This window comes from Hemicordylus capensis, chromosome 7 (genome assembly GCF_027244095.1).
Source record: "Hemicordylus capensis ecotype Gifberg chromosome 7, rHemCap1.1.pri, whole genome shotgun sequence".
In the NCBI taxonomy this organism is placed as follows: domain Eukaryota; kingdom Metazoa; phylum Chordata; class Lepidosauria; order Squamata; family Cordylidae; genus Hemicordylus; species Hemicordylus capensis.
The window spans coordinates 9,486,565-9,596,051 of NC_069663.1; the positions used below are offsets into that span (position 1 = coordinate 9,486,565).

Genomic DNA, 109,487 nt, shown 5'->3' on the forward strand with positions numbered 1-109,487 from the left:
CCCAACGTTGAGAATCCCTGTTCTAGTCCAACCACCTGCTCAGGGTGGGTCCAAGTTTGGTGCAGGGGAAGCAAATCAGGAATCAGTCTTGGAATTGAGCTGTGCTTCCAAGAAGCTCCAAGTGCCCCCAGTGTGCCATGCCTCAGCCTTTCTTCCAACTTTGGAGCTGGGCATACCCCTGAAACGGTGCTCAAACGATTTGATGAAAGATTGGGGGTTCTTAATGAAATTCACAAGCTTACCCCCACCCCAATTTTAGCTGAATCAAGGGGTTGTCAACAAAGTGAAGGGGGTCAGGCCCCTGGCGGCCCCTGTCCAATTCACACATTGCTTTGATGCAAAGTGCAGCCACAGCAGTTATCTCTGTCACCTTCTGCAGCTCCAAGGTTGGGAGACTGGCTGGGACTTGTCATGCTTGCCAAAGAGTGACTCATCATTTCCCATGGCGAGAGAAATTGTGTGTTCCTGGTAAGGCAGCCAGGAAGGCTCCTGGTGAGGAGAGCTGGTCTTGTGGTAAAGCGTGCCGTCAAGTCGATTTTGACTCCTGGCGCTCACAGAGCCCTGTGGTTTTCTTTGGTAGAATACAGGAGGGGTTTACCATTGCCTCCTCCTGCGCAGTATGAGATGATGCCTTTCAGCATCTTCCTATATCGCTGCTGCCCGATATAGTACCAGCGGGGATTCGAACTGGCAACCTTCTGCTTGTTAGTCAAGCATAAATTGTCCCCATTGCAAAGCAGGGTCTGCCCTGGTTTGCATTTGAATGAGAGACTAGATGTGAGCACTGTGGCCGTTCTGGTAAGAGCATGTTCATGCTTGCATGCAGAAGGTCCCAGATTCCCTTGCTGGTATCTCTAGATAGGCCTGTGAGAGACTCGTGTCTCCAGCCTTGGAGAAGCTGCTGCCAGTCTGTGTAGACAATACTGAGCTAGATGGGCCAATGGTCTGACTTGGTATAGGGCAGCTTCCTATATTCCAATGTTCCCGCTGCTTTAGGGAGCATATGTTTGGAGGATGGCTGGTCTTGTGTTAGCGAGCATGAATTAATTCCTTTGCTAAGCAGGCTCCACCCTGGTTTGCATTTGGATGGATGACAGCGGTACATGTGAACACTGTCCGCTGTAAGATATTCCCCTTAGGAGATGAGGCAGTAGATCAGTGGAAGAGCATCAGAAGGTCCTAGGTTAGGTTGCTGGCAGCATCTCCAGGTAGGGCTGGGAAAGTCTCCTGCCTAAAACCTTGCAGAACTGCTGCCAGTGAGTGTAGACAATACTGAGCTAGATGGACCAATGATCTGACTCAGTTTAAGGCAGCCTCCTATGTTCCTATGTCACAGAGTAGGAGACAGACCTAAATTCAGTGGGAAATTCTCCTGCACAAGTTAGGAGATGCACAAAAGCATGATAGCTGCAATTCAATGGGCTTATAGCAGCATTTTTCTAACCTTTTCTTGCATCCCAGTTGAAAGCAGCCTCTTATCTCCACAACCCAAAAGAATAATTGATTGCATTTCTCAGTTCATGTTGAGAAAGCGTTCTCATTAGTTGATTGGCCATACTCAAAACTGCTCTTGTCATGTAGGAGTAAATTCAGCAGTCTTATCAGAAACATGCTATTAGTCCTATCTCTGAATAACGGAAAGGTTACTTTATGTTACTGAGATGTTATGAAGTTTTAAGACATCACACACATTTTAATTAGCAAGGATCCAGTGCCTAACATCCCATGAGTCAATACTGGATTGCAACCTGTGCTTTGAACATTAGTGGCCTATACAGAATTGCTCGCTGGGTTCCCTTTTAATTAATAAGGGGCTATCAGGGACTGTGGGACTTGAACCAGCAGCTTCATGGTCTGAGGCTGGGACCCAGTTCTGTCAACTACTGTGGACTGTGTGCAGAAGCTCCAAATGTGCCTATTTATCAGGAAGCATGCCTAATTTCTGTGCCTATTCCTGAGAAGATGCTGAAAGGCATCATCTCATACTGTGAGGGAGGAGGCAATGATAAACCCCTCCTGAATTCTACCAAAGAAATCCACAGGGCTCTGTGGGCGCCAGAAGTAAAAATCAACTTGATGGCACGCTTTCCCTTATTCCCGATGAATTCCTGTCCTTACATTGCCTATTAAGGAGATCTGGGTGGTGGGGGTAGTGGAAATGTTAATGTGAGTTGCTAACTTTGCATTTCTTTGGAATTATGGAGGTTTCTAGGAACATATCTAAGTGAGGGGAAGCCAGATCTTGCTTCTAGTGTGCATGCAAGAATCTTACTTCTAGCACACAAATGCTAAGGAATTTATTTATTTATTTATTTGATTTCTATACTGCCTTTCCAAAAATGGCTCAGGGTGGTTTACACAGAATTAAGTGGTATATAACTTGCCATTTCACATGCTTATTTTTTTAAAAAATGTGACAATATATGATACAGACTAGACTATGATATATATGATACAGACTATGCTACCCTAGTCTATCTTTAACCAAAATAAACCCATTGTCCTTGATTTTAAATCTATTCCCTCCACTGCAGAATACAGAACACATCCAGTTGGCCTGTTCAACATACTGTCACTCCATTTTCCTGAGCAGTGGGCAATACTAGGGGTTTGGCTTCTGGTTTCCCTTGGAAGGAGAGTCAATGTAGGCTTATGGTGTCTTTGCAATTTTGGTTTATTTACAGGCAGAGCAGTGGATCAAGTTGGGTAGAGAGTTTATTGTTGCTAAAAGTCAGCAACACGTTACACCAGAGAGCCCATACTCTGCATCCTAAGATCCCTTTGCTATCTACTTAGTTCACGCATCTCCTAGGCCCTTAAAATTCTCTCTCAGGCCACATTCTCACAACCAACAGCAAAGACGGTTAATGGGTTAACTATGATAGCCAAGCCCTGTGCATTCCCCCAGCACATGATGTGGGAATTTCCAAGCAATCCCGGTCAAACCACTGTGATTAAGCCGCATCTGACTGGGATAGATAACTAGAATTTAAGTACATGGGATTGCCCTGGAATTCCAGGTTCTCATGTTACATGCCACAGGAGTGGGTGGGGCCCAGTGACTGCAGTTAACTCTTTCACCATGCCACCATTGTCTTGGGAATGTGGCCTCAATCTGCCTCTGCTAGAAACTGTGGAACTTTATATTTAGTAGAGGGAGAGCAACTGCCTCTATTCATCCCAGTATAACATCCCTCCCAGGGGCTGGAGCTCGGGATAGGGAATCACTTCCCAAAGGATAGTTCCTTTGTGATAGGGAATCAGTTAAGTCCAGCAGACTATCCCACCCAGTTAACCCCTGCTAACTTGGCAAAGAGGCACCTTTTAAAGTGGTGATTCTCTTTATTTAGCAGGGGGAGAGTAACTGGCCCTATCCAGCCCCAGCACAGTACATCCAGTGACTACTGCTGGTGTGTATCTCATGTTTCTTTTTAGATTGTGAGCCTTTTGGGGACAGAGATCCCCAAATTTATTTTATTTATTTTTATTTATTTATTATTTCTCCTTGCAAACCACCCTGAGCCATTTTTGGAAGGGCGGTATAGAAATCGAATGAATGAATGAATGAATAAAATATTGCTAGTGTCTCCTTCACCTTTCTTTTAGGAGTCCTTGTGCCATACAGGGCCATTTATTCGTTCCTTTTGCTACATAAACCACTAAGTGTGTGTGTGTGTGTGTGTGTGTGTGTATGTAAATAAATAACTAAACAACTAACTAACTAAATAAATAAATATACATTTGAAAACCAATCTATACACAATAATAATACTAAGGGCTCCTGCACAGTTGATTTGATTTTTATTGTGGCCCAGACTCTGCCCTCCATCTCACTGAACCCCCATTTGCCTGCAGAACATCCATCTTCTTAACCAACAGGTAGGTGTGTTCATAGGTCCTATCTGAGCCTTTCTGAAGGTCCTTGATCAGCAGCAATGGAAGCTGGCAGTTGCATCGCTGAAGGAAGAAAAAAAGAGAAATAAACCAGATATTCTGAGTATTTGCAGAAGTCAGACTGGTCTTGTGGTAGCAAGCATGATTTGTCCCCTTAGCTAAGCAGGGTCTGCCCTGGTTGCATATGAATGGGAGACTAGAAGTGTGAGCATTGTAAGATATTCCCCTCAGGGGATGGAGCCGCTCTGGGAAGAGCAGAAGGTTCCAAGTTCCCTCTCTGGCAGTATCTCCAAGATAGGGTTGGGAGAGATTCCTGCCTGCAACCCTGGAGAAGCCACTGCCAGTCTGTGTAGACAACACTGAGCTAGATAGACCAATGGCGTGACTCCGTATATGGCAGCTTCCTATGTGCAAAGTTTCCAAGAATATATTCCCACCAAAGGCTGCTAACTTAGGTCCCCAGATGTTGGACTACAACTCCCATCACCTGCTGGGGATGATCTGGTAACCCAAGACTGGAAGCCCTTGATTTGTATTATTATTCAGTATAAAATGCTCTCAGCCTCTGTGAGAAAGGCAGGGTGTGTTTTCCTGCAAATAAGTCCCATAGCAACATCTCTGGTTTTGACCACATATTTTAGCTCATCATTGGCAGAAGTTGCTTCTTACCACACTTGCAACCTTAGCCTACATATGCTTATTCAGAATCAAGCCCCATTTGTGTTCACTATTTACTTCTGCAAGAAACAGGCATGACAGAATCAGACTGCGTTGGATTTTAAACATGAATGCATACATGAATGAACTGAATGAATGAATGTGCCATTAAAACCAACGGCATTTCCAAGTTATTGTGGTTCAGGATTGGGCCTGCAAAACCATTCTGTGAGCTGTCAAAATATGTAGCCTCTCCAGCTCTGATCTGAGGCCAGCAAGCGACCACGAACTGAACACAGCATCCCTCCCTTAGCAGGGAGCTGCTACCTTAACAAATGGCCATCAAAGATACCCTCTGATTGGCCAGGACTCTTTATCCCAGGTCACTTTACTGGGCTGAAATACCCAGTCTCACCTTTCAGATTCTCTACTGGTCTACCTTGATGTCACTTTCTCTCATCCTGATCTCTATTGGACGGCCTCCCTATCACTTACTTTGGAGGGCGGGCGCACGAGAAAGCTGTGTTAGAATGCGGCGGGATCGCCCGCCGTTCTTTGCCTCTTTTTACCTTTGGTCCTTGGATTACGCATGTCTTTCGTTCAGGCTTATTGGCCGCCAACACCGTCAATCAAATTAGAGGGGCCGTGCTCAAATGTCAAAGCGAGGGGTGGGACGCAAAAACCCTACCTTTTCTCCCATTGGGGAATACTTATGTTTGTCCCACCCATATCAGGGTCCTTTTCAGCCCAATGGGCCTCCTTGCCGTCAATTCATCAGCTTCTTCCTCTCATGGGCTTCACTGGACGCCACTCGCAGTGTTGGTCGGGGCCAGCCAACCTGGACAGGGCTGGGATTATACCCATCTACTCCCCCATTGGCTCCTCAGCCCGCCTCTCTCCTCCCTGGCCCCGCTTTGATTGATTCTCTGGGCCATCGGCCTCATGTTTTGCCTCCCGCCGATTGGCTCGCGCCTGAAGGAGGCGGGGCGGGGCGCGGAGGCTGCGCGCGGGGACGCGGCGGCGGGGAGGGACAGATCTGAAATTATTTTTTATTTCTTTGTTTCCTAGTCGTGGGGGGAGGGGTGAGAAAACCCCCCCATAAAAGCGGAGGGCGAATTGGAAAGCCCGGAGGGGGAAGGACGAGGACCAGGCCGCCCTTCGCCCTCGGCGTGGAGGGCTCGGATGTGGCGGCCGCGGTGGTGACCCGGGCGGGGCAGGCGGCATTGGCGGCGGGGGGTAGCAGCAGCAGCAGCAGCAGCCGACGCCGCCGGGCCAGGCCGGGTTGGGTCACGCCGTCGGGAGGATGAAGCGGCGGAGCGCCGACTGCAGCAAGCTCCGGCGGCCGCTCAAGCGGAACCGCATCGCGGAGGGCATCTACGGCAGGTAGGGCCCGCACCTGCCGCGCCCCGCCCCGCCCTCCTGTCAGGGGCCGCGGCGGAGCCTCCCTCAGCCTCCTCCGGGCCGCCGCCGCCGCCTCGCGCTGCCCGTCGGTCCTGCCAGGCGAGCCTGAGGGGAGGCCGCCGCCCGCTCCCTCTGCCCGCCAGCCCGCGCTCCGCGTCTGGCCGCTTCTCTCTCTTCCCCTCACACGGAGCCCTTCTCGGCTGTTGTCTCCGCCGCAAACCAAGCACCCCCCCCGACCCCATAACAAACCAAGCACCCCCCCACCCCATAGCCTCCACTCTCCCCCCTCCACAGGTTACCCTGGGCTTTATTTCTGCCCCCCCCCCCCTTTACGGGCTCCTGACGAACCCCCAACCCCCAGTCTTCGCCTGGACTTGCAGAGATAGGCAGCCAGGGCTCTCCAGTTGTTGCTGGACTACAACTCCCATCGTCCCCTGCTGGCAGGGGATGGTGGTAGTCCAGCAACAGCTGGGGAGCCCTGGCTGCCTACCCCTGGGCCCTTAGCTTTGTTGGCTCCCCTTTCATAAATTGCAGCAGGGGATGATGGGAATTGTAGTCCAGCAACAGCAGGGGAGCCCTGGCTGCCTATCCCTGGGGTCTTTGCTTTGCTGGCTCCCACTTCATAAATTGCCGCAGGGGGTAGTGGGAGTTGTAGTCCAGCAACAGCTAGGCAGCCCTGGCTGCCTACCTGTGGGCTCTTTGCCTTGCTGGCGCACCCCCTCATCATCCACATGGACTCCTTTTGGCTCTAAAGCTCCCTCACTCCTGCACACACCTGGAGGCCTTCCTAGAGGAAGCATTTCTCTTGGGAACAAACCAAGCCCACCTTGAGGTTACCTCTGGCTTTATTACTCCCCCACATCATGGGCTTCTGGTCCAACACCCCCCCCCCCCCCCGTCTTCCTCAGAACTTTCAGGGATAGGCAACCTGCTGCTGGTTTATTGTGGCTGGGGATGATGGGAGTTGTAGTTCAGCAGCAGCAGCTGGAGAGTCAAGGTTGTTTACCCCTGGTTTGCCTTGCTTGGTTCCCCCTTCCGCTTGCACATGGGCACCCTTGGTTTTGAACCCTCTTCTGCAGCACATGCAGTGAGGCCTTTCTCTAGTATTGTCACACACACACACACACACACTGACATACACATGCTGACAGCTCTTGCTTTTAAGGGCCATTTGCACATGATGCTACATGCTGGCAGACATCTCTGTCCTCCATAGTTGAGGCCTTCCCCTATAGCAGGGCTGCACAGCTTTGGCCCTCCAGCTGTTGTTGGGCTACAGTTAGCTTCCTCCTCAGCCCCAGTGGCCAGTAGTCAGGGTTAATGGGAGTTGTAGTCCAACACAGCTGGAGGGCCAACGTTGTGCAGCCCTGCCCTTCTTTCCACCCTTTGGGCTCCCACATTTGACATTCTCTAACGTGCTTGCTGTGCTGCTGTTCCATGGACAGTCCTGTTGTGACACACTCTTTCCTCGCTCCCAGTTGTGTGGGCCACCCCCACAGCATCAAGTCCTGCCCCTTTCTCCACCCACTGTGCTCTCAGATTTGACAGCCCCCCTCCCCCAGCTGCTGTGCTGCCACATGGGCAGGCCTGCCTTCAGAGGGCCTCACCCATTGTTCTGCTCCTTCCCCCCTTTTTTCTGGAATCTCCTCTCACCATCTAAGGTGTCCACACACACTCTTGACAGCTCCTGCACCCCAATAGACTCCCACATGTGATATATCCCAACTGAGATTTTTCTTATTGGGGCACCTCTCACTTTGACAGCTCTGCCCTTAGAGGTCCCCAGCCACACAGATTTCTCTAGGATCCCCTTGCATGGAGTGACTGCCTCTGGCCTTTCTCTCCCACAGTGCCCCCCCCAGGTCATATGTTTCCCTGCTAGTTTCCCTTGGCCTCTTCACTGCTCTGCTTCTCATTCTTTCCATTTCTGTCCATTCTGAAGCTTCCCACCTTAGTGCTATGTCCCGCTGTCAGTTGGCAGATCTTCACCTCGAATCCCCTGACAGGTCCCAACACACATTGACAACTCATGCCCTTGTCGTCCATCCACCTTGTTCTGCTTGACAGATCATTGCTTTGAAGTGCCTTTCACCCAAACCAGTTGGACCTCCCCTACAGTGATAGGCCTGCCAGTTGCTGCATCCTCCCACAACCAGCATTAGTGTTTCCCATCCACTGAACCTGGAACCCCCTTGCATAATCCTGTGACAGGCCTGCCTTTATTATTTGCTCATGACTATGTGCTTCCCAGAATGTTCCCCACATGCTTGTCCTCCTGTAGCACACTTTCTTGGTAGGGTTCTCGACCCATTCATTGGGGCCTCACAGATACAGGTAGTGGTCTGTCTAGGCTGCTGCAATACACTTTGCTTCACATTGGTGAGCTCTCTGATTTCTCACCTCTTCCCCCATGCTGACATCACTAAGTCCGTCCTGTTCCTTCTCTCCTTAAAACTTACTTGTGTTCTTTCAAATGCTTCTCCCTTTTCCTTGAGTTGTCTCCCTTTTTAAAGGATAAGTCATGCTTGCTAACACATTACCAGCTCTCCTCTCCAGTCCTGCTTCCCATCATCATCATTGCCTTTCTTCATGGAACAAAGGTCTGCCTTGGCTGTTCCACTCTGTTCCTTTGATTATTGTTTCTTCAGTTTGTACCTGCTCCCCAAATTTTACATACACAGTTGGTCTTCTGAGTTATTCCACCTCCTTTATGTATATTGTATAATATTGTTTTATATCTCTCTTCCCTGTTTTGTGTTAGTGTGTGGTAGAGGGACTTGTTTTGAAGATTGTGTAAGTGGAAAGTTCTTGATTAACATCTTGATGATATTCTCTGGTGAAGGAAGATGTCAAGACCTGGGATTTTCCATGGCAATTTCACTTCCATTGGTTAAAAAGCTCCTAGGGAAGTAAGACAGACAGCAGTTTGCTTATAGGGAGTTACAGTTCTGTGATTCTTCAGGTGTTAAAATTAAGTACAACTTGCAGAAGTGCCAGAGCGATGACTGCTTTCACTTTGTACAATTGCAAGGGGACTTATGATTGTATACTTTTGGCAGATGAAACTTACTTGTTTTTGACAAAGCCTAAGAACCTGTGTGTTTGTGGAGAGTAAGAAATAAGGAGTAAGGAAAAGTTCAAAGTGTTGTCCAGTGCTGCCGAAATTGATCTAAAGGCAGAAATCATAATTGTTCATAATTGTTTCATAATTGAAATCAAACAACCACTTTGAGAAGTAAATTAGGATGAGACTATGTGCAAATCTACTTTTTTTTGCTACAAAAGAGTTTACCCACTTGAAGCCCTGTTTTATTAGGTGGTGAACTAGGCAATGCTTCGTAAGAATAGTAAAATGTTTTTTAGGTTAGTTTATTTATGCACTTTATTCATTTTCACATGTCTTTGTTTATGTCTCTGGCACTTAGCCGTTGATCTCTCTAGAGATATGAGTGTAATCACTAGCATTTAAATATTGAGGGAAAAGGTTGGCAAGCTATTTCAGGTTAACCAAAACATTTTCTGGAAGTCAACAAAGTAATCCACCCCAACGGTCTTTGTTACTAAAATAAACCAAAGGCTTTTTGCCTCAACAATTTCTTTAAAGACACTGGGAAAGGGACCCCTCCCCACATTTTAAAGACAGCTGCTCTAGTTCATCCCCCAGCCATCAGGACACAACTAGTGAGGCTTGCAGTTTCCGTTGAATAGAATAAAGATTGACATTCTGCCTTCTATCCTAGTCTAGACTTATGTTGTGGGAGGTCATGGGCTTAACAGCTAGCAGTTATCTGTTTTCAGAACCATTGGTCCCGAACAGCCTCATGACCTATCCGTGGTGGCTATTGATGCTCCAGTGCACATCTGAAGTTTTGATGTGACTGTTGCCAGTATCAGTAGGTGCATGGCACAGGTGGGGAATGGTCCTTACAAGTGCTTAACTGAGTAATGGTACTTTGGATATATAGAGAACTGGCCCACAAAGCTTCCTTTTCTTTTGTTGTGTGCTGACATATCCTTTTAAAGCTCCTGTCTCCATAGATAACAGTATGTTCTAACACAAAAGCCAGCAACTAACTTCCAAACTAATGAAGCACTGGTGCTACAGGAGAAGCACCAGTGCTTCTGAAGAGTTCAACTAATTGAGCTCTACTACTCATGTGGGTAGTGGGGGGCAAATTTTGACAACTTCCCCTTCCCATAGAAGTGTTCTATGCTACCTGAAATATGCCCCTGAGAGTTGCACAACCCTCAGGGACATATTGTCGGGTGACATAGAGCACTTCCAGTGGAAGAGGTGGTTGTAGAAATTCCTTTCCCATCCTCTGCAACATTGGTGCAGCGTTAGCTTGGAACTCTTCAGAAGCGCTGGTGCTATATGATTGGTTCTCCTGTAGCACCAATACTTTTACTCTGGATGTCAGCCAATGTTTTTCAGATAGTGGATTCTAAAAGGTGTGTGTGTGTGTATCACCAGACTTGTAGGCAAGAGATTAGTTGCACCAGGGGTTCCCAACCTTTGGCAGCGGCGGGAAGTGCACCCTTTCTATTGCAAACCTTCAGCTCAGGTACATGATAGAGATGTGTGTGTGTGTGTGTGTGTGTGTGTACACACACATTTAAATCTTAGTTATGGGAGAGGCTACTCCAGTTTGCTAGTTTGAATCCCCACTGGCACTATATCGGGCAGTAGCAATATAGGAAGATGCTGAAAGGCATCATCTCATACTGCGTGGGAGGAGGCAATGGTAAAACCCCTCCTGTATTCTACTAAAGAAAACCACAGGGCTCTGTGGGCACCAGGCGTAGAAATCGACTCAACGGCACACTTTACTCCAGTCACTGGCTTACACCCAGACTAAGTTACTCATGATTATTCCCATTGAAATTAATGGGAATAATTTACCTGTCCTACTTTCAATGGGAAAACTTGGTGCTAATTTTCTAAAGTCGCTGAGGTGAAGGTATGCTGAGCTTCAGCAAATAGCCCAGCCACTCAGGAGCAGAGTAGAAGGATCTTCACCCTCCTCTTTCCCCTTCTTGCAGTGGACATATCCCTGAGGGTACGTTGGCTTCAAGCCAATAATAGTCAGATGGGAAACAAATAGCATGGCTGCAACAGGAGAACCTGGCAGCCCTTCAGGTACTCCTAGGCATACTAGCACCTTCTGTTGGGATCACCTGAGTTATGCTGTGGGGGCTTGTGTATGCACATGGAAGATTCACTTGTCCCTCTCAGATGCCAGCAAAGACTGGATCACAGCAGAGACTTAGCATGTGTAGGCTACAAAATGCTATGTAGACTGTGAGATCATGGTGTGTGCTGTCCGTGTGTAACATTGCTCCAGTTCAGGTCCCATTTTGCCAGGACACAGCAACTTAACTCTGCTTAAATCATGCCCTCCCAAATAAGGAGATCAGACTCTCCAAGAGTTGCAGTTAACTTCTGATTGACTTTTGCCCATTCAACATGTGTAAGCTGGTCAGCACATACTGCTGACAATTTATTAATTTAGCAAGCAGATTAATTTGTGATGTTTGCCTTTTCTATGGTGAATCCATATGTTACTATAATCCTAACATGGCAAAAGCTATTCATGTAATCTTGCGTTTTATTCTTCTATGCCAAAAGCAAATGCTTTTGTCTGACGTTATTTTCAGTCCTTCTGAAGAGAGATTGGGATGGAGGTGAATGCAGCACTGTTGCCTGAGGGACTGAAATGGAAAGATTCTAGGCTAGAGGAGGGTTTGATAAGTGTGTCAGAAACAAACAAAAATGCTGTTTAGTGGGTCATGTTATTGAGGGGCATGTGGCTTTGTCAGGCCTGCCTGTTTCTGTTGATGATTCTGGTAAACAGTAACACGTTGAATAAGCTATCTGCTTTCTCTGTAATCTTATTTCTAGCATTGACTGTATCGGCTTCCTGCTGAGGTAAAGGCATTGAATGTATCTGTGCTGAAATCTGATGGCTATAAAACAAGAACATGTGAGAATTTATTGCATAATAATATCCACTTATTAGGAATTAGGAGTATTTTTAAATCTATATTTATGTTAGGTAGGTGGATTTCTAAAAGTTGGTTTATTTTGTTCAGATTGCAGAAAGCTTTGCAAGTCAGTAATTTGACAGGTGCACAGTTCTATAATCATTATTCCAAAAATTGTTAACCTTTCCCATCGATTACAATTCTTCGTGTCCACAGTTCTGTCATTTGAACATCTGATAATGGTTTTAAAAAAATGTTTTTTCCCCCATTTTTAGAAGAGATTTAGAAATGGGGGAGTGGGGAGCTCCATGCTCCCCACTCTATTTGCTGTTTAGGAGAAGCATGGTACTATTTCTTGGCATTCAAAAATAAGACGTCTCAATTTCCATTGTTGCTGCGCTGTTGTCTGTGCTTCTGTTGCTGTAGCTTCAGCAGTTACAGAAAAGTGGGAGAACTACTGTGCACATGCGCATCAACTGAGACCTGATTTAGAATACTGAGCTGGAGTGTAAGCCACAGGCAGGAGGTAAGTCACTAGGTCAGTGTTCTTCATTATAAAGCCAAGGGGCGGACCCAGCAACTCGAAATGTGACCCCCTCAGTAATAGTTTGTTGGGCCTCTTTGGCCAAAGCCGAATACCAGCATAGTTGCCCTAGCACCATGCGGAGGCTACCATTCCCACCACGCAGCGCTGTGCTTTATGCAGGCCAGTGGGCAACAGGGAGCCCTCTCTATTATATCATTATAGTTTTTCTATGTAAACCACTTTGAGAGCTTTTGTTGAAAAGTGGTATATAAATATTTTTAGTACAGTCGTCCCTCGCCAACCGCGAGGGTTCCGTCCCTGGAAAACCTGGCGGTTGGTGAATTCATGGTTGGAGAGCCATTGAAATCAATGGCAAACAGCAGGTTAGGGGAATCGAAGTTGCAAAAAGACTGGGGGGAAACAGTTAAAAATAGAAAAAAATGCATCAAACCCCCAGAAGGGACCTCCTGACCCCCAAAATTATCCCAACCCCCAAATTTCAAAAAAATCTCACCAAACCACGGATACTCAGATCGCGGTTGGCAAGACCTGCCACAATTTCCCAGTCACATATACTCAAATCCACTGTTGGGAAACCCGTGGTTGGCAAGGGAGAGCTGGTCTTGTGGTAGCAAACATGACCTGTCCCCTTAGCTAAGCAGGGCACACCCTGGTTGCATATGAATGGGAGACTTGATGTGTGAGCACTGTAAGGTATTCCCCTTAGGGAATGGAGCCGCTCTGGGAAGAGCAGAAGGTTTCAAGTTCCCTCCCTGGCATCTCTTAAGATTGGGCTGAGAGAGATTCCTGCCTGCAACCTTGGAGAAGCTGCTGCCAGTCTGGGAAGACAATACTGAGCTAGATAGACCAATGGTATACATGGCAATTTCCTGTGTTCCTAATGGTTGATTTTGAACAGCTGGCACCTTTCCCCACCCACATCACAACATGTTTTTAAAACTTCTTTCACTTTCAGAAGTGGTTTACTATGTGTTTCAGCAGGGAATGTGAGTAGTGCTGCTGTTCAAGAAAAACCAAACCCCCTTGGGGCTCACAGAACTTGGTGTACAGATCTTGGGCTGAATTACTTTCTCCACCTTTGCTCATTTATAGAAGAGGCATTAGTAGTTTTTCTCGTCTGCAGGACAACATTTTTTATCAAACAGCGAGAGCACACATTAGTGTAAAATAAGAAGAAATAGTCTAGCACAGGCAACTTTTAAAGAACGATATAGCATTGCCACCAAAGCCTTTCGAGCAGTGTACCTTCTAATAGGGATTTCCCAGATGTTGACTATAACTCCATAATATCTGGGAATCCCTGTTACTGCTTTCAAGTGTTCTTCATTGTGAAGATCACCTAGTTTGGTTGCTTTTAATTTTTTGCACTGTGTGGCATGAATGGGTAAGACATGCAAAATCAATGTGCGAAGACAGAGCACTTTATTTTTAAGTTTATGATATCCTTTCAGTAATGAACACTTAGGAAAATGTATATCAAGTATATGTGACCTGTTCCTGACTCTAAAATGATCATTTGTTGGTTTCCTCTAAGCCCCATGACACCCAATGCAACACCCACTTAAAATCAGTAATGGAATTCAATAATACTAAAATCGCTAAAACCCAATAAAAACTTTGCAATATAATCAAACCCATTAGCATCACACATGCACACTGTAAAAGAGTAAGAAGATGCAAATAATAAAAGCCACATTAGGGAAAATGTGTCTAAAAAGGTTTCAGGACATGGTTGTGTTCATAATAATTATGGCAGTGATGGCTAATCCATATTAGCAGGAGTGTCACAAACAAGTCCCAAGTAGATGGGGCCACTCTAGTGCATGTTTTTATTTATATATAAATAATTGCATATGTATATCTAAACATGTATGTATATCTTTGTGTGTATTTTAAGTACAGAGATGTACACTTGCTCATGCCTTGTGAGATTTTGCCTCTCCTAAGATGTGGATCAGATGACACTGCTGGAGATGCAGCCCATGCAGACCTGACTCTGCACTATAGCCAGGTCCACAGGACCTCCTATTCCGGACCAGGAATACTACAAACCCCCGCAGGCTGTAGGCCACTTGTGGCAAGTGGTGCTGCATATTGGCCACTCAGGTTCTGATTTTCTATATTTATTGGCTGCTTTTACATTTTCATTAGTGTATCAAAAGTACATTCTAGGTGTCAAAGGCTATTTTAAATTGCTTGTGCTTTGCAGTAGTAAAATATAGCACCATACTATGTCCAGAGCAAATTCAAGTGTTGTTTATTTTAAAGAATTGGGCTTTATTGTTTCCTTAACTGATAGCTCACTAGAATCTTTAGGACAGGCAGTTTTCTGGACCTACATGTCAAAGGAGAGTTTTAGTGGTTGTGGAGTCAGGATTTCTTCTTTTGCAAAAACAAAGTAGGAGACATTGAATTCAGCTGCACAGCTAAAGGAAGGGAGAACTTTAGATGTTCAAAAAGAGCTGGAAAGCAGATTGTTGAAAAACATATACTGGTTCTATTTATAGTTCTCTTGGAATCTGTATCTGCAGTAGGTGGTAGGTAGAGACAAGTACATATAACATAGATATTAGCGTTTGTCTTGTGAAGAACCTTTTATGGTGAACACTAATGCACTGAAATCCTTGCATGGCTTTCTTCATTGCCTGTGGATTGCAGTTCATCTGTAGGCAGTTTGTACTTTTTTCTCTATATGACTGATACCTTTTATAGTCTGAATTTGTTTACATCTGAATCAGGATGGCCAGCTTCTTCAACCCTGGGGCCTGGATCTTCTGTAGCTAAGCTCTTTGAGAACTGGGAACCAGCATGGCCTGAATTCAGTGCAGCAGACCTGAACCCAGCTGCCCCTCAACTTTTTCAGCTCAGGGAATCAGGGAGGGATGCCGCAGAAGGCCATTGAGACACCTCTTGGCTCAGTGCTGGGAAGACTGATGTGTGACTGATTGGAACACTTCACAGTAATAGCTGGAGAAGCTATCCTGACCTGGATAGTGCTACTTAGACTATCTCTAATCTGAAGATGTTGGATATAGGCCTCTAGTTGGCCACTTCTTACCTAAATCATATATCAAAAAATTCCTCTTAGTATGCATTGGTAGCTTGATTGCTTCAGCCAACTATGCAAACTCCATCCTTGCTTCTGTATGTGCTGTTATGTTGTAAACATTGAAGTAGCCATAGTTCTACTCCTGATAAAATATCTCAATTTTCTCCCCCATTTTTTAAAATAACAAAACTAGTTTAGGAAGTAGCTGGAAAAATGCACTTCAGAAACTAACAAATATCTTGTTATGCAGAGCAGCTATTTCTTCATGCGATTGTTCTCCTGAATTCCCATTCACTTGGTTTGAAGGCTCTTCTAGAATACATGATTCCTGTGAGTTGCATCTGAGCTGCTCCCTCATAAGAGACTCTAGTGCAGGCTTCTCAAACTTGGGTTCCTGGATGATGATGGATGACAGCTCCCATCATTCCCAAACACAATGGCATCACAGCTGGGGATCATAGGAGTTGTAGTCCAACTACATCTGGGAATCCAAGTTTGAGAATCTCTGCTCTAGCGAAATGCCAGAGCTTTCCCTTTTGTCATCGCCTCCAAATGTGCGAGCTCTATGCATGTCTTCATGCTGTTTTTAGCACTTGTTTCACCTGGAGTGTAATTTTTGTCTTTTTCTTTCCTGACAGCTTATTTAAACATGCCTCCTTGCCCATTTCTGAATTACCATTCTAGAAGGAGGGTGTGCTAATGGTGATTAGTTTCTTCAGTAAGCATCAGAGGCTCTTTAAAAATCTGAATGCTCATCCCCCTCTCCTCCTTGGTTTTCTTCTGTCACCTACTCTGGCTCGATAGGTTATTATGAGATAAGAAGGAAAGTCCACGTAATCAAGTTATTCATGGTTCATACACTTTTCAAGTTGGACAGGCTGAATTCCTGACCTGCCTTAAAGTGGCAGTAATCTTTAAAATGCCAATAGCATCATAATTGTGCATTAATGCAGGCTGCACTGTAGGGCAGCTATAGAGAGAGAATGTATATCTTTTCCTCTCTGGTCACACCTGGAGACATGCCTGTAACAGACTTTGATTCTTTACATGGCTGAAGCCACCTAATGGCGCAGCGGGGAAGCTAGAGAGCAGGAGGCTGTTGGGTCGAAATAGGAAGGTGCTGAAAGTCATCATCTCATACTGTGCAGGAGAAGGCAGTGGTAAACCACTCCTGTATTCAACCAAGAAAACCACATGGCTCTGTGGTTGCCAGGAGTAGACACTGACTCGACGGCACAATCTTTTTTCTTTTATATGGTTGAGTCCTAAGGATCACTTCAGCCACAGCAGAGCAAACGTGGGTGTTAGCGCAATGGCTCATAGGATTGGCTGCAAGAGAACTGACCAAGACTTACAAGAGTTTCCCAGCAGAATGTAGAAAAGCATGTGTAACTCTTTCTCTCTGCAGCTTGTATGCAAAGATAGAATGATAATCGAACAACAAGCAAGATAAGAGCACTCAGTTTATCTCTGCTTGCCTCTTCAAGATTCTACAGTCTTAGGAGTTGGGTTTTTTAAAAAACCAAAAAACCCCACACCAAATATTTATATACTGCTTCTCAACAAGCTTTCTAAAGTCATTTACATACAAAAAGAATAAATCAGAGGGCTTCCTGTCCCCAAAGGCCTCACAGTCTACAAAAACCCAAAACATAAGACAGACACCAGTAACAGTTACTGGAGGGATACTGTGCTGGGGGTGGATAGGACCAGTTGCTCTTCCTCTGCTAAATAAAGAGAATCACCACTTTAAAAAGGCACCTCTTTGCCCAATTAGCAGGGGATAGAGTGAGTTATTCAAGGGCTTTTCTTCAATACTCTTGCTTTCTTAAAGGGTGCTTCAGGATATTTTGTGGGTTCATCCATATGAGCAGTGTTGAATTCATGGGCAGGGCAAGACATGTCTGTACTCAGGGTCTTGGTAGAGAACTACTTGTACAGAACTGCTTGCCATTAGATTGGAACTATATTAAAGGTGTCTGTGTATTCCTCTTTCTGCACCCACTGAGAGCCCTCTTCTCTTGTTCATGGGACTGAGCTTCCTGTAGAGCTGACCATTTCATCCTGAACACTAATGGAGGCTGCCAAGTCTTTTTAAAGTGGACCTTGTGCCATTTCTAAACATCCTGCAGCTCAGTGTTTGCCATGTATAGCATTACAATTGGGAAGTTACCAAATTTAACCAAAAAATTAGTACCCTGGCTTGGTTCCAGGTACTTAAGAAAGGGCCTTCTTTGTCATGAACTCTGTTGCCTATTAAGATTATCTGGAGAGGTTCAGTTATGGTTGCTGCCTGCTCGCTTGATGGCAACTCGGGACCGGGCCTTCTCTGTGGCTGCCCCAGGAATATGCTCCCTGTTTGGAATGTGCTCTGTGTTGAAATAAGAGCATCTCCTTCTGTTTGCTTTTAGGAAGACCCTTAAAATGCACCTGTTTTCTCAGGCTTTTAATTGGAATTAAATTTAAACTATTTAATTTGTTTTTATCTTGTGAGATTGTTCTTATATGTCTTGTGAATTTTAACTGTTTTTATTCTGTTGTTGTTGTTGTTAATAATAATTTGATTTCTATACCGCCCTTCCAAAAATGGCTCAGGGTGGTTTACACAGAGGAATAACAAACAAATAAGATGGCTCCCTGTCCCCAAAGGGCTCACAATCTAAAAAGAAACATCAGATAGACACTAGCAACAGTCACTGGCGGTACTGTGCTGGGGGTGAATAGGGCCAGTTACTCTCCCCCTGCTCAATAAAGAGAATCACCACGTTAAAAGGTGCCTCTTTGCCAAGTTAGCAGGGGCTATCCTGATTCAGATGTTATAACCCTGTACACTGCCTAGAGATGCACATATCAGGTTGTATAAAAATATGACAGAAATAAATAAAATATAGACAAATTCCAAGTTTATATACTGCCCTGAGCCATTTTTGGAAGGGTGGCATATAAATCAAAAATAGTCTTCTCTTTGATGTAATCCATGATTGAGGGCCACAAATCTTATTTTTATATATTTACATTATGAGAGGAGAGCTGGTCTTGTGGTAGTAAACATACTTGTCCCCTTAGCTAAGCAGGGTCTGCCCTGGTTGAATATGAATGGGAGACTTGATGTGTGAGCACTGTAAGATATTCTCCTTAGAGCAGGCCTGCACAACTCAAATGACCTGGCGGGCCGAAACCAACCGTGACTTGGTTCATAGGGGCCAAGGTCAATTCCTAGGGTGCTGATTATTAGAGGAACACTTAATATCAACCAATCAACTGAATTAAAGGGAAATGAATTAAAAATGAATTTAATCAATATTTAACTTTTGATGTTCTGGCAGGCCAAGATTGATTTAAATTAATATGAAATAAGTTGAATTAAAATTCATTCTAATAATATAAATATTATACAATCTGTACAAAATACATAATAAAATGCATTGTTCTTCCTTTCCACCTCTGCCAAATCATCCCACAAAACATGGAACACTTTTAAGGAGAAAAAAAGAGAACCTCTTCTCATAATTTTGGAAAAGAAGGGAGAAGGGGAAAGAAAGATGGAAAGGATGCAGCAGGAGGCTTGGCCAGAGAGAGAGTGGGAGGGAGAGAGAGAGAGAGAGAGAGAATGGAGTAGTCTTGGTGGGAGAGAGAGAGACAACTGTGCAGGCACGCCTCGCAGTTGGGAAGCAACACTGGTAGACCCGAGTGTTGCTCTGGTTTCTGCCGCTGTGTGCCACTGCTGCCATGGGGGAGGGTAAGGAAGAACCCCCGCAGCCATCTCCTCGGCCGTGCAGTGGCTGGAATTTTTTTTGGGGGGTGTGTGTTTTTTAGGCAGCAGGGGGAGGAAGAGGAAATAGCCCCGGGGGCCAGGAAAAAAGGCCTCACGGGCCGCATCTGGCCCCCGGGCCACACGTTGTACAGGCCTGCCTTAGAGGATGGAGCTGCTCTGGGAAGAGCATCTAGGTTCCAAGTTCCCTCCCTGGCACCTCCAAGATAGGTCTGAGAGAGATTCCTGCCTGCAATCTTGGAGAAGCTGCTGCCAGTCTGTGTAGGCAATACTGAGCTAGATGGACCAATGGTCTAACTCGGTATATGGCAGCTTCCCATTTCCCTAATCTTGGCCATCAATATCATCTTGCGGGATGTGCAGTGTCTTCCCCGTTAGAGGTGAAAGCATTGTTGCACTTACAGCTTTGTGTGTTGTTCACCCCTCCTTTATCCCTATCCCCCATCCCCAAACGATGAGGCTAAAACTGCAGTCATTTTTGCACAGAAAAAAGGGGTAGGTTTAGGGTCAGGATTTGGTAACAATGAACAAATCACTCCATGGAGTAATCTTTGGAGGATATTGCTGCCAATTTTTCATTTCCATTCCTCTGACAGCAGTTATAAGATTTTATAGTAGTGTTTGTGTCTTTAAAACTTTTAAAAGCTTTTAAAACACCATTGCAAATTTGACCTCTGCCAGCCATATAGGGTAACAAAAGCACCCTGAAGGCTGAAAGTACTGCAATGCTCTCACCTGTTTTCCATTTCTAAGGCTGTAGATCTTGTCAAAAATCATAATGAGCATTTGTCTCCCGAGATAGGACCAACCACCTCAGCTGGCGCATGTATTCTCATATGCTTGGTCTTTTGGGGTATAGGGACTTGGAAACTTGTGGTCCCCTCCCTGAATTCTGAAATGGCGCAGTCGCATGCAGAGGCATCTCATGCTCTCCCCCCCACCCCCCGAACATGTGGTAGTCTTTGGACTGGTGCCTGAAATGGGTTAAAATTCATGCTGCCATCATACCGCACCATATGATGGGTACTTGCACTCTGTTATAGACTTGTAAACAACCATTTGAGTTTTGTGATTTAGAGTTGCCTCCAGAAAGGCCAGGCAGAGAAACTCTACAAAAGCTTGTTCAGCTTCCAACTCCTTTTTTAGGCCACACATGATTAAGAGGGAAGGAAGAGTTAAAAACAAAAACGCAACTAGTAACACTTATGGGCTTGTTTGCAAGACTGCTCTGATAGGAGGTTGCTTTTAAAAAAAATTCCTTCAACCTCTGTCTAGATATTGGAGAATTTTAGTGACTAATACACCATGCAATGAGCATTGAGTTTGCCAAATATTAATGGTTTCCTTCTGGCATTTTTACTAGAACATCTCTTCTCCCTCCCCCACCTTAGTTGGTTAAGACTTGGCATGTAATAATTTCTAACTGCTTGTTGTCATGTTACATAGGTAGTGAGTGGAGTTTGCTGCCAAAATTGAGTGTAGAATCTTTCGCTTGTGCTGTGTAGACGAGTATTTTCTACTCCCCCCCCAGCATAAAGTCCTTTGTCTCAAAGAGAGAGACTGCAATTTAATATGTTTGCTTTTGTTCTCCATGCCTTCTTAATTTATGGCTTCTAATTTCTGTTAAAAATAGCCCTCAAGCCCTTATTCTTTAGCACCTGTAATACAGTCTTCAGTTTCATTGTTCTAAATTTAAATGGGTAGAGGACTTCTATTTGAGTGTGTTCTCTCCCTTGTGTAGGATTCCCTGCAGTTGTCTTATTGATTTCCTTTGATTTCTTTATATCGGGAATAGCCCACCTAGGCTGCTGCTAATCTCCACTGATTTCTTTATGTTGGATATAGGCAGTCCTGATTCTCCAGCTGTTGCTGAACTATAACTTGCATCTGTAACAATCTTTTGTGGCTGGCAGTGATGGAAGTTGTAGTTCAACATCTAGCCGAGCTTGCCCATCCCCTGCTTTATCAACCCACTCCCAAGTATTTGATCTTCCTCCTTTCTTCATGGAGAATACAACTAGCAACTGGGGGGTCTGTTAAATTACTTTACACATGTAGTGAAACAAGGTGGTGCTCATTGTCAGTTTTCTTGCCATTCCACATCCTTTTGGATAAGATTTGCTGACTCTGTTCAGATTTGTTGCGGGGGGGGGGGGGCGGGGGGGGAGACTTCTGACACACCCACACCAGTATCAACTATTGACAGACTTGGGTACTGTATATATTTACATAATGTTTCATGTTGACTTCTACCTAAAATAAAAATGGGAGTCATGATCCAGCCACAGGAAGATTTTTATTCTAGGGCATATAGCTATGGGGTGTGTGTAGATCTGGATGGAGAGGAGAGGCAAAGGGTTAAAGTCCCCCCCCCCCCACACACACAAACACCTGCCTGATTTTAATTGGACTTTTTGTGGCTCCTATTTAGAAAATTCAAGTCTATCAACTCTAATAATGTGCAGTTTGCCCTTAGGTTTAATCTATTCCAGTGGGATTGCACACATGCTTACCATATGTCTGTGTTTGCTGCACTGTACTGACTGGAGAGCCAGACACTGGAGAATTCTCACTTCGAATCTAATATTTTATGCAAACTCACTTGGTTAAGGTAGCCTTAACCAGGCTGCTATTTTCAACCTCTACCCCTATTTCCCATCTGCAAAGTTGGGGTGACAATACAGATTAATTTGCATTAGCATTCCTTACAGCAATCCTATATATAAAGCACAACATGCTATATAAGTATATATTATTCCATGCTTACACTTGGTTGAATCTCACCCCATGCTTAACTTTCACACAGGTCTATTAATGATTGTGCATATTGGTTATGCTAGGTTATGAGTCTTTGTTAAAATTTACTCTTGCCTAGCATTGTATTTTAATTTCCTTCTAATGGCTACATCCATACTGTTCAATAAAGAATCATACATATAATAAAGGAATATGGTGTTGGGGATGTCTTCACATGTTACAGTAGGAACAGACATATATGGTTTTGTATAACATGGACTGGGTTAGGCAGCCTCAGCAGCTGTTGAACTAAAACTCCCATTATCCCCAACCTTGTGGCTGGGGATGTTGAGAGTTGCAGTTCAACCACAGCTGGAGTCTTGAGGCTGCCTATCCCTGAACTGTTGCATAAAGGTAAAGTGTGTCATCAAGTCGATTTTGTCTACTGGCGCCCACAGAGCAATGTGGTTTTCTTTAGTAGAATACAGGAAGGTTTTACCATTGCCGCCTCCCACACAGTGTGAGACTATTATTATTATTATTTTTACATTTATATCCCGCTCTTCCTCCAAGGAGCCCAGAACGGTGTACTACATACTTGAGTTTCTCTTTCACAACAACCCTGTGAAGTAGGTTAGGCTGAGAGAGAAGTCGCCCAGCTAGTTTCATGACTGAATGGGGATTTGAACTCGGGTCTCCCCGGTCCTAGTCCAGCACTCAAACCACTACACCACACTGGCTGTCATGCCTTTCAGCATCTTCCTATGTCGCTGCTGCCCAATATAGGTGCTTCCCATAGTCTGGGAAGCATACCACCGGGGATTTGAACTGGCAACCTTCTGCTTGTTAGTCAAGCATTTCCCCACTGAGCCATTAGGTGGGGAAATGACATGTCCTCTCTTCACTTGGTGCACATATACCAGTGTAGAAACGCCCAGTGTGCAACCTAGGATTAAAGATTTGCTTTTGGACAAGTATTTCTGCAGTGTACATGCAAGAAAAGGTGATACTTAGTCACCTTGCTGGTAACAGGGTGGAAGTCGGGCATGTACTGCATTATTTTAATATGTACCCAGTTTAATTATATGTGGCCCATCCTTTAGCCTTTTTTGCATCCAGGTTTTTTGTCAGTCTTGCTTTCTTTCTGCAAGCATTTCCTAGCAGGTAACATTCATTATTTTTAACTGCTTTAGTATTTCTTTAAACTAAAATTAAGAGTAGAAGGGAAATAAATTGTAATAAAAATGTATCATGCTGTGGTAACACCAACATTGCAAGTTACATTGCTCCCTGTGCTTTCGTTATACCCCGCTTTATTGCTTCCTGATTCTTTTATCTTCTCTGACCTCTTGTGTTTTTCAGCTAAGTTGCAATGTTTATCTAATCAGACCTCCTTTTCAGGAACGTTTACTTGCGGCTGAATAACTGCCTCCTATTCTAGCACTGTATTACAGACCTACAAAATTATTTCCCATCAGAGTAGCATTATCACAGCTGTGGAATTTTCTGTGTCTGTGGATTCTCCAGAGCATCTTCTGGAAGCGTTGTAGTAACCTTCTGTGTGGACTAGTTATCAGTGCCTATGGGATAGGTTTTGTATTCATGTAGTGTTTTTCATGTTTGTGTTGTCTTAAAAAGACTGCTTTGTGTGTGTTTTTCCTCAAAGTATTTTATCTGCCCAGGAGGCAAACATTTAAATAAAAAATGCAAATTGGCTGCTGTTCTAGCTTGCCAGACAAAGTGTGCTGTGTGAATCAAAAGATTATGTAAGTGTTTGCCAGCAGATGTTAGCACAGTAAAATATTGCTGTGCATCTACATAGTTTCTGCAAAAAAGAGTTATAACTTTTCAGTTTTTCTATAGGATTGTAGACGGGAAGGCTTGACCTAAAATCTATTTGTCGAGTCCAAATACTCTGTAGCAGTATCTTCCATACTGCTATTCCAGATAATAGAATATACTATTCCTGTATACTGTGGTCTCTGTAATTTTTTTCCCATCTCCTTGCGGAATGAGTTTTGTTCTGGGCGGCTGTATCAAGGCAGTGTGTGCGCACGTGCATTCAGAGTGGGGCCTTCCTGATTTAACCTGAGCAGGATCTAAAATTAACTGAGCGGATATTAAAAAAAAACTTCTGAGCTCATGCATGTGTGCATGCCTTAGAGGGAACAGTGTCTGTATAGTAGGTTATGTTAATGGAACTGCTGCAGGGTGGTTGGCAGAACACCCCTAAATGCGTTTGGGCTTGTGTGGGAGAATTGGCTATAGTGGAGCAGTCCCACGCAGAATTAATTTTTGCAAAATTCTGGTCCCAGGGAAATGAACTGATAACAACAAATATTTATATACCGCTTTTCAACAAAAGTTTCCAAAGTGGTTTACATAGAGAAATAATAAATAAATAAATAAATAAATAAATAAATAAATAAGATGGCTCCCTGTCCCCAAAGGGCTCCCAATCTAAAAAGAAACATAAGACACACCAGCAACAGTCACTGGAAGTGACAGAGTAAGTAGAGTTTCAAAAATAAAGCAAGGTTTTATTTTTGAGGGTGTGGGGGACAGTGGAATAAAAGAGTTGATTAGAATGATATTACTACTAAAAATACATTACAGAGATTAACCAGATAACTTACAAAGAGGCAATTTAGCTTAGTGTCTGAATTAAATGAACTCTAGGCTGGCTAGAGAAAGAAGACTGTAGAGAAACACGTTTTGGGATTTAAGAAGGAGCAGGGGTAGGAAGAGCTCAGAGGGGCACAGTGGTATCATACAACTTCGAACTTCTGTTTAGTGGTGACTGGACCCTCGTGGCTCAGGTGCAACCGAAGGACTTCTTTCCTCAGGAACGGAACCGGGCAGCAGTGGGGAAGCAAACACAGTTTGGGGGTTAGGCAGCAGGGGTAAAGCCAGAAGGTGTCTGTTATCTTGTAGCCAGCTTATCATAGCAGCGAGACATGCTGGGCTGATCGGGCCGATCTGGAGGCTGAGAGCTGGAATGGCGCAAAGAGCAAGACACGGCCTGGTGTTATGGCTGGTGTTGGGTCAGTTGCCCAAACAGTGGGTGACTCCAAGGTATAGAGACCAAATGAAGCATGTTGGTTCATGAAACCAGGGCCAGTTATAGCCCAAAATGTGCCCTGAGGCAAAATACCGGCCACTCCTTCTTCATGAGGAGGGAAATTCCAGTGGATCTCAAAAGGATCCATTGTCTTTGGTGTGCTTGAGTAAAACACAATGGCATGAATGGTCAAGAACAACCTGTATGTAAATAGACAGAACAGACATGCAAGGACGGTATCTGTCAGGCCGGAAGGCCCTAGTAAAGCAATCAGCAATTTTAATGAGCGCATCTCCTGAGTTCCTGTTGCCCACTTAGCTCTTTTGTGGTGGGGAAGGGAGTAGCATTCACAGTGCCTTATGTGCTTTCCTGCTGAGGTGATTAGTGCTAGCTTGTTTGAGGCAACCGCAGAGGAGGAGAAAGTAAAAGGGTCAATCAGTGGACAGAGAGACCTTGAAGTGGAGTTAACTCAAAAGCTAACTCTGGGTCTGCTTAGACATTCCCAACATAGGTCAAGGTGCGAGTTTAATCCCCTTTCAGTTAGCTTGGTAGCTGGTGAACCTGGGGGCAATCGTCCCACTGCCTGCTAAGTGACCTGTCCCCATGTTCCAACAAATGGGAGCACATGATACCTTGAGGCTCCTGAGCTTGTTAAGAGTGGGGGCTACAAGCCTTTAGTCCCAGACATAGAGGTTTCTGGGAGCCTGCAGAACAGCAGTGCTGGCAACATTTACCCACAATCTATGCCAACCAGTTTATACCTTGGCATAAACTGGAGTGTAGGAAGAAAGCTATATCCTGCCAATAGAGCCTCAGGACAAGAAATATATTCATATTCATTCTTATTAGATACACTTTCTTGTAGTACCAGGATAGTTTGTCATTCCATGTTCTTCAGGTTATCTTTTCTAATTATAAAATAGGTATACATGGGGTTATTCATGGGGGTGGGGAGGTTTCTGCATTATGGGCACAAATGCAGAAACTGAGAAAAATGAAACCTGGGAATCCAGGAGTTAGATTCCTCCCTGTGTGCATGCGCACCCCCTCCCCACCAAAGCAGCAGGGGCAGAAATAAGAACAATAAAGTACTGTGTCTTGCTCTCTGGGTCTCCAGCTAAAAGCAACTGCGTGCCCCACCCAATTCCTCTTGGTTTTTTGTTTTGTTTTTTTGCAAAAATTAATTGTGTGTGTGTGTGTGTGTGTGTGTTAAAGATCCACCAAATGGCTCTGCACCATAAAATGGTGGTCAGAAATGACATTGGAAGTCATCGCCGGCCACTCAAAACCACAAATAGGCAAATTTTGCCTATTTTTAATATTACAGAGAAAGAAACTGGGTCCCTAAGACCTGTCCACAGATACAAAACTGCAGTTGTTGAAACCACGGATAATGAGGGTCACCTGTGTTGTCTTATTAGTCATTAAATGCTTTTTAACTGTAGGCATCTGCAGAATTGCTGCTTCTTTCCTCTGCTTCTTTCCAGTAAAAGAACATTATCTATGTATATAGTGTCATTCTTTTGTACTTAAAATTGTTTTGTAAACTTTGGCAGGACAAGTTTGAAACGTTGCTTGTTTGCTTTCAGCACCTGTTGATATTTTGAGATGAGGCGTGACGTCACTGTCTCTGTGCTCCAGTGCTGTGCCAAACTTTTGTGCTGATGGTGTGGCCACATTTGCAGGTCAGGAACTGAAAGGTGATCAGTTCTGAGAAGATTTGCTTTCCTGCCTGTCAGACGCAGACTAAAGCAGTGTTCTTCACTGTAAGGCCTGGGCGCCAGTGGCAGCTCCATCAGCCCTAGGTGCAGGATCCCTGACTAATCATTTATTGGGTCTGTGTGCAACTTTGGCCAAAATTGAATACTCTGCACAGTCCCCCAGGTACCATGCATAGACCACCATTCCCACTGTGCAGTATTGTGCTTTGCTTGGCGCAGGAGGCTTATTTAAGGGAAACTGAGTCCTCTTGCGCCCCTGCACCATCTTGGAAGGTGTGCGCTGGGCTTTTCTTTTCTCATGGAGCTTTCCCACCACTGAGAAAGTGCAGCAGTGTGCAGAGATCAGCACAGTGGGAAATGGCTCTTGCATGAAAGGCTTCTTGCCAAAGTAGCCCCTGCTTGAAAAAATAGTGAAGGATCACAGGACTAAAGTGTAGGACAGAACATTAAGCTTGTATACAAAGAAAGATCTTGATTAGTGGTTGGAGACTACCAACCTGGTAGCAGTGGTGCTAAAAGCTCATGAGCGAGCAAATGGAGATGTTCTGATATTCAGGGAAAAGAGAGAACCTTTCGACTACACATGCAACTCAGGTTCAAATAAATCAAATGTTGATTTATCCTGAAAGGGTGGTGGGGAAACAGACTTGGTCTTTTGTATGTGCTTGCTGCAGGACAGTGTAAGCCATGGAATCACAAGATTTCACTATCAGATTTTCTTTATGAGATTGGCTGTCCTTGTTCTGTGTTCTGAGATCAGTATTTCCATCCTCCTGCAAGATCTTCCCTTCCTCTATTTCCAGTCATATGTAACCCCTTGAGCATTCTATAATTTTTTTTGCATTCTGATGTTTGTTTCCCCCTCCTGTTTTGACTTTGAGACAGTAGCTTTGCTAATTGAACAGGGTGCAGTGAAACATGATAAAGGTTTAGAGAACTATGTAGGGAGACTGGCTACAGAGAAATGCTTCTTCCTGTCTAATTATCAAACCTGGAATTCTGCATCTACTGGAGTTGATTGGCAGTAAGTTTGGGACAAGCTGAACAAGGTACCAGTGGTCCCTCTAATTTCTTTCATCTCTGTGCGGAATGAATTTTGTTCTGGGCGGCAGTATCACTTCCTGCCCCACTTCCTCTTGCCGCCCTCGCCCCGCCCCCCTTTCTCTGCATTTTAAAAAGTTCTACTTACTCGGCCGCTGCCACCGCTCCTCTTCCCAGGCGGTGGACAGGAAAGTCCCGCCTCCCGGCTCCCTCCCACGCCAGTCTCCCACAGGCTCCTCCTGGCCTGGCCGGCGCACCTGGCCGAGAGCCGCCTCCGCGGCCTGTCCCGCTGGCAGGCCCGCCACACCAAGTGCCGCCTCCGCGGCCTGCCGTGCCCACTGCCGCCACTTGCCAGTCTTTGCGGCCAGTGGCAGGCCAGCCACCTCCTCCCCCCACCTTCTGCCCTGGTATCGGGGCCGGCCGCCTCACCACCTCGTCCCTTGGCTGAGCCCGCCACTGCTTCGCTGCGTCCGGGCTGGGCCTGCAGCCACCACCTGTTGCCAGGCAAGGCCCGCCAGCCGGCCATGGCTTGCAGGGGCCAATTCTCCTTCTCCTGGGTGTGCCAGCCAATCAGGTGCCTCCGCAGTCCAGCCAGTCAGCTGGGCTGCCGGGAGGCATTTTCCCTGGCACACCCAGGAGAAATATATATATTGATAATAAATAATACCAGAGAGATAGGTAATACTTGTCCAAGAATATCAGTACAGGATAATCCAAGCATTGTATAAACCAGGGGTAGGCAACCTTTGGCCCTCCAGCTGTTGTTTATTTATTGTGGCTGGGAATGATGGGAGTTGCAGTTTGACAGCAGCTGGTGTGCCAAAGATTGCCTACCCTGCTATAAACCATTTGAACTGTGCAAATAGGTACAGGCAGCCCTCGTTATTCACAGGCGTTCTGTTCCCACTAACTTCTGCAGATAACGAAACCATGAATAAAGAGACCTTAACCCTATAGGGATTGGTGGGTTAGGTTCCTTCTGCTTAAAAACTACCCCCCCCCAAAGCAGGGAAGGGGCAGACATAAGGGTAGAACAACATAGTACCTTGTTCTCCAGGAATCCCCCACAAATTCTTATTCGTTCTAAATTTTTTTAACAAGAGCGAGCCACAAAATGGCTCTGTGCTTCAAAATGGCAGCCGGAAATGACATCAGAAGTCAGCTACTCAGGAACCGTGGAGAGGCGAAAATTGCTTAGGTTTCATGTCGTGGATAAAGAAACTAGGTCTCTAAGACCCATCCATGGATACGTGAAATCACGGATGAGGTTCACCTCTATTTCTATTTGCCTGAACAAACATTCAGCTTTCCAGCACCTACAGTGGCTTTTAGTGCAGGAAATAGAGAAAGTTCTTGGAAAGCAAAATAACATTTCACTTGCTCTCCAGGGATTGCCAGCATTTGAGAGATGAGGAAGACACATTCTTGATTGTTGGGTATCATATAACAGCTTGAAAAGATTTTGGTGGTATTCTGCTGCTCTGTTGTTCCTCTGAAATGTTTCAAGCTATTCACAGTAATTGGACTGAATAATTATTCTGGTAATAATGTGGTGTGTCTGTCCTTATCAAATGGAAGGTTACCATGTGTTGTATATGGACAGTAAAATGATACTGAAGGGCTGTTCAAGTTCATGAATTTTTTTGCATCCACGTAATATGACTTAATAATATTTGATCATTTAAAAAAGCAGTTATAGAACTTCAAGGCAAAAGTATGATGCCTTTCACTGCCCTGAGCATTTGGCACTGAGAAAAGCAGTCAGTGCTACACAGAGTTTCTGACTGAGTTCTGATATTTTCTTCATTAAATAATGCCTCCTTAGCTCCACTCTACAAATATAGTGTTACCTTCCAGTTGGTGTACTGGAAAAAGCACGGGACATAATTTACGGCACCACTTCAGATGCAGCACCAATCCATGGCTTGGTGTTGCGCAAGTGAGCCTTGGTCTCGCAGACTCCCTCCACACTGTCTTTTTCATAGCAAACCATAGTTTACTATTAAATCTGGATTGTGATTTGCCATTCTAGTTTGGAGGGCAAGTGCAGACCATGGCCTGAAATGGCAAACTGGCTTTCCGTGGGAGGAAGGTGTGTGTGAGCTTAGGGCTCACTCCTGTCAGTTCAAACCGTGCTTTGACATTCCATGTGAACCCAGCATGTGAACTGGAATAAATGCATCCATTTATTGAAACAGGGATGGAAGAAACAATCTGAATCGGTTGAACCTTTTGGAAGTAAGCCCAACAGGCTATGTTCTGGCTGGTGTATGAGGATATGTATGTTGCCTGTTAGCCTTGTGTAATTCACTAGATTAGGGATGCTGTGATTAGCAGTTGCAAATGTGTGGATTTGAATTTATATCCCTCCCTATTTTGAAGCTGAGATGGCTAACAGCAGTTCCCTTCAGCAAGATATTCCGCTGAGGGGATGGAACCACTCTGGGACGAGCAGAAGGTTCCAAGTTCCCTCCCTGGCCACATCTCCAAGATAGGGCTGAGAGAGAATCCTGCCTGCAACCTTGGAGAAGCTGCAGCCAGTCTGGAAAGACAATACTGAGCTAGATAGACCAATGGTCTGACCAGGGGCGTAGCTATAATTGAGCAAAAGGGTTCAAAGAACACAGGCCCCCAGCTCCTGAGGGCCCTCAAGCTCCACCCCTCCCTATTTTCTCCATTGTCTCCCTCAATCTGAGGGGCCGCCAGAGAGAGGGATGAACATGGGCCCCCTCTTCCCTAGCTACGCCCCTGGGTCTGACTCAGTATATGACAGCTTCCTATGGTCCTTCCTATGTTCAATTTAATGGCTTAGACCTTTTCCTATTAAAGACACACACAAATAGGCCATGCAACCAGGGGCAGAGGTGGGAGTGGGGGAGAGTGAAATATGGAAGAAATATATATATTAAACGCAGTAGTAACTAAAGAAACCCAAAGCCTTTCCCCGTATGATGTATTGTTCATTCCTCTGAATATGGTGGCAATTAAGGAACAGCAGAAGTAGCAACTCCTCACTTTCTCTAGAGAAGGTTTGTGGCTGGTGTCAAGGCTGTCTCTAGTGGGGTGCGGGGCTGGGGGCGAATCAGCGTGTGCGGGGCCTCCTTAACATTTCGTATCATTACAGAATCATACTGATTGATGACATACAGAGTAAATAGTGTGAGTGAGGTTTTGGGACATGTCCAACCAGCTTGGACATATAATGCATTTCTAAAGAAATAATAAAAAGCACGCTTCACAGTTCCTTCTGGGTTGCAAATCAACTTGAGCATCATGCATTCATATAGATAGATAGATAGATCCAGAAGTTTCTGAAACTTTCTGCCATGAAACAAACCACTTATAGGACTCTTTGGATGTGTGTTTTGTTTTTGTTTTTTAACTCCAACAATTTCTGCAATCCCCTTCATTTTGTTAATTTCACAGCTAAGTGTTTGGCATAGATTTTACTAGTAATACTTAATAGACTAATGGGGTGACAATTTGAAGGGTCATCCCTTCTGCCTTTTTAATAGATACATATTATAATTGCAACTCCCCAATCATGCAGTATTTTTGCTGTATTATCAATATAAGTGAATAGGGAGGCTAAAACCGGGGCCCACCAGTCTAGGTTGGACCATATAACCTTGATGGCAATAAAACCACTTCCAGGGTCTTTGCCATTTTTAAATTGCTTCACAAGGCCCTCGATTTCTGAGCAGGAAACAGAATTCCAGCACGGGAGTTTAGTGGTATACAAATCTATATTTGCTGACCTAGAATCACTTCTCCTGTATAAATTGTGGAAATGTTGCTCCCAAATAGCAGCTGGAACAATGAAAGATGGTAGAGAGGGAGCTCTCGTCATAGAAAGCGCAAGAAGGCGCTAGAAAATAACTTGATCTTTCATTTTAGACACTCCTATTAGATTGGCCCAATTATTCTTAATTAACTGGAATTTCTTGAATTTTAATAGTTTCTTATATTGTCATCTCATTGTTTGTAAATCTGTACAGGCCCCTCAGATGCAGGATGCAGATAGGAAGTGTACTGCTGTGTTCAACAAAGCATGTGAATAAATGTATACTTGTTATTGTTCCGTGACTGAACATAACATGTGAACAGGGATCAGGTGTGTCCCTGTTTTAATCTGTGGGATGTTTGAGGGAATGAGAGGACTGTTTCTAGTAATTCTCCGGATAAAGACTAGGGGCTTTGGAAGTTCACAGAGGGATCTGTGAATGGAGGCATTTCCTCACCAAAGGCAAACCCTGTCATTCACCAAGTCCAGCAAATGGTACTACTTTGCTCTAGGAAAAAAACCCATTTGTTGTTAATTGGCAAACAGGAATGACTGCTTTCTGCGGTAATTTGCTTCGTCTTTCTTAATACGTCTTAATGAAATAAGATTCTGCTGAAAATACAAACAGCTCTGATGCTTCACTCACAGTCTTTGGGACTGGTGTGTAGGACAGGTGTGTCTTTCACACCTGTTTATTCTTTGAGCTTTTATGAGAACTGAGGCACTACTAGCTTTCTTTTAACCCTGGAATTGCGTGTGGGTTGCAGATTGGTGCAAAGAGACATCAGCATAGTTGTGTTCTGAATTTTGTATGGAGTGGAAAGTGCTGGTCTCTGTAGGTGTTGTGTGCAAAACACAAATGACACTAACTTTGCAAACAAATCCTACAGAACTGTAAGTCAAGTTTTTACCATGACAGTAGCTTTCTTTTTAAATGATAGAGCTGTTAGCTGAACTTCTTTTCTCTAGAGAAAAGCAGAGGGATCCCAATTTGATTTCCTGGCTTATTCAAAAGCTGCGGTTAGAACAAATGTGGATTTGCTAGATCCAGATGCTGTGACAAATCCTGGTTTTGTCAGGATTTACAAAAGCTGCAAATTTCCTGTGTTCACACATGCAGGGGAGAGGGAAGTGCACAAGCCCAAGGCTCATGAAAGTAATACTATATAATAATTTAGTGTGACTTATGAACTTGAGTGCAACTTTTCTTTCTAAATTATGTATCATTTTCAACTAGCTGACTGGAACATTGCCTCTTCATGAAATAGCATTACCCCAATGTATTTATTTCAGACAAATGGAGAAAATGTGTGTTGGCTGCTTTGCTGTTCTTTGTGGGAAATTAAATACTTTTTCTTTTTCTTTTTCCAGTACTTTTCTGTACCTGAAATTCCTGGTAGTGTGGGCTCTTGTGCTGCTGGCCGATTTTGTTTTGGAATTCAGATTTGAATATCTGTGGCCATTCTGGCTTTTCATCAGGAGTGTTTATGATTCCTTCAGATACCAGGGATTGGTATGTATAACAGACACTTTATTTCCTTTTGACTACTACTACTAGAATTAGTAGCACTCTGCTACATAAAGTTGGCCAGGCTCCAAAGAGTCTTGTATACACTCCTAAAGGACTTTGGTGCACCCCAATGGGGCTGTGACAGTTTTTGTATTCCCCCCCTTTAATTTACAGTTAGATTTTGACCTTTCATAAAAATTCACAAAACTTAAACATACAATAAAATGCATAAAAAATTAAATTAAAACATCAACAATACAAACAATGCAGCAAAAAAGAGAAACTACCATACTTACCCAAATAGGAGGAGTCTCTGAATGTAAGACGATGCCTTAAGATTTAACCTCATCTTAAAGATAAGATGTTAAATACATGTTGTTTACCCAAAAGAAAGAGGACTCTGAATTCAAGGTGACCCCTCTATATTTAACAAGAAAGAACTGGGTGTGGGGGACTTCACCTTGAATTCAGGTAAATATGGTAGCACCTTTTAAGGGTCAATGGCCTGGATTAAATATCAAGGTTTAAAAAATTTATTTGGTTTTATTGTTTGTAGTAGAAGTTTGATTGTCTTCTCTTCTACATTTGTTTTAATCTCATGCTGGTCACTGACCAAAATAAAGAGATTTGATTTGAATATCAAGGTCTTTGCTTGCCTGTTAAAGGCAGCAAGGGAAGCTAAGTTGTAGACATCCACCAGGAAAGTGTTCCAAAGCCTTGGGGCAGTAATTGAGAAAGCCCTGTCATGAGTGCACCACAATCAGGCCTTTTTTAGTATGGGTACTTGGAGCAGAGTTCCCTCATACCTTGTAGGGCAGGCAAAGCATTTGGAAGCAAGTGGTCCCTTCAGGTATCCAGGCCCCAAGCTGTTAAGGCAAGGGTTCTCAAACCTGGGCCCCCAAGTATTGGACGACAACTCCCAGTCATCCCCAGACTTCGGCCATTGTGGTTGGGGATGATGGGAGTTGTAGTCCAACAACATCTGGGGACTCAAGTTTGAGAACCACTTTAAAGGCTGTAACACCTTGAATTGGATCTGGAAACAAATCAGCAATCAATTCAGCTCTTTCAAAAGGGGCAAGATATGATCCCATTGAGTGGCTCGGGTTAAAACGCTAGCCACTTTATTTTGCACCAGCTGCAGTTTCCAAGTATTCTTCAGGGTCCTTTGCCCTTCAGAAGCCACTCTTTGAAAGAGTCCTGAAAAGCCCTGTTGTGTGGGCAAACCTTTTGATTCCATTCTTGTATGCCATAGGAAAGATTCTTAGAACTAAGGGTAATGTGAGACTAGAGCAAGGAGAAAAGAACTGAGTGGACTGCCTGTTGGTTAATGCTCCATTGTAATGGCAAGACAGAATTCAAAATGATTCCCAGGGTAACTTTTTATTGTATCAGTTCTGTTGATAAAGCAGCAGTCTCCTGAGTGGCATAGAACTGTTCTCTGGGAGAGGAGACTTCATTCTTCAGATGGTCTTGCTTCTACTTGCAGTAAACTGGTCTTCAGCCCTATCTATCTATCTATCTATCTATCTATCTATCTATCTATCTATCTATCTATTTAAACATTTTTATACCGCCCAAAACTTACGTCTCTGGGCGGCTTACAACAGGATAAAAACAAAGTGAAACATTCGTTAAGACAAAAATGGGGAGGGGGAAACACACACATTACAACAATTTTAAAATTTTAAAATAATATTTTAAAACAGCATTAAAACCATTAAAACATTCTGGTCAGCTTTGCTGCAGTGGCTAGTCCTCTGGTTCTCAAGGCAGGGAAATATTGTGGTGATGCAAGTGTGGATAGTTAGCACTGGGTAGTGCTTATAAGCTGACATTGGGGAAAGGACTTTTTTATATGCTTCCCCATACATTTAAAAAATATCAAAGTTACCAAAAGGAGAGTGTGGACTTGGCAGCTCTGAGCATTGCTGCATGCTCATGCTGGGTGACCTTTGTCAATTAATTATTTTCATCTCCATTCTGCAAATATGAAATGGAATTAGCGACCCTGTCTCCCAGAAGTGGTGGTAAAGTCAGAGGAGTAATGATAGTATTCAGTGCTTCACATACATGATTTCATTAATCTTACAACCACTCTTGTAAGGTAGGCTGTTGACCTCCTGCTATTGCAGATGTGAGGGTTTTCGAAGACTACTTAATGAGTTCATCGCTGAGACCAGATTTGAACCAGAGACTCCACACCTGCTGAGATAGCTCACTGACCCCCTAGCCCAATTCGGACATTATGCTGCACGAGTGTACAGATGTCTGTATACTTGTACATGTGTTTGTGTGAATGACTATACCTGTGTTCATTTTAAAAGTGAACCTGGATTCAGGCCCTTCAGATGCATGGTACGGATAGGAAGTGTACTTCTCTACCTGTGTTCAACACAACATATGCATGACTGTACCTGTGTACACTGTACACTTGTTGTACATAGCCTGTGAATGGGCCTCCTGTGAAACAGTTAAGAGGAATGACCAATCTTAACCTGTGTGCTAGTTTCACACCATTTCAAGGGGAGACCTCTCTCTGTAGATATAGACAGGCAGACATGCAGACAGGCACTCCCTCTCCCGATAATAGCAATAGAAGTAAGCCCCTCTTTTCACAGCTGATCCCTTTTCTAATGTGAGGTTTAAACTACTTTAAACGTTCCTTGAAATGATATAGTCATTTAAATACTCTTCACTGTAATTCAGTTTGAAATACTAACATATATCTTCTCTCCCTCTCTCCTCCCCTTCTTTTTCTTTCAGGCCTTTTCAGTATTTTTTGTTTGCGTAGCATTCACATCAAATATCATATGTCTGCTCTTCATACCAATACAGTGGCTGTTTTTTGCTGCTAGTACATATGTTTGGGTACAGTATGTCTGGCACACAGGTAGGTCATCTTATTTGTTGCATTTCGTTAATTAAATGTAATTCTTAAAGCAAGGTCTACAATACAGTGGCTTTTCAAAGAAGTCACGGGATCTGAGCCCAGTTGCCCTTTGAAATTGTCAGGCCTATTTAATGCAGTTGTGTGTGTTGATTTTAAAGACTTATACTTTGGGATCGCCTGATTGAATAGCAGAGTCGCTTACAGTTGAATATGAAGTCCTACAACACAGTCCCGGGTAATACAGGGCGTTCTCTGGTATGGGCACTGGGACTCCATATTCTGGTGGCTCCGTTCCTGACTGGGGGATATCTGCGCCCAAACATGTAACTGGAGCAGTGTGGGAAGCAGCTCCCACATTGCGTGTAAATTGTACAGTTGCTTTCAGCAGGGTTCCTGCTCCCACACAGTGGCTGCATTTAGATATAATGGCAAATAATGGCTTGCTGTTAACGTGCGTTAGCAGCGGTGAGCCTTGGGCTCACCCACTCCTTCTTCCCTTCCGCTTTTCTGTTCCTTTAGAAATGAAGGGAGGAGAATGTAGCAAACCATAGTTAGAACAGGAGGCCCTCTTTTTCTTTTTCTTTTCATGGGGGTTCTGTTCTGGCCTATTGACACAGACTGGGAAACTACAGAAAAGAAAACTTGAGCCTATGGGGATGGGCGGGGAGGTGGTTAGGTTTCTCAGCACACTTAAGTGTGCTCAGATCTCATAAAAAAAGTTGCAGGGGGCAGAAATGCACCCCAACCCACTATTTCTCCAATTTTGAGGGGCTTTCCCCCCCTTTTTGGGTAGAAAAGTCACAAAATGACACCGGAAGTCATTTCCTGGTGACACGGCCACAAATAGCTGAAAATAACCCTGGTTTTAGTGCGCAAATACAAAAACTAGGGGTCTCTACTATGACTAGCCAAAAATAGCCCTAGTTTTAGGGCTATAGCCTCTGTACTGTGAATAGCCGAAGATGGGGCTTTTTTGGCCCACGAACAAAGAAACCTAATCCCTGACCCACCTGCAATATTTACAGTATTTATTATTCCATTTCTATACCTCCTTTCATAATGCATCTCAAGGCGGTTTTCAAAAGTTAAAATACAATAAAATTCCATAAAAGTTGCATCTAAAACCTTAAAGTCAGTGAAACAGTAAAAACTATAAAACAGTAAACAACTATGAAAAAGACAAAAAGAAATAGGGAAGCTGAGAGACCCGACAGCCCCTAAGAGCTAAAAGCCTGAACCATGTAGGTAGCACTGAGGCTCACTTATTTCTTGTACAAATCAGAAACCCAAGATCAACAAAATGGTCTTTGTTTGTGTTTTAAAATAACAAAAAGCATGATGGGAGAATCTCCTGTATGTGTATGAACATGGCATAACATGGCTTGCTCAAACCATAATTTGAGTTTCCCTCAAACCAGGATCTAACTGGGTTTGGGATCCTGGTTTCAGAGAGGCTATAGCTTGCTGTATTTGGATAGAATGGCAAACTGTGGTTTGCTGCTCAGTAGTAGTGTAAGCTTCTAATCTTCTCTCTTAATGTGCAGAGAGGGGGAAGAGGAGGAGGGAGTGGAGTATGTGAGCCCAAGTCTTGCCACTGTGTACATAACCACAGATCAAGGTTTCTGAATGTAGCCCATGTCTATCTGTGTTCCCTTTGTCATAGCACTACCCTGTGTTATAAGAGCATAAGAATAGCACTGTTGGATCAGACCCACGGCCTATCTAGTTCAGCATCCTGTTTCACACAGTGGACCCCCAGCTGCTTCTGGGCAGCCCACAGGCAAGAGCTGAGGGCATGCCCCCTCTCTCCTACTGATGCTGCCCTGCAACTGGTATCTATACTAGAGGCATCTGGCCTCTTAGGCTGGAGGTGGCCTATAGCCCTCAGACTAGTATTCATTGACAGACTTGTACTCCATGAATTTTTCTAAGCCCTTCTTAAAGTCATCCAGGCTGATGGCTGTCACCACATCTTGTGGCAGATAATTCCATAGGTTAATTATGTGGAAAAAGTACTTCCTTTTGTTGGTCCTAAATTTCTTGGCATTCAGTTTCATGGGATGACCCTTGGTTCCAGTGTTGTAAGAGAGGGAGAAAAAATTCTCTCTCCACACCATGCATAATTTTATAGACTTTTATCATGTCTCCCCTCAGACATTTTTCTAAACTAAAAAGCCCCAGGTATTGTAGCCTTGCCTCATAAGGAAGCTGCTCTCTACCCTGATCATCCTGGTTGCCCTCTTCTGCACCTTTTCCAGTTCTATAATGTCCTTTTTGAAGTGTGCTCTCAAATTTCTTGCTAAAACATTATCAGCATCTGTTGAAGTTCACTTATTGGACCCAGTATGGTATGTAATAATGTGCAAATTTCACAGCCTGATGCAAGATGGCATATTATCATTTGAATTTCTGTGGTGCACAATTTGTATCCAGTCTCTTACTTTATGAAATATGAACAGCACTGGATATAATTTTTCTTAACTGCTTCCTTATAAACCTAATGGAGAACCAGATTTAGGGCTGGTTGTATACAGTTTCAAAAGAGTATTTTAGTTCTAGATCTGTCATAACAAACATGTTACAGATTTTCTTAATTTCTAAAAACACTATTTTAAGAATACTGGTTTTGTTTTATATGTTGTTGATGCCGGGCTTTCTTTCCATCTGTTTCTGACAGAGAGAGGAGTGTGTTTACCAACAGTATCGCTGTGGATACTATTCGTTTATATTGAAGCAGCAATTAGATTTAAAGATCTCAAAAACTTTCATGTAGATCTTTGTCGACCTTTTGCTGCACACTGGTAAGTGTTCCTTCAGATGCTTTAATTTTGTAAGATTCCACCCCCTCCAAATTCATGACCTCATACTTCATAATTAAGCAGATGAAATATAACCATCAAATGCATCAAACATGTGACAGCTGCATTTGTGAAATCAGTTCTTCTTCAGAGTTGTTTAAATTGATGGGGCCATAACTCAGTGGTAGACCCATCTGCTTTGTGTACAGAAGGTCCCAGGTTTAATCCCTGGCACCTTCAGATAGGTCTGGGAAAGACACCTGCCTGAAATCCTGGAATGCTGCTGCCAACCAGAGACAGGCCTGCACAACTTAAGGCCCATAGTGACTATTTTGCTGGCCCCCAGGTATCCTGCAGCAATATAGGAGCTGGAAACTGCCTTATAGCGCCATCCTGTGCATGCTTTCTCAGAAATATGCTCCATTGCTGTGCCCAGTGAGGCTTACTCCTGTCTATGCTCTTTCAGGCATATCTAGCGTTGCAGCCTGAAAGCAACAACAGTTTAGGAAGAGGAAAGGACTTGGCATTTGTTTGGGGTTGGCATGCACTCTAAGGGCCCCACTCATTGAGCAGGGACAGGACCTATTTGGCCACTATACTTGGTTGAAACTATGGGCCCATTGACAGGGGAAATAGTAACTAATAATATTTTTAATTTTAATGTGATAATGTGCTAAAAATTAATGTGTTAAAAAAGATCTCTTAAATCAAGCAAACAATAAGAACTTGGTTCTCTTAGTGATTTTTCTAGAAGTAATAGGGATGGCTATACCTCTTAAGATTGGAGCATTTGGACCAGGGTTATCACTTTTTGAAGACTGTTCTCCATTTGATAAAGACTAACATCAAAAGAGGAGTCACCTGTTGTGTGGGTTGTGACGTGTTTGTAATGGACTATATTACTCTCCACACAATGGACTTTGCCATTCCTCTAAGGCAATATATTTAGTTTCATTTATGTGATTTCCAATTGTTATGTTTTGTCTTATCTTAGATTGAGAATATCGTTGATTATAAAACTATACTGGCTCAAGTTGTTGCATGCTCTTTATTGCATGGTTAGTGCATAGTATGGTAGGGATCTTATTGTTTTATGGTTCTCCTCCCCAACAGCATCCTTCTGTAACACCACTTCTGGCAGCAACAGTTGTGTTGCCATGGCTTTGTGTGGTAGGTGGGGGATTGCTGTCAAAATTATGCTGTTGGGTTTTTAGGAGGTGTTGAGGTTGAGCCATTAGAAGCATTTTCTGTGCACATACAGGGCTCTTTGGATTCTGGGCAGGAACTTACATTGCCCCTAATATCTGTGCATCCTTTCCCCAGGATGGCTCAAGGAGATAAGCATGGCTTTGCTGGATCAAGCCCAAAGCCTGTCTAGTCCAGCATCCTGTTTTCCACAGTGGCCCACAAGTGTTCCCTCTCGTTTCAAGGCAGTGCGCGCGCACATGCATTCAGGGTGGTGCCTTCCCAATTCAACCTGAGTGGGATCTAAAATTAACTGAGTGGAACATCAGAAAGTGTGAGCGTGTGCACATCAGTGTTCCCTCTAAGGCGTGCACGTGTGTGCGCACTCAATCATATTTTTTTGATATCCGCTCAGTTAATTTTCGATCCCGCTCAGGTTGAATCGGGATCGCATTCTGCCGCATATATATATAGATATAGCCGCATTCTGAATATATGTGTGTACACACTGCCTTGATACTGTCGCCCAGAACAAAATTCATTCCAAACACAGATGAAAAAAATTATAGAGACTACTGGTGCACATGCTCATGCCTTAGAGGGAACACTGCAGCCCATCACATGCCTCTGGGAAGCCTTTTTCTGGGCTATACAGTCTGCTTTGTTTTGCCTGGCCCATATTGTCTGGTTCTGGCACTCTGTTCAGAATGTTTCATTGTTACCCAACAAGGTTACCCCCAAACAGTGAAAGAATACATGCAAGATGTTGCTCTGTCATTCCTCTTGAGAGCCTGTGGTGGTGTTAGTCATTATCTTTAATCCAGGACTTCATTTATAGTTTGTCCCCGCCCCTCTCTATATGTTTATTTATTTATTTTTTCAATTTATATACCACCTGCCACTAGGGGGCTCACAAAAATAAACACAACCAAAAACAACATAAAACAGATCAACAATTTAAAACATTCAGAGATTACTAAAAGCTTGGCTTAAAACTGTGTGTTAAGGGCTCTTTAAAAGGATGGTAAAGATGTTAAACCACAAGCATCTATAAGGAGTGCATTCCATAGCCCAGGAAAGACTACAGAGAAGGCCCGCTCCCGAGAAACCGCCAGACAAGCTGGCGGGATCCGGAGGCAGAGCTCTCTCTATGACCTTAATAGGCAGTGGGGATCATGCAGAAGAAGGTGCTCTCCCAGGTAACCCAGTTCTAAGCCGTTCAGGGCTTTAAAGGTAATTACCAGCACTTTGTATTTTGCCCGGAAACCTATTGCCAGCCAGTGCAATTGTTTTAAAACAGGCTTAATATGGTCTTTCTGAAAAACCCCAGAGACCAATCTAGCTGCTGCATTTTGGACCAACTGAAGTTTCGGAACTATGTACAAAGGCAGCCCCACATAGAGCACATTGCTGTAGTCAAGCCTAGAGGATACCAGAGAATGCACCATAGTTCTGAGGTCATGATCTTCAAGTGCTATATAACTAATCACACTTCAAATTGTGGGTGCCTCTCAGTGTGTTGTGTTAGCTCTTTCTGTTGAGAACTGTGCTTCTGATAAGGATTGTCATGCTGGTATATTTTATAGCATGCTGGCATCTTATTGGTTTGCTGTGTCTTCATTAATAACATTGTCTTCCTTCCTGCTCCCAGTATTGGCTACCCTGTTGTGACTTTGGGCTTTGGTTTCAAAAGTTATGTCAGCTATAAAATGCGGCTACGAAAACAAAAGGAGGTGCAGAAAGAAAATGAATTTTACATGCAACTTCTTCAGCAAGCCTTACCCCCAGAGCAGCAGATGCTACAAAGGCAAGAGAGAGAAGCCGAAGAAGGTAAGCTGTTGCTTCGTGTAGGCCTGGTGGTAGGAAGGCGGGCGGGGAGAGAGATTGCTGGGTGGCTTAGCATCTTAGGCATCGGCCTTGTGAACTTGTGCTCCTTCCCCCGCCCAACATTAACCATGGCTTCTTGTTCCATGTATGCCTCAAAGAAACCAAAAAAGTGGTGACCCTCAGATGCCTCACAGACATATTTATCTGGCCCAAATATATACACCTGTACTCCTCCCCATGTCCTCATTTACATGGTTCCTTGTGTACACCTACACAGGCCATAATTAATTCAACACTGATTCTTTGTAGTCTCTGTCCCGTCCCATGTAGAATATCTTCAGAAACTCTGGTTGTAACCTGATGATTGTGTGTTCATATGCTATTTATTCTAATTTTATGAAATTAGCCTTACTGTAGGCAAGAAAGGCATTTCTTGAATTCCTTAATTGCAACAGTAAAGTACATATTGAGTGAGTATATGCACTGAGAATGACCGGCCTAAATAAGGATGCTTTGTGTTAACTAGACTCCTTAAGTTATTTTATGGTATAAATTTAATCAATTGGTAAACTGATGTTTGGAGGAGGGGTCTTTTTCACCACTTAGGTTAATTTTGCTAACCAAATTTAAAATAGTCGTGTTGATCTCAAAGATAGACTTTTCTTGAACTGGCTGTGTTGGTGAAGCAGGAGAACAAGTAGTTAAGTTGCAAAACATTTTCTTTTTCATTTATTCTGAGAGAATACATTAGGGAAAAATCCATATGAGACACACACCCCTAATCGAGTCATAGGAAAGCTTGGATAACAATTTAAAACACATCCTTAACAAATAAAAATCAAAGCTTGTTAAATGTTTAGGGCAAAGCTATTATATATTGATGTCTAAATTGTATTTCTCATTCATAAACTTAACAAATGAAAGCCAATTTCTTAAATCTTAAACCATTTATTAAATAGCAGAAACAATTTCTGCTTTGTCTGCCTTGCAAACAAGAAAAGTTTTGACATAAGAAGGGTCAAAATTAATGAAAAATAGGCTGTTTTTCGTTCGTTTTGACACTTCCACAACTTTCCATGTTTTTTGTTAGCCGTACTCCAAGTGATCGAACAGATGCTTTAAAAGGGACTTGGACAAATTAATGGAGGACAGATCTATCAATGGCAACTAGTCTGGTGGCTATGGGCCACCTCCAGCCTTAGAGACAGGTTGCCTCTAGAATAGATACCACTTGCAGGGGAGCAACAGCAAGAGAGAGGGCATGCTCTCACTTCTTGCCTGTGGGCTTCTCAGAGCTATCTGGTGGGCCACTGTGGGAAACGGGATGCTGGACTAGATAGGAGAGGTGTACCTCAGTAATGTTTGAGTCCCCCCTCCCCCAGTATTTTTAACACAACCACACCACCTGGGACAGACTAAAAAGGATTGGGGGGGGGCAGGGTGTGTGGAGGACCTGGACTTCAGCCTGGAAGTCCAGGGGTAAGGGCACCACTGGGTCTTAGGCCTGATCCAGCACGGCTGCTGTTATGTTCTTATTCCTCTCTCCATTTTTTAGCTGCCAATCTTTGTGGCTGTGATAAGACTTCATACCAATTATCTGTCAGGTTCAACCCACACAGAATTCTATTTTTTAAATTTATTTTTCGTTCTTTTCAGAAGTATACTGCAATCCAGCAGTCTCTCTTCTGAATCTGTGCTATTAGCCAGAGAGGAAATGAGAAGTATTGCACTGGTATAAAAACCATTTTTATTAAATAAATAAATAAATGGTTTTATGTTTCAGGTAATACAAATGTCAGTACCTTTTATAGTGGGGGGCATGAGGTTGGCAAAGAGATCACTTTCCTTTGTTATGTTTTAAATTTTGTTTTCTTTTCCTTTTGGGTGTTTCAGCTGCCAAAGGATTGTCTGATATGGATTCCTCAATACTTCTGCAGCACAATGGAGGTATTCCAGCCAATAAAAAGTTGTCTACAACATTACCAGAACTAGAATATAGAGAAAAGGGGAAAGAAAAGGACAAGGATGCCAAAAAACACAACCTTGGAATAAATAACAATATTTTGCAACCTGTAGACTCTAAAATCCAGGAAATTGAATATATGGAGAACCATATCAATAGTAAAAGATTAAATAATGATCTTGTGGGAAGTACAGAAAACCTCTTAAAAGAGGACTCATGCACTGCCTCATCCAAAAATTACAAAAATGCTAGCGGAGTTGTGAACTCCTCGCCTCGCAGCCACAGTGCAGCTAACGGGAGCATCCCTTCCTCATCTGCTAAGAATGAGAAAAAACAGAAGTGCCCCAGCAAGAGCCCAAGCACACACAAAGACTTAATGGAAAATTGTATTCCCAATAATCAGCTAAGCAAACCAGATGCACTGGTAAGGTAAGTTTGATGTGTTAGTGAGCTAGTTTTCTCTCTGTTCTTATCTACTTGGTGTGTGTTTTCCGTAGAGTGAGAGATGCCTTTTAAGGAGAAGCTGTATCATTTAGGAGGAGGCATGCTGGACTTGGCTTAGGTTTTGGTCACGTAGGAACCTGCCCTATACTGAGTTAGACCCTTGATCCATCTAACTCAGTATTGTCTATACTGAGGGCTCCCCCACCCCCGATGAGCCACATAGGATAATGGGGATGGGACAGGCAAACATTTGCATGTAGATGCCTGCTGTTGTGCATGGAAATATCTTACACATTTTGCTGTATTATTGAGAAAATGTAAGTAACGTTACACTTCCTATGCAAGGTGTACAATGTGGGAATTGGAGAATACTGGCTATAACTATGTTCAGTAGAGAGGACCATCCAATGTCAGACTTCTAAAATCCTTGATGAAAAGCCTGGCTCGAAACACAGGAGGATTTGCTTTCAAGATGAATGTTTTGGGTTTGGGGTTAATCTTGTTGGAGTTGTAACATGAACAGTTCTATCTTTGCTTATTTGAAGGGAACATCTGGGAGTGGGGGGAGGGATTGAGAACCTTAAAATTTGAGCCAGAAATTATTAATCTGCTCTCTAGATTAATTTGAGGGTAGAGATTTTGTTTGGGTAGTCCTTGAGTATTGCTAACCCAAGCTGGGTTCAATATCTAGGGCATGATGGAAATGATTATCTGCATTTAACAACAAAAAATTCAAAACTGTTTAAAATTACTATAAGGCATGATAGCATGTCCCAAAGGTTTGTACTGTACGTCCTTTTTTATTGTATTCCGATTTTATTGTAGAGCTTCTTGCTACTGTTTTTTCATCAGCTGTAGTTCCAATTCAGTCTTTGCTTTGGTAGTTGGTGTGTCATAGTTATTGGTGCCTTATAATCGGAAGTGGAAATATGGTAATGCTTAATTATCTGAATCCAAAAGTGCTATTGAATACTTAGGGCTGCAGGTGCATGCACACTTGGAAGTTAGTCCCATGGAACTTACTGGAAGACACTTCCAGATATGCATAAGATTGGGCTGCAAAAGGATAAGTAATGCTAAATTTATTTATCATATTTTAATACTGCCTGATATGTACATCTCTAGGTGGTATACAAAATTTAAAACCATATACAACAAAGTAAAAACTGTTATTTTCATAAAATACAGTAAAAACTGTCTGACAAAATAAAAACAAATTAAAGAGTTTAAAATTTCAATTAAAAGCCTGTAAAAAGAGGTGCATCATGAGGGCCTTCCCTAAAAGCAGACTAAGGAGGAGATGCTCTTATTTCAAGAGGGAGCATATTCCAAAGCCACGGGGTAGCCACAGAGAAAGCCTAGTCACGAGTCGCCACCAAACAAGCTGGTGGCAACTGTAACCAGACCTCTCCAGAAGATTGTAGTAGGCTGCAAGGTTCATGACAAAGAAGGTGCTCTCTTAAATATGTAAAATAAAAATAATTTAAAAAATACCCTGGGCTTAAGCCATTAAGGGCTTTATAGGTAATAACCAGCACTTAGTAATTTGCCCAGAGACATAGCAGCATGCAGAGCAATTCTTCTAAAATCGGTATGTTATGCTCCCTTTGGGATTCCCAGAAGCCAATCTGGCTGCTCTTTTCTGTACCACTTGTGGTTTCTGGACTACATACAAAGGCAGCCGTACGTAGAGTGCATTACAGTAGTCAAGCCTGGAGATTACCAACATATGCACCACTGTTTTAAGGTCATTTACCTCCAGATATGGACATCACTGATATATTTGCCGAAGCTTATTTATTTATTTTATTTTTATTTATTTTCACATTTTTTATATCCCGCTTTTCCTCCAAGGAGCCCAGAGCGGTGTACTAAGTTTCTCCTCACAACAACCCTGTGAAGTAGGTTAGGCTGATAGAGAAGTGACTGGCCCAGAGTCACCCAGCAAGTATCATGACTGAATGGGGATTTGAACCCGGGTCTCCCCGGTCCTATTCCAGCACTCTAACCACTATACCGTATGGGCTCCTGGCACTCCTGGCTACTGCTTCAACCTGAGAAACTGTAAAGAGTTTTGGATCCAAGAGTTACTCCCAAGCTATCTACCTAGTCTTTCAGGGGGAGTGTAACCCCATCCAGAACAGGCACATTTAAACCATCTCTTGGGTCCCTCCCCCCAGTCAGTACCTCCTCCTTTCTTAGATTCAGCTTCAGTTTGTTAAATGAAAAATAGCACACTTTTCATTTAGAAAAGTCAAAAGCAATGCTCAGTCCTGAGATCATGTCCTAGTTTTTTGTATATAGCATAAGGACAACAGGGATTCTTACAGGTTTGTGTATGTGTACGAAGCATAACCAACAGGGACATGGTGGTATCTCCTCTTAGATTTTCCCCTCAGTATTTAAGAGGAAAAGAGAAACTGTTCTTAGTACAGTCACAAGTCTTGTTTCCAGAGGCATGGAATGGATAACAATAATTTAACACTTTTTACAAAAGTAATAAAGTACTATAAAAACTGTAACATTCTAGGCACGATGCAAAACATTGCAGAAATGGCTTTGCTTATGCTTAGCCATGAAGTACTTGCCCAAATTATGGTTTTACAGTATCTCTAGAAACCAACCAATAGAGATAAGATGACTGGGCTTTGGAGAATCACAGGAGCAAGGGAGTTCAAGAACAGAATTCTACAGGTCTTGGACCACGACAAACTCTGTTTGTTTGAAAAACCAGTGAGAAGAAGCTTATCCCCCGTTTTTATGCACCTGGGGATCTTGACACATCTGCTGCTTTGAGTCAGGGCGGGGAGGATGTTTTCCCAGTATTTCGTGTTTTGCTCCACTCAACCACCAATTACTAATCTTCACTGGGCAATCTCAGGGTCCGTTCTCACTTCCCTCCTGCAAATACCCAAGTGTGCCATACATGGTCCTTGCATCCATTCTAAATGGCCCCCACACATTTAACTTTATGCTCTGTTCTGCAAACTACATATGAACAGCAGTTGGGAAAGGATCCGCTCCCCGTGTCTGTATGTCTTGCCAAGAAAAGGAGCAATTCAAAATTTGTAAGTGTTCAGAACTGGAGTGATGCATGCATATATTGTGTATCCACAGCCCAGTAAAAATATCAAATGAGAAATAGCTCTCAATTTTCCATGTGTGTGTGTTTCAGAAGAAGGACTTAACAACACGTTTTCAGAGAGCCAACATTCTGGCTTCTCTAATTTAAAATGTATGGTTTTAAATTACCATTAACAAAATTACTGCACTTGGTAATTGCCATGGGGAAGTGAGAGGCTAAATGGGGTTATCTGCCCCCCCCCCCACACACACACCACCACCACCACCTTACAAGTAACATACATAGAACAGAAATAGGGCTGCCTGGGACAAATAAAGATTTTATTAAGTAACTCTGTCTCTGAATTTTCTGCTCTAGGCACCAGGGCTACCTGGCGCCTGGGATTTGTCAAGCCTATTCAAAATATTATGAACAAAACAGTGGACCAATAATTATAGCAACAGTAAGCAAAATAAAAGCTTCCTGGAAAAGTACAGTCTTTGTCTGGTGTCAGAATGCCAGCAAGGAGAAGACAGAACAAATTTCTTCTGAGAGGGATTCCAAAGAGAGATCCTAAAATACATGTAGGCATGTGCGGAAAAGTGGTCTCTAGGTATCCTGGACCCAAACCCACCACTAGTCATTTAATTTCAGGAATGCAGTATAACAGAATCCTGAGCTAATAAACTTTGCCAAGGACAAGAAGTAGCAGTGCTCACTCCTCTGTCAGCAGTGAAGAATTGGGACAGGCAAGCCATTGGTACATATAGTACAATCATTGATGGCCAACAGCATTGCTGAATGCTTGTGCTCCAAGATTTTAGTGGCGACATCTTGAATGCAGCTTTAGTGTCAAGGAACTGGCCTGGGGCCCTTGTCAAGTAATTGCTCTGCTTCCACTCAATCACAATCCAGGCATAACTCTTAAATTGGATTAGAAACTGAATTGGATCTTCAATTTGAATGCTAGCACCAAATCCATAATAAAATCCCTGCCACAAGCTACTAGTTACTTACCTGGCTCAGAAGTAGTAGCTGTAAAGGTGGGAGCAGACAAGAAATAAATCAGGAGCAGGAGTCTTCAGGATGTAACCAAAGGAAACATTTGTTTCAAAGAACACACAACAGAGAAATTTAATTAAGTTTTCCAACTAGGTTTACCCTGCACTAAGCTACTTCTGGATTCAGAAAAGCTTTCGTAGTTATTAGTAGTTCTCCTTTTTATAAGTAACCACACTTGTAGCCTCAAAGTAAAATTCGACTCAATGTGTTGGACTATCTGTTTACAACATTGTGATCACTTAAATATCCAAGTTATTCAGAGATTGATGACTAAGCAAGTGACTTAAGATGCCTTCAATCAATCAATCTTTATTATGGTCTTAGACCAGCATAAAGTAAAAGGGGTGATTACATAAAAGAACAAATATTAAAAGCCTGTGGATAAATGACTAAATACAAGATACAAACCTATTTTAAGGCTATAAGAGACCAAAAATAAAAGTAAAATTCAAAATAAAACTATGGCTATAGTTATAAAGGAGGAAATATTAAAAGTCTGTGGGTGAATAACAACACAAGCATATACTAAAAAGCTATAAAAATCAGGAGTAGAAGTAAAATTAAGAGCATCATAGGAAGAAGCAAAAAATGAATTATAAAGTCCTATAAGAAGCATTTTTAAAAGTTATAAAAAGACACATACAATCATACAGGGGAAACTATAGTCATGATAGTAGTTTTTAGGGTAGATTAACAAGCCAGAACTCTGTAGAGCTGTAGGAGTGCAGGGCTGCTATGAATCGCTCTGAGGCAGCAGGCAGAGGGCATGCTGAAATTAGTCCATAAAGTCAGTTGCTGGACAGGAAGACATCAGCCGCCAGATTTTAATCACTGCTGCGCAGAACCTGGCAACTCGGTAGGTGATGTTGGAGTTTGAGGCAGAAAGCAGCAGGGAGGTGAAAAATTGGTCCATATGATCTGGATACTTATATAATAGAGTTAGAATGAGATTGGAGCAGATATCCTTGTAAAACAAGCACCGAAGGAGGACACGCTCAGTTGTTTCTACTTAAGAACATAAGAACAGCCCTGCTGGATCAGGCCCAAGGCCCATCTAGTCCAGCATCCTGTTTCACACAGTGGCCTACCAGATGCCACTGGAAGCCTACAGCAGGAGTTGAGGGCATGCCCTCTCTCCTGCTGTTACTCCCCTGCAACTGGTACTCAGAGGCATCCTGCCTTTGAGGCTGGAGGTGGCCTATAGCCCTCCAACTAGTAGCTGTTGATAGACCTCTCCTCCATGAATTTATCCATACCCCTCTTAAAGCCATCCAGCTTGTTGGCTGTCACTACATCTTGTGGCAGTGAAGTCCACAAGTTGATTATGCGCTGTGTGAAAAAGTACTTCTATTTGTTGGTCCTAGATTTCCTGGCAAGCAATTTCATGAGATGACCCCTGGTTCTAGTGTGATGTGAGAGGGACGAGAATTTCTATCCACTTTCTCCACAACATGCATGATTTTATAGACTTCTATCATCTCTCCCCGCAGACTTTTTTCTAAACTAAAGAGCCCCAGGTGTTGTAGCCTTGCTTCATAAGAAAGGTGATCTAGGCCCCGATCACCTTGGTTGCCCTCTTCTGCACCTTATCTAGTTCCAAGGGCAATGGGCAAGGGCAATGTCATTCTGGAAATGGGATCTTCCTGTAACGTCCCTCAAGCACTGCTGAGAGAAGAACATGTCAGCACGCCAGTGTGAAGGCCCTCCTGGGAACTTCCAGCTGAGTTAGGTAAGCCACAGGAGAGGCAGAATATCGGAGTCCCTCACTGGTGAGGAAATTTCGAGCCCTGCCTATACCAGTTTGATGCGCTATGTCCATGATGTGCTGTTTGATGAGAGCCTTGGCCGGATCATAGCCCATGCTACCTAAAAGGTGAGGGGATAGGCCCAGGGACAATAATTTAGTCCTCACTGACCGTTTCCAGCTGGATTGGGAGTTGGCTTAAGATGCCTTATGTCAGACCTTTCCTGATAATTTGAGACAGTTGGTCACCTTCAACAGATGTCACTTTCTAGCCAATTATAATACATTTGGACCCACAAAGGAATTGGGTTCCGACTGGATCACCAACTCAGACATGCGGATATTTAAGATACTGACAATGGGCAGCATCCAGACTAGTTAGCCATGACAAATGCCCATTTGAAATTAATGGTGCTTAAGTTAGTCATGACAAACTTGTTTCATTGGTTGCAATGCTGCTTAATCGTTACTCACTAATATGGATGCTGCCCAACTAGTATTTGCTGGGTGGGAAAGTCTCTACAAATTAATGGTTCAAAGAGATGTGTTTGAAAATGCTGACAGATCATTGCAAATAAGTCATTTAAGGTTCTAATAAACAAATTAGAACTGCCCTGTGGTCTTCGGATGAAGGGCAATATATAAAAATAAGTAATAAAGGTAGAGCCTTGTAAAATAAAGATGAGGGGAAACCCCTTGGTTTTGCAAAGTGTCTTAGACAGAGAACAAAAGGAGAGTTTCAGGGACTGACCAATGATAAATACATTAATTCATCAGGTAATTTGATCACTAGAGGCTGAAGTGCATGTGTCATTAACTAGGCCTTAACTAGCCATGGGTTTGCAAGCTCCCACCCCTTCCACTTACAAATCGCTCTCTTCCACTCCCATTTCCCTTGGGTTGATTTTATGTTCTAAATAAGGACTGCACAACTTTGGCCCTTCCCTACAGGGAGACTGCAGCTCCCATCATCCTCAATCGCCGTTGGGGATGATAGAAGTTGTAATCCAACATCTGCAGGAGGGCCAAAATTATTTCTAAATACTAGTTTTAAAGTGCCCAAAGTTTGTTAACCAGAATTAATGTTGGTCAGCTGTCAAATGTACATAAGAGGGTGGGGAAGCATCCATGGGGAGGCGGGGAAGGAGCAATCCTGCCCTGTGGTTAGTTGACTGACAGCTGATGATGTATATGCATAGCTTCATGCAGGGAGGTAAATTGGATTTTCCTATTGGTATTAGCAGTAAATATTCAATTGTTAAATTATGTAAATTAAAAATACTGAGAAGAATCACTTGTGGAGAATTATGTAATTTTATTTTTGCATTAAAAATATACCACCTTTCCACACTATTCTCTCTCAATGCTGGGTATATCAGCATAAAGTTATTAAACTCAGTCCTAAAAGCATTAAACCAAGCATACAAGTAGCGATAAACCTATATATCTACACTTGAGTCAACTAGGTACTGTAAAAAGGGCAACCAGTGTGGTGTAGTGTTTAGAGTGTTGGACTGAGACCGGGGAGACCAGAGTTCAAATCCCCATTCGGCCATGAAACTCACTGGGTGACCCTGGGCCAGTCACTTCTCTCTCAGCCTAACCTACCTCACAGGGTTGTTGTGAGGGGAGATATAACCATGCATACTGCTCTGGGCTCTATGGAGGAAGAGCGGGATATAAATGTAAAAATAAATAAAACTAGAGTTCTTGAAAAGCCTTGTGAAGGTAGAAGCTTACATACATCCTAAAAGTGTTTATAGAAAGATGCCTTATACAGAGTCAGTCCATTGGTCTATCTGTCTACACGGATGGGCAGCAGCTCTCCAGGTTTGCAACAGGAGTCTTCCTGCCCCAGCCCTACCTGGTTATGCCAGGGATTGAACCGAGGGTCTTTGGCATGCAAAGCAGATGCTCTGCCGCTGAGCTACGGCCCCAGAAGGGCTCTTCTGGAGACCAAGTTCTGTAATTTCAGCACAACCACAAAGACGACCCTACTCTGAGCATCTCCAGGATGGATTTTCTTCAGTGCAGAACCTTAAGCAGGGCCTTTTTGGAAAGCTTCTTTTCTGTAAGGGTACAAGTGAAGAAGATGGGCGTTTGCCATAGTTGGTGTTAGAGCTTCCACCTGTCAACAGAACAAGCCCAAGGGTGTTGAAAAAGGATGGAGAAATAGGGCAGTGGTTTGGAGACGTGACTCGCTTGCTTGACCCATAAATACCATGCCTTTTAATGTCTTTATTACATGTCTTGTGATAGCACAGTGCAGTAGACTTGCCTGACTGCCTGGGGTAAATAGGAATTCTTCCCAGGCAACCAGTAACTGGTTCTCTAGTTTGCAGAAATCCTGCATTGTGACTTTGGCTGTATAAACCTTATTTCGTGTAATCGTTACAACCAGGAACCTTATTTCTGAGTGGTTGTTTTTTAAAGCAGAAAACATGCTTTCTCAATACAGTACTGGAGTTCGTTGGAGGTTTTGCACTGAAGTAGGGCCACTGCATTAGTTCTGTGTTCTTATCTCCCCACCTACCCCCTCCTGTAATTTGACTTATCAACACTGTTGGCATTTTGAAGGCCAGTGTGGTAGAACTAGAAACTGTGTTCATATGTAGTCAAAAAGTCCTGTTCCTGGACAAGTCCCTGCTTATTGTGTTCTGCTCTTTTCAGTGCTTAATTTTTAAAAGGAGAAGTGGAAAGTTTTAATTGGTAATTAGGAAGTCTTTTTCTCTGGCTCTGAAGCCCCATTCCGTGTCTGTGTGTGTGTGTGTATGTACCATATTTAACCAAATTGAGAAGACTCTGAATTTTAAGATGACCCCCTTATAAAGTAGAGGTTAAAAACAGGTTATGCCTACATTTACTCAAAAGGAATAAGACTTTGAATTTAAGACAACCTCCTGATTTCTAATATTAAAAAAACTTGGAAAAAACCTTGTCTTGTTTGGCTCTTACTGTGTTTACGTGAATCCAAGACATGGCAGGAATGGATGACCACCACATGTCTTGTTCCCAAATCTGCCCCTTTCACACAGAAAGGTGGGTGGTGGTAGTAGTTTGATTTTTACACCAAAAGAGAGTATGCCGGTGAAGGGAACTAGCTGCTGAAACTTGCGCCACCTCGCCTCCCTACAGTCTGTTGCATCAGTCATCTTTTCCCCCCAACATGGCTCTTAGGATGGATTAGAAAAGGGCTGGGAGTATAGAGCCTGAAGAAGAGAAAAACTATGGTGAAGTATGGTGCAGCAGAGGGAAGGCTGTGGCTCCATTTCCCTGTGTACCCCTCTTGGTGTAGAAATTGGAATATTCCTCACTCACCCTGCTTTATTCACATGTCTACCCTGTTCATATCTAAACAAAAGTGGTTGGCCCTTAGATATGGAGGGAGTGCTTAGTTTTTCATTGGTGTGTGGCCAGCACTCCAGATTTGCTCGAAATGACACTTTTGTATTAGTACCTGCAGAAGAAATGTTACCTTATAAAATTCTAAAACAAAACACCAAACTTTGCCCTCTTCCCCCCACCCCTTGGCATGTGTTGGCGGGGGGAGCTATAACAGCTCTTGACTGTTCTGTTTTATATGTGTATGAAGGAGGTACATGCAAATGTGCTCTTGATCATTTTTTTGAAAGGACTCCAATCTCCTTCCAGCAATTTTCAACCTTCAAGTGTTTTTTGAAAGGACTCGAAACTATAGAGGCTCTTTTGGACTTCTGCTGGCTTCCGCATGCCACAGATTACGAAGATAATAGTTTCTGGCCAGGCAGACCACTAAAATATTTTTGTGGACTGGTAACTCTTATGGATTTATTAGCAAGGTTGCAATACAGCTTTTTGCAAACCAGTTCTAATAGACAAATTGTGGCATTTCAGTAAATTAAGAGAGAACTACCAGAGATGAACAGTGTTCCAAGAAAGATACTCAATCAAGCACCCTTGGCAAGGAGCATACAGTTTGATGAGCTAAGAAGCTTTTCATCTCAGAATGGCAAGAAAACACCTTTTCTCTCTCTCTCTTTCAAGTACTGCATTTTATTTTAACTTGATTGGGAATACCTTGATGAATTAAGTTCTGATATGGAGAGAATCTTAATCTTCAGCATGTTCTGGTAATTTGAGGTACATATGGTACTGGTTTTTGCCCCCTTCTAGAATTTTATCCAGCTTAATAGTCCATACAGGGCTCTCAAAATAACTTGCACATTAAGTTCCAGAGAACTAATATAAAAACAATAATAAACTCCTAAACCCTCATCAGTTCAAGGTAGCCAACCATCAACTAGGAATGTGTGGTTCAGTCGAGCAATTCAGTCTGGGGGTTCGGGGTTGAACCAAACCACCACCCCACCCTGCGCTTCTGTCAGACCGGAATCGGACCGCCAGGTCCATGGATTTTTTAAAAAAATTTAAAGTCAAGGAAGTGCCTGTAGCCCCGTGGGGAGGGCTTGCTGAAGCATGGGGGGGGGTCCGCGTGGGTTTCCTCTTTTTCCTCCGGCCAGGTAAGTGAAGCATTTTCGGCCCTTTCGGGTCTCCGTAAGAGCGAGCGGCCGCCGCGCATGCGCAAATGCATTTGATGCTTCACTTACCCGGCCGCAGCAGTGATGAGGAAGGCCAGCGGGGGGAGAGGGAACCCACGCGGACGCCCCCCACCCCGGCACCTTCAGCAAGCCCCCCGAAGGGTCTACAAGTACTTCCTTGACTTTAAATTTTTTTTAAAAAAATTGCCGTCTGTGACCAGACCAGACTGGGGGGGCGGGGTTCGATGGGGGGGCCAGACCGAACTGGCCCAGTTCCGTTCGAGGTCGGTCTGGCCTCGAGCCAAACTGGGCCAGATGGTTCCATACACACCCCTACCATCAACAGGGCAGCAGCAGAAATAGTTTGTAAAACATCGTCATGTCTGTGTGTTTGTGCATGTCCCACTAATAACATTAGTAGATAGAAATCTGATAATCTAATCTGACAGAAAACAAAATTTCCACAGTTTGAGGCATGCTCTGAAGAGAGGACCTATTTTTAAACTGGAAGGTATGCCTAGTTTCCTGCCTGGAAGGCAGCAAATCCCCTGTTCCAGCTCTGTCTTGCTCCAGTACGCAGGACTGTGAAGGAGCTCCTGGTTTTCCTTCACCTTTGGCTAGTTTTTTTTTGTGTTCCTTTTTTCCTGCCTTTAACATTGTTCCAGTATGGGAAGGAAGCATAGTTTTACTAAAATGTAAAACAAAGTTTTTATTTACTAATTGGTCTGATTGGATCTCTTTTACTTTGTTTGCCTAGTCCTTATTTGATTGCTTGGCATGTGTGCCCAGGGGACAGAGTCTTGTACTATGGAACACTCCCATGCTGGAGCCATGTTGGAGGTCTCCCTTTCAGAAGGTTCTCACTCGGAGACCAGGGCAGACCTTCTTGCATTCAGGTTCCAAACGGCCCTGCTCCGAGTCACCCTGCCAGGAGCACTTGGCGCACAATCTCCTAGCAGCTCATAGCTATACCCAGGAGAAGCCTAAAGGGCCCACAAAAACACATTGAGGAAAACTTTCCACATGGAAGAGCACAAGAAAGGGGGCATGCCACAGACTTGAAAGTGCCCAATGCCAGCAAGCACAGTCCACTTGAGTGAGTGACTCCTCCTGCAAGTGGTCAGTGAGGACCAAACTCCCTGCCATCCTACTAGGAGGAGCCTAGGAGTGGCTGTGCCACTTTCCACTGCCAGCCTTACCCTGGGCTTGCGGCTTCCGCCACCGTCACACTTACTATTGGCTCCAAGAGTGGGAGGCCCGGCTCTGCTGCATCTCCCTTCTCCACTGCGGCCTGCTTCACCAGTTCAAACAGAGCCTGCAGTGACGGATTAGGTTCTCTCGCTTGAGTGCGAACCACCTCGGCACCAAGCTATTCTTGGAGCCGCTGCCTCATCAACCGGCAGAGACAGCTGAACCTAGTGCATCACCTAAGGATGTTGTAAGTGCGGTCCCCTTGCCAGTCAAGGACCCTCTTCTCCTCGCCATGTCAGATCAGCGTAAAAAGAGGGTCAGATCACCTCCTTCCTCCTCCATCTCCTCTGAGGAGGTGCCTGGTCCCAAAAGGCCGGTTTGTCCTCCGTGTCCTCCTCCTACTGTTCCCCTACCTGGTCCTGGCCCTTCCTCTCCCTTGGCCCCTGCCAATTCCACTACTCCAGTATCGGCTGTGGTGCCACAATAGGGAAGGCTGCTAGCTGGAGTGCCAGAGGCTGAGAGTTCAAATCCCTACCGGTGTGCTAAAAACTACCTCTTTCTGGCTTAGATGTTTCTCACTCTAAAGGGGCTATTTCTAATCATTATGCACACATTAGTGACAATGATGTTTCAGATAAGAGGAAGGGGAAACTCTCTGAGGAGGTAACATCTACCCCAATTCCTCTTTCTACATGCCTAATTTTGCCTGCTGATTTTGAGGTTCTATATCCAAGGCGAAATGCACCATTAATTAAGCTGCACCTGAAGACACATCACAGAATGCGTCTGCCCTCAATCAGAATGTTTTCCCATCTTCAGCTGTGCACACTAGTATTGTCTGCCCCCGCTTTTGTTTCTCAGTGTCATGATGGTGGAGTGGACCACTCCCACCTTCACCATGCCCATGGGGTTGTGACCCCCACAAAATAATCTCTGCACTGCATCAAGAAATGTCTCCTCTCATTGCCACTGTGATTAAGGCTGCAGTCACTTATTACATATTGCCTGTGCTTCCATTCTCTGGGCAAAGGAAGTAGCAGAACATATTCCTCCTGAGAATGCCAAGCTTCAGCAGGACATTAACAAATTGGCCAAGGCTGCAGCCCCGTTGGCAGACTCCAGCCTGAATTGCATCCAGCATGTGTCCAGGGCTATGATTTCTGGGGTGGCAGTTCACAGGTTCTTCTGACTAAAACATTGGAATGTGGACTCCAGGTACAGACTCGATTTGGCAGCCACTCCCCTTATGGGTTCTCAATTGTTTGGTGATGCTTTAGATCCCATCCTTGTTGAAACAAAGGACAAAAAGAAAGCCCTCCCTTCCAGGCGTAGGGATTTTCGCAGACTTTCCCCTGCTAACATCTAGTCCTTTTGTTCCTCCAAGAACTCTTACAGGCCATTGGGAACTTAATTCGGGGATAGATGCAACACTGCTTACAAGCCTGCCTGGTGTAACCAGTGGCAACAGAGGTGCCAGCAGAGTTCAGCTGTCCCGACAATATTCCTCCACTTCCTCCCAGCTCTGCCACCACAAGCAATGACTACCCTACAGTCGGGTGTAGGCCTCTCCACTTTTACCCACAGTGGAAAGCCAGCACTCAAGATCGCTGAGTACTGGCCACCATATCTGAAGGCTACACTCTAGACTTCACCTCACTTCCCTCCTGACCATGACATCATTTCCCTGAAGCCCAATATTCTAACCAAGCATCATCGGATGAATCGATCAATACTTCAGCTGACTCAGATCAGGGCAATCGAACCTGTGCCATTGACAGAATTATAGCATGATGTCTACTCTATTTTGTTCATGGTTTCAAAGGAGGACAGGTAGTGGAGGGAAGTCCTCGACTCGAAATGCTTAAGCCGCTTCATCTGGAAACAGAACATTTTGTATGGAATCCTATCAAGGAGACAGTGTTTCACCACGACTACCTGGCCTCCATAGGTCTTCCCAAGGTCTCCCTTCACATCCCAATCCTCCCAGACCACTGCAAATACCTCAAGTTTTGCTACAACAACCATCACTATAAATACCAGGCTCTACCTTTTTTGAACTTTCGTCAGCCTGAGAGTCTTCACAGAGCTCATTGTAGCCTTCATTGCACATCTGAGGATGAACAGTGTTCACATCCTCAGGCTCAGCAAGCGCTCTACCACACTCTTCTTGCTCTTAGGGACCATGGTTTTCTGGTCAACTACTATAAGGGTCATCTCTCTACATCTCAATTCCCTTCAACATCTGGGGGCAGTTCTCCACACAGCCCAAGCCACTGTCTCCCTGCGAGGCAAGAGAAACTGGCTAAAGAAGACCTTGTTGTCCCTAAAGATGACCTTGGTGGACTGTACCCCATGGGTACATTGGCATGCCAATCATCCCCAGTGGCTGCCCCTCCCCTTCCAAGACAACACCATGTCTTACATAAATTGAGAGATTCACCTTCCCCCAGCAGTTTGTCTCTCCTTCGTTGGTGGCTGTCCTCTGCCATTCTCCAGGGACTCCCCCTGACAGTGCCAGAACAAGTCATAGTCACTACCCATGTGAGACTCCTTGCCCAGGGAGCTCATTGCAATGGCCAGTTTGCACAAGGCACGTGGACCTCCCGGGAGAAGATGCACAACGTAAGTTGGCTAGAGCTCCATGCGGTCCATCTAGCCCTGCTCCACTTCCTGTCCATCATTCGGGATACTCACATTCTCATATGCGTGGACAACTTTCCACAAAGTCCCACATCAGTTGCCAGAGAAGCTCCAAGTCCCAGTCAACCATGGAAGAGTTGTTCTGACTTTTGCACTGGGCAGAGCTTCACCTGGAGTCTATCTCGACTGAGCATCCTCAGGGCACAGCCAATTCTCAGGCAGACTGGCTCAGTCATCAGACCATCGACCCTTGAAGTGGCCCCTTTGCCCTTCAGTATTTCACCAGATCACCCACAGATTTGGGAACCCCGATGTGGACCTCTTCCCCTCTCCACACAATCACCTTCTTCCAAGGTTCTTCTCCTGCTATTTCTCTCCCCTGGTGGAAGCAGCCAATGCCATGCTGGCACCCTGACCCAAAGGCCATCTCTACACCTTCCCTCAGACAGTCATAGGAAGACTCCTTGCACAGGCAGAGTTTGACATTATTGCACCCCACTGGCCTCTGGTTCTCTGATCTGAAGAACCTCTCAGCCTGTCCTCTCTGGCATCTACCTCCATGAGCAGACCTCCTGGCGCAAGGCCCTCTACTTCATCCAGACCCCAGTGACTCCAACATTGCGCCTGAGGATTGAGCGTTTGCTCATAGCTCGAAAGGATTACTCCAAAGCGATCCAGGCTTCTAGATGCTCTTCAGTTAACCATATATACCAGACATCTTAGGCAGTCTTCTGTTGCTGGTTTCACAGGAAGATCATCATCTTCTCTTCCCTTGTATCCCGGAGGTTCTGGTTTTCCTTCAGTCTGGATTAGACCTTGGGCTTTGTCCGAGCACTCTGGAGTATCTATCAAACATCTGTTCTGTCACTGGTTCTTCAGCTCTCAACTGATAATTCCTCCCTCCTACATCCTCAACCTCATCAGTTCCTCAGGTGAGTTACTAATCTTGCCCCCCTTATGGTTCATAGATTTCTGTCTTGGAACCTCAACAAAGTGCTTCTTAACTCACTCACCAAGGTGCTCTTCAAACTCTTGGCGGATATTTCCTACAAGGAACTTTTGGTGTAAATTGCCCTGAGCCACTTTAGGAAGGGTGGTGTGTAAACTGAAAGAATGAATAAATACAGGGTGCTTTTTCCTCATTGAGATCACTTTGGCATGCAGAGTCTCCAAGTTGGGGGTCCCTCTGTCCGGAAAGAGCTTTGCCTTTTCCAACCAGACTCTGTATTATTAACTGACCCAATCTTCCTGCCCAAAGTCAACTTGGTTTTTCATCTATTTCAATTCCCTTGCTCCCCCCCCCCCCCGTTCACCCAAAAGAACAAGCGTGGCATACCTTGGATATTCAAAGGGCCCTCCACGGCTATATAATAACCAAAGCTGGTCGCCGTTCTGACTCACTCTCCATTTCCTTCCACCAGCTCTCCTTGATGCTAAAGGTCTCTAAGGTCACCTTAGCCAGCTGGATTTTATTCTCCATTTTGTTGGCATACAACACATTAAACATGAAACCTTCCCCATACGCGGGTCATTGCTGCTCATTCTACATTCAGCGTGGCTGCTTCAGCAGCCTTGTTCAGCCATCGCTCCTCTCCTGGAAATATGCAAGGGTCATCCATAACATCCTTCATCAAACTCTTGGCAAGTGGGGAATACCACTCACCCCTGCCTGCTGATAAGGATGTGCACAGAACCGGGCGGGGGAGGCTGGAAGCCAGGGGAGGGTGCTCCCCCCCCCCCCCCCGCTCCATTTTTAGAAAGTCCATCGGGGCAGCAGTGTACATCCCTGCCGCTCCATTTGCCCCCTTTACCGGAACTAACCAGAAGTAACTGACGTGCCTGCATATGCAGGCGCATGCATGTCATGCCTGCTGTGTGTGTGCCAGTGTGCAAATTTTGCCCACCTGTGCCCAGCATGCGCAGGCACATCAGATATTTCCATTAGTTCCAGTAAAGGGGGCAAACGGGGCAGCAAGGAGGTATGCTGCCACCCCGATGGACTTTCTGAAAATGATGCGCTGGCGGGGGAAGAGCGGCGGGAGGGCTAAGTGCATCCTCCCCCGCCCTTAAAGCAGCACCCACTGCCTTCGATCTGGCAGAACCACCTGCCGTTCAAACCGGTTCCATGCATATCCCTACCTGCTGATTCTCCTTTGCCAAGTGCCCATCCTCACCCCTGCATTTTCCTCAGAATGCATCTACCTCCTGTAATACAGAGCCGCTGCCAAAGCTGTGGGAACCATGCCAGCACTCTTGACTGAAAATAATAGCACTGGTTGTGTTGCTCTCTAAGGTGAAGTTTCAACAACATTAGTTGTTGAAACTGGTATGTGTGGAGGGGTGTTTTCTAATATCCTGGATATTTGGAAGAGTCTTGTCAGTTTGATAGAGCGCTCTGCTCAGGTGCAGATTAAGTAGACAGGAAATGGAATAGTGGGGAGGATTAAATTTTGAAATTGCACATTGAGTTTGGATGTGGGACATGAAAGTTACCATAACTCACTGGGACGTGGTGCTCTCTGGCCATGGACTCTCTTGGCCTGTTTTTCTTTCAACTAATTTAATGAAGATCTTTTTTCCCCTTACAACTGTTTTGCAGCTTGACTTCAGAGTTTGCTTGTACGAGTCGGTTGTTACCATGCTAGAAGTTCCATGCTGTTAATCTGATTTGTCATATTTCATGTGTTCAACCATGTCCTGTTAACATCCTGGCTCTCAAACATATAGTGACAGTTTGTGGTTCTCGCAGTAACTTTGAAAGGCTCTTTAATTGCAATATGTAGTATTGTAATTTCACAAAAGGAAAAGTTAAGATTTTTTGGAAGTGGTGTAAGATGAAATCCCAGTCTCTTTATTGTTGGTGTGCACATAGTCAGATCTTAACAGTGGCACCATTCTGTCTGAATCTATGTGCCTTCTGAGGGATGGACAATACATTCCATTCAAATTCCTCCATAGCTCCCAGGCCCTCCATAGCTCCAAGACCGCCTGGTTCGATATGTCTCTCGGCAGGTACTGAGATCAGCCACAAGTAATGCCTTGGTGATCCCGGGCCCTAGGGATATTAAATTGCAATCAACGAGAGCCAGGGTCTTCTCAGTGGTTTCCCCAGCTCTATGGAATGGTCTCCTGGATAATATCAGCGCTCTCCATGATCTGTGGGCCATGTCATGTGGAATGAGTATTGTATGGGGTTGTGGTTTATGAGGCTATGTAAGATATATTTTTATGAAATTGTGTTGCTGTGTATGTTATTGCTTGTAAGCCGCCCTGAGTCCTATGGGAGTAGGGCAGCGTATAAATCTAAATAAATAAATAAATATATGTAACAAAGCCCCAGTGGCTGCTGCTTCTAGGGAGAAGCTACAGAAAGGGGCGATTCGGAACAGAAAAGTAGCTGGATTGAAGGCTGCTTAACTCTTTCCATTCGGCGGCACTGGGATGGGGCAGTCTTCAGATCTGGCAAATACCTCCTCTCTTGACAGGCGAGGACCACCAGCAAGCAGAGGGCTTTTCCCTCAGTGCCAGCCTGGTTAACAGTCGCATCGCTTGTATCCAAACCATTGCAACGTTTTTCAAACTTTACGGTAGCAGCTCAAATCTTTTCCTCTCCTCTTCCCCATCTGAGGCAGGGGCTTAGGCTGCAGCGTATTGTGCCCTGGCTCTGAAGGCTGAGTAGAAAAGAACATTTCCCAGGAGACCGCTTTTTGGCTTTCTTTGTTTCAGCATGAATTTCTTCACACTTTGAGAAAAGAGGCTGAAGAATGTCACCATTTTTTTGCTCCGCATCTTCCCTCACGTTTTTGGAATTGGGAGTAAGGCAAAACAGTTGCTTAGCCACAGTGACCCTTAGGAACATAAAAAGCTGCTTAATACCAAGTCAGACCCTTGGTCCAATTCATAGTCATCTTGTATTTGGGTAAATACAGTAGGAAGCTGCCTTATTCTGAGTCAGACCATTGGTTCATCAGGGCGCTTTCCAGATTACACCCTGTAACAGGGTTACGAAAACTCTCTGAAGTGTGCTTCCACACTTCCTGTGTTGTGACACCGCAGTCCCTATGCTGACAGCAGGGTTCCATTCATATTTCCAATGTCTTGCTTCGAATTTAATTGCTGCAATATAGTGCTATGACATCATATATCTGGCATTTAAAAGTTGCTGTGTTTTTCAGGTTGTTTTCGTGAGACTGCTCCCCCTGCTATTTACGTTTTGAAAGCGATTTTTCTGAATAGAAGCATTTTGCTACTGTTGAGCAGCTAAGCTGGAAAGCACCCTAACTCAGTATTGTGTTCACTGACTGTCAGTGACTCTCCAAGGTTCAGTCAAGAGTCCAGTGTTCCCTCTAAGGCAGGTGCACGTGTATGCACTCACACATTTTTTGATGTACGCTCAGTTAATCTTAGATCCCGCTCAGGTTGTATCAGGAAGGTCCCACTCTGAATGCATGTGTCCACACAGTGGCTTGATACTGCCGCCCAGAACAAAACTCATTCCACACAGAGATGAAAAAAAAAATTACAGAGAACACTGCAGAAGTCTTTCCCAGCCCTACCTGGAGATACTGCCAAGGATTGAACCTGGGATCTTCTGTATGCAAGCAGATGCTCTACCGCTTAACTATGTCCCCATCCCCTAAGGGGAACATCTTACTGCAACAGCCCTCACATGCAGTTTTCTATCCAAATACAAACCAAAGTGAACCCTGCTTAGCAAAGGGGACCATTTATGATCACTTCCACAAGACTTACTCTGCCACCCCAATCCTTCATATCACTCAACAGAAGACTGTGACATCCTTAAGCATCACCCAGAGCTGTTTGGATGGGGTGGTATATCAACATACTAAATAAATAAATAAAAGGTAGCCAGTATTTTAAATGTTGCAGAAGAGGTGTGCAGTGATGATGCTCTCGGTCGCAATCTGGGGGCCAGCACTCTACTCCTAATTCATCTCAACTTGTAATTTAGGCATCAGTGGAGGTGGGGGAGGCAAATACTGTTGCTAAAGAATAGTGAATGTGTTTTAAATAATGCCCCCAAAGGCTTCCCACATGTCAGTTCCTGTATTCCCCCATTTTTAAAACTTCAGCACTGTTACCAGGTGTGTGGTTGCTCTCACTTGTTGAACTGCGGCAGTTCAGTTATAAGCAAAACGGAAAAGGACAGCACCCCTCATTTCCTTTCTCTTCTGAACAATATTTCCACTCCTCCTTCCAAGACAGGAGTGCCAGGAACTGAGACCCGTGTCGGAAGAAGACCCAACAACTTTATTTGTTTTATTTATCATTAAATGTTTATACCGCCATTCATTTAAAACCATCTCAAGGCGGCTTACAAATCATTTAAAACAATATGAAACTATAAAACGGTTTATACCGTTTTAGTGCGTGTGTTTTTAAAAGTTAGTGTGAAGACGTATCCAATTCACGTCCCTCTAAGTGCAAAGGTTTCTCCTCCCTCCTACATAATGTTTTGCTAAAGGGTCCTGCCAGCCAGCCAAGAGGAGGTACTTCCCAGAACTAAAGACTACCCCATCCCAGAACCTCAGAGAACAAAACATCCCCCCCCCCCGTGGATTTCTGACACACTTGCAAGGCTAGAACTAGCATTTGGAACCCCACAATGGTAAAGTCTGTGTGTCAAGGGCAGTTGTAGGGGGAAAGGGGCTGAACACCCCTTTGGTGCTTCTCCACTCTATGTTAACCGTTTTCAGAGCTGCTTTGTCATAACCTGTGCAGGTAAAGAGAAAATGAGCGTTGTAAACATAAACTGGTTCAGAGGGAGTCCTTCCCCAGAGCTCTGGAGATGAGCTAGATGTGCAACTTTGAAGAGTCACATGTATGCTTGGAGAGCAGGATTTTTAGCCCAGGGGAAGGAAGCTCATGATGTCACTGTGTGTTCTTGTCCCAATAACTTCTGTGTTTACAGTCTGATCCAAGCTGTTTAGCGTACATGCAAAGCGGTGCTAGGGTATCTTGATGCAATCCACCATCTTGAAAACAGGAACGGTTATGTGACTTGGGCGAGAGAAGTGGAAAGCAGGCTCCATTTGTTTTATTGAAAATTCTTGTTATTTGTTAAGGACTAAACTATGCATTACATGAAATGTTTCATGATCAGACCTCCCAATGTGTCCTTATTTTTTCAAAAGGTGTCTGAAGAGGAGTGGTAATTGTATGTGATTTCCCATCCATGGCCTCTTGTAACTCTGAGGAGGGGATTTGTGTTGGGGAAATGGTACAGGGGGTTAAGGAGAAATCCCCTCTTGGTGCTTCACACACAGTCCAAATCAGCTCTGCCAGCAGCTGCTTTTAAGAGAATAAAAGGATATCAGAAAACCTAGTTGCAATTATTTCCCTGTAAACTCACTAGATGACCTTAGCATGCTAAAACGAGAGCCATTGTGGTGTAGTGGATAGTGTTGGTCTAGGATTGGGTGGGATCTGGGTTTGAATTCCCACTCAGCTGTGAGGCTCACAAGGTTGAGGTTGGGCCAGCCAGTCTCTCTTGGCCTAACTTACAAAGTTATCTTCCACAGTCATAAAACTCAAGAGACAGGTGGGGTCAGTCACCTGTCTTATGCTAGATTTTAAAGACAAGCAGCAAGAGAGATTCTTGCTTGTGTCTGCCAAGCCTGGCATGAAATGAGCATCCCCCTATACACACCAAATTCATAGTGCCTGGAGAGAGGAGTAAATCAATAGCTACCACACAGAACCAGCCAAAATTTATAGATGCACACCTTATAATTTCATTTCAGAACCCCTGAGCAAATGATGTTTGGACTTATTTGTGATTAGTGTGTGACTGGGTAAAAAAACCCTGAAATGATCCTGTGTATGTTTCCTCAGAGAAGTTCCACTGAGTTCCAGAACCGACTGCCCAAGTAAGCATGCACTGGATTACAACTTCAGGTTTTTTTAATACAGGTGGAGTGAGATCCATTACAAAACTAGTCTTGAGGATTTACTGTGTCTTTCACATCTGTTTTGTTCTCCATTCATTGACTAAAATGTGTTCCGAATGGAGTGGTGACAGAAGGGCCCATGGAATGTAGTTTAGTAATCAGTGTAGCATGTTTTATTTTTGGGTGCTTGAGCGTAAACACGGTGAAACTGAATACAGCTTGATTGGGTTGTTTCCTACTGAGTATAGGCTTAGCAAACAATTACAAACTGCTTATTGTCTCTTCAATTTAAGATGGCTTTAAAAAAAATCTTTATTAGGAGTAGTGTGAATATAGTGAGTATTAGGAGTAGTGTGAATAAATTTCACTTTCCAATTTCTGGAGGGGGGGATCTATATTTTCAAGAAAAAAATTGTGGGGGGGGGGGGGTTGTGTGACTCACCCTGCCGTCCCAGCCACGGGTTTCAAATGTATTGAAAAGAAGGAAGTCTAAACATAACTGATGAATATGGAAGCTGGGAAAAGGTATCGCTACCAAACCTTTTGCTTATAGGGTAAGTCTTCATAAAGTGATCAGTTACTGAAAGGTGGTGTAGCACATTGGCTGTGAGCTGGAAAGTCTGTGGTTTAGATCTCGCCATAACCTAAAATTGGGCCTTTGGAGAGGTGCCTCAACATGTCTGCATCATGGGGATAATTCCAGCTTTTCTTATAGAGCTACTGAAAAGGTTCTAAGAAAATGGGAAGCTTCTAGGCTAGTCATGACTAAGTGCCATTGAAGTCAATGAGACAAGTTAGTCGTAAGTTCAGTGAATTTCTAGACACTTAGGCTAGACTAGGGGTAGGCAACATAGCTCTCCAGCTGTTGCTGAGCTAATCTACCATCAAAATAAGCACGCGTGCCGTGCAGGGCGCATGCGCGCCGCTAGCACTCATCTCTTTTAAACATTAAGGAACAACGACGGGGGCAGGGGCGGCAGGGAGGAACTCTGCCGCCCCAAGAAGATGTTTAAACGGACCAGCACCGGAGGAGGAAGAGCGGGGGGGGGGGAGTACTACCACCCCCCCGCTTAAAGTAACATGCCGCCGGACTGCCGGACTGGTCCGGAGGTCTGTAACAGTGTGCCCGGACCGAACCATGCACACTACTACTAGACAGGGGGAGTGCATCCCTGTTGGTTCTGCTGGTTCTCTTGGCAGCATTCGATACCATCGACCATGTTATCCTTCTGGGGTGCCTCTTGAGTATGGGAGTCGAAGGTATTGTGTTGCAGTGGTTCCGGTCCTTTCTTGAGGGGAGGGTCCAGAAGGTGGTGCTGGGGGACTACTGCTCGGCTCCATGGCCACTGGCCTGTAGGGTCCCGCAGGGTTTGGTCTTGTCCCCCATGCTGTTTAACATCTACATGAAGCCGCTGGGAGAGGTCATCCAGGGACTTGGACTGAGTTTTCAGCAATATGTGGATGACACTCCGCTCTATCTCTCCTTGTCATCTGATCCTAGGGAGGTGGTGGAGGCCGTGATGAGGAATCAGGGGCTGGAGGCCGTGATGGGTTGGATGTGAGCTAATAAACTGAAATTGAATCCAGACAAGATGGAGGTACTGTTGGTCAGTAGGAGAGCCAGTCGAGATGAGGAGATTATACTGGTTCTGGATGGGGTTGCACTCCCCTTGAAGGAGCAATTACACAGCTTCGGGGTACTACTGGGCCTGGCTCTGCTTTTGGAAGCTCAGGTGGAGGCGGTGACCAGGGGTGCCTTTGCACGGCTTCAGCTAGTGCGCCAGCTGCGTCCCTTTCTCGAGAAGGCAGATCTGGCCACAGTTACCCATGCCTTAGTCACGTCACGGCTGGATTACTGTAACGTGCTGTACGTGGGGCTGTCCTTGAAGAATATTCGGAAACTGCACTAGTGCAAAACGCGGTAGCGAGGGTTTTATCTGGAGCTGCCCGTTGGGAGCACATCACCCCCATTCTGAAAGAGCTGCACTGGCTGCCAGTTCGTTTCTGGATCCAATTAAAGGTGCTGGTTTTGACCTTTAAAGCCCTTAACGGTTTGGGCCCGGGGTATCTGAGGGACTGCCTGCTCCCAAGGGTTGCTGCCCGCTTGACGAGGTCATCTGAGGGGGCTCTGCTCCAGGTGCCGACAATGAGGAAGGCTTGGCTGTCATGCACACGGGACAGGGCCTTCTCTGTTGCTGCCCCCAGACTTTGGAATGTTCTCCCAGTGGCCATTCGCTCCTCGGACTCCATCACAGTTTTTAGAAAGCTTGTTAAATCTTGTTTTTTTATCCAGGCTTTTACATGATTGTTTTTATTGCTGCTTCTATGTGTTTTTACCTGTGTTTAGTTTTTATGCTTGTATTTTATAGGTTTTTAATTTGGTTTGTTTTTTATGTTTTTAGCTTAAATATTCTTATTGTCATTTTATTGTATGTTTTTTTAACTTTTGTAAACCGCCTTGAGATTGTTTTTAATGAAAGGCGGTATATAAATTCAACAATAAAATAAAATAAATAAACATCTGGAGGGCCACACATTGCCTACCCCTGGTCTAGATGCTGCTCCAAGTATATGAAATGCATTGACAGTTGAAATGTTGCATAAATATTAAAATAAGACCACCTGATTCTCATATTCGTTTTTAGCAGGAGCAGTTCCTACTTGCCACTTTAGTCTTCTGAATCCATTCCTATGCGGCAGCATCTGACACCTACCATGACCTAGTGAAGATTAATTGCGGCACCTTCAATTTGGGAATGTATTCAGAAGAAAAATTCTCTATACCAACCTGGCCAGTAGAAGTTGCTTTGTCAAAAACCAGGGTTAAAATTGAGCCACAATCTTAGGCCTCTTGCCATTCAAACCCAGAGTCCAGGTCACTTTGCAATTTCCCCCGAGCTTCTTTCCAAGACAGTTGCACAAAACACCCATAAATTAACAACCACAGAACCCACCCCCCCTTGTGTTTATCTTTCTTGCCACTCAGATATGACCCCATTTGAAAGCATTACTTGGTTACAGGAGCAATAAAGTTGCACAGACTGTAAAACTGGCACAGATATTTCAAAGACTGTTTGTCTCTTACTGCCGTATGCTGGAATGAACAGCAAGTGCTGACGATTTGGATTAGATTACCCTTGTCTGATCCAGTAAGACATTTTGTATTGTAACCTGGAAATGCATAGGAAGCATGAATGCATAACTAGATTGTTACACCATAGAAAGTTGTGGTAGTCTGGAATGCAGTAAGATGAAAACCCGCTAAAGTACTTTCTTTTGAATATTGTCCAGCAATCATTGGTGTTCTTTTTTTAATCAGATAAAGATTTGGAGGTGGGAGGAAGCTTATAAAGCTTGTGTGGGTTGCTACAGTTTTTACACAGATTTCTGAGTTGTATAACTTTCCTTATACAGAACTCTTCCTCAAACAGAGTGTTTATCTCAAAATCTCCCATACTACATTATGGACACTGGTTTGTCCTAGTGATGAGGTGATATACGGATTTAAATTTAAACTACAGTAGATAAAATTTAGAATGGTTCTGCTAAGATGGTTCTTGGTTTGTTTTTGTGTTACTCTGACTGATATTGTATAAATTTGTTTGAGCTAGCTAAAAGTGGGTGCTAAGTAATAAAAGGTGTATGTTTCCTCCCCTTAAATTAGAACTTGCCCAGTAAGCTAATGCTAGGGCATGATCCATTGAACACTAGACTCTTTTTTTTATTATTCTGAGAACAAAAAATATCCTTCCCTATGTGGCACTGGACTGTGTTCAGTCCAGACCGAACATGGTGAAACAGACTGGCTCCAGATCGACAAAGCAGTAAGACAAGGCTGTATACTTTTTCCTTGTTTGTTCAACATATTGTTCAGCATATAAGCTTAGAGAAGCTGTATTGGAAGAAGATGAGCGTGGTTTTAAAGTTGGAGGAAGAAACATCAATAACCTGCGCTACACTGATGATGAGCTATCACTCTAATAGCTGAGAATGTGGGTGATCTGCAAGCTCTAGTAATGAAAGCCAAGGAGCACAGTGAAAAAATGGGACTACAGTTAAATGTAAAGAAGACTAAACTAATAACAGGTACAGCAACCAGCCTCAGAATTGATAATGAAGACACTGAAATGGTAGATAGCTTCTGCCTTTTAGGTCTGACTGTCAACACGAAAGGATCCTAGCATTCAAGAAATATGCCGCAGACTAGCACTTGGTAGGGTTGCAATGAAGGCCTGGGAAAGGATATTTAGATGCTGTGATGTGTCTATACCTACAAAGATTAGAATCATTCTTACAATGGTTTTTCCCGTGACACTCTGTGGATGTGAAAGCTGGACTTTGAAGAAGCAAGATAGAAAAAGTATTGACGCTTTTAAACTTTTGTGCTGGAAGACAACCTTTGAGGATATCACAGACAGCCAGGAAAACAAACAAATGGATCATAGAACAAATCAAAAATGACTAGGCTCAAACTCTATCTATCTATCTATCTATCTATTTATTCGATTTCTATACCGCCCTTCCAAAAATGGCTGGTCAGTGACCAAATAAACTTATATCTTATCTCATACTGAAGATAATCTATCTTTGTTGTCGCTAAGAGTCGACATCGACTTGACGGCACTAAAATCAATCAATCATGTGGTAGGGTAAATTTTAAATTGCCAAGAAAAAAGGGGCCAATTTTCATCTGTTATTACATTTTTTGCATTTATTGTTTAGATGCACTGAGTAAAAACGTGTGCTAACTGGTTACTATAGACATACAAATGTATTGGGTTGTATCCTAAGTTGTTCCACAGAGAGCACTTCCACTTGTGCAAGGCTTTTCACAAGGCTTCAAGTTCAGTCCACAGCATCTTCAGTTAAAAAGTGTCAGGTAGCAGAGCTCTAAAGACGCCTGTCCTGAGACTCGGGAGAGCTGGTGCCAGTCAGAGCAGATTGTACTGGGCAAGATTTGGTACAAAGAGGCCTCATACACTTGGTAACAGGGCTGCACAACTTGGTCCTCCATTAAGAGTTGGACTACATCTCCCATCATCCTTGATGGCCGCCATAGCTTTGTAGGCCATCATGGGATTGTAGTCCAAAGCAGCCCTGTGTTCTGATGCTGTGTAAGCACCAGAAAAGCCAATTTCCACCTGCTCACATTTCTTCTGTTGCCTTCCCCACCAGATCTTTTTTTTGTGCAGGCTCTGTTTCTGCTTTGACCATCCTCAAAGGAGAAGGCACATCCTCAAAGAACATATGAGAGAGAGAAACCCCTTCTCCAAGACACTTTATCCCTTACACCCACTATAGAAAGCATCAGAAGCATTAAAGTAGATTAAACTTTCCTCACTAACAAATGTTAATACCCTTTTGTCATGCAAGAACACAAAGCTAGAGTGGAATATCAAATTACTTTAAAGTTTGGAGAACTAAGCAGTCTTATTTTGGAAAAAATAAATACTGCATTGTTAGATTAGCATTAATTCAGATACCGGAAGATTCTGCTTAACTTGCACCTGTTCACTGTGGCTAGGCAATGAGACCATCAGCTCAGAAAGTGATTCACATGCCTCTTGTTGTGATGCATTAATATGTCCTAACTCCTTGCCTAGTGCTGGTGAAAAAATTCAGATTTCTAAGCACTATCTTCACAGAGTGTGGTGAATAAACACTGGCAATAAAATTGGATTTTTAAATTTTAAATCAGATTTTTTAAAAATTTCAGCTATAATTGTTTAACTTTTATTTTAAAAGAAATCTAAACTTAGTCCAAACAAAATCTCTTAATGAATTTATGATCCACTTAAGAAATGTTTCTTTCCTTAGTAAAGAGAGAGTTGTAGGGAACTCTCACAGTATAATGGTTAATGTACTTGCATCGTGGCTTGATGCTGGGGGCTATGCAGGGATGGCAAATCAGCACTGGTGTCATCTGCTGGTCCATCTGGGTGATATTTTACTCCTATTTTACGTTTAGCAACTACCCAATCTCTGCAGCTAACTAAGAGCTGGTATTCTAATTTATAAATGTTGACCTACTAGCTAAAGAACATGGACCATTTACCCATTTCATGGAGAACATGGATCTGCTCAGTTACTACTTTTGAGGGGAAGGAGGAATAAGACAATTATATAGCAAATGAGCCTTTGAGATCAAAATTTTGTTTTAAAGGTAACATTTCTGTGCCCTTCCTGAACTCTAGGATAAGCCTGTTTATCAGTCTAGAGAGTCTAAAAGTTAGAGAAAAGACAGGCGAATTCTGAGGTGTGGAGTGTTTCCCAAGGAGACATGTAGCTCCCCAACAGCAGTGGTTCTCAAACTTGGGTCCCAGGTATTGTTGGACTACAGCTCCCATCACCCCCAGTCGCAGTGGTGTTCATCTGGGGATGATTGGGAGCTGTGGTCAACCGACATGTGGGGGCCCAAGTTTGAGAACCCCTGACCTAGAGATTTTCTGGATTAGGGGCTTCTGCAGTAGATCTCAAAGTTGCATACTCCTAGACTGCCCCTTAACCCATTAAACGATTGTAGCTTTAGTTGAACTTTTGTTTGCATTTTAATACAATTCCATGCATGCATTTCACAATCCCACCTGTGCAAGGCGACAGTCCACATTAACCTCTTACTACCTCTAACTGTGCTTCTATATCACCCTAGGAAACCTGGGTCACGGTTTGCCCCATTTTTGTGCATTCTTTTTTAGTGTCTCAATTTCAAAGGGCTAACTGTGTCATTATGGAGACAAATGGTTATTCCTGTTGTGCTGTGGAGTGAATGTCCAATGTCTGAGTCTGTCTACTTGAATTTTCTTCACCAGGCAGTGACATTTTTCGGTCTGTAGAATGAATTTAAGTTTAGTGGGTTTTGTGCTGATACAGCCATACAGTCAGTGGACCCTAGAAGCTGGCAATTTAGGTGTGGGAAGTAGCCACATCATCCGCCCCAAATCTGAACCCAAAGAAAAACTCTTCTTTGGTTTGACAGTGTGGCTCTTGACAGTGTGGCTTCTGATACTCTTGCTCCTCCCCACCTCACCCTTTGTGACTTATAGGGTTGAAAGGAAATAAGGAAGGAGTTGCTCTGTCAGAACACAACCCCTCCTTCAAGTCGTCTCTCTTGAACGTAGGTCGCTGGTGAGGGTTGACTTCCCCATCTTCAGAGTATGTTCCACTGGTGTGGATGGTGTGGGCTTTCTGTTGAAGGCAATGTGGTATTTTATTTATTTATTTATTTAATTCGATTTTTATACCGCCCTTCCGAAAGGCTCAGGTCATTTGGCTAGAGTCATTTGACTGACTAAGGAGAGTCAGGTTTGAAATCCATAAGAACTGCTTAACCTATCCTGCCAAGTGGCTGTGAAGGAGCCCTGAACTTCTTGGAGGAAAAGAGGGCATCAAATAAAATAAAAATAAAATACAATACCCAGATGCCAACAATGTGGAGCTGCTATTATTACCCCTGTTGAAATGTAAATATTTATCTACTATATTTATAGACTATTTTCAACCGTACAATATAAACAAATAATTCAAGTTTAAAAATAAACCCAAAGACAAATAGGCAGTAAGCCTAAGCAAACTGAAACAGCAGGAGAATAAAAAACAGAACTCTGGAATAAGCAAAACAGTAACAAAAATAACATGCTTAATCTAATGGCAAAAAAAGACAAGTTTCTGCTTTTCTTCGGAAAGGGAGGGGAGATGGCCCAGCAGATTTCTGTGGGAAGGACTGCCAGACGTGATCCAGGAGTGTCATTTACTGTTGACTCTTGTTTTAAACTGCCCAGTGGCTTTTAACCAAAGAGCAGGGCAAAAATATTTTAAATACAGAATGTATTGCTTATCCAGCTCTTTGGGGTTCTCAGTGCAGCCCTCAGCACCCCTGCTGTACTCCTCGCAAATTGCTGAGCCATATTGAGGTAAAAAGGTGATGCCCTTAGTAGGACAAAGGGGCTGCTCTTCCATTGGCTACACCTGCCTGCTTCAGGATGAGCCTGTTCTCCAAGCCTTTTAAACTCGCCAGCCATGCAAGGCATTTGGATTTTGCAGTTTGGAGCCCACTGTCCCAGGAGTGTGGAATGCAAGTTGTGTAAAGAGTCTTGGAAAATTGTAAATGTTCAGAATGGATGGAAGTGCAGCTGGTACCTGAAAAGATTGGCGTGGTGGTGGTGGTGTCCAGCAGTGAGATATAGGAAAGGAGCATAGATGGGGGCTGAGGCTGGGCATAATTATGAACTATAGCAGGAATTCTCAAGCTTGGGTCCTCAGATGCCAAAGGCTGTTTTGGCTGCGATGATGGGAGTTGGGTTCCCATATGTTGTTGGACTACACGTTTGAGAACCCCTGAACTCTGCAGTGCTTTCAGGTCATAAGAATGGAAGAACTGTGCCGGGTCAGACTGACACGCCATCTAGTTCAACATTCTGCAATAGTGGCCAGCCGGATTCTTCTGGGAAGTGGACAAGTTCAATATGGCCATTGGCTCTCCATCACTGTATGTTCCCAGCACCTAGTCTTCAGAGGTATCCTGCATCTGGACATAGATGTTCCTTGAACTGTTGTTGTTGCTAGCCATTGATAACTTATTCTTCAAGGATTTGTCTAACCCTTTTGAAAAGCCATCTAAGGTAGCAACCATCACCATGTAAGTTAATAGTACTCCAAATGGAACTCATTTCTGTTCGTTAACATGAGGCCCAACCCATGAGGAGGATCTCAGCAACAAGCCATATTCTTGGACAGCTCCCTTTCATTGGGGGTTGACCAGGAGAAATTCCTAGTGGATTTTGCACTCTGCATAGTCAGAACTGCCCATTTTAATGGCACCCAAACTCTGATGCCTGAAGAGATCACCTCCTCTTTCTCTACCCCTTCTCCACTGTCTTAAGTTTAAAAGAGATACCCTCAAATCCTGAAATGCATACCCCAAATGTGTTTTACTGTCCTACCCTAGATGGACTTCATTGAAACTAGTTATTTGACCCCAAAGATTCCCAAGTTCCTGTTATAACTTGGGAATCAACAGTCCATGATTCTAATAGTGCCCTTTGTGTTGTGCCCCATACCTGCCAGGTCCTGAATGCTGACAGAAATGATCTGTTCCCTGAGATCGAGGTGCCATCACTGGTTGTGATCAGGTTGGATGCTGTATTTGCATTGTGTTCCTGGAATGTACCTTTCAGATGGTGTGTGAACGCAGCTTGGCTTGCTGGAATGTGGCTTCTTAAGGGAGAGCCAAAGAGCACCTCAGACACAAACTAATGTTCATATGTGTGTGTGACTATTATAGTTATGTACTTGGGTTAATGCTCTGTTGTCTTGATTTACAAAAGAGTCTAATGAACTGCCTAGCCTCATTCATATTCAGAGTCTATATTTTATGTTAAAGCATTTCGGCACAGGGTTAGATGATTCTGTGCAAAATGACATTTTATTCTAAATATGACATACGGCAGATGGTCTCTGGTCAGGAAAGATTAAAATTAAACCTTCTAAACTGTGTGTTTATCTCTTGCAGTACATCTCTCTGAGCCTGTATGTGTGTGAGAGACAGGGAGAAATATAAACAACTGTGTCTTGAATTTAAATCTGCTTCTCTTTTTACCATACACATCAATTTGAGGCACTTTTTCCTGCATTGTTGGTAGCAGGGCTGTTGTGTTGATAATCCTCTATCCGAAAGCAATTTGAGCACATTAAACCACCCCATTCCAGCAAAGGTGCAGAATGAGGCTCCCACATGTGGTGGCCTTTCTGAAATGGTGCTATGAGTGCAGAGCACTTGAATTCAGCATATAGTGGATGAGCTTTTGATGCTTCTCACACCACCAAAGCAGCAGCATGGATTGGCCATGAGAGAACAGATCCCCTTCCCAGACAGCAAAGGGGATCATTGTGCACTGTTAATGGATCAATTCTGGAACACTGGCGTAACGTCCTGAGACTACTTTTGGGCTTGTGTGGGGAATTAGCAAGACTAGTGTGAACAGCCCATTGCAGTGTCAACTTGTGCAAAGCTTTGGTCTGGAAATAAAGGCTTGAGATAGGGATATGGTACAATCAGATTTATTTAAGGATGATTGAGGTACAGGAAATGAAAAATGGTTAGGCAATTGATAAAGGCAATAAAACTATAACTAGCAATGTAAATCAAAGACTCACGAAGACGTGTTTTTAGCTTTAAGGTCCAAATTCTGATTAAATCAACTTAAGGCTTGACAGAGAGAGAGGAGGACCTGGAGTGCAGAGTTAGGAAGGAGGGAAGAGAGAGGAGATTGTTAGTATACCTTCTGCCAGTTCTGTCGGGGTATCTGTCATCCTTGCAGGATGGGAAATACTGGGGTCTTTCTTCCCAGGGGCCAATCAGAAGGACGGTGTAGAGGAGAGGCAAATGTGCCACTCACAAGCCAGGGATCCAGGATAGCGGCTGCTTCCAGGGAAAATCCAGGGGAGGTTGACTCTCTAAGGCAGCCAAGCGTGGTTTGGATCAAGAGAGAAGTCCAAACCAGGGGCTGGAACAATGGCCGTGGTAGATGGAATGGCCAGAGCCAAAGCACACGTGGGTGGAAGGAGCACACCCTTGAATGGGGCTCAGGGTTAAAATAGACAGATACATGCCTTCAGGCCAAACACAGGTCATACCACCTAGTTGGAGAGGATGACATCCGGGGTTAACAAAAGAATACATGCTGTATGATTCAAGCACTGATGTGTGCAGTCTTGAAAGACAATGGAGTGAACTGGTTTGAAAGACCTATATGGGATGGAGTAAATGGGAGAGCTCAAAGCTTCTAGTGGGTCAGGAAGACCCTTCTAGGTGGGAAATTGGAATGCTTTTCAGGCTAAGGAGCCTCTTCGCTGGTCTGTGCCAGATCATTAACTCTGTGATAGTGAGGAGGGATTGATACAGCCTCATCTGAGCGCCTTTTGAGTTGATTAGTTCAACTAATCCTTTGTGCCAACAGCAAGAGGAGTTTCGCTATTCTCTTGAGAAATAGCCCTTCTCCTTCATCCTTGCCTGTATTGTGAGACAGAGAGGGGCATGGGGGATACCTTTCAATTGCATGTAGTCTTGACCTGGGGTCTCCCCATGCAGCTTCTGCTGAGCGAGTTAACTGAGCGTTTGCCAAAGATGGGCATGTGGAGGGTCATGTTCCCTCGAGTCCAGATAGCCAAGATACCATATAGAAGGATGCTGCTTGTAGCCCCTGAACAGGCTGTTCTCGTAACAGCACAGAAGATGAGCACAATTCACTTTCCCCACACAAGACTGGGACCTTTGTGGTGGCGTTTGTATGTGGGAATAGTTGTAATTGTGCATAATTGTTTGTTCCTTGTTTGTTCTATCCCACTCGTACATCTTGGTCTTCTATTCAAATCCGAGATCAGTTTGGCCTTGTTTAGCTAAAATAACTTTGCTGTTTCAGATTCTGTTGGGCCATTCACTGCATGCTTTCAGTTTCCCTTTTGGGTGCGGGGGGAAGTGGGACATAGATTTTAAAGTAAATGCCATTGTGTTTAGGCTTCAAGTTAGTCTAAGAAGAAATTGTCAGTGCTGTTATACAAGCTAATGAGCCATCTTGGTAGGAAAGGTAAATGTTCGTTCGTTTGAACATCTAACACTGCCTCTATTGGGTGGTTTGCCCTTCCTTTTGTAGGTAGCTTCAGTTTGGGGGCAGGGGAAGCCAAAGTCCAATAAGATCTGACTTGTGACTTACCAAAATCCTCTATTAGTGCTATATGTTTGTTGGGCAAACTATGACATTGAAAGTACTATGAATATTACAGTGTCCAGAATGAAGCCCTCTAAATATTGAGCTTTGCTGCATTACTTGTACTGCAGCAAATTTGATGCCTAAGGACTGTCAGCACCTTCTAAATACCACTGCCTGCCTGGAAACTTGCATATACAACTGAGAGATCCCCGTTTGTCAGTGAGGGCCAACTGCTGCATGACAGTGGCAGACCCCTGTCTTTTAAACCTAGGCCCTCCCCAGTTACTTGTAAAGCGGGGTGGGGTAGGTTGTGCGATTCCAAAGCATGTGGGGAGTATGCTGGGATGATGAATGATGCCTCTCACCATTTTCCTTTCCCTATAGTCCCAGGGCTGCACAAACTTTGGCCCTCTGGCTGTTTTTGGACTACAACAACCATCTTCCCCAGCCACAGTGGCCAATAGAAATGATGGGAGTTGTAGCCCAACATCTGCAGGAGGGATGAAGTGGTACAGCCATACTATAATCTGGCCCCTGAGATCATTTTTCTGGAGCTATGCTTCAGTACCAAGATCGGGTCTGGCTGGGGGAGAAGCAGCTGGAGGGGCTGGGCTGAAGAAAAGTGGCAGGAAAGAAATAGGGAGGACTCTGGGATGTCTGGGGTGGGGCAAGGGAGCAGTTGCCCCCGCCCCCAGGATTGAGCCAATCCCACTCAGTTCAGTGGAGTTTAGTCCCAAATCAGTGATTATAGGGTTGCAGACTTTGTCCCACCCCTGCAGAACAAGTACTGCAGATTCCCATGGGGAGGATTCAACACCCCACCCATGGACCACTTTTCAACTTTTAATCTCCTCCTGACAGATTGATGTTGGAAGACATGGATGTGCTCCAGTTATGTGATTTGTTTGAAACAGGGTGCTGGACTAGATAGGCCCTGGGCCTGATCCAGCAGGGCTGTTCTTACTTAGTTTGATTACATCCAAATGGAAAACAACATTAAAACAAATCTGCATCATCTTGGTACATCCCAGGGAGAATTTATAGGGCGGGGATTCGATTAGGCTATTCAATTTATCAAACAACGAGCTCTAGATATAGAGCTGCAAGAGGAATCTGCACGCTTGACAAGAGGGCTGTATATAGGCCCTCAAGGTTTTAAACTTCAACCCGCCAATTATTTAGATAACATTCTAGTATCTAAATTTAGGAGAGCATTGACGCTGGCCTGCCTCAATGTACTCCCTATTTTCTTGGAGGGAAAATACAAACGGGTACCTTACGCGGCGCGCCTTTGTCCCTATGTTGCAGGTGAAATAGAGACCACTGCTCATGTAATCCTTTATTGTGAATTTTATAGGGATAGTCGTTCTACGTTTATTTTACCTTTGCTAAAGAATTGTCCGGACCACACCGATCTTTTTTACTTTGAGTATCTGCTGTCCAGTTTTAAACCTGGGATGACTGTTAGGGTGGCCAAATTTTGTTTTACTGTATGTAAGCTTCGTAAAGCCTGCATTACCTAATCGAATATGTTGTAAAATGTAAAGATTAACTGGCCTATGACTGTAATAAACTTTATCTATCTATCTATCTATCTATCTATCTATCTATCTGCTTAATTTGACCCTGCAAGACTGGGTGCCAGCAAAAAGGTTGAGTTAAAGGGGGTGAGAAGACGAGAAAAGGCACTCTGTTCCCTTGTTACTTGGCTACTTCCCTGAGCCTGATGCCAAAATTTGTAGGTTCAGTAGCTATTCGAAATGTCCTCTCTGTGTGTTTGGGGTTTTTGTGTGTGTGTGCCTGTGTGTGTTTGGGGTTTTTGCTTTGTGTTTAAAAAAGAAACTGTTCTCTTTTCCTAGGTTGGAACAAGATATCAAGAAGTTAAAGGCTGACCTGCAGGCAAGCAGGCAGATTGAACAAGAGCTGCGAAGTCAGATCGGGTCTCTGACCAGCACAGAGCGGGGGATTCGGTCTGAAATTGGACAGCTTCGCCAGGAAAATGAGCTGCTTCAGAATAAGTACGTTCAGCCCTCTTCTTGTTCCACCCCACCCTCTGGGCCCTTTTCCTTGTGCTTTTTATGCTTGCAGTCTAGTTTTTGTTTTGGGGTTGTTGTTGTTTTTTTGTCCCCTTCTATATGTTTGAATTTATAGAATTGCAGAGCACAATCCAGCCAAAGCTGAGCTTTTCTAAGTCCCGTTGATTTCAGTGGGAGAGATTTAAATACATCCTTAAGTTTCATTTCAACATCAGTGGGATTTAAAAGTGCTTAACTTTGATGCAATTTGAAGGGTAATGAAATCAGGCATATTATGTTACCACTTTTTCAGTTACTGTAGCCACAAGCAAAATTTCAAGTTTATTTATTCATTTATTTTATATTTAAATACACCCTAAGAGCCCAGGGCGATTAACACAATAAAAACAGGACAAATGGAGCTAGAAATTTATATGGGGGGGAGGGATGGGGGTGTATAGGGAGGAGAATATGAATGCGCCCACTGGCAAGAACACAGTTCCCCCTTAAACATTATAGTGTCTGAAATGTGCAGAATACTTTGGTAATGGAATCAGAAATGCTCAAAAATTCTGATTCTGTTAGTGTCTGAAACATGCCAAAATACGTAACCGAATTGGAATTTTTGAACATTCCTGATTAGTACTATCAGTACAAAACTATTAATTCAAAAATATATTGTTGAAACAAGAATAAGAAACTAAAACAAAAGCAAAAAATTATATTTAAATTATCCTTTACTGTTTTGTCGGCTTGTACAGAAATGCTTGACTAACGAGCAGAAGGTTGCCGGTTTGAATCCCCGCTGGTACTATATCGGGCAGCAGCGATATAGGAAGATGCTGAAAGGCATCATCTCATACTGCACGGGAGGAGGCAATGGTCAACTCCTCTTATATTCTACCAAAGAAAACCACAGGGCTCTGTGGGCGCCAGGAGTCGAAATCGACTTGACGGGACACTTTACTTACTTTACTTACAAAGGGCAAACAAAGCCAATTTAAAGTGAGAGTAATTTTTCCTTTGCTGGTCACTTGGGAGTAATCAATCAGAGGTCACTCTTATAATTAAATGCTTTCTCAGCAGCCACCCTGTTTCAATGCTGACAAAGATTTGCTTGAAATGTTCCTCTTATCACCAGCTTAGCCTTAATTTACTTATCTTGGTAGATTCTGTTGTCTCCCTAACATCTTGGTCAAAAGAGGTAAATCCAGTAGCAAGTGCGATGGGAATTTGTTAAACAACTCAGTGCCTTTCAAGCTTTTCAGAGGAATTCTTCAGGAGGAAAACTTAGCTAAAAGGAGTAAAAGACCTCTTACAGGACTGGATATGTTCAGCTTCTGCAGAAAGTTCTCACAGCTTAATATTACTGGTTTGAGCCTATTACTGGACTTCCTTTATCTGTGCCAGTTGGCTGCTCGTTGTTTGACAGTCCACCTAAACCTTGCAGTTCTGAGTGTGCCCCGAAGTACAAATTGAGCGCTTACATGTACATGGGTTTACACTTAGTGCTGAGGGGGAAACTTGAGTGACAAAGTTAACGTGTACCTTTCCCCCACCTCCTCAGGCTACATAATGCTGTACAAATGAAACAAAAAGACAAGCAGACCATCTGCCAATTGGAGAAAAAGCTAAAAGCAGAGCAAGAGGCACGGACCTTTGTAGAAAAGCAACTCATGGAAGAAAAAAAAAGGAAGAAGCTGGAAGAAGCAACTGCTGCACGGGCTGTTGCATTTGCTGCTGCTACCAGGTACTTGCCCTCTGAGAGGAGAGCTGGTCTAAGGAGAGGAGAGCTGGTCTTGTGGGAGCAAGCATGAATCGTCCCCTTTGCTGAGCAGGGTCTGCCCTGGATTGCATCTGAATGGGAGACTACATGTGAGCACTGTTAGGTATTCCCCTTAGAGGGTGGTGCTGTTCTGGGAAGAGCACTTGTATGCAGAATATCCCAGATTCCCTCCCTGGCGTACCCAAGATAGGTCTGAGAGAGACTCCTGCCTGGAGAAGCTACTGCCGGTCTGTGTAGACCAGCGGTGCACAACACAAATGCCCTGGTGGGCCGGAACCAACCATGATTTGCTGCATGGGTCAATTTAATGCACATTAATTACTACATTAAAACTATTTAAAATGTTAATAAAGGAGAGAGGGCAGAGGGTTAGTGTCAGTAGGCTTCATTCAAGGGGCAGGGGACATCTGGTCTCAAGTGGCCAGCTGCATTGAGCTGCTGCCGCTCATCAGTGGGAAAGGCCAAGAGCTCTTTCATGACTCCTGCTGTTGCTGCAGAATATTCCTTTCTGGGGGCGAGCAAAAGAGTCCTGGGCCTTATGTTGTGCAGGCCTGGTGTAGACTATACTGAGCTAGATGGGACCCACGGTATAAGGGAGCTTCCTATGTTACTTTGCATTCCTTGAACCAGTTTTATTTTTTTACATGTATGTTCAGTAAGTTGAAGTGGTAAACCATTTCCCTGATCTATACCACTGCAGGCTGGGGAATCACATCTTTTTCTTTTTATTCTTCCCCTTTGAAAATTTTGTGCATGTAGGAAAACAGCACATTGGGGTAGGCTGAATCTTTCTTCCTGACATGCGAGGGTTTTTTTTACATGCAAGGAGCATTCAAACATACAACTCCCCCTCCTCTGTGGATACTGAACAGTCCAGGACACGACTTATCACAGCTCTGCTGAATGTATACACAGGCCCTTTGAGGTTTTTCACAATGCAAAACTGATTGTATATTTGAATGTATCTGATGCAAGGTGTTTCACCATTGTTAAGCTGCATGACATAATGCCAAGTGAAATGTAAGTAAATACGAATTTCCACATCTGCTTTTTGACTGATTTCTATCCAAAAGCATAGAAAGGTCTGGGGGTGAGTGGAGAGTGCAAATTGCCTGTGGGGCCTAAGACTGAGAGAGCTGCATGCAGCAATGTGTTTCTCTCTCTCTCTCTCTTTCCCCTGCTCTTCCACTTTTGGTTGACAGCTGTTGCTGATTTTTGCAAGGAGCTGAAGCTCATATCTTATGTCTGTAGCTGGAAGCCATAACTGAAGGTTATATGATTCATCAGGAACGTGTAAACGACGGACCATCATTTTTGCATGCTGCCACTGTGAGCTGTTGATAGAAACAGCAAACTTAATTGCCTCCCTTCTCCTGCCTGTCACTCTTGTAAAGTCGATATTGCTTTCACGAAATCAACAGTGGCACACACTGCAAGTTCCCCCTTTCTCTCTTCTTATTTTGCTTGGCAGGGGAGAATGCACTGAAACGCTACGAAATCGCATCAGAGACTTGGAGACGGAGTGCAAGAAGTTAACAATTGACATAAAGCTGAAAGAAGATCAGATACGAGATCTAGAAATGAAAGTGCAGGTAAAGAGAGAGAACTTGGAGGCCCTGCCTGCCTTCCTCCTTCACTGATGTCAACAGAACTTCTGAGTAGAATTTCTGAACTGGGCAGAATTGAGACCCTTCGCCAGACTTTGAGCGCAAGCAGGGGCGTGGGGACAATGGAGCAAGGGGGCATAACTGTCCCTCAGCTGCCAGGGTCTGGGGGGGCACCTCCTCACTCCCTCCTTCACCCACCCAGCCAGTGAACGAAGCGCTCACTGGCTGGGAGCACGAGGCATCCCCCTCCTCCCCAGCCAGTTTTGCACTGAAAAGCTGGCTGGGGGTGGGTGGGGGCGGGGAGCCCAGCTAGTCAGCATTTCAATGAAACACTGACTGGGGAGGATGGGAGAGAGTCTGAATACACTCTCTCTTGAGAGTCTCAAGAGAGAGTCTCTTGAGCAGTAGCCACACCCGCTGTGTTTGACACCTGATGCAGGGGACATAGCCAATACCAGGGATGGGGCCAGGCAGTCCCTGCAGAGTTTCCCCAGTCAGCGGTTCATTGAGGTGCTGACTGGGAGCTTCTTTCCCTGCCTCTGCCATTCAACGAACTGCTGACTGGGGGAACGCTGCAAGGGCTGACGCTCCCTTCCCGGTTATTGGCCACGCCCCCTGTGTCTGACATTGGATGCAGGGGGAATGGCTTGGGGGCATGATTGAATTTCTCTGTGTGATGAAAAATCAAAAGGGGTGGGGGAACCAGTGGCGGGGCTTCATCCTCCAGCCACAGGTAAGCTCCTCACGCCCCTGAGCACAAGGCTTTCCAGTGGGCGAGAAGTGGATCCGTTTATGCTTTGACTTCTGATAGTCCCTAAACTGAGCTGACCCAGCCTAGCTGCTCTTTGCCATATTTGTTACCTTTTTCTTGAGAGAGCCTTGCTTGGTTTCATTGACAAACATCCCTTAAGGCAGGGATTCTCATCTTGGGTGCCCAGATGATGTTGGACTACAACCCCTGTCATCCTTAGCCCCAATGGCCTTTGGCTAAGGATGATGGGAGTTGTAGTCCAGCAGCATCTGGGACCCAAGTTTGAGAACCCCTGCCTTCAGGCCGTTCCACACAAACTTGATTTTGCCACTAAATATATACTTTATGTGGGGTGCAGCCTACCCTGGCTCCCTGGCGGGTACCTCGTATGATGCATTCATTTGCAAACGTGTGTTTTATTGTGGCATCTGCATGTTATGTTTTAGGTGTATATGGAAGACGTCTTAGACTGGAGATGGGCAATAGATTTTTTCAGAGAGTTTCAAAGAGGGAGTGCTGTTCATTCTGTACACTTACTCCACTTTGTCTCTGCTAAAGAGGTTTGCCAGGTTTGAGTGTTCCTTCAAAAACCCTTTTGGCTAGAGGTGATAGTAGAACAAAATAAATCTGTGTATGGGAAGCGGTGCCTCTCTCAACCCACATTCTACTTCCTTTTAAAACTGTTGTCTGTCTCCAGCCTTTCATAGATTCCTGAAAAGGAAATGCAGGACCAGGGTATTGCAAAACACATTACCTTGGCAAATGCACTTCCTAAACCCTTGTTTGCTGAGATACTGTAATGTCAAAAAGGATGTGCTTTCATCTTTCTTGCACTTATTGGGTGCCATGAGTTCCACTGCAATTAAGGGGACTTAAGTTAGTCATGATTAACTTGTTTCATTTATTTTAATGGTGCTTAGTCCTGACATAATTTTTACATGCTGCCCACTGATCTCTTCTCACCCTCACCCAGGACCATTATCCTTCGAGCTTATTCATTTGCCCAGTTGCTTGCTTTTTGTCACTTAGTAAGAGTGCTTCTTTGGGAAGGCTTTTGGGCTGAATGAAAATTGGGAATCCTTATCTGAGAAAAGTACTGGTTATTGTTCCTGCAGCTGTGACACTTTGGTTGTCTTGTGGTCTCTTCATTATTTCATTTTCAGCTTTAGTTTTAACTTGAAGTGTGTGTGTGTGTGTGTGTGTGTGTGTGTGTGTGTGTGTGTGACACAGTAACCACTAGGCTCGTGCTTTGGCACTGCCAAAATGAAATCGTCTCCACCATTGTGCTGGTACAGCGTGGAGGCGGCCACCTCCAGTGCAATGGTGCAGATTATTCAACTGTGGCAGTTTAGCCATTAGCACCCTTGCTAACTGAATGAAGAGGAACCTTTTTAATGCAGCCATTGTCTTATATTTAGCAGGGGGAGAACAACTGGCCTTATCTAACCCTAGCACAGCATCCCTTTAATTCAAGCCTGCTCAACTTTGACACACACACACACACACACACACTGTTTTTGGCCTATAACTCCCATAATCCCCAGCCACCAGGGGCATAGCTATAATAGGACAAGGGGAGACAGTTGTCTGGGGGCCCACTGCCTTGGGGGGCCCCCAGAGGCAAGTCACATGACTGACTCCCCCAGCCACACACCCGCCCCTTCAGTTCCTTCAGTTGTATTCATCCTCCGAAATGGATGTGAGTGTTACGACCTGGAGCTACCAGAACAGCATGTCTTTCTCTTGTACCATTAAATGGCTTGCATCGTCCACAATTTACAAAACTTTTTAAAAAGTAATTTAGGATGATGTTCTGTTGGCACATAGGTTATATACAGATATAGATAAAAATTTTACTATGCTTTTTGTTACCACTATTCAGCCTCATTTAAGATTTATTTACTTCATGAGCTGAGCTGGGGGTGGGGCGCATTTTAAAATCTTGTCTCTGGGCCCACTCCAACCTTGCTATGCCCCTGCCAGCCACAGTGGCTAATAGCCGGTGATTATGGGAGTTGTAGGCCAACATCTGCAGCGGGACTGAAGTTGAGCAGCCCTGCTCTAGTAGCTGGTGTCTATCTTTGTTTGTTTTCTAGTTTGTGAGGCCTTTGGGTACAGGGAACCATCTTCTTTATTGGTTTTTCGATGTAAACTGCTTTGAGAACTCTGAAAAGCAATATATAAATATTTGTAGTAGTCGTAGCAGCTTCAAAAGACAGAGTAGCCACCTTGGGGTCTAGAGGTCCAGATAAGGCAGGATATAAATAGTTTGCAATTCCAGTGTTGGTTTCTCACTGGAGAGGGGAGAGGGAGATTAAAAAATGGACAGGTGGGGAGGAGCAAGGCGTAAGCCCCCGTCACCCCATTTCCCCTGCAAATGCTCTCCCTCGTCTGCATCAGCATCATAACAAGGACTGAGGCCCTTGTGCTTTCTGCACACTATGTAGTTACATCCTGAAATAGCTCTTAAGCCATTAACAGTCTTGCTTGATTGTTAGGAAAGTAAGTTTTGATTAAAGTTGAAACTCCCAAGAGAGTCAGTCTTAAATAAGATACCACTTCTTAAAAAAGCAACTGAAATAGATTCAGGGATTTCATCTGTTTGAGCCTCTTCTCATTTTATTTTATTTCACTTATCTGTTTTGTCAATTTGTAGTGAAACATTTCTGCTTTTTCCATGTTTTGCTTTTTTCTTCATGCGGCAGAGAAGGCTCACATAATCAAAGCTTGCTAGGGGAAAGTAGCATAACTCTGATTGATATGCATGGAGCTGCTAAATGTACAATAGAATATTTTCTTAATAATCACAAGCTTATCCTTTGTGTGTGAAAACAAAAGGAGTTTGACTTTGTGAATTTGACAGTCATTAAGTAAAGCTCTTTATTAGGCTTTTAAGTACATGCAGCTCTTAAGGCTAAAATAGTTGGATCAAGAATAAAAAGCACCCCACCCTGGCATAAAGCTTAGAATGGTTGGGTAGATAAATGAACCTGTCAAAATCTCTTAAGGAAACAAAGAAATTTAATTTTAGGGGAGAGGTTTCTTTCACTTGCTAGTCGAAAGGTCACTTAAGTTTTTTTTTCCTTAAGCACATTGCCCAGAGTGGCCTACTTAGTGCCTTCTAGCCAATTGACCATTTCCCTGCTTTGGGGAAGGGGCTACAGCCATTGGCGGAGGCAGCCGAATGGCAGCCTGCGTCCTGCCCTATGTGCGTGACGTCATGCACACATGGGAGTGCCCAGGGTCCAGAGAGCTCCAAGCAAGCTCTCCAGAGCTCATTTCCAGCCAGCATTTGCTGGCTGCTGCATATATTTTGCATCCCCTCCCTACAGCGAGGGAGAAGAAGCAAAATAAATGCACCAAGCCAGCAAACTGATTCACGTGCACAGGGCGTCTCAAGCAGCCTTTCCCATTGGCGGCCCATGTTCTTTGAACCCAATTGCTCAATGGTAGCTCCGCCTGTGGCCACAGCTCGGTGATGGAGCACCTATTTTGCATGGAGAAGGTCCCAGGTTCAATCTTTGGTATCCCAGTTCAACAAAGCATGTGAGCTCAGATAGCTGTGCTGGAGAAGACTCTTGCCTGAGACCCAGAGAGCTGCTGCCATTCAGAGAAAATTGTACTGAGCTAGATGGCCCAGTGTTCTGACTTGGTGTAAGGCAGCTTCCTATGCTCATATGGCCCTGAGGAATTGATCCGACTCCTGGGAACTTCCACAGTGGGCTCAGATTATGGATTCACAAGTGGCCAAGGAAGCCTGTGGCATGCCCTGACAGGAAGACCCATGTACCTGGCTGTGGCATGACCCTTATCCATCACTGTGCTGGTGCCTCTTCTACACCAGTATCACAGTCTCCTACTTCAAACTTGACATGCAGCATATATAACTAGAAGGTTCACCACCGTTGGCTTAGATCAATTTGTTGCATCGTTACTCAACCACTTTGCAGTAGTATGCTTAGCCCGGATCAGAGCCCATAGTAGCCTTCTTTTATGCTTGATATCCGGAAATGCTCCACTAGGATGGGGACGGGGAGTTTTCACCAGGCCTCGGAATCCCAGGCAGATAGATGGAGCCATTTCAACTCAAGGTTTTGCTCATTGGGTGAGCTCTGGACAAGACTGGTGTCCTGACCAGGGGAGCAATAGAATGCTCCAATCTTATGACATAGAGTGAAGCTCCAATTTCTCAGGAGCTTAAAGCACAACTGAAATGCAGTTCCACCCCAAAGAATCTTGGTAGTAAGTAGTTACAGCAGCTTACAGAGAATAAAGCCTTGTTTCCAGTTAAATCCTGAACGAATGATCATCCTGTGCTGATTGAATCAAATGAGCTATGAGTGTTTGCAGAGCGGTTTGGGAAAGCTTTGAATCTCAAAAGGATAGATTGATTATACTCACTCACTCCATAATTGGAGAGGGCTTTGATGGTTCTTTCTAGGAGAGGCTGTGCTTAGGGCAGAGAATGCTTCTGGGCATTAAGGCCAACAGGAGGTTGAGTCATAGGAATGTTTATTCACTCCGGGGTGGAGCCTGAGTTCAAACTAGAACTTAAGATACTTTGGGGCGTGCAGTGTACCTAACAAGCAACAGACAGGCAGGTCCCCACAGGGGCCGACTGTCTGGAATGGATAATTGTTAATGTAAGACGGGCCTTGAGAATAATACATTACAATCTGGGCTGTGCCTTTGGGAAATATGGGTAAGGAAATCTGTATAATTACGACTGAACATATTGACTTCCAGGCTGCTGCTTCTGCAGTTCTGAGTTATCTTGATGGTTGAATGATGTTGAAGCATGTGTCTGCTGCCTTCGAGGTCAGAAGATACATCCAAGGAGTCCTAAATCCCAGCATACTGCAGATTTCCCCCCGATATGTCTTTATCTCTGCACCCATCTCAAATAACTTCCTGAAACACACAGGAAAAGGTACAACTTAAATGTATTTTGCATTAAGTTCCCAATTGTAACAGTTCTTCTTTAATTACACTCAAAGGAGCTGCGGAAATACAAAGAGAATGAAAAGGATACAGAAGTGCTAATGTCGGCACTTTCAGCCATGCAGGATAAGACACAGCACTTAGAAAACAGCTTGAGTGCGGAGACGAGGATCAAGTTGGACCTGTTCTCTGCATTAGGAGATGCAAAAAGACAGCTTGAGATCGCCCAGGGTAAGTGGGATTTTCCTAGTACTACTCAACAGAGTGACACAGAAGGGGGCATTGCCAGGTGGTGGACAAAGAGATGCTGTGGCCAGGATCCAAAAGTTCCTTTGCACAAAGTTCCTTTGCTCCGTGCACATATTGGAAAGGAGGGGTGTCAATTTAGCCCTCTGGTTGCATCACTCCAGGCTGCATCAAATCTTGCTCCAGACCATTTTCTGGCCTTCAAGAGGAGCTGAAAGGGGAGACTGGGAGGTGGGGGAAACCCCACATGAACACTGTGTTTCACACATGAGCCTTTGGATTCTGCTGGAACTTTTGAAGTTGTACTTGTGGGGAAACCCACCCACCCCCACACGAAACTTGGTCAGTCTTGGTAAACTGCCCAGCAGGGGCGTAGCTAGGGGAGAGAGGGCCCGTGTTCATCCCTTTCTCTGGCAGCCCTCCAGAGTGAGGGAGATAATGAAGAAAACAGGGAGGGAGGGAGCTGGGGGCCTGTGTTCTTTTAACCCTTTCGCTCAGTTATAGCTACGCCCCTGCTGCCCAGATAAACACTTCAGAGCCATTCACATGGGTGGAAGGGAGAGAAGGCTGATCTAACTTGCCTACCTCACCCCCACCCCCCAGACGATCACTGAAAGTATCTAGGAGCATGGACCTAGACTATCCACGCTGCACCACACAGCTCCAGAGGCTGGGACGACGTGTCCCAGCCTCCAGATATCCCACAATGCACCATGCCACAAGTGAAGGGATTGAAGGTATCTCCCAGGAGACAGGTGCTCTAGGCACCCATCTCTGTGCCTGCTGGAGCAGCCTGAACACAGGCCAAGCGAACAAACAATCCCAGAGCTGGGGTTAGTGGTGTGCTCACGCCCTTAACCCTGGCTGAATGCTGGGGTAAAAAGCTGGACTAGGAGGCCCTGCTCTGCCAGGATCGGGCCCAATCCTGTTGTTTCTTGCGTGAAACTTCCCTAGCCTGGGTTAGGCTGCATGTGAGAACAGCCTCATTATCTTTTTTAAATCTCATTTTGCTTTGCTTGAAACTTATTGCAGGTCATAGACCATAATAAAGAACTGACTGATTGCTTTGATTGAAATTTCTCAGAGGTTTTATCTGAGGAAGGAGGAACCCTAACATGCACCTGGAATTTTATTTGAGACAAAACAGTAGCTGCTTATTACACTTGATCTTAGCCAAAAGGCCGAGTAGCTGGCTGTTGGCACTGTAAGGTTCACAATTGAACTGGGTAGTGTAGTGTTAAATGAGGTTAACACCATTGAACATCTAACAGTAATTCTGAGGGTGTCTGTGAAAACAGGAGCAAAGAGAGAGTTAATTCAGAGCCTGGGAGTAGTTGCTTTGGTAATCCTCAACAGCAGTAAGTTGGCCAGGCTGTCCTATATTGTTTCCAGATGGTGGTTTATTCCAACATGACAGCTGATTCTTTTGGATGGTTTTGAAGGAAGATAAGATTATGTTTTGCACATCGTATAACATCCTTGCATAAGTCTCTAAGTTCAATTAAATTCACTCCCAGGAAAGTGCGCATTGAATTTTAGCCATACCATTTCAGGTGATCAGGGCACTTTTTCCAGATTACCTGCTACCATTGTGATAAAATGCTTCAACTTGGCAGGATCAAATTGAAAACGTTCCCCAGAATCTACAACGGGAAAATTTCCCTACAACAGGAAAATACAGCTACTTCTTTGCGACAGACATACAAGGTTATAGCACTAATTCACAGCGATAAAATCCGAAACAAGGCATCTGAAATGTGAACGTCACCCTGCTGACACTGTAGGGACTGCGGTGTCACAACACAGGAAGTGGGGAAGCACACTTAGCAGATACGTTGTGACACTGTTGTAGGGTTATTCTGGAAAGCTCCCAGGTAGGAAGAAAGGGGAGCAGTTCCATGAAGTTTCAGGCAGTGATTTATTAAGTGAGGCTTTCTGTAAGTGATTTTGTTAAGAAAACAAAAACACATAAACCACACTCAAACATGGTTTCTTCCATTCCAAACTCCACAGGGTTTCAGCAGTCATTGGGTGGGAAGTGGGTGGAAGGCTACAGAAGGTCAGTATGCCAGAAGTGTACACCAGCGTCTGTCTGTCTCTGAGTAAGCTTCAATGGGCGGGACCTCAACCCATAGTGTTCCTCAACGCTCCACCCCTGGTGGGGACAGGAAATAGTGGGATGCTCTAGCACAAGCACAACTAGGTATAGACACCCGGCTGTAACTGCCCCACGCAACTCCTTGAGCAGGCCCACGGAAACACAGGTGGAAAAGGTCAATCATCCGGAAATAATCAAATGCAGCATCCTCCGTTTCAAGGAAAGCAACAGCATTTTTCTAAGGCGAGAACCATCCAGTGATAGAAAATGTGTGGTTGAATGTTATTGGGTCTGTGAGCAGGACCTCAAATGCGCACTCTGCAGAAATGTGATTTGGTGGGAAAGGAATAGCCTGGCACAGTTGGAATTCCTCATTTCATTTTCTTTGTTCAGGAAAGCAAAATGCTAAATGAGAAGAGGAAAATTACCTGAAATAGTTCAAGTCATAATTCTGATTCACTGGCTGTCACTGTGTGTTTTACCCTTGGGACAGGGGTAAATAACCTTTTGGCACCAGTGTAGCCCCGGATACTCTCCAGTATTCCCCATGGGCCCCATCCCATGTATATGTACAAAGCTCCAGTCAAAATCAGAGAAAAAACGAGTACTTGGGATAGTTTTCAGTAACTTTATCCTGGCTCACCAGGAAGCAAACTAAGCCAGTCCTTTGCCTGCTGCTTACATTGGTGTTGATGATGAGAAGAAATGTCTCCATTGCCCCATCCCTGTAGTGATTTTCACTGCAGCAAAACATCACAGGGTATGGGTGGCCACAGGGCTTTTTCCATGGGCGGGGGAGCAAAGGATGCTTGGCATGTGCTCAAGGAGGCACATGCTGAAGCAGTGGAGCCCTGGAGGCAGAGTGAGCCCCGCTGGCTGGCTGGAGTGCCTGGTGCACCAAGATACCACCACTGCTCTCCCTCCCCCTCGCCCCCAAAGATGGATCAGATGCCTGGGCTCTCAATCCAGGTGGGGCAAATATCTCCCCTTCTCCCGCCCCCCCCCCAGCTTCTGGGGGCATCAGCCGTAACAGCAGAGATGCTTCCCTTCCCCTCACAAACCTGTTCACATCGTTTTAAGCCTCTCTCTAGTCTTGCCTCCACAAAAACCTGTTAAAAGGGGCCCTTTCTGATGATAAAATATGTTTGCAAAATGCACCCCTCCCTGTTCCTGCCCTGCTCTGGTTGAAATGGTGGGCTGTAAACTGCCACTTCAGCCAGCAGAGGGTGCACAAAGTTAATGAAAGAACTGTATTCCCTGATATATAGCAACTGGACAGATCTGGATGGAAAAGCTCATTCAGTATAGTGTCCAATAGGGCAGACTTGCACAAATCCTGTTTTTTCCAATAATACAAACCTCACCAAACAAACTCTTTTTCTGAGCTCATTACTGTGAAAGGCAGATGAGCATAAGCAAGCAGTTTCCAGTGTTTGGCGGGGGGAATAAAAAGGATCTGGGTGAAAACGTTAACCTGGAAGTAAAATGTGGGAAGAGCAGGGTCTCAATGAATTCCCAATTTCTAAAATAATATCCTTGTTTACAGTCTTCCTTAATCAGCAGTCAGCTGGTCTATGACCGTAATAAACTTTATCTGTCTTTAGATATTTATGTATTATTTCTCTGTGTAAACCGCCCTGAGCCGTTTTTGGAAGGATGGTATAGAAATTGAATTAATAATAATAATAATAATATTTTTATTTATTTATTTATTTATTGTTAAATTTATATACCGCCTTTCATTAAAGCAATCCCAAGGCGGTTTACAGCAAAGAATTTAAACACAAGATGGGGAAAAAGACACAGTTAAAATATTAAGTGGGGGAAAATATTAAACAAATCTGATTAAAAATTTAAAACAAAAGCATAAAAGCAATACAGACTATAAAGAGCAGCACCCCTAGTGTTGAGTGATACATATAAGTCTAGGTGGAAATATTATGTGGAGAAGGGGTTGAGTTACTATGGCTTCTCCAGCGATGCTTTGGTTGTCTTGGGCTATGGGAGAGCAAGATCATGTCTGCGCCAACGCATTATGCATATGGAGAAACAGATGGACAGAAGCCAGATAGGGGCTGACACCTATTTAGGTAATCAAACATCACTGTCTGGCCCAGCAAGATACCTTAATAAAATATTAGTACCTCGTTTCTGGAGGGCTCTGACACTGGCCCGGTGTAATGCCTTAGAAACGGCTGTCCGGGAGGGGAGATACTGCAAGATCCCCTATAAGGAGCACGTCTGCCCTTGTGGTTCTGGGGAAGTGGCATCTATGGCCCCTGTTATCTTGAACTGTCAGTTTTATCGAACTTTGCGGGAGAGATATATAAGTCCTTTTTTAACAGCATACCCCAGTTATTCTGATTCCAGTTCTAACTGGAATTACTTTTGACAGACTGTTGGGATGTTATATCTTACAACGTGGCGAAGTATTGCTTTTTGGCTAATAAGACTAGGATAAGAAATGTTGAGAAGCGAGATATAGGGTTTTATTGATTTAAATTTTAGATTATTACAGTGCATGGAGCCCTCTGTTTTATGTAATAGATAAAGAGCAGCAGCAGAAAATCAAATAAATGCCAGGACAAAAAGCGAAGATTTTACACTTTTTCTAAAAGCTGTGATGGAGACCGAGGAGTGAATAGCCACCGGGAGAGCATTCCAGAGTCTGGGGGCAGCAACAGAGAAGGCCCTGTCCTGCGTGCATGACAACTGAGCCTCCCTCATTGTTGGCACCCGGAGCAGAGCCCCCTCAGATGACATTGTCAAGCGGGCAGCAACACTTGGGAGCAGGCCAAAACTGTTAAGGGCTTTAAAGGTCAAAACCAGCACCTTGAATTGGACCCAGAAACAAACTGGTAGCCAGTGCAGCACTGTCAAAATGGGTGTGATTTGCTCCCATCGGGCAGCTCCAGATAAAACCCTAGCTGCTGCATTTTGCACTAGCTGCAGTTTCCGGATATTCTTCAAGGACAGCCCCACGTAGAGCGCGTTACAGTAATCCAGCCTTGACGTGATGAAGGCATGGGTAACTGTGGCCAGATCTGCCTTCTCGAGAAAGGGACGCAGCTGGCGCACTAGCCGAAGCCATTCAAAGGTACATCTGGCCACCGCCTCCACCTGAGCTTCCAAAAGCAGAGCGGAGTCCAGTAATACCACCAAGCTGCGTACTTGCTCCTTCAAGGGGAGTGCAACCCCATCCAGAACCTGTAAAATCTCGTCATCCTGATTGGCTCTCCTACTGACCAACAGTACCTTGTCTGGATTCTTGTCCAGATTCAATTTCAGTTTATTAGCCCACATCCAACCCATCACAGCCTACAGCCTCCGATTCAGGACATCCACCGCCTTCCTAGGATCAGGTGACAAGGAGAGATAGAGTTGAGTGTCATCCGCATATTGCTGACAACTCAGTCCAAGTCCCTGGATGACCTCTCCCAGCGGTTTCATGTAGATGTTAAACAGCATGGGGGACAAGACCGAACCCTGCGGGACCCCACAGGCCAGTGGCCACGGAGCCAAGCAGTAGTCCTCCAGCACCACCTTCTGGACCCTCTCTCCAAGAAAGGACCGGAACCACTGCAACACAGTACCTCCGATTCCCACACTTAAGAGGCAGCCCAGAAAGATACCATGGTCGATGGTATCGAACGCCTCCGAGAGGTCCAGCGGAACCAACAGGGACGCACTCCCCCTGTCTAGTTCCCGACAAAGGTCATCCACTAGAGTGACCAAGGCAGTCTCAGTCCCATATCTGGAGTGGAAGCCAGATTGAAAAGGGTCCAGATAATCCGCATCATCCAAGACCCTCTGCAGCTGGAACCACACACTCTATCACCTTGCCCAAAAAGGGCAGGTTAGAGACTGGTCTATAGTTGTCCAGGTTGGAGGAATCAAGGGAGGGCTTTTTTAATAATGATCTTACCATCGCCACCTCGAGGCACGATGGCATCTTGCCCTCCCTTAATGAGGCATTGATAATCACCTCTAACCATCTACCTGCCCCCTCCCTGGCAGCTTTTATTAGCCATGAAGGACAAGGGTCAAGAGCACACAATGAGTTGCTGGTGCCGGAAATGTCACACCCAGCCCTGTCAGTACCTAAGCTGGGTTCTGTGCTCTCCTCACTTAAAAGACCAAGCACTTCCAGCACCCAAAGCCTCCACCTCAGGGATAAAACTCCCAAAGAAATCGAAGTCAACAGACCCAGTGGGGCCAACAAAAAAACCTCAACAAGAAGGAAACTGCCCCGCATAAAACCACAACAGTTTCTGTGGCCACCTTGCCAATGCCAGTAAACGAAGCTGATTCGGAGGAGGAGCAGCAGGAACCCAACCCTGAATCTGAAAGGGAAGGTAACCTAGATTGGGATCTTGAAACATAGAACTCCCAACACTCTAAGCGGAGCTATACTCCCCTTTGGGGCATGAGGATTGAAACAGACATGGTAAGGGCAAGCGTCCCATCAAACACAGCAAGAGGTCTTGCTACTCCCCAAGTATCGCTATGCAACTTCCACAGAGCATTACAATTTTGACTGCCATGAACAGCTTAATTCTCCCCCTCCTTTTTCACATGACCATCCTCAGTCAGATCTTGCAGCTCCTGTTCTGCAATAATTTGTTCGTGGCAATAGACCTCATGGATGCCTATTTTGATATCTTGATCCATCCAAACCATTGAAAATACCTTTGCTTCTGTATCAGGAGGAACATAGGAAGCTGCCAACTACTGAGTCAGACCACTGGTCTGTCTAGCTCAGTATTGTCTACCCAGACTGGCAGCAGAGGAGAGGAGATCCTGTCCATACAAGGTTTTGCCCTTTGGCCTTTCCATGACACTCCTACGAGAACCATAGATACTCAACTTTTTTTTCCTTTTTACATTTATAAACCGCCCCATCCAAAGGCTCTGGGCGGTATACAACAAATTTAAAAAGACATAAAAACACACACCATTTAAAACACAGTGCTCAAAACAATATAAAAACAAAATTCAAAAACAATTAAAAACCATTTAAAACTAATTAAAATACTTTAAAAACAATTTACAAACCTTGGATGGCCAGGCCAAACAAGTAAGTTTTTAGGGCTCTCTTAAAGGCCGACAGTGAACCTAAACTGCAGATATCTGCCGGGAGTGCATTCCATAGGCCAGGAGCAGCTATAGAAAAGGCCCAGTTCCGAGTCGCCACCAGACGTACCGGTGGTAACTGGAGACGGACCTCTCCAGATGACCTCAACGAACGATGGGGATCATACCGAAGAAGGTGCTCTCTAAGGTAGCCTCTGCTACTACAAATATTTATATACCACTCTTCAATCACAGTTCACAAAGCAGTTTACATAGAGGCCTACTGTGTTTGTTTCCCTCGACTCCTCGGTTGGCTCCTCCTTGGGAACTCAAGCTAGTCCTGACCTAACTCATCCACAGACCATTTAAGCCCATGGCTACCTGCCCTTTGAAGTACATACATCACAATTAAAACAACCTTTTTACTGGCAATCACCTCTGCCTGACAAGTGTCGGAACTCGGAGCCCTCAGAGCAGACTCTCCCTTCCAATATCCTTCTGCGACTGGATGTTCCATACTTAACTAAGATGGTACCCCAATACCATGTGTCGCAGGACATTTGCCTTCCAGTCTTCTTTCCCTCACCGAATTTGGATGAAGAATGGGCCTGGCACACTAGATGTGAAGTGTGCTTTATCGTTTTACTTTCACAGGACCAGATCATTTCATCAGTCAACAGTTCTATTCATTTGCTTCTCCAGGCAGAACAAAGGCAAACAAGCCACCTGCCCAAGGTTGTTGGCTTGGACCACAGCAATCAAGCTGGCATACATACTTGCTTAGAGGCCTCCGCTACCCTCTCTCAAAGCTCACTCGATGAGAGCTGTGGCAACCTCCACTGCATATCTCCATGGGATTCTCTTAGATGCCATCTGCAGAGCAGCAACATGGAAGGGGCCTCTCTTCCTGGCCCGTCAAAATGCGCTGGACACCAGTTCCTAAGCCCACTTGCAGTTTGGAGCATCAGTCCTCAAAATGCTCCGCCAGTAGTTGCCCGCTTCTCCCGCCATCCTGATGAGTAGCTTGCTAATCTCCTCAGTGTGAAGGATAATTGGACCATTTACAAGGAGGTCATGTTGCCTACCTGTAACAGTCATTCTTGTCCATTGTTGCTTCACACCACTCTCCATCCTCCCCACTGTAGCACTGACCTGTACAGGGAGGAACGCAGTAGTCAAGGACTGAGGGAGGCCATCAAGTAAGCGGGTAAAGCTCTTGAAGGCTGTCTACGTGCTGTCTATGCAGGCGCAGACCTACTCAGTGTGAAGGGACAATGGACCACTACAAGAACTGTTGTTACAGGTAAGCAACCTGAGCTTTCGCTGATGTTGGAAATTAGGGGGCCGTCTTAAATTCAGAGTCCCCTTCCTTTTGGGTAAATACAGGAGTATTTAACCTCTATATTTAAGGGGGTTGTCTTCATTTCAGAGTCTTCTGTTCGAGGGGAAATACCATATGTATTAGAAAAACTAGAGGGCCGAGTAAAACAGAATTTGAAATGGTTTCGTCTCAAGGATGTCTAACTTATAAAGGAAGAAAGAGTTTGGATATAAAGATCTTCCTGCTACCTGATAACAGATTGTAGACTTGTCCACTGGCGATAAAAACAGTTGATTTCTTCCCTGTGGCTCTCTGAAAGGGAGACTGGAATATAGAGGCATAGTAAAACATATAGGTGGTGTTGTATACAGGTATTTCCTGTTTTGTGTGGCCTTGCAGTGCCCCCGCCCAATGTACCATAAGCTTTTCCACTATAATATTTTTGTCTGCAAGCCTGGTCTGTTGTGTTCAGATGGTGACGACACTACTTGTTGTTTTTTTCTTTTAATATTGCAGGGCAAATAATTCAAAAAGATCAGGAAATCAAGGACCTAAAACAGAAGATAGCAGAAGTTATGGCAGTAATGCCCAGCATAACGTACACTGCAGCCACCAGCACGCTGAGTCCTGTTTCCCCACATTATTCTTCCAAATTTGTGGAGACCAGCCCTTCTGGACTTGACCCCAATGCCTCAGTTTATCAGCCCCTGAAGAAGTAAATGCCAATATTCAATTTGTCACACGGAAGGCGTCACACAGAAAAATATCTTGCAGTCAAGATGAAATTCGTATTGTGTTGAGACTGTACTGATTTATTGTTTAAAAAAAATAAATAAAAAGAGGGAAATGGGGGGGGAAGAACCCCAACATCAAGGTTTGGCTAGAACTGCCCATCAGTTTTCTTGTAAATTTTTAGAAAACCTCACAGAACTTTACGATTTTTTTCTTGGCCAACGCATTAAGGGAAAAAAGAAACCCACAACTCTTGGTTTTGACATAGCAAATTCTGCCTCTGTTTTTAATATATACTCTTGCAAGGTTTCCTCTTGAAAAGACAAAAAGATAGAGCTTTGCTTGACTAAACCCTTTCCTTCTGGTTTTGTTTTTTAACAGAATGAAGCCAAAATGGCAAATTAACAGTTGCCAGGAATAAATGATACAAAATCTTTAAGTTTAAGGTGAGAGGGTTTAAATAGTCAAACAAAGCTTTGATAATGTCAGATGGTGGGGAGAAAACTTATGTGCAAAAATCAATTTGCTTAACCCCAGTAAGGACCAAACATTTAAGGGGGTATCTGTTTTAGGGGAAGAAATAAACAACCCAGGATGAATGAATAATGTGACAGTGATGGTTGTGTGAAGTATTTAGATTCCCATTGATGTATTTCGTCACTTGAGGATTGCAAACAGTCTTGTTCAACAGTGCCTTGTGGCGGGGGGGCATGACATTTCAAGAGGAAACTTGATCGTTTAAACCATTTTCTCCCCCCTTTCACCATTAACTAGCTTAAAACTCCAAGCTGATTTCATAGAGTCTACTGCAAATTGTACATGGTGATTTGGACGCCCAATGCAATCCAAGGTTACATCTTCCTTTGTGTTTGGTTTTTCCGTATGAAATCTGACAGTGTTCACTTGATTAGGATATGTTGTAGGGGGCTCAGTCGTAGTAGTAGAGGAAGCATTCTGGTAAAGGCGGAACTGTGCAATGTATTGAATACAAAAGGCTGTCAAGCTGGCTCATAAAAGCAGCAGTTCTGGGTTTTCTTTTGTTTTTTTTTAAAGTCAACTGCAATTATGCTTTACATCATTTTGTGTTTGACAGTTTAATTTCAGTGGGGCTGACTAAATCTCAGCAGTTGTGCCAAGGAGTTTTAAAAAAGAGTTTTAAAAAAAAGAAACTCGTAAAATTGCACAAAGATTTAAGTTTAAATGTATATTGTGCATTGGTAGGAAAGTGTGTTGCACTGGCGACTTTTGAAGTGTTTAAAGGTTTGGGTGTGGGTGGGAAGGGGATGTGGGGCAAAGAGACAAAATTGTATTAGTAACTAGCAAAATTATAAACTCAAACCATTATGATTTTGCAAACATGCAGTGGACTCTGGAAGGACAAAGTTCTTCTTTAAAAAACATTTTTTAAGATTTCATATGGATTGGCAGGTATGCCTCATTTAAAAAAAATTAAGTAGGACAAGCAAGTCAATAAACATAGGAGTATTAAAGTTCCATCATTTTAATCAGAGATTTTTTTTTTTATTTATTTTTTTTGGAGATAAAAACCTCTAGCTTTAGCCAGGTGTGCATGTTGCTGTCATTTTGCATTTTTGAATCATCTTGTGTAATTGTCACCATGAAAGTGTTACTCAAATGTCATAGGTTTTCATCTTTGTGCAAAACATGGAATATTGTCACTGACTTTTTTTGTGTTGAGGTTCCCCCATTTTTTTCTTTTTAATTTTTTCTTTTTCTTTTGGCTGCCTTTTGGGCACTACTTTTGTTGAAATACTCGGTCTTGGCTGCATTCTTTTTTTTTTTTCTGTGGGGTTTACAAAAAATAAACATTTTCTTGCAGATAAAGTAGTGTCCTGCTTTTTTAAACACTGGTCCAGATTGTGGTTTGTGGGCATACTTGCTTTCTCTCTCTTTAAAAGCTTAGCCTTTTTTAATCATGCAAGTTTTAGTTGATTGTTTAAATCTACATAAATTAGGAAAAATTATTCAGAATGAAAAGCACTATTTTCAAACGGTACATTCACATTACTGCAGGCATCATCATCGTATTCCCCCATTTCCCACTAAGGGGAGAGGCTCCCTTAAGATGGGACAGGAGAACTTGTATTAAAAACAACTCAAATTGCTTCAAAATCTGCTGCCCAATTAACTGGTTACACCTTTTTAGTCTATTCACATGTTAGTTGTTCTAGCTGATTCATCGGCTAAATGGTACAGTTCTGCTAATAACTTGTATTGGTTAGGTTGGCTTTTGTGTGCCATTCAGGTAAGTAATAATTTGTACAACAGAACTTGCTGACTAATAGAGTAGATATCTCACGCATTGCATGGGAGTAACATTTTTGCAGTGTATCCCTTCTTGGCTTCAGGGTTTTGCTACAGAGCCCAGCCTTGCAAATAAGTCCACAAAAATCAGGAGCCTGCAAGACACGTTCACTAGCCCTCCTGCCCACACACAATTTACATTATTTATGTCTCATTGATTGTCCAAAATAATCAATCTGTTAAGCTATCCTACATACTTACCTGGAGAAGAGTCATGCCATAATGGCGAGCCAAACAAGTGAGTATTTATGAACCTGTAGTAAGCAGTGATAAAACTTACTCTCTAAAATAAAGAGCAGCAAACTACTCAAAATGACGTTGGCTAGGGCAGGATAGTGTGGGCAGAAGCAAGGGATATAATCAAAAAGCTCCACATGTGCAAGGGCTCCCGTCCTCGTCTGCAGTATTCAAATACAGGGAAGAACACTCCGCGCCCTGTGCATACAGTTTTTTGCAGAAGGGAAGGGTGAGCACCTGGATGTGCCTTGAAGCTGCTGCATTGCAGCCAATGGGCATGCTCCACCTAGCTTCCATTCATTTGGGTGGGGCTTACACCTGAGAATTTCCAGGGTGGGCTGTTCCCAAACCAGATTTGTAAAAATGAAAAAAAATAGAATAACATAAACAGGAGCTGTTTTAAGGTACTATTTCCTAGCACTGACCCTGTTTCTCACTTTACAGATTCTCAAACTAAACATTCTCAGTTGACAGCTTTCATTGCTCATTTCTGACATTGGTGGGAAGACCACATAGTCGCAAGGCCCATTTGCACATTATGTTGAACACTCGTACAGCGAATGTACAGTGTACATGTTCACATGTTATGCGGCACACAGGTAAAGAAGTACACTTCCTATCTGTACCATGCATTTGAAGGGCCTTTATCCAGGTTCACTTTTATAACAAACACAGGTACAGTCATTCACACAAACATGTATATGAGGATATAGACATCCAGCCAATCGTACAGCATAAAGTGGGAATTGCAGCTGGGGGGCTCTATCCAGATTAGGGCCACAGCAGCGGCAAAGGATTAGACTGCCCCTTCCCACATGCTACTCCCAACCCAGAGTGGGCTCCCTCACAGCTCCTGTGTAGTAAGCAAAAGTTGAGCACACCCAGGGGCGTAACTATAATCGGGCAAGGGAAGACAGTTGTCTGGGGGCCCACTGCCTTGCCCCCCCCCCCGAGGCAAGTCACATGACTGACTCCCCCAGCCGCGCACCCGCCCGGGGTTCCTTCAGTTGTATTCATCCTCCGAAATTGATGTGAGTGTTAAGACCTGGAGCTACCAGAACAGCATGTCTTTCTCTAGTACCATTCAGTGACTTGCATCATCCACAAAACCTTTTAAAAAGTAATTTAGAATGATGTTCTATTTGTGGCACATAGGTTATCTATATTTATTTATTTATTCGATTTCTATACTGCCCTTCCAAAAATGGCTCAGGGCGGTTTACACAGAGATATAATACATAAATAAGATGGCTCCCTGTTCCCAAAGGGCTCACAATCTAAAAAGAAACATAAGATAGACACCAGCAACAGTCACTGGAGGTCCTGTGCTGGGGGTGGATAGTTCCTCTCCCCCTGCTAAATAAAGAGAATCACCACATTAAAAGGTGCCTCTTTGCCAAGTTAGCAGGGATTAACTATATCTATATCATTGATACATTTACTCTGCTTTTTGTTACGACTATTCAGCCTCATTTAAGATTTCTTTACTTCATGAGCTGAGCTTCGGGTGGGTGGGGTGGCATTTTAAAATCTTGTCTCTGGGCCCACTCCAACCTTGCTACACCCCTGAGCACACCCCATCAGCAAGCTCACTCCCATGAGCTGCATCTACAGGTGGTGAAGGGCTGAAGGTCTCTACTTGTGCCGGACTCCTGGTGGGAAGAGAATCTTTGCTGTTGCACAGTTGCCTGTGGTGGAGGTGGCAGCATCAGCCTCTTAGGAATGATGCCTGGCTGGACTATTTCTTTGCTTTATTTGCTGTGGCTGATCTTATCTAGCAATCGCCGAGTGACCCACCACTCTACAGTACGAAGAGGAACATAAGAATCTGCCTTATGCAGAGTCAGATCATTGGTCCATTTAGCCACCTAATGACGCAGCGGGCAAGCAACCTGCCTAGAGAGCAGGAGGCTGCTGGTTCGAATCCCTGCTGGTGTGTTTCCCAGAATATAGGAAACACCTATATTGGGCAGCAGCGATATCGGAAGGTGCTGAAAGGCATCATCTCAAACTGCGTGGGAGGAGGCAATGGTCAACCCCTCCTGTATTCTCCCAAGAAAACCACATGGCTCTGTGGTTGCCAGGAGTTGACACTGACTCAATGGCACAACCAAATTTTATTTTATTTATTTATTTATTTATTTATTTACATTTTCTACCCCGTTCTTCCTCCAAGGAGCCCAGAGCGGTGTACCTACATACTTTGGTTTCTCCTCACAACAACCCTGTGAAGTAGGTTAGGCTGAGAAAGAAGTGACTGGCCCAAATATCAATTGCTGCCACCAGCTCTCCAAGGTTTCAGGCAGGAGTATCTCCCAGCCCTACCTAGAGGTGCTCAGGATTGAACCTGGGGGTCTTCTGCAAACCAGATGCTCTTCCCCAGAACATCCCCCTTTTTTGATTAATGGGGAAAAGGTAATAATAGAAAGCAAGAGAGCTGGTGGCAGGTAGCACTGAGCAATAAAGTGTGGCTCTGAGGATGGTGGGAGTTGTAGTTCAACATCTGGACAGCCAAGGTTGTCTATGCTATATAGTCTATAGTACCAGACTGCAGGATCTAGGAGACATGGGTGCCCTTACCTGGCAAAGATCTCCAATGCAGGTTTGGTATGTGTCTAAGAGATTTTGCTAGGCACCTAGCTGCCACCTGATGGCCATCTTCCCCTGCTTTTTTCTGTCTCTATGTACATCACAGGGTTAGCTCTGGATGACAGTAGACTTAAGCAAATGTTGTGAGGTGTCAAAAAGGACTCTAGGCAATTTCTTTTATTCTTAAAATGACACCAGATCTCCTGTTCCTTCAACAAAGTCCCTTATTCCTCATAAAGCATGCAAGGAAAGTGTGAACATTCGGCTCATAGTATTGTTGAACCATAAATCAAAGTGCAATGCAATTTGTGTTCTCTCTGTCATCCTTCCCCTGATGATTAGGAAACATGTTACATTGTTCCAATTAAAATTCTAACTTAGGAGAGGTGAAAACCGTTTGCTTGAAGTGAGTCATCTGTATCCTTTATGTAATGTAAGTAATTAATGGAACACAATCGTTTTAGATCCTAGAAAGTGGCACTTGACCAGCCTTTGATCTTCAAATATCTGAACCGCTTGAAGTGGAAAGGCAAATTCCTTCGATTGGCAAATCAAGTTTTATTTTCAGCTCTGCCCAGTTGTGAAACCAGGACTGGGCCTGGGGGGGAAAGGAGAAGGGTCTTGGATTGCAACAAATGAGGAGCTTCAAATATAATATTCTCCCCCAAATGATTGATTTTACTCAGAACTGAAACAATGTGAGGAGTCTGCCTCTGTCTGTTTTCTTATCACATTAATTATGCAACCCCCGATTTATCTCAATTAAGCCTTTCTTTTAAAAAAGGGAAATCTGAAGGATTAGTGCTCTATTCATAGGCACTGTTCTGCTAAAAAGAAACGCCCTGCTTTTCCAAGCCATTTCAGTCCTGCAAAAAGGGGCTAGTTAAAAGATTAAGCAACTAACTTGTTCCAAAGGAGAGCTGGTCTTGTTGTAGCAGGCATGACTTGTTCCCTTAGCTAAGCAGGGTCTGCCCTGGTTGTATATGAATGGGAGACTTGATGTGTGAGCACTGTAAGATATTCCCCTTAGGGGATGGAACTGCTCTGGGAAGAGCATCTAGGTTCCAAGTTCCCTCCCTAGCAGTAGTTCTAAGATAGGGCTGAGAAAGACTCCTGCCTACAAACTTGGAGAAGCCGCTGCCGCCAGTCTGGGTAGACACTACAGAGCTAGATGGACCTATGGTCTGACTCAGTATATGGCTGCTTCCTATGTTCCTATATTCCTAAAGGCTGAGAATCCTTGGTTCTTTCCCAGTTCAGCACTGGCTGCCATGGAACTCAAACTGGAAGCCCTGTGGATCAGCTGACTGGTTCCTGCACCACCAGGAGAAACTGCAGGTATGCAGAATAAGCTGGGACATTTTCACAGCAGCTGCAAGTCCTTCATGTACAAGATCCATCCCGGCCATCTTTACAACAGCCCTGTGAAACAGGCCAGTATTTTCCACCATATTGGGGATTTGGAGGGTGAACAGAATTGCAAATAAGGCCACCCAAAGCTTTTGCAGCTGAAGCAAGATTAAAGCCCTGGACTCCTCCATTTACGTTTTCCACTCTTAATCATTGTGCAATACTGCACACACACACACACACACACACACACACACACCATGGTGGCCATGTGTGGAGGGAGGCAGACCTTCTCTAACCCTATTGCATCCCATTTGTTTGAATTAAAATATAATAATACCTTGCCTTCCTTCAGAAATTAAAGATGTCTTATAATTCCTTCGTTTAAAATAATATCAATTAAAAATGCAAAGAAGAAAAAAGCAGTGCACAGACAGCAGGGTGAGGCAGTAAAATACAGTAGTGGGCAGCATTAAAAACTTGAGAGAGCTAAACAGCCAGCTGAAAGCAAGTAATGAAGGGGTGAAACTAACCTCAAAGGGGACCACAGTGTCGCGGCTAAGTTGGATCTCTGAGGACCCTTGAAAAAGAGGCAACTACAGGAAGATATCTTATATAAAATTATGCATGGAGTGGAGAGGGTGGATATAGAGAAATTTTTCTCCCTCTCTCACAACACTAGAACCAGGGGTCATACGAACATAAGAACAGCCCTGCTGGATCAGGCCCAAGGCCCACCTAGTCCAACAACCTGTTTCACACAGTGGCCCACCAGAAGTCACTGATGCAATCTTCGAGCTGCTGCCACACAAAAGCCCGCCACTTTCCGGGAGGGGAGGGGATTTTCTTGGGGCTCAGCCACATCCTGTGCATGTGACGTCATGCACACGGGATGTCATTGGAGAGGCTGCTGGGTAGGGCCAGACCCAGACTGTTCAGCTGGCTCCGCTCCCACAGGCAAGAGGTATGCGCACGCCCTCTCTCCTGCTGTTGCTCTCCTGCAACTGGTACTCCAAGGCATATAGAGTCACCCCATGAAATTGAAGGTTGGGAAATTTAGGACCAACAAGCAGAAGTACTTTTTCACACAGAGCACAATTAATCTATGGAATTCTTTGCCATGGGATGTGGCGATGGCCACCAGCTTGGATGGCTTTAAAATGGGTTTGGACAGATTCATGGTTGACAGGTCTATCAATGTGGGCCACCTGCAGCCTCAGAGGCAAGATGCCTCTCAATACCAGTTGCAGGGGAGTAACAGCAGGAGGGAGGGCATGCAACTGGTATTGAGAGGCATCCTGCCTCTGAGGCTGCAGGTGGCCCACAGCCACCAGACTAGTAGCCATTGATAGACCTAGATTAATGACATCCCGTGTGCATGCCATCACATGCACAGGATGTGGCTGAGCCCCAAGAAAATCCCCCCCCTCCCAGAAAGTGGCGGGCTTTTGTGCAGCAGCTCGAAGATTGCATCAGTTTTTAATTAATAATTCTAGTGCTGCCCTATAACCTTTTAGTTATAATATTGTTGGTGGGTTAGACTGTTGACTTGTTATCTTTTTAATTGTTATTTATATGTTTATTTTTATTGTATTTTTCTCCCTTGTTGTGCTGGTCATAGACCGTAATAAACTTTGAACTGAACTGAACAGCTTGGATGGCTTTAAAATGGGCTTACAGATTCATGGTGGACAAGTTGTGTCAATGGCTACATGATGGCCAAAAAGAATGAAATACAAAGTGCTGATAATTACCGACCGAGCCCTTAATGGCTTGGGTCCAGTGTACTTAAGAGAGCACCTTCTCTGTCATGAACCCTGTCGCTTATTAAGATCATCTGGAGAGGTCCAGTTATGGTTACCGCCAGCTCGTCTGGTGTCGACTTGGGACTGGGCCTTCTCTGTGGCTGCCCTGGGGCTTTGGAATTCGCTTGCTGCTGAAATAAGAGCATCTCCTTCTCTGTTTGCTTTTAGGAGGACCCTGAAGACAAACCTGTTTTCCCAGGCTTTTAATTGAAATCTAAAATTTAATGTCTTTTTCTTTATTGAGATTTTATCTGTTTTACAAATTTTAACTGTTTTATGCTGGGGTTTTGTACCTCGCCTGGAGATCTCTATATCAGGTGGTATAGAAATACAGTATATAAATAATATCTTTGTTTCTTCAGAGCAGACCGGCAAATATACCAGAAGCAGGAAGTGCCATCACCCAGAATACACAGGCATCCCTAAACCTGTGTAATAACTAACCAACCTCACAGGAAGCTGCCTTACACCAAGTCAGACCGTTGGTCCATCTACAGTATTTACCTGAATCTCGCTTTTTTCCAAGTTCTTTGATATTAGAAATTGAGGGGGGCGGGTTGTCTTAAATCCGGAGTCCTCTTCCTTTTATGTTAAATACAGGTAACCTCTGTGTTTGCAGTTAGCCACCTAATGGTGCAGTGAGGAAGTACCTTGCCTAGGGAGCAAGAGGTTGCCAGTTCAAATCCCCGCTGGTATGTTTCCCAGACTATGAGAAACACCGATATCAGGCAGCAGCGATATAGGAAGGTGCTGAAAGGCATCCTCTCATACTGCACAGGAGATGGCAATGGTCATCCCATCCTGTGCTCTACCAAAGACAACCACAGGACTCTGAGGTCGCCAGGAGTTGACACTGACTTGACAGCACAACTTTACTTCACTTTTACCACAAGACCAGTTCTCCTCACCGGCATGAAGAAGCTATGCTGCGTCTCTTCATTGGAAAAGCAACCAATTAGCTAGCTTTTGCTATGACTGCTCAAAATATCAATTAGTGGGTTTTTTTCTTTATTTGAAAAAAGGAGAGAATCTGATGTTCCTTTGTACCTTAATTGAATCCCATTTCCTCTGATATGCTGCCTGATTATACCACAGAAGCGTTTCAGCAAATAATTTTAATAAGAAGATGGGGGAGGCCAGAGAAACTAATCCAATAAAGTTGAAAGGGAAGTTGACTCCCGTTCTATTTTTTCAAATTTCCTTTCTCTGGCAGTTCAAGCGAAGCGTTATTTTAGGGCTGAGCTGTCAGAATGAACCGATCTTCCTTTCTACCGCAGCAGCTTCAAAATCTCTACCGATTCCGAGGAAGCTTCTTGCATAATTATTGCAATTATTACCCTCTAAATTTAGGCTGGAGGGGAATAAACACCGGCTCAAAAAGAAATCAAAGCTATACTTGGACAAGGATGTTTGAATCTGTATTTGGAGATGTGTTGAGTGTTTGGAAAGGTGTCATGAATGTGAAACTTGCTAGCATTAATTCTGGCTTGTCTCCTCTCTTCTGAAAAAGAGCCATAATGGCATATATGTGTGTGTGTGATTATGCACCAGAAAAGACTCAAAGGGTAGCGGGTACTTTCATAGTAATATTTCTTGCTCCCCCATCCAGCAGACTGGAACTTTACAGCAGACAGTCATCATATATTATGGTCCTATCATTTGAATAAATTATTTTAAAAGACCGCCATTTAAAGAAGTCTCATTCACTCACTCACTCACTCGCTCGCTCGCTCTCATTCATATCCCTGAACAAGTAGCAGAAGCTACACAGGAAGGAGACTCCTCCAGCCTCCTAGGAGCCAGGCCAAACCCTTCACGACCTTCCTGGCCAGGAACTGGGCTGAGTAAGACCAGAGGGGCACCTAGATAATTTTGGAGCCTGGACCTAAAGGCCTTTGGAGCCCCCCCCCCGAAAATTAAGCATCATCATGTTCAGCTGGGTGACCACACTGCCCAGGACAGACCAAAGAGGATTCAGGCGGGGGGGGCAGGGGCTGTGGAGATCCTGGACGTCAGCCTGGAAGTCCAGGGGTAAGAGCACTTCTGGGTGAGACCATGTGTGCAGAGGAGGGGAGGGTCACTTCCCCTGTAGATTTTGTGCTTACCACTCTCCCCACCCCAGTCTTTCTGCTTTGTCTTTCTTTCCACATGGTTTTGGACAGGAAGAGAAAATAGCCTGGAAAGCAGACTGGAAGGTTAGTCCTAATCCAAAAGGATTGTTTTCTAAGAGGAATCTAGCACATTTTCTGTTTGAGAATATTTATTTATTTATTTATTTATTTGTTTATTTGATTTATATACCGCCCTTCCAAAATGGCTCAGGGTGATTTACAACAGAATAAAAACAATTAAAACCAGTTAACAATTAAAATCAAAACTATAAAAACAGAATAAAACCAATTAAACATGCAAACAGCTAAAACCCCTGGAAAACTAGGACAACCATTTAAAACAGTTTTCAGTAGTTTAAATACCCTGGAAGCAAACTTCAATACTAAGGTAAATAAACTAACATTAATTACCATACCTCCATAAGTATTTGATCTATAGCAAAATCCTTACTCCCCTAATAATGTTCTCTGCCATCCCTTTGCTCCCACAAAGTTGTTGTTCTAGAGTCACCTCTGGGGTGTGTGTGTGTGTGTGAGAGAGAGAGAGAGAGAGAGCTTTATTTCACACACACCTGCAAACCACAAGAGTGGAATGTTGTATGTGACATGCTATGAACACCACAAGATGCACTTAAAAAAAAAAAAAATTAAAAACCAGCTTTAATTTCTAGCTCTTATGACTGTTGCGAGACTGTTGAGAACTTTGCAGCAGAAACTCAAATGGATTTCAGGAAAAGGCACTACTAATTTGAGCTTGTCAAGGCGAAAGTAGCAAGCATCTGCTGCACATCCCCCTCCCTGCCCCATGCAGAATCAGGACTCAGAGCCCTGGTCATCCCATGTAAGGACCAAATTTGCTTCTAAAGGCAGAAACCCCTTTAATCCCTGCTAACTGGGCAAAGAGGCACCTTCAAAAGCGATGGGCAGGGGCAGGCCTTCCATGAGGCGAGCTGAAATGGTCATCTTAAGCAGCAGACTATTAGGTTACCAGTGGGACAGCAGGAAGCCCCTCGTAAGAAGCTGCCCTTCTGCCAAGTCAGGCCATTGGTCCATTTAGCTCAGTATTGTCTACCCCGGTGGTGGGTAAACCTGGCCCTCCAGCTGTTGTTGAACTACAACTCCCATCATCCCCAGCCACAACTTATTTTTTCCTCTCCAACCCGAGGAGTGCACGGAATATTCATGCACGTCCTTACTCCAAGGTTAAGACAGGAGTTTCTCTCTCAGCCCTATCTTGGAGATGCTAGAGAGGGAACTTGGAACCTTCTACATGCAAGCAGGCAGGTGCTCTTCCTAGAACGTCCCCATCCCCTAAGGCAAGGCTGCTCAGCGGTCGGCCCTCCTGTAGATGTTGGCCTACAACTCCCATAATTCCTGGCTATTGGCCACGGTGCTGGG

General features: G+C 44.2%; 1 protein-coding gene and 1 long non-coding RNA gene across 2 annotated transcripts; one reads left to right on the top strand and one right to left on the bottom strand.

Annotated features, from left to right (window-relative positions):
* Window positions 1-3,718: 3,718 nt before the first annotated feature.
* Window positions 3,719-4,927, bottom strand: LOC128333244 (uncharacterized). Its single transcript, XR_008310886.1, has 2 exons — window positions 4,691-4,927; window positions 3,719-3,957 (listed from the first exon to the last, which is right to left on the bottom strand). It is a non-coding gene; the product is annotated as an uncharacterized LOC128333244 (long non-coding RNA).
* Window positions 4,928-5,527: 600 nt separating this feature from the next.
* Window positions 5,528-99,517, top strand: MACO1 (macoilin 1). The gene is made up of 11 exons (XM_053268506.1): window positions 5,528-5,934; window positions 33,020-33,161; window positions 35,925-36,051; window positions 38,729-38,852; window positions 41,686-41,864; window positions 43,755-44,253; window positions 78,962-79,120; window positions 80,685-80,867; window positions 82,375-82,495; window positions 88,259-88,433; window positions 97,457-99,517. Exons 1-11 carry the CDS (start codon window positions 5,855-5,857, stop codon window positions 97,657-97,659), a joined length of 1,992 nt encoding a protein of 663 aa, XP_053124481.1. The 5' UTR covers window positions 5,528-5,854; the 3' UTR covers window positions 97,660-99,517.
* Window positions 99,518-109,487: the final 9,970 nt, after the last annotated feature.

Excerpts from the sequence above, each read along its gene's own strand:
- MACO1 (XM_053268506.1), top strand. The coding sequence starts at position 5,855 with ATGAAGCGGCGGAGCGCCGACTGCAGCAAGCTCCGGCGGCCGCTCAAG. Across the intron at positions 79,121-80,684 it reads AATGAGCTGCTTCAGAATAA|GCTACATAATGCTGTACAAA; the intron begins GTACGTTCAGCC and ends CCACCTCCTCAG. Across the intron at positions 88,434-97,456 it reads ACAGCTTGAGATCGCCCAGG|GGCAAATAATTCAAAAAGAT; the intron begins GTAAGTGGGATT and ends TTAATATTGCAG.